This window comes from Manihot esculenta, chromosome 10 (genome assembly GCF_001659605.2).
Source record: "Manihot esculenta cultivar AM560-2 chromosome 10, M.esculenta_v8, whole genome shotgun sequence".
NCBI classification, from domain to species: Eukaryota; Viridiplantae; Streptophyta; class Magnoliopsida; order Malpighiales; family Euphorbiaceae; genus Manihot; species Manihot esculenta.
The window spans coordinates 4,069,550-4,211,717 of NC_035170.2; the positions used below are offsets into that span (position 1 = coordinate 4,069,550).

Genomic DNA, 142,168 nt, shown 5'->3' on the forward strand with positions numbered 1-142,168 from the left:
CAATTCCCATAAGCTAACCTTACATCACTCTTTCGACGGTGAAGATTCAGGCCAAACACTAACCTTCTCCTTTTCGTACTTAATGTACAGAGCTGAAACCGCCGCTACAAAATAAACCTGAATTAAAACAATCGCCGGCGTGTGATAATTTATCACGCCCTTACCCGTCGCCAGCTCCACCAATATCAACGCCGTTAACCCCAAAATCGCTATCCTCCCGTTTACTCGTTCGCTATACTGGCTAAACCCGAACTCCACTTTCACTCCGCCCGACGACGCCTCCTTTAATGGCACCGGTGGCAGATACATTCCAGATCCGGATCCAGATTTGGATACCCCTTTTTTGGATTTTCTGACCTCCGCTTTTTTCCCTGTTCCACTCCGATAACGGAGTCGGACCTTTGACAAACGAGACTCAAATGGTTCGTCATCGGATTCGGGTTGAGGTTGGGGTCCAGTTTCAGTTTGGTTATCATCGTCAGTGGCGGCACGGATGGTGAAGGAGAGGTGGGGTTTGAATTTGGGTTGAAAGAAGAGCCGTGGAGAAGGAAACGGCGCCGTTGAGAGTTGCAGAGATGGTGGCGATAGCGCTGCCATTGACGGGTGTTCTTCTTTGAAAATGTTTTATTTTGGATAAGGCTCTTTATTTTTCTTCTTTTCTTTTTCTAATAATGTTGTATTTTTTTCTATTGGAATATATTTTTGTGGCGGAAATTATTCCCAGGTGAATGGGAGAGAGGTGACTTACGGGTGTATATTGTGGGGTTGTTTTGCCATTTGAGGCTTTTTTTTTCTATATATATATATATTGTGCCATAAGAAAAGTTTTTTACAAATTTAACTGCAGCTTATTAAAACTTATGATAATTCTTTATCATGTTGCTTATGTGATATTTCATCCTTTTGAAACAATATTACACATTTTCATGTAATATTTATGATTTTTTATATAAAATTAATAATATATAAAGTATTTAATTAATATTAATACATGCAACGTTTCAATTATTAAAAGAATTTATACTATATATACAAGTAGGAAGGGAGAAAATAATAGAATTCTCAATTATACTTTTATATTATTTAATTATTTATAATTAAATTTAAATTTAAAAATGATAATTGTTTTATTATATAATTTATTTTTTAAATTAGATCTAGATATTTATCATTTAAAATTAATATATATTTAAATTTTTTATTTATATGTTTAATTAATTTTATTTAATAATTATGTAGGATAATTATTAAATATTAATAACTTTGATAATGTTTAAATCAATTTTTTTAGATAAAATTATTAAAATAATAAGTTTAAATATTAATTAAAAATATTAAAATAATTATCATATAACGTATTATTAGATTTACATTAAATGTTAAAGAAAAATAATATATTTACAATTGCTTTTAAATTTTAAAATGATAAATGTTTTATTATTTAAATAATTTTTTAAAATGGTTTTAGATGTTTATTTTAAATGTATGTTTAAATTTTTTATTTATGAGTTTAATTAATTTTATTTGATAATTATGTGGGATAATTATTAAAAATTAATATTTAAATTAATTTTTTTAGATAAGATTATTAAAATAATAAATTTAAATATTAATTAAAAATATTAAAATCATTATCATATAACGTAATATCAGATTTACATTTAAATATTAAATAATTATAAAAAAATGATATATTTACAATTGCTTTTAAATTTTTAAAATGATAATTATTTTATTATTTAAATAATTTCTTAAAATGATTTTAGATATTCATTATTTAAAACTAATGTATGTTTAAGTTTTTTATTTATAAATTTAGTCAATTCTATTTGATAATTTTGTAGAATAATTATTAAAAATTAATAATTTTGGTAGTATTTAAATTAATTTTTTTAGATAAGATTATTAAAATAATAAATTTAAATATTAATTAAAAATATTAAAATAATTATCATATAGTAATTATGAAAAATAATATATTTACAATTGCTTTTGAACTCTAAAATGATCCCATTTCAAAAAAAAAAAACTCTAAAATGATAATTATTTTATTATTTAAATAATTTTTTAAAATGATTTTAGATATTTATCATTTAAAATTAATGTATATTTTAAATTTTTTTATTCATGAGTTTAATTAATTTTATTTGATAATTATGTAGAATAATTATTAAAAATTAATAATTTTGATAATATTTAAATTAATTTTTTAATAAAATTATTAAAATAATAAGTTTAAATATTAATTAAAATATTAAAATAATAATTATGTAACGTATTATTAGATTTACATTTAAATATTCAATAATCATAAAAGATAATATAATATAAAAATTTTATAAATATTAAATTATTCGATAATAAACAATTCTTCTAATTATTAAAAATTATATCCAAAATTAAAATTAAATATTAATTAATTATAACAAAATTTAAAATAATAATTTTGATAATATAAAATTATTAGATAATGTGTTAATCTTTTAATTATAACAATTATATTTTATTTTTAAAGTAAAAATAATTGTTATTATCAAAATTAATTTAAAATTAGTAAATAAATATGTATTTTAAAATATACATGAATACTAAAAAAATTCAGATATTAAAATTATAAGATAATAAATGATAATATAACTAAAATATTAATAAATTAATTTTTAATTAAAAATATTAAAATAATTATAGTCATATTAAATTATTAAATAATAAGTTTAAATTTATACAATTAATATTCTAAGATAATAATTAAACTCATTATAATAATTTTAATATAAAAAAAAATTAACAATTTTAATATAATCTAAAAATTTCTTTAATTATAAAAGATAAATAATTTTAATTATATAAAATTATCATATAATAAGTTACGATATTTAGTCGGTCACCAACTACTATCAAATATTTGAGCTTTTTTTCTGTTGTCAAAGATTGTATTACTTTTGTTCGATAAGAGTTGATAAAGTGAGAAGGTTTCTCTTTGGGGATGACATATCTCCTAGAATCAATATACTTTAAGCTACATTAATAGCGACCATGCAACTAAGCCATGCTGCATTAATAGTGATTTTGAATCGTCGTTGTTATATATTAACCGCTAATTATGGTGACTTTTAGATCCACTATAATCAATAGTTATGATATGACTGTCGTATATATAACAGTTTATTATGAAATTTCTCCAAGGCTCATAGTGGCACCGCAACTCGTTTAGCTCTCAATCTTTATTTACCCTATGGTTATCCTAAGGTTGAAGATGACTTACTTGGGGACTTGTCATTTGGACAGACTTTTCAACCGTGCAACATCATCAGGTGTGGAAGAGCCCTCCGTTCTTTGTATTCCTCCGTCTGATCTCGCCTATTGGATTGCTCGAGGAGATGGTGCTGCTTCTCTGGCTTTTTAGACCTTGGAAGTTCCAGCAATCTGTCTAGTACTCTTCAATTGAAAATGAATCCACTTCGAGTTTTCTTTATTCACAATTTAAAAGAAACAAGTGAACAACAACACTTAGAACAAGTTTGAACTTTCTGCATATGTACATAATGGCAAGTTATGACACTGATGCCAACGGTTCGGCCGCAATTTCTCTATGTTATCACTAGTATTCACAGATGACTTCAGAGCCCAACTTAAAATAAAAAGTATTTGAGTAATTCAATTTGTAGACACGCAGATTATGATATATAAGCCTTTACCACCTCAGAATAATTGCAGACAAATCCAGTCCTAGGACAGGTTATTTTACCATTGTTTTTCTTGGCCATTTCTTCAAGCGCCTGTAGGGCAGAAAAAAGGATGTCAGACGAATCAAACCACACACACATCCCTCATTCACTAATAGAATAACTCAACCTTAGCGCTGTAGACATAGCCGTTGGGCAAGACTTGTGGTGGATTCTCTGTGTCCATCAGCTCTTTAGTTATGTAGCAGACAAGTTTTGAATGGTGCTGCTTTGAATATGGCAAAGGCAATGCCAATTTCCGGAAGCTCTCCTGTGAAAGCGGGTCCTCCTTTGTGCAATCATCCTCATAACAGTATCTAAAATAGTCAAGGTACAAAAGAAAAAAGAAAGGGCACTTTCTTGGATACCAAGTACATCAGTAACCTCAGTTAGACACACGGCATGGATTATGTTATAAGAACAGGTACCAGAATGAAGTTGTTACACTCAGGTTGATCATATCATACAATTACAAGCCAGAATGAAATACCAAATATTTGTTAGTAGAGTATACATGTTATATGCGAAACCTTAAGAAAACCAAAATATCCATCTTTGACTCACATATTTATCCTCCATTTATTTTTTCATTTAGATGCAAGCAGTTTACTCGACTTACCTAGAAATATATATCTGTGACTTTGAATAGTTACTACTTTCACTAAAAAGAAGATATCGAAGATGCTAGAACCAGCCTAACACGTATAGATAATATATAACGAACTCAATGATCATCAGTAGCAAAAAGCCAACTGCTAACAAGAAGCAGGCAGCAAACATGTCTCAAGGATTAGTCAGAAATTACGCAAAGCAGTAACATGAGAGAAAGCAACATAGTCATACTCTCTGAACAAGTCAAAGAATATTGGATACGGAGTTTTCAGCGCAGATAAGCCTGCCTGTAAATAAATATTCAGCAAAGGCTCAAGGGTCATGCCATATAACCTGCAGAATTCTTGTTTAAATTGGTCCACCAGGTAGTCCCACTGTTTTGGTTCAAATAAAACCTGGAAAGCAAAACATAGGACATCAACTTTCCAAAAATGAAACCAAGTCTCTGATGGAGCTGCTGTCAAAGAAGAAAAGCATAATGGTTGCTTGTAAGGACAAACTAAAGATTCCAATAAGAAACTAAGTTTCCTTTACACAATTGGGTGTAAAACAAGCATTGAAGATGTAAAATCCTTCCAGGAAATGAGAACATTTCAAACCAAAAAGAACTATTCAACTACAACCAAAAAAATAATGTACTAACATTGTAATCAAGAATGAGCAGATCTAAAGTAGTTGGAAAAATAAATTGAACAGAAATTTTTTCCTTGAGAACAAATCCAAGTTCACTTTCAATGCAGTGAACAGGAAAAAAGAAAAGAGAAGAAAAACAAAACCAATACTCTAGGTTTCAATAAAGGAAATTTGGAAAACAAAAAGAGTTAACATATGGGGAAGAACTTAACTCCTGAAAAAAAAAACCAAGAACATGGGGAAGAACTTAACTCCTGACAAAAACCTAAAATAAAGGTGCAGGAAAAAAAACATGTCTAAGTCAATCAATCAGCTATTTCTAAAGCCTTGAGGCACAACACAACCATAGCAAGCCAAAGAGGTCAGATAAAGCCACAGGTAAGAAGATGTAGAGTTCTCAATGCGCAGACACCTGAATTTCCAAAAAAGTTATGTTGATGTAGACTGCAAATTATAGGATTAAACATTCATAAAGAAATTTAGAAAACTGCTGTTTGGGTTGTTTTGGAGTTCCTTTGGAATTTGATTTTGTTACTATGGTTAAGAGTTCAGTTTATGGTGCCTTTATGAGTATCATCTACTCCCTCTGTTTCATAAATTTTGTTTATCTTTCCTTTTTTTTAATTGTCTCAAAATTATTTTCCACTTTTTTACACTATACTAACATATAAATTGACTATTATAGTCCTATTTAATTTTATCTTATTTTCAAGAAACTTCTCAAAATATCTCTTAATATTTAATAAAACTTAATGTCTTTAATGTGGGTATAATTGGAAAGTAATGGAAAAAAGAAAAACCTTCTTTGAACAAGGATTAAAAGAACATGAAAATAAATAGTCAAAACCATCTTAAGCACTAAAAGCTGGTTTCTTTAAATGAGGAGTCGTAAATAATATTCTTGTGACAGATGTTAAGTCCCCAATAAGAAGCTCTCAGAACACTTTTGATACATATTTTCCCTCATTTTAGTTTAAGGCATGAGAAACAAGCCCGTAAGCATTGAGTAATACCATTACAAAATATAGTTCAACCTCTGTGAGGGGTATAAAGAGAAAAGGCAGGCATTAAGGTTTTTCTATACTAAAAAAAGAAGCCTCAAACACAGACAAAACATGCGATCACATAACTGAACTACATCTATATGCCGTGATCACATAACTGTCATTCATATTTATAAAGTTACCTTGTATGTTGCACATTCAGTGTGACTCTTAAAAGCCAATGTTGCCATGACTCGCTGCAATTCTTTCATATGGGTAGCTCCCCATGGAGCAAGATATTTCCGCGCATATGCGATGGCACGCATGTTGTTTTCAGCTCGTACCAACTCTATGAACTCTTGAAGTCGCAACTGGAATTCAAATTTGCTCTGAGAAAGAAAAAATGAATTGAGAAAGATTAGAACCAATGGAGGTTCTCCATTTCTCTCATAAATTTCAAAGAAAGGCATTAAAGAATAGATAAATGTTTATGGTACAACTTAAAGCTCACTAGAGCTTTACTGCTTATAGATGAAGAAAGTGCAGGGAATGGTGTTGAATGATGTCAAAATGGTTATGAAAGTAACAGTATAATCAGTGTATGGCATATTGATTACATTTCATGGACAACTGCTTTCTAAAATTAGTATAAAAAGCATACCCAATTACTTAAAAGGATGCCATGCAAACATACCTCAGGCAACATTTCTGCATATGTTAAGGCAAGGAAAAAAAAAAATCCTCCATTGACATTGAAAATTCGATTCACAACACATGGTATATAAGGGAACAAGGAAAAGACACTAATCAGGAGAATGGGAAGAATATTACTCCCTCTTTCCCATAATTTTTGTCCATCTTTCCTCTTTTTAGTTGTCCCAAAATTATTGTTCACTTTTCTTTTTTAGACTATAATAACATATAAATTGACTATTATAACCCTATTTAATTTTATCTTATTTCTAAGAAATCTCTCAAAACATCTCTTAGTATTTAATAAAATTTAATATATTTAAGAGGGGTAAAATTGAAAAGTTAATAAAAAAAATTGCATTTCTCAATATATGTGAAAAAGTAAGTAGACAAAAATTATGGGACGGATGGAGTATATTTTTTCAATATTCAAATCAAACTAACATGTTAAGTTGTTTGATAAAGCAAAATTTGTCCAAAGACAAGAATTTGTTCATCACTATCACTTGCAAGTTCTTTTACATATCCTTCCACCAGACTATCACTAGAGCATGAGCAAATGCATAAACTGAACATACAATTAGCACTATTTGCATCTGTAAGACTAATATTCCACCTAGAAGTTTAAATTATTTAAATGCAACCTCTTGCCCGAACTCAAGTCTGCTAAATTATTTAAATTAAAAAATTTATTCCTATTTGAGACATTATTTTATTAGTTGCTCAAGTTAAGACATAATAAAAAGAGAAATAGCTGGAATCCCCACAATTAAGGACACTTAAGAAATGATTTGTTGGTACCTTTGATTTTTTCAACCGTGATTTGTTGTCAGCACACCAGGCTAGAGCAGGAGCCACCTCCCTATTTTGAAGAGCATCAATAACCTTTCTTGCTTCTTGGAATACATCAATATCAACAAGGTCCTGCATACAACTTGCTATCACTATACAGTGGCTCAGAGCTAAGGAGGGAAAGAAAGAATGATCTCATATACTATCAAAATAAACTCCAATCTTCAACTATTACAAAGAAAAAGCATAAATTGCAAAACAAAATGCAATTCAATGAGATCTTAATATGATTGAATGGTACTATTGTTTCAATGGAAATTGACAGAAAACAACTCTAGCAGCGAACTTAAGTAGTTTACATGAAAGGAATGTGATTACTACACACATTACTATACTGTGAGTATGCGATTAAACAATATCTTTATCAAAATCTGTCAAACTAGAGTAGAACTAGTAAAATTTTGAAAGCACGCCACAAAAACATCCACTTAAATCACTATACAGTAGCTCAGATCTAAATTTTTCAATCAAAATTACCAACATATTGCTGCTTTCAGCTAGCTTCAATCCAGTGTCATAGTATGACATTCGCAGCATGTAGTCCACAAGAATCCGCTTCAAACGTGTGTTGCTCCATTCTGAAAAATTCTCTGCATCTACTGATTCTAAATGGTCGAGACGAGCTCGGCACCTTTGCGCTTGCAAGTGCTCTGTTCGACTTCCCTCTTCCAGCTACATTGCCAAAACACACACTAATCACTACACGTAGATCCAGTAGGTTTGCTCAGTAACCAGATCATCAAAATATTCAATTCCATTCACAAACACACCAAAATTAAAAAATAAAAATCAAAATGAAAATTTCTTGAATTACACTGAGATTTTGATCTAATACCCAAAATTCTATCAAGTTTTCTACTTTCAAGGGAAAAAGTCTTAAGAATCAACTTCTGCTAGTATATCAGTTGAAGATTTGAATTGCTCTCAGATTGGCTGTAAATAACAATTCTTCAGTAAAACATGAAATCACAGGGTCATACGGCGTCGGATTTGGATTTTTCCCTATTGGTTTTCCTTTGGATACCTTTCTTTTGAGTCCCTGCAATCTAGAAACGAGAGAGGTAAGATGTTGAAAAGCGTCGTCTTTGGACATATCGGAATCGGCAGCGTCACTGACTCCGGCGATGACAGAGGAGACTTCCTTCTCGACGGTTCGGTGGTTCGCTCGGATTGTTTTCTTGTAGTGCTCGAAGGGAACTCGCAAGAACTGATGCTCCAGCTTTAACGATTCCGTCAGTTGTGTCAGTTTGGAGGACGGCGTTGTGTGGGTGGGACTAATTCTGGTTGTGCCAGCTGGGATGGATGCGGCGGCGTTGCCGTTAGGGAGGGAATCCATTTCCATCGCGAAGGAAGGGAAGGGAAGGAACTGAATAGCGTGAATCTGTTAAAATTAAAAGAGGAAACTACACAAAAGTGGTTTCAATTTCTTGATTTTAATGTAAGTTGTGTGAAAATAATATTTGGTACGGCACGGGAGTTAACAAATAATAAAAAATAAAAAAATTTACTATTTAATTCATAAATATTACTTATTAAAAAATCAATCCAGACATTTTAAAAATTATTAAACTATTTTTTATTTTTTCTTTTTGTAACGAAATAATTTTTTTTCTCATTAAAAATAAATGAGAAATAAGATAAAAATTTAAAATTTTATTTTATTTTCAAATAAAATTTTTTATTTAAATCAGAATCATTTTTTTAACTGCGTTTAAAAATTATAATTTTTTATTAATATATGAAGAAATATTTTAATATAAATTGATAATTAATCTTGAAAAAAAAAACTAATGAAACAACACTAGTTTTGTGTGTACTTTCCCAAATTAGTTTTTACAGGTTGTTTAGCACATTGGAGTCCGACTGTGGGAGAAGATCAGAAGATAAGCAGTGGTAGTGGATGCAATAATTGGCCTTAGCACGACGGCGTTTTGCTTTTTCTTTCTTTCCTTCTTCGATATGCAAACGACCGCGTTTTGTCAGTGAAACCAATGCCGTTGAGCATCAAATATTTGAAAGAAAATGTAAATGAATTTTTATATAATTAAACATAATTTCTATTTTTGGAATAAAAAATTAAATACTTATTTTTTTTTTTCAAAATCAATTAAGTTAAACTTTTATCAATTTTTTTGATCACAAGGTAAATAATAGGTTAGTTCAATTTGAGCCCAGCAAATGAAATTACATACTTATTAATTTAACGATGTTGTATGAGGATTAAAACTTTTAAAAACATTATTTTAGACGTTATTATAAGAACATATTGGAAATATGGATCCTTCAATATTATTATGATTAAAATTTATTAAATTTAATTTTAAAATATTTTTAATTAAGTGAAATCTCATTTTATTATTATTTTTAATTAATATATTTAAAAATATATTTTTTTAGCCGTCATTCTTGTGTTTTTTTTTTCGATAAATATAATTTATTTAGACAAGCAAAATATAATATAAATCTAAAATAAAAAAATATGAAAAACATTCTCTGAATCAAGAAATCCAAAAAAAAACTCCTAACTCTAAAAAAATAGTCTAGTCCATAACTAAAGAATAATAAACTAATAACATAATTCTAAGTTATTCGAAACTCATATTCAAAAGGAGGAGATTTTGAATATGAAGAAACCATCCATCACATGAGTATGCCGATTGGTCTTCTTCCCAAAACCAATAAAACTGAACCAGCAAAAAATAAAATGATAGAAAGCTACATTAATTACAAGCTGCACGAGAAGTCGATCAGGAATATAAAAAAGGCACAATGAGAGAGGAGGGAATAAAGCATCTAGATATTTTAATGGACGGTTGAATAGAGCTCAAACTCTCAAAGATTATAAAGGACTTAAAAGTCAAACTAAGAGTGATACTGTGACCAAGCTAAATAAATGAACGCGTGAGAAAGCTTTAGAACAATCGTAAAGCTTTAGACCCGCAACAAAGTCTCTATCTTCTTCAACCAATACAAAAACTTATGAAAGAGAACACTAATATACAAAGGAAAAAAAAAATAAACAGAACAAATAAAAAAGCAAATTAACGGATGCTCTCGCATATAAGCACACATCTATAGATAAAAGAACCAAAAGAGACTGGAGTTAAAAAAAAAAAAAAAAAAAAAAAGAGTCAACAGAGATGAAAAGAAAGATTCTTTAAAAAAATTCAGTAATTTAAATGTATATATAGAAACTTTCAAATTAGTAATTTTTTTATATTCTTATAAAAAATATGTACATGATATTTTTTGTTTTAAAAAAAATTTTATATTATAATAATCCTTTAATATATTGTGCATATATGCTAGAAATGATCGATTTCCCATAATAGATTATGTTTCTTTCCGTAACGAAAGATTCTTTTTATCTCCCGAAAATTTATTTTATCTATTAAATTTTTAGAAGTTTAGGTAAGAAAAAAAAAATATACATTTGACTAAAAGACACTTTTTTTTTTTTTAATTTAGAGCTCAAACATACTCATTTTTGTCAAGTAAATAAAATTTTCTCAAAAATAAAATATTTTCATTAATAAAAGTAATTAATTAAAATTTAAAAAAAATCCAACAACTTCAGTAAATCATTAACTTATTTTTTTAAAAAAATTAATTTTTTTCAAAAGAAAAGTTATTTTATAGATTTTAAAAATTTTATTAACACTACTTAAATTTGTATACATAAATTTATTAATATTTTTTATTTTTAATATTACAATCAAATAATAAAAAATAATTTCCTGAGAAACCATCACAATTTCGTCCGATTAGTTTATGTAATGTCCTTTATAAACTAATCACGAAAGTGATGGTCAATCGTCTTAAACTTGTTCTGCCAGATTTGATTGGTCCCGAGCAATTCAGTTTTGTTCCTGGAAGGCAAATTATTGACAATGTTATGGTATTTCAGGAAACTATCCATTCTATGAAGACAACTAAAGGATCTACAGGTTACATGACTTTGAAAATTGACCTTGAAAAGGCTTATGACCGTCTCAACTGGGAGTTTATTAGGTGGGTCCTTAAGGAATATGGTTTCTCATATTCTTGGATTGAAAACATTTTAAAATGTGTCACCTCTACCTCCATGTCTATTTTGTGGAATGGCTCTAGCTCAGATAAGTTTTTTCCTTCCAGGGGTATTCGGCAAGGTGATGGGTTGTCGCCGTACTTGTTTGTCATGTGTATTGAATATTTGGCTTCTCTTATCCAACAATCTGTCCGGGATGGGTCTTGGAAGCCGATTCCTCTATCTAGGCGGGGCCCCTTATCTCTCATCTGATGTTTGCTGATGACATGGTTTTATTCGCTGAAGTAAGTTTGGAGCAGCTTCAACATATTATGGCTATTTTGGAAGTTTTCTCGGCTGTTTCAGGGCAGAAGGTTAATATTACAAAGTCTAGCCTTTATGTCTCTCCCAACGTATTTGCCTCTTTGGCTACTTCTCTGGCTAGCTTTTGCGGTTTCACTTTAACAAAGGATTTGGGGAGTTATTTGGGGGTTCCCACTGTGCATGAACGTATTAATAAGGGCACTTTCCGCTATATTCTGGACGGCATGAAAAAAAGACTTGAGGGTTGGAGGGCTAAAACCTTATCCATGGCGGGTCATACTACTTTGGTGAAATCTGTGCTCTCTTCTTTGCCTATATACCCTATGCAATGTAACTTGCTGCCGGTTTCGCTTTGCAAGGAAATGGAACAAGTGTGCAGAGACTTCATTTGGCAAGGTAGTAATCAATCCCTTAAAGTTCACTTAGTTGCTTGGGATATTTTAAAACGTCCTAGAGATCATGGAGGCTTGGGGATTCGTAACTTTTCTACTATGAATAAAGCTCTTTTGGGAAAATTGGCTTGGCGGGCTATGGAGAATGATGATTGCCTTTGGACTAAGTGTTTCATTAAAAAATACTTACAGGGCAGATCCAAATGGACCCCTAATGCTGCAGCTTCCTCATCTCATATTTGGAAAGCTTTTTGTAAAGGTTATAGGAGTATTAAGGATGGTCTTATGGTGGATGTTAGAAATGGATCCTCTACGAATTTTTGGTTCGATTCCTGGCTTTCCATAGGGCCTCTTGCCCAATTTGCTTTGATTCCCATTGATGACTCGATGGCTACTGTAAGTGTACGGCATTTTTGGTCTCCATTAACGGGTTGGAATTGGGATGTTTTGAAAGATTTACTTCCGGATAATATTTTGCAATTTATTCAGCCAGTTTGCCTTTCTAATGTTACTGCAAATACTGACTCCTTGTCATGGAAGTGGAGTTCTAAGGGTAATTTTACCATTCGCTCAGCTTATAATACTCTCTATGGAATCAATAGTGGTCATTGAAGTCCTCTATGGAAGATGATTTGGACAATTAAAGTCCCTCAAAGAGTATCTATGTTTCTTTGGCAGGTTGCCCACAAGAAGATTATGACAAATATGGAAAGAATTAGAAGGGGTTTCACCCCACAAGGTATTTGTCCTATATGTAATCTTGGCCAGGAGGATATTTTCCACTTACTTAGGGACTATAGAGATGCGCATAATTTTTGGATTAGTATTGATGCCTCTAGTTTCTATCCCCATTTTTTCACCGTTGTCGACTCTACTGAATGGATTTTTGCTAATTTAAAGTCTAACTACACCCAAATTGATTTACAACAATGGACAATTATTTTTCCTTTAGGAATTTGGTACTTATGGAAAAGAAGAAATAAGGTGATCTTTGAGAGTCCTGCGCAGAACCCGCCTATGTCCAAGCATTTTATTTTACAGCAGGCTCTTGAGAATACTGAAGCTTGGAAACGTGCTTCAGGAGTGGGCCATACTATTTCTAGATCGTCCACCACCTTTATTTTTTGGTCCCCTCCTGCTATGGGATGGATTGCTATAAATACAGATGGTGCAGCTAAGGGTTGTCCAGGACTTGCGGGTTGTGCTGGGGTTTTTAGAGATAGTAATGGTGATTGGATTCTTGGCTATCAATCTGCCTTGGGTACTTGTACAACAATTGAAGCTGAGCTTTGGAGCATTCTTTTGGGCCTTCGAACAGCGTGGGATAGAGGATGAAAATTTGTGCAGGTTCAAACTGATTCACAGGTGGCCGTGCAATTAATTGAGAAAAGCTTAGATGGAGCAGGCCGGGTTAGGAATCTAGTTTCTGAGATTACGACTTTGGTGGGTTATGCATGGAAAGTTTATTTCAAAAACATCTTTCGCGAGGTTAACTCTGTGACGGATTGCTTAGCGAAATTGTCAGTTGGAGGCCCTCTTGGGATGCAAATTTTGGAAACGCCTTCTATGGAGTCTCGGTACTATTTGCAAGCTGATGCTGTTGGAGTTATATGGCCTCCTGGCTTTGCTTAAGGGCTTAATACCCTCCTTACTATGTAAAAAAAAAATAAAAAATAAGTTGTTTTTTTAAATATATTTTATCACATGTAATTTATTTTTGTAAAACAAATGAAAACTAATCGCTATTTTTTGTGCATATCTTTATAAAGAGTCAAGGGATAATCCAATAACATCCGATTTCTCAAGTTCCTATATGACGAGTGCGACTTCTCTCTTGTCTTTTGCTAAGTCTCAACTTTTCTTTTTGTTAATTTCTCAAACATAGCTGGTTCATCTCCTGAATCAACTTTTATAGATGAGTTTTACGCAAACCTTAACCTTGAAGAACAGCGTGGGAGGGTGGAATTCATGGAATATGACAGGAAGACCCCAAGGTTGGGACACCAATATATGTTGTGGGCAGGCTGGCCACAGAGAAACCAATCAATTTCTTGGTTTTTAAACAAACAATGGTAGCTGTGTGGTGCCCAGTGAAAGGAATGCTAGCCAAAGACTCAGAGAATAATACTTTTGTTCTGCAGTTTTTCCATTCTCTAGATTGTGATAGGGTCTTGAATGGAGACCTCTGGAATTTTTCACAGAACCTGATTATCCTACGAAATGTCCCTGAAGGAGTCAATCCTTGACAAGTTGAATTAACCGCCATGGATTTTTGGGTGCAGCTGCATAACTACCCATCTGGATGTCTATCAGAGAGAGCGTTTCATGATGTGGCTAATTTCATTGGGAGGTATGTTGAGGCTGAACCAAAGATTCTATCTGTTACATGACTATATGCGAATCAAGGTTACTATTGATATCACCAAACCTTTGAAGCGTCGCCTTCAGATGAAGCACCCAAAGGGAGATTGGGGGTGGGTGGATTTTAAGTATGAACGGCTCTCAAACCTTTGTTTCTTTTGTGGACTGATTGGACACTTTGATCGATTTTGCTCAAAGTTACTGGATCACCCCCAAATCCCTAGTGACCAATTTGCTTATGGCTCTTGGCTTAGGGCGGATAACTGTCGATCCTCCAATGTCGGCGAGAAATGGTTGTTATCAGAGGCGGAGGTGCTAAGTGGAGGCCGCAGTGGGGGTGCTACTCGATCAAATTCAAATTGCGCTCAATCAGCGGGATTGCAATCTGATTCAGTTTTTGAATCCCCTAATTTTGTGCAAGGGCAATGATTGCGTCAGAAGCAAGGGTAGGTCACAGATAAGGCAGTTACTATAAATGAGGCGGTAAATCTGGAATAGGATATAGGCCTTATAGTTGAGGAGAATAAGGGCGTAGGGTGTTAAACTTGGGTAAGGAAGTGCTGGTTGAGGTGGATGGGTCAGATAACCAATTAAGAGATGTGGCAAATCCAAAAAACGCCATGCAGGTGGGTCCTGGGTCCCAAGCCCGCCCAGCCCAATGAATACGTTATATTAGAATTGTCGAGGGCTTGGGAACCCACCAAAAATTCGAGAATTAAGAGACCTTATGTCTACAAAGCAGCCCAACTTGGTTTCTTAATGGAAATCGAAGTCCAGTGGAATAAGGTGGATCAGGTTCAACGGCTGATAGGCTTTGATGGTTGTTTTGTTGTCAACCCATCAGGATTGAGTGGTGGCTTAGTGTTGTTGTGGAAAACAAAGGCTATGTATTCTTTACTCAGCTATAGCAAGAATTTCATTGATGTTCAGGTTCAAGTAGAAGGTTTATCCCCTTTCAGATTTATCGGTTTCTATGGGATGCCAAACCCGCAGCATCATAGACAATCCTAGCGACTGTTACATTCTATGAAATCTCGCTCTTTCCTACCATGGTGGTGGCAGGTGATTTTAATGATCTTCTGCACTATGAGGAGAAGATGAGTAGAAGACTGAACCTGACGTGGTTGATTGATGGCTTTAGAAGAGTGGTGGAGGATTGCATATTAGTGGATGTTGGCTACGTAGGAAATCAATTTACATGGGAAAGAAGTAGGAACCACTGCTTCAAGACATTACATAAAATTTCATGTTTGAAGTAAAAGACATCATATGGTTTTCAATAAAGTCTAAGACCAATAGCTCTAGAAAAACCAAATGAAAGAGTTCAAAATAATAAAGAAGACCTATAGGTCTTACAAAAATTATGTGGAAAATCTACGGATTTAAAAAAGCCTCATAAAACTTCTTAAAATACAATAAAAGACCTAAAAATTGAAAATAATTCAAGGAAATATCTCAAAAACAAAGATTTCAAAATGGAAGTTTTAAGAAAAAAGACTTCAAAGAGGAAGGTCTCAAAAAGAAAGTACTGTAAAGTGAAAAATCTCAAGGAAGATCTCAAAGTGGAAGGTTTCAAGAAGGAAGGTCTCAAAAAGAAAGACTTTAAAGAGTAATATCTTAAAAACGAAGGCCTCAAAGTGAAAGGCCTAAAAAGGGAAGATCTCAATGAGAAAGCTCTCGAGAGAAAGACCTTAAAGAGGAAGGTCACAAAAAGGAAGGTTACAAAAAGGAAGACTTCAAAGAGAAATGTCTCAAAAAGAAAGATCTCAATAAGGAAGGTCTCAAGAGGGAAGACCTCAAAAAGGAACATCTCAATAAGAAAGATCTCAAGAGGGAAGATCTCAAAAAAGTAGATCTCAATAAATATTTGTATAAAGAGGAAAAATCTCAAAAAGGAATGTCTCAAAAGAGAACGCCTTAAAGTGGAAGGCCTTAAGAGGGAAGATAGGGTAAGACCACTAATGTTATGTCAAGAAGGGCAACACCACTAATATCAGGTGAGAAAGGATAAGACCACTAAGGTTAAGCTGAAAGGACAAGACCACTGAGGTTTGGAAAGAAAGATCATTAAGGTCAAAAAGCCAGAAGGGCAAGATCACCTGGAAGGGTAAGACTATTGAGGTCGGATCAGGAAGGACAAGACCATTAAGATTAAGCCGGAAGAGCAAGACCACTGAGTTAAGGAAGGGAAAAGGTTAGGGAGCAAGACCACTGAGTTTAGACTGCTAAGAGTATAACCTTCAAAGTAAGACTTTCAAAATAAGACTGCCAAAAGTAAGGGCAAAATAATTCCATATTATATTAATAAAATAACTCACTAAAAATTTTCTCATTTTTTGTAAGTGTGAAATATACTTCCTCACGTTAGGGAGTGAGGGCAAAACCATTAATGTCAAGAAGAAAGAAATGCTAATAAAGTCTAAAAGAGAAGACCACTAATGTCAAACTAGAAGGAAAAGGCCACTGAGATACGGAAGGGAAAGACCACTGAGGTCAGACTGTAAGAGTAAGACCTCCAAAAGTAAGATTTTCAAAAGTAAGATGCCCAAATTAAGACCTCCAAAAGGAAAAATTTCTAAGATAAGACTTTCAAAAGTAAGACTGTAAGAGTAAGACCTCCAAAAGTAAGATTTTCAAAAGTAAGATGCCCAAATTAAGACCTCCAAAAGGAAAAATTTCTAAGATAAGACTTTCAAAAGTAAGACTTACAAAATAAAACAACCAAAGGTAAAGATAAAATAATTTCATATTATATTAATAAAATAACTCATAAAAAACTTTCTCAATTTTATATAAATGCGAAATATACTCTCACGCCAGGTAGTGGAGGTATCTGATAATATATAAAATTATTTAAATTAAAGAATGGATCTTACCTAAAATTATACTAAAGGGTATATTTATACTTTTTCATAAATAGTACTCGGTAAGACAAATGAGGGGCTTTTTTTTCTCTCTTTTTTCTAGGAAACCTTGATAAAAGGGGTATATTCTTCTCTCTTTTCTTCAACTTCCTCTTCCTTCTCCCTTCTTTTCTCCACAACTTCATTCAAGATTCTATTATAGAAATTTCTTAGATCTAACTTGAGATTGGAGAGTCTTTACCAATGGCATCTTTGGTAAACTCCAATCTATTTTCTCTAGTTTGCATGTCTCTTTTTAAGATGCATATTATGGAGCTGTCTAACGAGGAAAGTGGAAAATTCTTCATTACTTAAATCCGATTAAAAATTACTCTAAACTACCTAAACTCATCTCAAACAAAATTGTCATTATTCGAATAAAATCGAAATCTATTTAATTTCATAAATTTTAATTAATAATTTATATAGGAATATTTTTCCTTAACAATTTTCATTTAAAAAAGTTAATAATTTTAAAAAATATTTAAAATTTTAATTTTTAAATAAAAACATATAAATAAATTTATAAATATTATTTTTAAATATATTTTTATATTAAATTAATTATTTATATAAACAGTCATGATACTTTATATATAAAACTTGAATCTAACCTGAATCCATCACAAGTATTAATATTCAAACTGTAATTCGTAACAAATTCAATTATAATTATCCACATTCGTCCCAAAATTCGTCTCAAATTCAATTATAACTATCCACATCTGTCTCAAAATTCGTCTCAAATTCAATTATAACTATTCACATCCGTCCCAAATTCTGGTTATAATTATTAAAATATGTCATTAAGATTAGATTAAAATACCCGACACATACACCCACTTTCTACCATTAACCCATTGCACTCAATCAACCTCTCACTAGAATGTGCTCATAGTAAATATATTAATCAATCCCTCTAAATCTTATCTAGAAATAACTCAATATAATTATATTATACATCACAATGAGTGTTTTACAGTATATGAGAAAAATCATTCTCCACCTTATGCTAAAACATTCCTCTCTCTTCACTCTCCATATGATAGAAAAATCTCACTAGAATTCTAAATATAAGATTCATTTTAAGAGATTTAGAAATATAATTTCTCTTTTTTTTTAGTCCAAACAAAAGAATTAAATAAATCAAACCTTTTTTTATTTTCTTTTATTTCCTGTCCTTCCATCCAAACAAAGCATTAGAGATTTGTTTGAAATATATGTTGTTTAAGATAGATAGATACATACATATGACAAAATGAGGTATTTCTAGTGTTGCAAACTTCGTTTGGATATATAATATACTAGCAGTGAAGATGAGGGAGGATGAGGAGACAACAATATGGTGGCTTCAAGCTTGCTTGTATGTTGATTATCGAAGACTTCACAAAAGGATCTAAACAGAAAGAGATTTTGGAAAAGAAAGGCTTAGAGAAAGTAGAGACGGGAAAACGAAATGAGAGAAATATGGAAGTGCTCTTTTGATCATTATTCTGTTGGAATTGATTCAAACAAATTTGATTTGATCTTTATAATATTCTTTAAGATTTAGATTATATTTGTTTAAGATATTTTAATTTCAATTTTTAAATGATCTTATTAAGTTGTTGGAGATTTTAGTTTATTATTCTTCAAGAGTTAGATTATATTTGTTTAAAATTTTTTTAAATTAACTTATCAAGTTGTTGGAGATTTTAGTTTGTTTTTAGTGCTATAAGTAGCACAATTATTGTACAACAATTCACTCCATTTAATAACGTCTTTCTCTATCTTGTTCAATAATATATTTATCCAACAGTGGTATCAAGTATGTTTACACAAGTTCAAAAATTTTTAATATAAAAAAAAAAAAACCAAATCCATAAGTTATTAGAGAGAATTGCTTTTAAAAATTGTTGATGAGAAGTGCACCAATAAAAAAAAAAAAGTAACTTAGAGAAAGTGCTCTAAAAACTTGTTTGATGAGAGGTGCATCAATAGTTGTTAGGAGAGGACACCAATAAAAAAAATCAATAATAAAAATTTAGTGATTTGAATAGAAATGTTTATATAGTGAGAAGTGCACCAAAATTATTACTTATAAATATTGATTTTTCTCATCACAAACTTGATGAACCATAACAAAAACAAAAGAAAATTTGCTATAAGAATGAAATATGCAAAATTTAAATTTCGATATTAAATTTTGTCATAATTAATAAATGAATTTTTTAATATATATTTTAAAGTATTTAATTTATCTCACCGAGAGCAACATCCGTGGAATAAAAGCATCGAAGCCTGTTAAACACATTTAATACAAGGCAATCAAGAAATTAAAAACCATCAAAACTCTAGAATTAATGAAAAATAGATGCTTGTTTTCCTAGAAACTTCAGAAAAGAAAAAAACTAAATCAAGTGCTCTCCTTGCAAATTTCTTTGGGTTGTTCTCATCTGCAGTCGAGTTATAGCACTAGTGATACAAGTCAACCTTTTTTATTTATTTTTTTCACCCTGTCTTTTACATTTTTTGTATGTTTTCTCATAGTTTTCAAGTATTCAAATCTTAATTATGTTCTCTCTATGATCAAAACCAAACAGCACTAAGTTTGTATGTTATTTGAAGTTGATAAACGAATTCATTAAAAGCATTGACAAGTTTATGTTGTATAACCTATTCCAAACGGTTCATAAAAAATAAAACAAGACTCAAACACACACAAAAAAAGGAAGATGAAAGCCTATTAGACATCAAGTGTAAAAATGGTGGATTATTAATGACATTGCCTCTTATGTTGTAACCAGAAGATAAACAAGGCCCTTCAGATATTCAACAATCTCAGATCCTCCAAGCTTTGAACTTCCAAAAACTCTGTCAACAAAAGTAATTGGAACCTGTAACAAAATTACACCCACAAATATCAACCAAACCAGCAAAATTAACATAAACTTTTCATATACACCCACAAATAGCATAAAAGGTAGCTGAAATGACAAAAGCACAAAGAGCACAAAGGAAAAATAAATAAATCTATACATACATATATAATTACCTCCTCAATATGGTAACCTTTTCTGGAAGCCCGAACAATCATCTCCATTTGAAAGACATACCCCTTGCTAACAACTGAACTTATGATATCTTCAAGTACTGATTTTTTATAAAGCCTTAAACAAAAAAAGTTAAAAGGAGAGAGATCTTAATAAATCCACAAGGTATAGAAAATTAAATACCATAAAATCATTCACATACCGGAAAGACCCGGTCAAATCAGATACACCAGGCCACAGAAGTGTTTGTGCAAGAACATTTGCTCCCCTACTCGTCAGCTTGCGCATAAGATTCCAACCATGTACGCCGCCACCTTGAACATATCGGGTTCCAGTGACTATACTTGCACCAGTCTCCAACTGTTTCCTATGGAGCATATAACAGAGAACATTACATGAAAACTATATGGTATTAGGCATCCCAGAACAGTAGAATAGCATGAAAATGTAGAAAGGAAACTACTTACTTGATAAAGCTTGGCAAGTACTTTGGCTGCAAAATATAAATCACACAAATCAAATATATGAAACTTGAAAATTGGATCAACCTTAGCTACTGTTTATATGGTTCCTAATTTAGCCAGTTTTTCTTTCAATGTCCTTTTCAGATGAAGAAGATCACTGAGAAACATACATAAAAGTTACAAGGCACAGGCACAAGGTCAAGAAATCAAATAGATGCACATATATAACAGATATCACGAATAAGCTTCAAAGCACTTATATAAAAGTTACAAGGCACAAGCACAAGGTCAAGAAATCAAATAGATGCACATATAAAACAGAAATCATGAATAAGCTTCAAAGCACTAGAGATGGATCTAAATCCAGTGAGAACAGATGAATAATACTTACATGGTGGGATAAATCAGCATCCATGATTACAACGAAATTTCCAGATGCATGCTTCAAACCATGGATGTAAGCAGTTCCTGATAGTATAAATGCATCAGAGACGAGTTTCCCATTATTATCATACATAAAAACACAACCACCTACCTAAACCAAGCTTCTTCGGTCTAGGTCTTAACAACTGCATCATCATGAAAAAAGTAAAATAGAGAAGTCAGGAAACAGAAGTAATTATCAAAATTAGTTGGAAGAAAAAGGTTAATTTAAAAACTGATGCCGACTGCTATAGTAATTACAATGTGATCTTCACCATAAACTTGCTGCAATTGCTTTACAACTTCTTGAGTACCATCAGGACTCCCATCATCAACAACAATAATTTCGAACTCAACATCCCTGAACAAAACAAAATATGCATTTACTTTTCTCATTTGTTGGTCAGTAGCCATTCAACAATCCCAGTGATAAATTCACAAAATGGATGAGAACTAAAACCCTAGTTTATATAGGGAGATTAACTATTTAGTCTATGCGTATTGCCATTTTAACAAATCCCTCGGTTTTGAGAAACCTATTAAAACGTTCTTATCTTTTCTCTCCGTCTATGTTACGATGCGAAGAGATGAAATCCATAAAAAAATTAAAAAAAGAAAAAGAGAAAAACAACAATTAAAAACTAAAATAGATAAAATTTAACCAACTTTTTAGAAGAAATAAGTTTGGAAATAGAGTAGTTTATGATGGATCTAAGCTTATATGAGAAATATGCAGGGAAGAAAAAACTTAAAAAATATAGCCTTTGAAGCTGCTGAAAAATGTAGAAAATAATGAAAATGAGAATAGGGAGCAAAAGAGGAAGAATATAAAAGAATTTTAGTAATCGGTAAGGGCCGTTACCATTACATAATGGTCGGTGACGGCCATTACCGTTACATAGTGACGGCAAATCAGAGGATTGATGGAAAGAAAATATAAGAACGTTTTGATAGGTTTGTAGGGATTGAATTGTTAATAATTGCAATATCCAGAAACTAAATAGTAAATCTCCCATTCATAAATGACTAATAGACAATAGTATATCAGTTTCTTCTACTTTTCTTGGCAAACTTAAACATCGAGTTATTGCCTCAAATGAAGGAGAATTTGTTTAAAATAACTACTATGGTACTCCCTCCTACATTTATTATAACTACTGAATTAGATAGATAGAGGACTGAAAAGATTGGGGCTAAAAGGCCAATAAGGTAATACTTGTTTTATGTAGCAGATTAACACTCCCAACCTAAAAAAAAATCCTGAATGAAAGCTTACATATTGTTGTGCTTTTTCGGAACATAATCTGTAGAAACCCATCGAGACATTAAACTAAAAGAAAACTCATGAAGGATTCCCTATCAAACCTAATCTAATAGTTCCACCAAAATGTGATCCTTTTCACTTCCCCAATTCAGTTACTACCTTCACCTGCTCTCTTTAATCTTATGCAGCTGAAATTCATTACTCGATCAATAGAAAAGGCAAAAATGTCTTGATCCTCCGTAAACAAGGATCCACTAAACCAAAATTCAGCAAAACAGCTAATCCCCAAAATAATAATTGGAAACAAATTACCTGAGATGCTTAAAGATGAGGTAGACGATGAGGGCAATGTTGAGGCGCTCATTGTAGGTTGGGATTATAATACTGTACTTATTCTTCTCCTCCTTCCTCTGCTCCATGTTATTTTTCTCGACACTGAAGCCAATATCGCACTTACTTGAGCTGAACTAACCCAGCCTCTCCCAAATTTATGGGGATTCGAATTGGGGAAATTATTGAACCCTCTGGAATTGTCCACTTAAATTTTTTTGGGAAAAAAATCTTGTTGTTTCTATGCTTGAAATTACTGAGCCACCTTAAGGGAACATATGCAAAAGAACAATTTATAATATGATTAAGCTTGAATAATAAGAGAAAGTAATAGTAAATAAGTCAGGAATCTCTCTCCTAGTTTTATCTCTACTAACCTAGGAGCCAAATCCAAAAAATCTCTCTCCTAGTTGTTATCTAGGAGATAATTGTGAGAAATAACTAATAACGGCCACTCAAGGATTAGCTACAAGAGGAGCTACCGCTATTGCTGGTGAGACGGGAAGCGAAGCGTCATCTGTGTCACAGGCGGGAAGGGAAGGCGCCGTTGCCGGCAGCGCCAGAGAGGCCTGGTAGTAGATCGCCTGCTTCAAACGAAAGGAGATTGCCGCTGTTGCTGGTGCCGCCGCTGAAGGGAGATCACATGCTTCGCTGTTGTTGAAGGGAGATCGCAGCTTCAAATGTCGCTGCTTTATTGTTGTCGTTGGTGTCGCCGTCTGTTGTGGGAGGAGCAGGCTGCTGGCTCTCTGATGTCTTTAGGGCATCTTGGATTTTGTATTAGTACTCGAAGAGTTATGTTGAAAAATAAAAAAGATTATTCAAAGACTTAAAGAGTATTTTTGGTATTATACTAGAATCATACTTCTTTTATATTATTATTTTTGCAAATTAAAAGTAAGATTATAATAAAAAATAAATTCTTAAATTAATAAAATATTATATTATTTAGATAGTAGGTCTATGACTCTCCCCAAGGTTTTTTTTAATTTTTTAAATTTTTAAATAAGTTAAATTAAAAAAAATATAATTTATAATATAATATTTAAAATTTAATAAAATATACAATTTTATCTTTTTAATTTTAATAATTTGTAATAATTTAATTCTTATAATTTTAATGTTTATAATAAGTTAATTACTTTAATTTGAGTTAAATTACTTTAATTTGAGTTAATTATTTATTATATATTTAAAAAGTTGCTAATAAAATAAAAATCTAAAACTTAAATTATTAATTATTAAAAAATATAGTATAAATTATATATTTTACTAAATTTTAGAAACTATACCGTAAATTATTGAAAAATATTTTTTACTTCGATAATTTGATATTTTATTATTCTGAAAAATAAAATGAAAAATACATTGATAAGAAAATGTTATATTCTATGCTACATCAATTTTTAGATAATTTGATTAATTACTTAATAATATCATCACTTATATTAATTTTTTGAATTCAACAAAATTAGACTTAATAATATCAAGTTAAAAATTCAAAAATTAAATAATAAAAATATTTTACATACCATTACTTAATCAAAAAAATAAATGTATGACTTGAATTTTAATTCCGTCTCATTTAAAAAATATATTTTTTTTATAAAAAATTACTATTAAATATTTATATTATAAAAAAATTTTTTAATTAATTTTTTAATTTTAAAAAATATATTAAAAATATATGTGTTAAAAAGTAGACTATTTAATTTTTTCATAAAATATTTATCGATTAAAACTAATGAAATGATTAATTAATAAGTTTTAATATATTTTTTAAAAAATTAAAAATATTTTCATATATTTTTTAGATTAAAAAATTAATTAATTTTTTTTTATTATATATAATAAATTTTTTATTATTTATTTATTTAATGATAAAAATCCCTAATCTAAAAGAATATTGTTAAAAAATTATTAATTATTTACTGATATTTCAACATAAATTATTTCACTCAAATCTTTCAAAAGAATTTTTTATGTTGCGTTGCAAATTAATGTTAGTTTTGTTCACCTTTCTCTATAACAATGATTATTAACATCTCAACAAGGAGAAGGATGATGATTATATTGATAATCAGAAAAAAATTGATGTGAATCATGATATTTCCATAAAATTAAAAAAATAAAAAATAAATTCACAAAATTGAAGTCAAAAACCAATTGAATATAAAAAATTAATTAAATTTTATTCTCTCAGTTCTACATTTTTTTCTAATATTTTATTTGCTGTCATTTGTTTTTAAATTAAATCATATATAATATAATTAAAAAATATATCTAAATAAATGAATGGCGGATTTAGTCTGAAATATATTTAAATAAATTTGAGAAATTTGATATTATATTTTTTTAATTTTAATTTTTATTTAAAAAAATAAATGAATAGAGCAATTGTTTATTTATTTATTTTTTTAAAAGAGTCATAGGTGTTAAGTTAATTGATTGAAATAATGAATATGCAAAAATTTAAAATTTAATAAATTAATTTAATCAGTAAAATAAAAAGCTTATTTTTAATAAATATAATTTTATTATACATGTTAAGGAGTTCTTTTTAATAATTTTGATTGTATTTAGGTGTGAGCCGTATTCGGTTCAAATTGAAAAAATTGATTGAATCGAATCGATTTGAAAATTTAATTCGGTTTTTTATACATTTCGGTTCGGTTCGGTTTTTAATTTCAGAAATTTTGGTTATTTCGGTTCGGTTCGGTTTTAATAAAAAAAAATCAAACCGAACCGATTAGTGATAATAATATATTTTTTCAATAATATAGAGAAATTAAATCATATTAAGATTAAAATATTTTAATTAAATTTTAAAATATTAAAAATAAAGTATAAAAAAATAAAAAAAATTATTAAAAATTAAAATCGATCAAACCGAACCGAATCGAATCGAATCAGACCGGTTCGGTTCGATTCGATTTCTGACCAAAATCAGTTCGGTTCGGTTTTCATAAATACTAAAATTTTGATTTTCGGTTTATTCGATTCGGTTCGGTTTTGAATCAAACCGACCGAATACTCACCCCTTTGTATTAATTGGTATTAAATACTGTATATTTAAGTTTTTTTGAGAAATTCAATTTTACATATATAAATTAAATAAAAAAATGTTTTTAAAAGCAAAAAAAGAATTCTTCAAATGGGACGGGCGTCCAACTCTTAAATAATTTATATATCGCTTGAAGATGAATTTGGCACTGCAATCAAGAAATTACTTTAATTAAAATATTAAAATTTTTAGATTTTTTTTTATTTTTTAATTTTCACTGTCAGTGGTTCCACTTTTACATCTCCGCGTCTAGTCAGAATTCCATCAAAGCCCCCTGCTCCTCTTCCTCGCTTTATAACGCGGCAATCCTAAATAGTTGTAAATTTCATTTTGCACCATAAAAAAGAATTTATTAATTAATTTTTTAATTTAAAAAAATTAAAATATCTATAAATTTATCCTTTTATTAATTTTAATTATTAAATATTATAAAATTAAAAATATTTTAATATAAAAAAATTAATTCATAAACTTTTTATAAAATTAAAATATTAACTAATAAATTTTTTCAAATTATAAAATTTAAATAATAAAATAATAAATATTTTTATAAAATTAAAAAATAACTAATAATTTTTTTTATAATATGAATTAAATAAATTAATTTTTAATTAAACGAAACTAAATAATAATTTTTTTTATTAATTTCTCCACCAATATAAGTATTTCCAAGATAACGTAGAAATATGAAAAAAAAAGTCTAATATTGGTAAAACTACTATTAAAAATAGAAAAAAATTATTTTTTAGTCTCTGAGATTTAACGTAATTAACACTTCTGTCCCTCTATTTTGGCGACTCAACACTTAAATCCCTCATTTTCTCTTCCGTCCAAATTCATAGTTCTTCCGTTCATTTAAACTATTAAAAATAGGAAAAATTATTTTTTAGTCTCTGAGGTTTAACGTAATTAACATTTCTATCCCTCTATTTTGGCGACTCAACACTTAAGTCCCTCACTTTCTCTTCCGTCCAAATTCATAGTTCTTCCGTCCATTTAAACTGTTTAGTTAAAGAGTCATAGGTGAAAGATGATAATTTTTTTTAAAAATACCATTCTCTCAATGTGAAATTCCTATTTTTTTTCTTTTTCATATTTTCTCCGGTTGCAGAAAGGGTAGGAAGAAGAAGAAGAGAAGAAGATGTAGAAAGGGTAGGAAGAAGAAGAAGAGAAGAAGAAGAAGTTGCAGAAAGGGTAAGAAGAAGAAGAAGAAAGAAAAAAAAAAGAAAAAGAAGAAGAAGTTGCAGAAAGGGTAAGAAGAAGAAGATGCATTTGGGTTTGGGTTAAGTGAGGATTAATTTTGTCAATTCACGTGTCCCAAACGGCTTTGGATGAAAGGACTACGAATTTGGACATAAAATAAAGTGAGGGACTTAAGTGTTGGGTCGCCAAAATAGAGGGACAGAAGTATTAATTATATTAAACCTCAGGGACTAAAAAATAATTTTCCCTTAAAAATAATTAATAATTTTTAATATGAAATTCTCGACAATATTAAAATTAGTGTTTTTTTAAATTTTTTTTATAACTCAACCGACCTTCAAATTTTTAATTTGAATTTTTATTACAGAAATCTCAAGATAGTTTCTTTTAACTCTTTTTCAATTCTCTTTGTACTGGTTGAAACTTTTTTTTTATGAAAACAATTATTGTAAATATAAAATTAATTTTAAATTTATAAAATATATTAAATTAATTTTAATATATTATAATCAATCTACACTATTTTTTTTTTTTTAAAAAAAATTTTTTAATGCAGCTCAAACAAGTCCACTTGTCTTCCTCTCCTCTCTTCTCACCATGCACTCAATCTATCTCTCCCCCTAAATTCATTAACAATAGCAATAGCTTCCTTGAATTTCGGTTTTTGGGTTTGAAATATTTTTCATTGATTCATTTTTTTTTTTGAAATTTTGAATCTCTCCAGTAATGGTAAGTCATTAATTTCTAGATTATATTTTCTCACTTAAAAAGAAAAAAACTCAGAAAATGGTAATTACTGTTTCTGGGGTTTGTTTTTTTATTTCTTATTTTGCCAGAGATGTTTCTGTGGGTTTTCTTTTGGGTTCTTGCAATTTTTGAGCGTTAGAAAGAGTAGAAGAGCAAAGAACTTGTAACTGAAAATTTTCTTTTGTCATCTTTCATTTTCTTCTCCTTGGTTCTGTTTGGTTGCCCAGAAAATTCGAGTAAGTTTGATTTTGCATGCTACCTTTTTTTTTTTTTCTTGTTAACTCTGTGAGTTGTTTTCTTTTGGGTTTCTGAGGGACCAAACAGACTGCTACTTTTTTTTTTATTCTTCTCTGATTCACGGAGATTGAATATCTGCTATAGAAAGAAATAATTTTAGATAAGTTTCAATTATTTTCCCCCAAAACTTCTGTTTTTGTATTTTGAAGTTATAGAAATTTGGCAAATTCAATTTAGGGATTGTTGTTATTTGTCTTCAGCCTCTACGTTGTGGAAGAGCTAAAAGATGTGTATTAAGTGATATAGCTGTTGGTGTCAGACTTTCGGTGATTAAGTCTAGTGGTTGATTCTTGAAAGATAAGATGTTTTAGGGCTTTTCTTAATTGAGCTTGTATCTTATTAAGATTCTGTTTTGTTTGCTATGATTTTTATCACTACAAGCTTAGGTTGCTGATCTCTAATCCATAGTTTCTTTTCCATATAAAATATTATGGGTTTACATTTTTTTTTTCAGTTTATATAATGTGGAGCTACCCACCAGTGTTGTGGCTTCCAATTTTCGAGCCGTTGCTCCCTGCTTAAATTAATATGTTGCATTTTTGTGTGTGCTTGCGAGCATGTGTGGATTTACTTTTACAAGCTAATCCCAGGAGAGGAACCAAATTTTTTCGAATTAATTTATTCCTATGGAGTTGATTCTGGGTTGTGACAATCACTGGTTTAGTTCAAGAGCACAAAATCTTCTGAAATTTCAATTCTGTTTATTCTCTGCCCTGCTAGATGTTTCTTTTCTATTTTTCTCTTTTAATCTAATATTATTAATGCGTCATGATTCATATCATATGGTTCTTTCTCATAGCTTCAGGTGTCTTTCATAATTATCCTCTGCATGGTTTCCATGCTTTTCTTTTTTAATCTGTCAGATTTCTTAAATCTTAAAATAGTGGCTTGGGGTGGAAAACCTTCTATAGTGGATTTTGCCAAGTTGTGTACAGTTGTTTGTGAGTTAATGTCTAATATCCACACATTTGCTTTTATCTTTCCCACTCTCCAGCAATCTTGATTATGATAATGCATTTCAGAAATTGTAATTCCCCATTCTTATTTTTGTTTATATAATTATGCTTTAGGTTTAGAGACCCCATTTCATCAGAACTGTCTATAAAGATTGGGATAGAAGCCACTGTTTTTCGTGAGCTACAGATAGCAGTTTGAATACACAGATGAAGAAGCTATTTTTTTTCAGATCTTCCTCCAACAATGGAAACAACAATGATGGTTGTCTGCCATCAACTGATAAACAAGTTTACTGGGATATCCCAGTGGAAGATAGGTTGAACAATCAACGTGATGATAAGGCTGACAACAGCTTCCGGAGCCCCAAGGGGTTATTTTCAAAGTCTCGAAAGCAAGTTTATGGTAACCCTACTAGCTCCAGCACCAGTTTCCACCTTAGAAGAAGTCGCTCAATGTCATCAGCTGCCTTTATTGTTGATGGATTGGACCAAAGAGTTTTTTCTCACCTAGATGATCAAATTGGATCCCCTTCTAGTAGCATTAACAGTACTGCTCATCAGCGATGTGATCATCCATCTCGGTGAGGCACTTGATTCACTAATATCTAATCATTTTATCCTTCTAAAGTTTCTCTAGGTAGCAATTTGGTAATGGTATCCTTCTATTTTAATTTTTTTTCTTTGAGTAATTTGGTGGTATTTGGTTTATGCTAGAAGGCAGGCTCTTACACCTGAGAGGCAAGCAAGAGCAAAGCGATTCGAAACAATAGCTATTCAAAATGCATATGGGCAAGAGAGGCCTAGATCTTCTGGTTCTTCTAAATCTCATCACAATTCATCAGGAAACTCTTCTTGTAGTAATATCTCAAGCAAAGTTTTGGACCGCTACATTGATGGAGAGGAGCAGCAAGAGAGAAGTAAGCCCAAAAACAGTATTCTCCAAAGAAATTTTTCTGGGAATGGAAATGAAGGTGGAAAGCTTCCACCACGAGTTCAATATACAGCTCCTTCATCACCACCAGATGGCATCAAAGATAAACACAGATCTCGTTCATATAGGGACGCTAAAGCTGCCCACCTTCATTTTTTTTCAAGAGATTGGGTGGAGAATGGATTTAATCATGAATCTCCACGGAGACTTGCAAAAGATGTCATTGAGAGGCTCTCTCAAACTCATTTATCTCATAAATCAAGTTCAGAGCAATTTAACCATGATATCCCAATCACAATTGAAGATATCTATGCTGAATCCATGAATAAATTTGTTGATTCAAACGTAGATGTTCTTTCCCAAAAAAGTTACTCAAAGGAGGAACCTCATGCAACCATTAATAACTACCATGGAGATGATTTGTTAGGCTCTCAGAAAACAACTTGTTTTCTTGAAAACAATTGTGGGGATATAAACTCTGTTCATATTGAGGATGCTATAGATGTTGAATTACAGCGAAGATCTAAAGAAGCTGAGGAAAGGGTTCTGCTTCTTTCCGAGGAACTTGACCAAGAAGGTTTTCAAGGTACTGGGTTTGATATACCATCCTTGATTCAGAATATTAGGGACTTAATGGAGGATAGGCTAAACTTGGCTATTGAGGTTTCAAGTCTTTTGAACTCTCAAATTTCTGAGAGAGACACTTACAGGGAAGAAGTTAGATTGGCAAAAGCAGAATTGGAGGCACGGACCCGAAAACTGCAGAAGGAGAAGAGTGAATTGCAATCAGCACTGGAGAGAGAGTTAGACAGAAGGTCAAGTGACTGGTCATTGAAGCTTGAAAAGTACCAGTTAGAAGAGCAGAGGCTTCGTGCTCGTGTTAGAGAACTTGCAGAGCAGAATGTCTCCCTCCAGAGGGAAGTCTCTTCTTTTAATGAGAGGGAAGAAGAAAGCAGAAGTGTGATTGCATTTTCAGAGCAACAACTTAGACACCTGACCTCGAGGTTGGAAGAGGCAAGCAAGGAGAATCATGAGCTAAGAGAAGATATTTCTGAATTACGAGATAAGCACACAGTGACAGAAGGAGATCTTAGTTGCACCAAAAGGAATTTTGAAGAGAAGGACAAGGAGTGCAAAGAGTTGCAAAAGTCTACTGCTAGATTGTTAAGAACCTGCAACAAACAAGAGAAGACAATTGAGGGTTTGCGGGAAGCATTTGGTGAGGAAATTGAGAAGCAGCAGTCATTGGACAAGTTTAACAGGCATCTTAAAAAGTTGCAAATGGAGCAATTGAGGTTGACAGGGTTAGAGTTGGCTTTGAGAAGGGAGTTGGAATCTCAGAGGATTGAAATTGATTCTCTTCGACAAGAGAATGTTGGCTTGTTGAGGCGCTTAAAGGGCAGTGGAGAAGATCTAGGTGCTTTAACTTTCAAACTAGATAAAGAAATGTGGAGCCATTTATGCTCCCTGAAAAATCAAGGGCTACCGATGCTGAAGGAGAGCACACAGCTATGCTCCGGGTTATTGGAATTCATCAAAGGCAAAGCAGGCCAAATTCCAGAAACTAAGCAGGGAGGGGAACTTACAAGAAATGGTTTAGATGGGCAGTTTGTTATTGAAGCTGATGTAAGAGTTCAAGGCTTTAAGCGCGGAATTGAGAACCTAACAAGGAGTTTGCAGACAATATCTTCTTTGCTGCAGGAGAAGTCCAGTTCAGTTACATCAAAATTTGAGTTGCCATGCCCTAATGTTGATGGTTCAGCAAAACTAAATAATCCATCATCAGAGGTAAGCTGCTATTTAAAATTGAAGTCATGGACAATTGTTCAATTTGTTGTGAGAATTGGATGGACGAGCTAAAAACTTGTTTTTAATCAACAATGCTGTTATTGCTTTCATCTGTTTAGGAAACATTAAAGTTCGAGCTCAAAGCAGAAATTTTACTAACCAGTCTGTTAAGAGAGAAGCTCTACACTAAAGATTTGGAGGTTGAACAGTTGCAGGCTGAACTGGCTGCAGCAGTGAGAGGTAATGACATCCTTAGATGTGAAGCCCAGAATGCATTGGACAACCTCTCCTGTGCCAGCCACAAGTTGAAAGACTTTGAGCTTCAGGTAATCTACCTTTACTGCAAAACTATGATGTTCAATGTCATTTTACGCGTCATTGTTGCTATCCAACATGCCTGTGTTTGAATCCCCATTTTTAAGGCACAATTACCTGATATTTGGTATTTAAATTGACGGACCAGACTGGCAGTGGCTTGTAAAATAGATATGCAAGTGGCTTAAACGAGATAAAACTACCTTCAAGAAGCTATAACTTCCTTTACATGTTTGAAATTGATATGTCTATCTAGATTTTTATTTTAATTTTCGTCTCTTTTATTTTATCTTTTTTGCCTAGTCCTTAACGATTGCTGTGGGGTTGATTTTATATGTGGTGTTTCTAATTCTTTGCAAGGCTTTCTACTTCTCAAAAATGATAAAACCTTGCTTAACAATTTTTCAGCTTTAATTAGTTCCAAATTTTCCCCCTTCTTTCCAACATTTGAAAAAAAGAGACATTTACTATTTAGTCTCTATATTGTGAGGAAACTCACTAGTTGGTTTCTGAGTTTTAAAAAATATATTAAAATAATCCTGATGTTTTAAAACCTACAGTAAGACATTCCTGACATTTTAAACAAATCTACTAGTTAGTCCTTCGTTAGTCTTTATACTTTGAAAAAATTTATTAGTTATTTTTTTTAATTTGATAAGAAGTCTACTAGTTAGTCCTTTCGTATTGAGGGTATTTTAGATTTTTTTTGCACTGCATAACAGATAAAATTAACGGGAGACTAATTAGGAGACTTTTTAAAATATCAGGATGTTTTAATATACTTTTCAAAATTTAGGGACTAATTAATGAGTTTTTTCATAATAGAGACCAAATAATAATATTCCAAAAAAAATGCAGCACTAACAGCTTGTTATTTCTTCTTTGTAACAGATGCAAAAGAAGGATGATAGTATGAGTAGGCTTCAAAATGAACTCCAAGAATCTATGAAGGAGCTAACAATAACAAGGGGCATTCTACCCAAAGTATCTGAGGAGAGAGATCTGATGTGGGAGAAGGTGAAGCAATACAATGAGAAGAATATGGTTTTGAATTCAGAGGTTAGTATCTTGAAGAAGAAGATAGAAGCCCTTGATGAAGACTTGCTTCTCAAGGAAGGTCAAATTACAATCCTAAAAGACACCATAGGTACCAAACCTTTTGATCTACTTGCTAGTCCTGATTATTCACAAGAATTCTTGCTAAAATGATTTTAGAGGTCTTTGGTAGGATTTGTATACACTGTTTATAGTCCTATACTTTGAAAGACGTGCTTTTGAGTTTGCCATTGGTAGGATGTGTGAACACTGTTTATAATGCTGTGTTTATGAGAGTTTTCTTTATTCTTTTGAGCTCCATTTTTGTTTTGCCTTTTCTCATAGTGGGTCTTGGTGAGATGGTGTAAAAGCCTTAAATCCCATGATTCTTTTGTATAATGCTGGTTTTCATAATTGTATGTTGTTGGTTTTCCTGTTATCTAATTAAAGCTGGCAATTGATCTTTTGCTATTTTGTCAGAGACGTTTTAATTTAGAAAAAAACATATCATTTGAATAATCGATTAGTCTGGCGATAAACATTTTTATATAAAATTTATTAATATCTTAATTATTCATATATCATTATTTATTTTTATTTAAATATATAATTTATATTAAATTATTTTATATTGTATAAAAAATACTATTATGTAATATAAATATAAAATATTACATAAAATAAATATATTAATATAAGTATAATTAATTTAAATTATATAATTATATGTACATATTATATTTAAATTTTATTAATAGAATTATATTGATTTATATTTAAATTATATAAAAAATTTAATTTATAAAATTAAGCAGAGGAAAATAATCATACAAATACATACATAAACTTATTGAAAATAATAATAATAATAATAATAATTTATTAAGAGACTTAATAGTTTAAAAAACTATTAAAAAGATTGAAATAAATATATAAATTAATAATATAGTTATGTAATTAAGGGATAGAGATATAAAAACTAATAATAGATATATGATAAATAGATTAAGTGGCTAATATGTAATTAATTTATCAAGGTGTAATTGAATCTCGACGAGCCTCTTAACGAGCCTGCTCAACGAGCATGCTCCATGACCCCAACTTGCGAACCTCTTAACGATTCAGCTCGTGAATCTTAACGAGACAAATACTACTGAACTCAAGTTTAACTCGTTTAATAAACGAATCTAAAATTTAAATTTGAACTCAGCTCATTTAGAAATCAAATTGAATCTGATCGAGTTTTTATCGAGTCGAGATTCAAATAGTTCACGAATAATTTAGTTCCTTTACGGTTCTAACTGAGTAATGGTTGAGAGATTTAATTGAAATTTTAAATTTTATTTATTAAATCCTTAAGAAAAAAGATTTAATTAGATTTATTTTTAATTAATAATTATTATTAAAAATAAAAATCCTAGGTAAACTTCTTTGAGTTTTTTTTTTTTTTTTGAATCAAACTTCTTTGAGTTGAAGTGAAGGATCATTGTTTTTGTTAATTCAGTAAAGTGACAATGTGGATATAAAGTTTTTTTAACGAAGAAACTACTCTCCTTCACATGAGTTTCTAGCTTCTCATTTTAATGGTGAAAATTTTAATTTTTAGGGTAATTTACAATATAAATTTTAAGGTTTAGATTTTTCCCTACTTATTTAATCGTAAATAATTTAGTTTTTAAATTTTTAATTTATTAACAAAATAATTTTTTTATTAAATTTATTATTAATAAAATGATAATTAAAAAATTAACTCAAATTAAAAAAATTAAATTATTTTAAATTATTAAAATTAAAAGAATTAAATTATTATAAAAAATGAGATTTGAAAGAATAAATTATTATAATTTAATAATAAATTTAAAAAATGACTATTTTATTAATAAAGTAAAATTTTAAAAATTTAATTATTTATATTAAAATAATGAAAATACCGATGACACCGAAGAACTCCTTAAAGGGAAACTATAACAAAAAATGATGAAATTTTGTTTTCTTTGTTACTTTTGCATGATAATACATATTTTGCTCATTTAATATGAATAATTTTATAAGAATGGAATAATTTTATAAAAAAAATTAATTAAAAAATTTTTATTTTTTTATTTTATGAAAAAATTTTATAATAAAAAAATTAATTAAATTAAATTTTTACAAAATTATTGATTAGAAGATTAAGAAATTCAAATGTGCAAGGAACTTTTAGGGAAGAAAGAAAGAACTCATTCTCTTTTAACTCATTTATGTTTTTTTTTCTTAAATTTTAATATTCAAATATTTGAATTTTATTGATCCATTCGTAATTTTTGAAATAAATTTATTTACATAGTTGTAATATTAATTTGTTTAAGTGATATATTGAGGGATTTTCATCTTTTTAGTTGGTAATATTTGTAATAGATTATTAAATTCAGAACATTTTATTATGGATTTACACTTAGTATTTTTGCATTAAATGATTTTAATAAAATTGTGTGAATGATTAAAAAATTAATTCTTATAATCCTGCCTTAAAACTCAAGGATTTTCACAAGCCAATGCATAATCTCAATCTACATCAACCTTATGGCACTAAAGGGAGTTTTTTTTTAAATTATATTTTTATATAGCCATTAAAGGAGCTAACTCTTTCTTTTTTTTATTATAAAAATAAATATTTTAAAATAAATAGACAGAAAAATTCAAATTTAAAACTTTACAAACTTTATATCTTAGAAATAAATAAAAAACTTATTTATATATATATGTATATTGTAGCATCAATATTATTGAGCTAGGCTAATATTTGAGTTTTTTTTTTTTGGGAAAATGTGATTTTGAAACTCAATATATTTCTCAATGGAATCAAATTCTGATGGACAAAAATGGGAGTTTTTATTCTTATTAAAATTCCGTTTATTTTATGAAATATTTTATTTAAAAAATATATTTTTTTAGTATTTATAACACATATACATTATTCATAAGATATATTTTAATAATAAAAAATTAAGTCTTTTTTTAAAATAATTTATTCTTTAAAATAAGTTATTTTGTTGACTTCAATTTTTTATTTTATAATGATGTGACCCAAAAAGAACCGAAAATGATTTGTCACTTTGTAAAAGAAAAAATTTGAGAGATTGTTTGACTCAAGAGAGTGTGTAACCTCTGTGTGTACTTTACTGTTATACTGTAATAAAATGGAGTTAGTTGGTGAATTTTTTGAAAATCCGACTAGTACCGGCTAATGAATAGGAAATCATGTGCTTATAGGTGTAATTAGATGTCATGAAAGGCTCGATCGGTTATAAGAGGACTAGTCTTCTATCATTTTGAGAATTGACATTATACTAACCAAGTCTTCTTTCTTATGCGTGAGGCTTGGATAACCGAGGATCACGGGTCATTAGGGTCTTGTCACATATCTCTGTCGTGTGGTGACAACACATGACATACTTTAGGAGAATATTGTGTCATATTAGAAGTCCCATCGATCTTTGATTTTTCATATTCGAAGTTTACAGCTGTTTTCTATGATTTGGACACATGGCATGCCGGAATTAGCTCTCCATATTCATACCTCTTAGCTTGCTCTGGTGATAAATGATGTTCGTTTTGATTCTTGAGCCGCATTTAAACCAACCGTCAAAACAACAATATAAAATCTCCCTTTCTCATGCAATTACCACTTTTGCTCTGCTTTCTTCTGCTCTAAAAAGACTCGACCACTCAGTCATCTCTTTCGCTTTTCCAAAGGTAATTCCTTCTTCTACCATCTTCCCTGCCTTAAAGATTAATAGGTTCTCTTCGTCTTCTTCTTCTGATGGTAACTCAACCTCTAGCTCTTCCTTCAGCGGCCCTATCCATGCTTCGGCTCTTATAGTTCTATTGAGAGCGGTCTTTGACAATGAGACCCTGCTAGTAATGTAATACCCGGCTAGACTCCGGTATCGGAATTCCTACCGTCCGGTGGAATCTCGGATGTCGGAGACCTCTAGATGGGTGAAACCATGTTTTCATGAAATGTTTTAATGTTTTTTATGATTTTAAATAAAAAGGAAATGAGTTTTTTGCATGAGAACAACTTTGGAGGAAAACTCAGGTTCGGCAGCCGAAACTCAAAGTTCGGCCGCCGAACATGCATGCATTTCGGGTGTGCCTTAGGCCCCCGAAGGCATAAGTGAGGGAAGTCCAGGTTCGGCCGCCGAACCTCAAGTTCGGCCGCCGAACATGGCATGCATGCGGAGACACATTCGGCCCCCGAATGTGGCCTGGCCAGCCACTATAAAAGGGTCCCTTAGCCGAAAACGGGCGAGCTTTTCCCCATTTTCGGCCAAGGTGAGCTCTCCGCCGTCCCTCACCGATCTTTGATGTTTTTCCTCTAGATCTTTCAAGTTTTTCATTTGTTTTAACTTTGTTTTGAAGATTTGAGCTTTTGAGCAAAGTTTTGGAGTTTGGAGGTTCAAGAACCCAATCTCTCCCACCTCCGAGTTTTAGGTCGTCTCTCTCTCGATCTTCAAGAGGTAAGAGTCGATCTCTAGCTTACATTATGTTTAAACAAGTTTTATGCAAGTTCATGGGGTAGAAAATGCATGAGTAAGCTTATGTTGAGTTTATGGGTTTTTGATGAGTTTTTGAGCAATGTGGCTTGTAATGTGTGTTTGATGTGTTGTAGTTGGGGTTTAAGGTAGTTTGAGACCCCTAGGAGCTTGTATGCATGTTTTGGTTGAGCTAAATGCATGATGGTTTGAGTTTAGAGGCATTTGTGCATGTTTGAACCAAGTTTCTGCCCTTTGGGAGAAACCAGGTTCGGCAGCCAAAGGGACTTTCGGCCGCCGAACCCTCTTGTGGAGGCAGCCTTCGGCTGCCGAAGCTTGCCCCCGAAAGGAGACTTTCGTCTCTGTCTAGGAGTTTCGGCCGCCGAAAGTGCCGCCGAACATGCATGAGTTTTGCCTCTGTCTGGGAGTTTCGGCCGCCGAAGGTGCCGCCGAACCTGCCTGACTTTCGGCTCTGGAAGGACTTTCTGCCGCCGAAAGTGCCCTGTCCAGCCTTTCTTTGCATGTTTTGCATGGATGTTTTGAGATGTTTTAGGGGGTTTTTGGGGGATGTTTTCATAGTCATGTTATAGTATGTTGGTCCCTCATTTGAGTCCACCTGTGTAGGTTCGGACCCGAGGAACCGAGGACCTCAGCAGTGAGTCAGCTGCTTCAGTCAGTGTCAGAGCTAGCCAGAGGTGAGTGGAATAACTCTTATGCTTTTAAATAAATAAATCAGTTTTGAGCATGTTCATGAATCACGGATGCCATGTGATATTTTAGGATGCTTGCATAGAAATCACGAATATGTTGCATTGCATAATATGTTGTTGATGTGGATGAATGTTGAATGATCCATTAGCCCTCATATGTTATGACATGATGTTATGTTATGGAAGTCCAGGTGTGGCCTGCACTACGCCCCTGGCACTATGTAAGAGAAAGACCGGACGTGGCCTGCACTACGCCCCCGGCACCATGGATTATGTATGTTATGTTATGTTATGTATAAGAGAAAGACCAGGTGTGGCCTGCACTACGCCCCTGGCATGATTGGAATATGTAGAGGGCTAAATGGTGACAAGTTCATCCTTGATATGATTAGTTGTGATGTGATGCATTCCATGATAGCATGTATTTTAAATGCTTTATGATTCTGCTCACTGGGCTCTAGTAGCTCACCCCTCTCCCAAATTCCCCAGGTTTGTAGGTACGGGTTAGACAGAGAAGTCAAGAAGAGTAATGAAGTCATATGTATGTAATAGTTAGAATGTGGACATGACAGATTGTATAATGATGTATAGATATGTAATGTAACGATATTGAGGTTAGAAGTGTGCTTGACCATAGTATAATGTAATCTCTTTTTGAAACATGATCTTAATGTTATTGATGTCCATGTTTAGCCAACTCAACACTTGTTATGCCACCCATTGGGGGCATTGATGAGATCCCACAGAGGGGTCAAGTTTATGATTATGTATATGTTCAGTGCATGCACAGGTTGAGTTTGGTGTATGATAGAATGTATGAAAGAAAAGTTTTAAATTTTTATGTATGATTGTTGATCATGTATGGGATTAAACAGGTTTACAGGTTACATGTCAGGCTTGCTACGGGTCCCGGCGGCCTTAAGCCGATCTGGATCCTAGCGCCGGTAGCGGTCCGATTTTCGGGTCGTTACATAAACGATATTCTATCCATGCTTACTGAAAGGGATGTAGACTATTTTCATGACTACTACTAGATCTCCCATGAGATCTTTCGGATTTATGCTCCTAACCTGAATGCTCGCATAGATGATTAGATCCTTACTGAAGATACCATCATGGTGTATGATAAACAATTGAAGGCGGGTCTTTAGTTCCCAATGGACCAGTTCTTTGTTGAAATACTCAGATTCTACAAATTATCAGTTGCCAACTGCACTCCAACAACTGGAGAATTTTAGTGGCTTTCCACTTTATCTGCTTCAATAACAATATTGAGCTCAGCGTAGCCCTCTTCTCCTAATTGTACTCGTTGGGTATCCAGAAAAACAAAGAGTTTTGGTTCCTCACAGGAAGAAGCCCCGGAACCTTTTTGATCGAATCTCCTCTTTCTTGAAGCGCTGGAAGAATAAGTTTTTTATTCTCTGCTATAGAGTGTCCGGGGGTTTTAGACAACTGCGGACTGACTAGAATATTTATGTGGAGCTTTGAAAGGATGGGGTCTAAACGCGTAGGATGAGGCATAGGCTTTGGACTTCATTCAGAAGATGGCCTTGGCCCATCGAATGGACATAAACATGGCCGTTAGAAATGCCATTCTATCATGGTAGAGTCATTATCAAGCAGACCAAGCTCGGTTGCCTCAACTATTCGATCAACAAAATCCTCGGATGACCTTACCATCTTTCATAGAGTAGGGTACTTTATTTTTTAAGGTATATTTGCCCTTAAATTGTCCTACTTACTCACTCTTTATTTTGTGTAGCTATGGTTGGCAAGGGAAGGAACAATTTTGCTAAAGCAACCTATGCTGCTCGAAAGGGGAAAGTTGTGGCTGGTACCTTAGCATCTCCTCCAAAAAGGGCACAACAAATAGAAGAGACTATCATTTTGCTCCCTCCTCCACCTCCACCTCCGCCTTCAACCACAATCGAAATCTGCCATCCAACCCGAGTCTTCCTCTAGGGATGCTCTTCTAGCACCACCCACCTAAATGGTACACAATACGAGGAGGCTGAAACTGGAGCTCCATAGCCTCATGGCATCCAACACTTAGCAATAGCTCTGACCCTAGTGAACTCGCTTCTCGAGGAACCCCAGTTGTTAGTTCTTATAGCAAAAAATGCCCAAGGCCTAGTGACTGTCATCGCTTAAACGCAGATGAGACGAATGACCTATATGACAATGTCATCCATTCTGCCATAGAGAGTGCCCTGTGCGCATACATAGCTAAGGAGCATATCAAAGCTTTGAGGAGAGAGTTCAGAGCTCAAGAGACGGATGAAAACTTCCTTCAAGAGAAATGCTCGAGGCTGAACGCTAGGGGTAACAGAGGTGAAAAACACAATGGAGGAGAGCCTGGAGTCTGTAGACAAGCTTCAGGCAGACTTGGACGAGGCCACTGTTGCGAAGGCCACTATTGAGGCACATGTTAAGACTGTCGAGGATCAAGTGATTGACCTTCAATGACAAGTCCGGAGTTGCAGTCTAAGGTTCAGGAAAACTAGGCCACCACCAACAGGGTTGCTGAAATGGAAGCTAAGCTTCAAGAGACAGTAGCTCGGGGTAGGAAGATGTTTAGTGAAGGCTAGGACTCTGTGAAGAAGGTGCTTATCAAGCGATTTCCAGCATAAAACTTCTCCTAGATTGACGACATATTCCTCGAGAAGAAGGATGAGGACGAGGATAGGCAAGAGGAGGAGAGACCAAATGAAGACAATCCCTTTGTCCTGGCTTCCCTTGAAAATGTAACAGATATAATAGAAGCTCAGAAGGAGGAGACCGAAGAAGTCCATCCTGCCCTGTAAAAACTTTTCTTTAATAAAAAAATATTTCTTTCATTGTCTTTCTTTGCTAAGTATCTAGGGCCGACACTCGACCCAAAATAAAATAATAACTAAAAGTTGACAGACCATTTGCCAACTCATAATTTATAAATAAATGTCTTAAATGCTTTAGAAAATTTTATTAGCGGGAGTAACACCTGGTCATATACCTAGCAGTTACCCACTTGTGGCTTGCATGGCGGCTACTTGCCTTGCGGCCTTTTTTAGCAAAAATTGCCTTAATCATTTATTTTTTGGAACTAACACTCAAAGATTTACCTAGCGGTTACCCACCTTGTGGCTTGCCTAGCGGTTACTTGTCCTATAGTATTTTTTAGCATAAACTGCCTTAATCATTTTCTTTTGGGACTAACACCTGAAGGTTCGTCTGGCGGTTACTCGCCTTGTGGTGTTTTTTTGGCAAAAATTGCCTTGATCAATGTCTTTTGTGGCTAACACCCGAAGGCTCACTTGGCAGTTACCTATCTCATGGTTCGCCTAGCGGTTAGCCGCCTTGTGGTATTTTTTAGCAAAAATTGCCTTGATTAGTGTCTTTTGGGACTAACACTAAAAAACTCGCTTAGCGGCTACCCGCCATCTAGCTCGTCTAGTGGTTACCTGCCTTATAGCGCTTTTTCTTGTCCCAATGTTTTCATCAATTTATTGTTTTTTATAATTCTGATTTAAACACCAAAAGGATTGAAAAATACATCATAATTTTATTAATAACATTTCCATGAATTATAAAATTCTCCAAGGATGAAAAATGACCTGGCCATCTAACTTGACCAACTTATGGGCACTAGGACGAATAACTTTGGAGACCATATATAGTCCTTTCCAGTTCTTGCCTAACTCACTAGACCCGACATCCCCTCTTGTTATGTCAGATCATTTAAAGACTGGATCTTCTCTATTAAAGACTCAGGATTTGACTCAGGAGTTGAACATCTGTGATGTTTTATCTTTATTACCACTTGGTCCCCCTGCAATAATGTGAATAACCCCTAGTCGTTCATTTTCATCATGATTGACTGGTGCTCTTACCTCAGATTCTGACCCTCTTTTTTCTCATTATTCAGATTATTGAGGTTTGCTTTATTGACCATGGGAGGAGTATCTGGTCCACTGCCAAGGGTGGAGGAGACAATGGCCCCCCTATTGGCAATAGATTTAGCGACAACTAGTGAGTTTTCCGCTATTTTAAGAGTAAAGTGTGAGAAATGAAAAGGACTCTAAGAAGAGAGATAAATAGAAATGTTAGGCCGAATTTATCCTAAATGAATCAAGAAAAACTCAATGGGATCCCGGCAATGAAACCAAATGATGTGGTCGAAAAGGAGTTGAAAATGATATGTCACTATGCAAAAGAAAGAAAGTGAGGTAGTTGGCGCTTATGAGCAGCCATTTAGACACTCAAGTCAGTAAATTATTAAAGAGGACAGGTGTAAGTAGATTGTTTGGCCTAAGAAAAGTGTATAAAAATGTGTACTTTGTGATGATCTGAGATCCAGAAAATAGGGTTTTACAATGGGTTCTGTAAAACTGGAAAAAACTTAGACCTAGAGGAGAGTATTTCTCCTTTTATATGTTTCCTTTTGTCTGCTAGTGACGTGCTAACAGAACGTATATCATTGGACCACCTGTCCCTGCTACGTTGATTCGGACATACGAGGGAATCAGATCTCTGCCCCATGCGTAACGGCCCCTGATTCACTTCGTGTGTGGACGGGTCTACAAGGCTGAAGGTGGGGCCTTCTTCCCGATTCCGGGCTGGGCCGGGAAATAGGAATAAGACTGAGCCCAAGGGGGGATCATCCTGAGGAGCCATGAGAGCTAAGCCGGTCTGAGAGGCAGTGGAGACTAGGTCGGCCTGGTTGAGAAATCCACATGGACCCTGTATAAAGATTCGAACGGGCTGGACCTATTTGTATATGGGTCGTGTGGGCCTTTGAGCGATGGGCCGTGATTGAGGGCTTGGCCCCTGACCGGGGTGGAGAAATCCAACGGTCATCACCTTGAATTATGTGTGTGCTTTGTTTCTATACTGTAATAAGATGAAGTTAGTTGGCGATCTCTTGGAAATTCGACTAATAACAGCTAATGGATAAGAAATCTCATATTTATAAGCATAATGGAGATATATTGTATAATATCTTTTAACAATTTAGATATCATAAAAGACTCGATTAATTATAAGAGGGCGAGTCTTTTGTCGTTCCGATAATTGACCATCATACTAATTAGGTTTTTTTGATTTTATGTGTGAGTTTTGGATGACTGAGGATCACAAGACATTAGGACCTCATCACGTGTGTATCTATCGTATGGTAATAATGCATTACATATTTTACGCAAATATTGTATTATATCGAACAAAAACAAGAGGAGAATATTTGACAAAAGCTACTTCAAGCATTTTTTAACACCAATTCCGTATATATAAATTTATTAATATTTTTATTTGTTATTTTAAAAACCAAACAAACGAATGATATATAATTTTCTCGTGAAATATTAAAAAATTATTTTACATATAAGTTACCTTTTACAAGCTAAATAGAGCTTAATTAGATTAATTAAGTTTAGAATTTTATTAAATAAAAACCCATCAATATTGGTAGCATCTAAATGAATTTATTTTCTAACAAATAAATAACAAAAAATGGTATTGTAAAACTACGAAAGAGAAAATACTAACAGTATCTAATAGAAAACCTTTAGAACTTAAGGTTTTGTTTGGTTAAAGTAAAATATTTTCCATAAAAATATTTTGGGATAAATTATATTTTAGTTTCTAAATTATACTATAATTAACAGATGAGTTCTTATATTTTTAAAATCAAACACTTAAACTTTTCTATTTTTATTCCGTCTAAAAACACAATAGCTTTATCTATTTTTCCGTTAGTTCAAAAGTAAATAACAAACCTAATAAAAGATATTTGAGTTTGAAAATATAAAAGTTTAATTTGAAAATTTTATATCTAAAAATATCTTTTGTATGTGTTATACAAAAGATATTTGAGTTTGAAAATATAAAAGAAAAGGAGTATTTGAGTTTTTAGATATAAAAGTTTTTTTTTATATGTGTTATATAGCACAATAAGAATGGAAAGAAAAAATAGTTTTTAGAAGTTTGATCGGTTATTTATTTTTAAACGAATGGAGAAATGGACGGAGAAAATATATATTTAGACGGAATGAAAATAGAGGGATTTAAGTGTTTAATTTTAAAAATATAAAATTAATTTATTAATTATGATATAATTTAGGGATTAAATTATAATTTATTCAATATTTTTTAATTTTTAATATTTGAAATATTTATTAAAATTATCAATAAAAATATTTTATAATTGAAAGAAAATTAAATTATTTTTAAATAAAATAGTTTCTCTAATTTGAGAATTTTATTAATATTATTATATATAAATTCATTGATATTTTTATTTTTTTAAATTACTAGTATGATAAAAAAAGTTACCCTGTTAAAATATAAAAATATTTTTTAAATACAAGTATTTGTAAATAAACGATGACTAAATCTGGGTGTATAGATATATATAAAATAAAATTAAAATGATGGAAATAAATAAGGAAAAACAAAAATATAATGCTTTACTAAAATGAGGAGAAAGGAAGACAGAGGGAAAATTGCCTAAAAAGGAGGGTTCGTTGCAGGTCAAAGTCAACAAACCTCCAAAAGGCCAAAATAAAAATTAGGAAAATTAAAAAAAAAAAAAAAAGAAAAAAGAAAAAAAGAAAAAAAAAACTTAAAAGTGAAAATCCAACAAGAATAAGCCCCCCAAGCCAAGGAAATCAGAGAGAAGAGAAAGAGAAGAGAAGAGAAGAGAATAAGAACGAGAGAAGATCGTTGATTTCCAAAACGCAAGCTTTGTTGTTCAATTTCAATCCCCTCTTTCTTTAGAATCCACAGAGGGCAAAATAATTAAGAAAATTAACTATAACCAATCATACCTCCAGAGTCTCCAAACCAATTCTCCCTCTCTCTCTCTCTCTAGATCTGCCTTTATTACAAACCCTTTTTTACCTATTCATACATTCTAAGTCCTTCCATTCTCCACTAAATCCTTCAAATTTTTGGGCTTTTTTCATTTTAAGCCCTTTGATTGAAGGATTTTGCAATTTTGTTCCCTCCCCCCCCCCCCCCCCCCTTTTTTTTTGAGAATGGCAAGGTTTGTTTAGAACCCTTTGTCAATTTTATTAGAATTATTTTTTCTTTGGTTTATTTGGTCGCAGAATTCATAGTTTGCTATTTCTGGGTTGTACCCTTAACTTCTCCTTTGTTGTTTTGTGTTTCAGATTGGGGGTCTCTGAAGTTTGATTTTCGCGATGTACCAATGAAGATTATACGTTCATAAGGTATGTTACAGAATTGTCATTGGATATTGTTGGAGCTCTATGATTGCTTTGTTTTTGCCTTTTGAGTCTCATTCAATTCATCTTATCAAATACCGTCTAAATTTTGATTATTTAAGTTTATTATTTAGGTAGTTGTTTTGCATTTGGATTGTATCATACTCTGTGTAATGTAGTTTCTGGGTTTTCCGTCGATATGTTATGATATTTTATAATGCTTGCGTTCTGATTCTCTGATTCTTGGCCCAAAATTCATTGACTTGCAAGGTGGACTGAAAATTATCCTAAAATGCTGTGAAGCCATAATAGTTTAATTTGATTTGTCTCTGTATCAAACTTGATGTTGTGCAGGTTGGATATGCCCATGCACTGGCATCTTATTTTTATTTATGCATTAAATCGATGTTGTTTATTTTCTGTAACTATGCTCAATTATTTATTTTTTTTGTAACTATGCACAATCTAGTTTATATTTATAGGGAGATTAGCATCACATTCTTTCTGTTTTCTTCCTCAACCTCTTATTCTGTGGTTTTGGCACATGTATCATTTGTTTATCACTCAAACTATCCCCTCGAGTTATGGTGTGTACCAACATTTGCCTTCAAATAATATTTCACAATTTTCTGAAGAGGCCCAGTAATTGTGTAATGATGTCTTGTTCTGCAGATTAATGGTTTCTGCATTTATCAATGTCTATTTGATTTCTCAAACTTCTGCTTTGGGGTTGGGAATTCAGGAGACACTAGAATCAAGATTAGCTTTTGATAGAGCTGTTGATACTTTTTTGAAGACTGGTTGATTTCTGGATTATTGGGTCGTGAATATGTGAGTAATGGTATCAAATACATTGATGAGGATTGTTGCAAACTGTTGGAAGCCTTCTAATGAGGGTGATAATTCCAGTAGAGGTGGAGATGATAATGGCCGGGCTGATGGATTGTTGTGGTACAAAGATTCAGGACAGCATGTAAATGGGGAGTTCTCAATGGCAGTAATTCAGGCTAACAATCTATTAGAAGATTGTAGCCAAATTGAATCAGGGCCAATGAGCTTGCTTGAATCGGGTCCTCAAGGCACATTTGTCGGGATTTATGATGGTCATGGAGGTCCAGAAGCTGCTCGTTTCGTAAATCAGCATCTTTTTGAAAATATAAAGAGTATGTTTTGTCTCTTTGGCTTGATAAATTTAATTAGTCAGCTAAGGGTCCATGTTGTTTCATACTATACTACGGTTATCTGTGTTCTCATCTCCAACTGTGGTCAATCAGAGGCTGTATTATTTGTCTATGTTTGTCTACAGTTACTTGCAATATTCACATGCATTGTCTTGATGTTTGGATTATTTGTTAAGTTTATGAGCTTGACAGTAAGTTTTCACACAATATATCGTTGGCTATGATTATATGTGTTCCTAGTATGGTTGGAGATTCTACTATTTGTCTATTTTATCATTAATTAAATATTCCCATACAAAGTGATGGCCACTGTTCCAAATTTTATTGATTTTTCACTAGTATGATATTTGGTTGGTCATGTTTATCTCTGTGGTGTTATTCTCTTAGCCTAGTCAATTAAAGGTTCTATTATTTTTCTGTGCTTGTTAACAGAAAAGCAAATTTTCCATTTACAGTGATGGTTACTATTTCACATTTGCATTGATGTTTGGAGAATTTGAAAGTTTTTGAGCTTGCAATAATTATTTTGTTGATTTGGTGTCCACATTTTTATATAATCATCATGAAAGCATTGTCTTAGAAACCCCGCCTCTTGCACCAAGAGAGTTCAATTGAAGTGGAGATTTGTTTTCCTAGATGCTTTTAAGAATTATTTAATGTTCACATTTTTAGCTTTATAGGATCGAATTTGGAATTTTGACTTATTGCTTCTGATTATAAATCAGAATGAAGAAATGTTTTCAAAATTGTTGTGAGCTGGTCAACAAGAATAAGGCGGATATGCTAGTGTTTGAAATGGAAAGAAGCATAAATATGAGGCATAATTTTTTTTTCCAGATAAAAAAATTACATCCTTGAAGAGATTGGAAGGAGTTTGTGGAGAATTTAGAACTTCTCTAAGTATGTTGGACAGCTTGATGGCTATTTATTTTGCAAAGCAAAGTTCTATAAACTGTGAAAAATCTCCTTGGAGAGAACTATCAACAAATTTTAATAGAGAATATGCCGTCACTTTGTTCAACTCATCTAATAATGTCCATGTTGCACCAGGTTAACAGAAAGTTGAATATTATTGAACTTAAAAATCTAAAAATTTTTATGACAAATATATGAAAACTTCTGTATGGGAAGAGCTTGAGAACATTTTTGTCCCACCTTTGTATGTCATCTACAAGATTTCAGAACAATATCTTTTGCGGTTTTGATGTTAAAGATATTCTGTAGTCAAATGTGCAAGCACAACCATTCTACATTCTTTTCTTCTCTCCAATTAACTTTTTAATGTATATGGCTAATGCATATTTTTACTGACTTGACAGCTATTCATGGTGCAGAATTTACATCGGAGACCCAAGGAATGTCTGCAGATGTTATCAACAAAGCTTTTTTAGCAACAGAAGAGGCATTCCTCTCTCTAGTACAGCAACAGTGGGAAATTAAGCCACAAATTGCTTCTGTTGGTTCATGTTGTTTGGTAGGTATAGTGTGTGGTGGGCATCTATACATTGCAAATGCAGGGGATTCTCGAGTGGTATTAGGGAGATCGGACAAGTCTGAGAAAGAGGTCAAAGCTGTTCAGCTTTCATATGAACACAATGCAAGTGTAGAATCTGTGAGAGAGGAACTGCACTCATTGCATCCCAATGATCCACAGATTGTGGTTTTAAAACACCAGGTTTGGCGTGTGAAGGGTCTGATTCAGGTGATTTTTCAAGGGTTTGTTCCTTTTTTCTCTTTTGCTGCATCTCATTTTAAATTGCTTATTACCAGTTTCTTCATTGTTTTTCGTCCCATTGATTTCAATAGAATGTGTTTAATTCATGGCTGACATAAATTAAATTCATGATAATCTTTTATTTTGCAACTCTTTTTCATCAACATTTTTGTGCTTAGTTTTCTTTTTCATCAACATAGAGGATGGTTTCCACGTATTAAATTATCGAGCTGATAGGTTCCTAATGATATTATTTCAATTTCAAGAATGAGTGGTATTCATTGTGAATTGATAAAGAGAAACTTTAATCATTACTTTTTCTGTGCATGAACATATTTGGTTTAAGCATGAAGTAGAGATTTCAGAGACCACTGGAATGAGTTGAATGCAGCATATGACGAATGCATAGGTTTTTTTTTTTTTTTTTTTGAACTAGGAATGCATATGTTATGATCTGCATATTTGCATATTTGGAAAGTCAACTGAGATTTGTGGTTTGAAATATAGAATTATCAGATTGTTGCAATCTGAATCTCTTTATACATCTTTAGGAGATTGTTAAATTGTTACAAAGATCAGGTTTTTTCAATGCCTTCTGAAGAAAAATATTGCACAAATATTTACTCTGTTGATGGAGGTTTGCTACTTTTGCAGATCTCAAGATCCATAGGTGACGCGTATTTAAAGAGGGCAGAATTCAACAGAGCGCCTCTCTTGGCTAAATTTAGATTGCCTGAACCCTTCGATAAACCAATTCTTAAAGCTGAGCCAACAATTTCAGTACAGAAACTCTATCCTGAGGATCAATTTCTTATATTTGCATCAGATGGCCTATGGGAGCACCTAAGCAATCAGGAAGCAGTGGACATTGTCAACAATTACCCACGTAACGTAGGATTTCCATTTTTTTTCCCTCGTATTTTTGTGATGCATTCTGATTTTGGCTATGCTTATAACCAATCCTGGAAATTTTGACTTTGACACTGTCAGGATCATTAGATTTTTTTAAGTTCAATTCTTTGGCAATAAGAATTCTGTATCCTGTTTCCTGTTTCCTCAGATAGTTATCATTCTATCATGTAAACAAATCATTCTATCAGTTAAATGTACTGGACCTGATTCTACCTCTGGAGTATTATTTCTTTCTTTCTTTATTTCTCCTTTGTTTTAGAATTTCATTCTTTTGCTAGTATAATTGCTTATATATGTTAAAGTGGTACATGCTTCTGGAGTTATTAAGTTAATTTTTTTACTTTATTTTCTAATGTTTTTGGATAGAGTTGAATGATATTCCATGTTTTTCCAGGGTATTGCAAGAAAACTTCTCAAAGCTGCACTTCGTGAAGCAGCAAAGAAAAGAGAAATGAGATACTCAGATCTGAAAAAGATTGATCGTGGTGTGAGGAGACATTTTCATGATGATATCACTATTATAATTTTGTTCCTTGATTCACAGTTGATCAGTAGCAGCATCAGCCAGGGGCCTCTGCTTTCAATTAGAGGAGGTGGTGGAACCCCGGGAAATTTCAATACATAGGTCAAGAGGTTCTTATCTGATGCTTAATCCTCATTTCTTCATTTGTATTAATTTTTTTTCCCAAAGAGGAGAGTCTCAAGGAAAGATTTTTTCTTTTTGCCCCTTTGTTTTTCTTTTCCCTATTGTATAGCCACGCATCTCAGAAACTTCAACAATTCATGAGGAGACTTCCATAGATAGTAGAGTTTGATGCCTAGACAAAAGGTGCTTCTGGAAAAAATTAAGAAAAAAAGAAAGAAAGAAAGAAAGCCTTGGCTAATAGCCTGGTTATTGGCATATGATACTTGATATGCATTCCCCAATTACAGCTATAAGAAAGAAATAGGGCCATTGAATTGGAAATTCAAACCAATGAATATATATATTCGTTCGTTCATTTGCTTAAGTTTGTTTCTTATTGTTATTTTCCACTTGACCCTTTGTGTTCATATTTTTCCTTTATCCCCCTTGTGTGATCATGCATTGTGTCAGTGTTGAATTGGTTTTAGTTTCTCTATAATGAATATGCAAAGAGTAAACTGTATTCATCAGCCTGAAGTTGGTTGTATCTGGTTTGGAAATAACTAGGGCATCAAATAAGTGTGGTTACTATAAGCTTGATCTTTTGTAAGAATGGTTTTGCAGATCTTAGATTAAATATTTATCTTGAGATTCATGCACTTGTTATTTTAATTATCTGCATGTTTCAATTGATTTTGCATTAATTTTCAATATGAATATTTAATCTAAGAGCTATTAAGCTTATTATTACATAGTCAAGTTTATATTAGATATATTTGCATTAGATATAACTCGCAAGCAATGCAATGTGTTTGTTTTGTGAATTGTATTTTTTTTTTTTTTTTTTGAACTTTAGAATTTGTTTACTTATAGCGTTATTGTCAATTTGTGAGATTGGTGGTCTGGATTCATGCTCTCATTATGGTATGTTATGTGCCTGGAAAATTATGTCAAAGCAGAAGTGCAATTGAGAAATGGACCTCTAATAAAGCAGTGATGAGCTCAATGTCTTCCTCTTCCATTTTCTGCAAGTGTTGTCAATACTCTGATTGAACGAGTGAAATCTTTTATTGGGAAAAAAAAATTGTCATGGGATTTTTTTAGAGAGAAAACAATCTAGAGAAGAGAATAAAAATAATAAATATTATCAAAAAATAAAAAATATTTTTATTTTTATTTTTATTTTTATTTTTTGCTTTTCTTTGGAAATAAAGCAAAACAATATTTTTTTTTTACAAACACAAGCAATGATAAATAAATAAAAACATTCATTATAAATAGAAAAATAATTTAAAATATATAGATTTTTGTAGTAAAAAAATAATGCATTACAAGATTATATCACTATATTTAGCAGACTTTTTCTCTTTTACGTTTTTGTTTTTGTTTTTGTTTTTCTTTGGTCCAAAGACCAAAGTGAAAATCAGTGATAAACATAGAAAGCGAATACAAAGAGAAAAGAAAACAAAGAAAGCAATTAGGCTGAAGCCCACAAGTCAAATAAACCCTAATTAGCTACAAAGAAGAACCGGTGCTCACCAGCTTCTACTACAACGAAGGCGGCCATTCACAGTGGTGCAAAGAATCGCCATCTCCAGCGAGAAGCATCTAAATTGAACGCTCTGCAACTCAACCAGAAGGAAACCTTTAGAAATCACCCAAACAGCACACTCCAAACACCTTATGTCCTGTCTTTGTGATGTTTTATCGTGTTTTTCTTTTTCCGATTCTATGAAGGCTTAATGTATCAAATAATAATTAGTGGAGTATACAGCGGGAAGCTAACCCTGTCTGTTTCTCGTCTTAAAGTGAATAGTTTTTGCTCATAACTGCTTAAATGAAATAAAACCAACAGACTATTCTTGATTAGTACTCCGTTTACGTTTGTTGAATTTAACTTTTTTTTTTTCGAGCTATAGAAATAACAAGAAAATATTACGTAGTACTTAAAAGATCAGTGATTATCTGAAAGATTATTCTACTTGGCCTAGATACATTATGAATAAAAAATTTTCAATCATCCCAAATTATATTATTTCTCTGTTAAAAAAAATTCATATTTCAATTTTTTCAACAGATAATTTTAACAGATATAAACTTAATTAAACATTTGTACTTCTACTAAATTTTTTTGCCAATTAAATCCTTATATTTTTACATAAAAATCAAATCATTTGTGACTTAATATAATATTATTTCTTATTAATAATTTTTAAAATGATTTAATATTTATGTGATTTTTAAAATTTTTATGTTACTTAAGATGTTAAAGAGTTATTTAATCTTAATAAAAGTACATAATGTAATTCACCAAAAAAAATTGAATTAAACTAATTTCATTAAACAAAATATAAGAATTTAATTAGATTTATCTCTAATTTTTAAACCAAATTTCAAATAAAATAATTATGGATCTGGTTTATAATGATAGGGATGCATTTGCAATGCTATCTCATATTACAGTAAATTAGCGTTAGGGAGAGGAAATGAATCCAAAACCTCTTTGAAGAAGGTATCTCATACACGGTAATAATTAATATACCGAGTAATAGTTCACGTCCAGACAATACAAATAGAAGTAATGTCTTGTTGGTCTTTTTAAACTATAGGCAAAAACATATACTTACCCTTATACTACATTAAATTTTTATAAATTAACAAAATACTTGACCAAAATAAAGGGAGTAATTATATTTTATAAAAATTGTAAGCAAGTACAATTGTTATTATAATTTTTGTAAATTAAAGCATTCATTAAATTATCTTTTAGTTCAAATATTTAATGAATTTTATTTGAAAACAAATATTTAATGAATTAATTTCAAATAGTATAAAAGTATATATTTATTAAAACTTATTTATACTTTGTTTGGATTAAAAGGATTGGTGAAAAGAAAAAAAAAATTGATTGCTTTAAAGTTTCTTCGGACAAAAAATAGAAAACATAAAAGAGGAGAAAGAAGAGAAATTGTATTTCTAATCCTTAAAACGAACTCTATATATATATATATATATATATTTCTCTTCAAATAGAAGAAATAGAGAGAGATATTAATATTATTAAAACTCCTAGAATGCTGCAGCCATTAAAATGAATCAATTTTGGTAATAAGGAAATCCTCTAAAAAACTATCTCGTTAATAACTGACATTATAAACTCAATGGCAATGTTGCTTCTTCTGCTCCCCCAGCAACTAAATTGCTGCACAATGTGTTTCTGTCCTGGCCTTTAACACCAGCGGTGGCTCCTAGCAAAAGCATCAAAGTTGGATACTTCTTGTTTGGACATCTACGTACTAATACTTCTCTGGTATATCAAGTCAATATGGGAATTTCAGAAATTTTCAAAAATTGGAAAGCCTTGGAGAGACCATGATATCAGCTCAACAAAAACGATTACCAATCAAAAGTAACCTAAAAATATCCCCTTAATCCACCATATACCTGAAGAAAGATGATCTCAGAGCGCAACTTTTGAAGCATCATGACCTCATCCAGAATCCTCCGTTAGGAGCAAATGCACGGCAGGCCAAGCAAGCTACTTCACCAGCACTTTCCATATCTTACTCGTGTACACAGCTAAAGACCACAAAGAAAGACCTCCTGAGATATAAAGCAAAACAACACCAGAAGTTGCCAAAATCCCTGGTCCTCCAACACTGAACAAAGAAAGGACAGATATCTCAGAGAACAATCCATTAATTCTATTTTGGAGACTACTGATTAAGTCACAGTAGCAGGAAGATCAATATGAAAAAGACAGTTGGCAAACCTGCCGTCTCTGGTAGCCAGAAGGATGGTTAGTGCAGTCATCTGTGTCGCAGTTTTCCACTTTCCCAAGTTATTAACAGCAACTGCCTGAGAACAGACAGCATCTTAAGATTTAAATTCCAATTACAAATGAAGCATTCAATTCCATTTGTAGCAAAAACATTGACCAACTTTGAATAGGTAAAACAGATATGGTTAAAAAGCACAGGCAAGGATAGAAAAACCTCTAAGAGTTTGCTATTCTGTGAAGCTGCCCATTCTCTGACTGCAGACATGGTTATCTACAAGAAAACAGTGTGCATCAAGACATAAAGCACAGAATTGAGTAGTGGTGGCATGAGAGAGAGTAACCCTAACAAAATGAAATAAAGCACATATATTTCTCCCATGCAATGAATACAAAAATTAAAAGCACAAATGCAACTCATTGAAATAAGGAAAACAAAACCAAGACAAATAAACATTTTAAAAGGCTCTTTAACCAAAACCCTAAAGAAAACAGGAAAATATAGTTGAACTCCACTAAGCATGAGCACTTAAGCGCGACCTTCTATCATATTACAGCTACAATAAAACATACTACAAATAACAATATTACCTCTCGACCAATAATGGCTATTGATGGTACAGTCAGTAGCGATGACGCTTGTCCAAACATTGCAACTTCCAGAGGTCTGGTACACAACAAGACCAAGGTGGCAGCAACCATAAGCTGCATGCAACAAGTTATTCTTAAAAGTTAAATAAATGTTAATTCAACTTGGCGTAACCAAAAATTGATAATATCGTCCAAAAATAAACACATACCTTATCAGCCACTGGATCCAAAAATGCACCAAAGGCAGAGCCTAATTTCATCTGAAATGCATTTCAATTATTAATGACAAATCTAATGGTGAATAAATGCAAAGAAATACCTTAACTGGATTTTAGTCCTTTTAGATATACCTTTCGAGCTAGATATCCATCAAGCCAATCAGTAACTGCTGCAGCTATGAAAATAGTAGTTGTTGCAGTTCTTCCCCACCAACTATCCACATAAAAAGCTAGAGAACAAAACTTGGTGTGTTAGTCCCTTGGAATCCTATCCCATCTAAGAAAAGTCAGCTTTTAGGTTTCTTAGGAATAAGCAAACTTTTCCAAGTCCAAAACTCAATAGTTCTTAGGCCTGTTTGGTTCATCCAGCAAATGAAATGAAAATGGAAGTCACTCAAGACATCGCATTCCAGGATTCCTATTCCAATTTTCTAAGTCCAGAACTCAATAGTTCTTGACCTGTTTGGTTTATCCTGGAAATGGAAGTCACTCTAGACATCTCATTCCAGGATACCCATTCCAATTTTTCAGTTTTAGGAAGACAAGCTAAAAGAGGCCTAAAATAATTTTGAAAAGATTACTCATTTATATTTTATTTCCACCCAGAATAAGATGAATCGAGTACCAAACACAAAAATAAGCTTCTATAAATTTTAGAATCTGATTTTACCTATGACAGAGGTTACAAAACTATTCCTGCACCCATTTCCATTTCATTTCTAAGATGAACCAATAATTACTTGAAGGCATGTAGCTAGCAGGATAAAGCCAGTTAGATCTTACAAATACAGAACCAGCGCAGAGAGGTCATGTAATTATTAAATAACACTAAATCATTTAGTTATGTCATAGCTTGTATAAAACCCAATTTGACATTACAAGAATGAAATCTATAAAATCAAATCAACTCACTTCATCATCGAGGATCAATTTCATAAAAGGAAAAAAAAAATCCTCAATTAATGTGCAATCTTGCCAGAGAAAACAAAAATGCGATGTGGAAGCTTTCTTATTGAAGATAACCCAGATCCATCAAAATTCACCCAATTGTCATTGAAATCTAATAACTGGAACTGATAGACAACATTCTGCAATAAGCTCTAAAAAGGTTTAACAACCGTTAGATCAAATATTTATAAATAAATTCATTCACTCGTTACATATTTAAATTAATTCTACACAAATCACAATATAAATATCTATTCTATGGCAGAACTCTTTCTCGTATGTGATTGAGTTTCTATCAAACAAAGCCACAAAATTACAATATGTAGTTAAGAACATATGAATCCACCTTGAGTCAAATAATAAAATGAATGAAAATTTATACCCAATAATTGGGAAAAAAGGGAAAAAAAAACACATTAAAATGTAACGTACTGCTAACGAGAAGCGGCACAGCAGCGACACGGCCGAGGGTTAAAATGGTAGGCAGCGTAAGCAATTTATAATATGAGTCCTGTTGTTTGTGACAATTTTGCAAGGACGGCGACCGCGAGGGCGACGCCGACAACGGATGATTCCGACCGTTTAAATGGTTATTCTGATGCCAATCAACCACATCGACCTTGTTCTCGGACCCCATATCTGCTAGACCCGATCCGGTAGACGACGAATCGGACCCAGAGAAGCCTCCCGTTTTTGGAGCAGATGAGGAGGAGGAGCTACAATGGCAATGAAAAAGAGAAAAATGCTTTTGGCCACTGAAAGCAAACCCTAATAAATTGTTATCATTGCTATTATAACAGCTACTATTAGAGGCAAAGGAGGCGCAGGGCGTTAACCTGCGCCAATCGCTTCTATGGCTATTTAGGGCTAAAGATAGTGACGGTGAATAAGTGTAAAGGGTAGCAAAGGGTGCGGCTGCAGTGGTGGTAGTGGTGATGGTGGCAGAGGTGGAGCTGGAGGTGCGAGTGGCGTTGCGGGCCCATTTGCTAGGTTTCCCGCAAAAGGAAACAGTCGTAGTCAGTTTCAGGACTGCCATGATAGAAGTTATGGAATTGTGAACTAAACTCGAAAAATGTCGGTGGCTGTTTGGACGAATTCCGGAAGTTTTACTTTTGGTAAATTATTAATAAGTCTCTGAATTTTTAGTAATTTACTACTTCGTCTCTATTTTATAATCATTTAATTAAAACTTTAATTATTATTAAAACTCAACAATTGACCTCTTTTATATTAAAAAAAATTTTGATCTCAAATTGAAATATTGACAAATTTACAAATAATCTTTGAGATTTTAATAAATTATTAAAGTAAAATAGTTATATCTAATTATAAAAATTTCATTTTTCTTTTTATTAGGGTTTAATAATATTAAATTGTTGGATAAGCTTTCTTAGATCCATCGCCCTTTTCCCTACTGTCAATTTTTCGGTTAATTGGGAGGTGTTGTTGCTTAGAAAAAATTGTCTCTTTTTGAGGCTTTCCCATTAATCTAGCTACTAGCTTTATAGATACTTTCCTTCCCCAAAAAGCCTTCAATTGCAACCTAATTTCCCCTAAATCGCATGCTAGTTTCAAGGCATAAGAAAAGCTGCTTTCATTCGGGAGAATTCGGTTTAAAATTGAATTAAATTAAAATTTAAATATTTATAAAAAATTAAATTAAATTAAATTAAAATCAATTTAAATTAAAATATCTGTTTTAATTTAATTTAATTTATTATATTATTTTAATATATTTTATTTTTAATATTTTAAAATTTAATTAAAATATTTTAATATTAATTAAAATATAATTTTTATATATTATTAAAATAATATAATATTACAAATCAATTAATTAAGTTCTATTTTACTAATTTTTTTATAATTATTAAATTAAAATAACTCAATTTTTAAAAATTAAAACCAAATGAAACTGTAAATAATATAAAATTGAATTAAACTTTTAAATTGATTCGATTATTTGAACGGAATGCTACACAACTCTAATCTATGCTTTCAATTTTATTTTATGAAAAAAAGTTATTTAATTTTTATTTTAATTAAATTAAAATAATAAATGATAATTTTAAAATTATTGTCCAACGAACCTTATTAGAAATAAATAGGAGCGTGCGGTATGCCATTTAAATTGAAAAAAAAAAATCAAAGTTGAATTAATTTAAAATTTTAGTTTAATTTTTTATTTATTTTAATTTAATTTTTAATTTTAAAATTTTCAATTCAATTCGATTTTGATTAGAAAAAAATTAAAAAAATCGAATCGAATTGATTAATGATAATAATATATTATTTTCAATAATATAGAGAGATTAAATTATATAAGATTAAAATATTTTAATTAAATTTTAAAATACTAAAAATAAAGTGTAAAAAATAAAAATTTTATTAATAATTCAAATCGATCAAATCGAACTAAATTAAATCAATTTGATTTAGTTTGATTTTTGATCAAAATCGATTCGATTCGATTCGATTTTTATAAATACTAAAATTTCAATTTTTAATTTATTCAAATCAACCAAATATTTACCTCTAAAATAAGTATAGAGTTTTACATATAGTAAATAGTTAATTACATCACCAAAAAATGAAAATTTATCCATAGAATGAACAACAATTACTTAAGATCCTTGCACTGGGATCCACTTGTCAAGGAACCTACTCTTTTTTTATTTTTTCCTTTAATGGCATATTATGCATTGCATAGCTTTTTATGCTAAAACAAAGAAATGGATCCAAACTACAGACCCCAAAGAACTAAAGAAAAAAAAAACCAATCCACCACCCATACAACAACCCGACCCAATAAAAAAAAATACCCAAGCAGTTCCTCTAACTGCGCTGCCATCAGCGTTACCCAATGAAACTCTTCAGAAACTGCCATAACCAAACAAAGGCCATCAGCTCATAAGCACTTTTGATTATTAACAAACGTTGCAGAAAGACTGAATAAAGGAGATGTTTCAACAAGGTCTAGGAGAAACTCTTTAAACTCTGAACATTCACAGCTCGAGGAGGGCGTTGGAGTTACACTCACTAGCCTTGCTGACGCTAAAAGCATAAGGGAAGCCAATTCCACCACTAGCGCAGTAACGCAAACAAGCAAGATCTCCATTGAGCCAAAAACTGTTGAACCCAAGTCCATAAATGTCGCCCACAAAGCAAAATAACACCCCTCAACATGAAAGCATCAACAGCCGTACACGAGAAATGAGATTCAAAATCAAAGAGCCAAAACTACCGATCAAGGAACCTGATCATTGTATTTTATGTTAATATTTTGAGATAAGGTTGTACTTAATACATTAAAAAAAATTTTAATTTTTCATTTTTTGAAGGAAATTTTATTTTTATTTAAATAAGGCTAAATTTTCAACTTAAGCTTAAATTATTTCAAAAATAAAAATTTGAAAGTTAATTTTTAAAAAAATTATTTAATTTAATAAAATTTAAAAATTTATTTTTATTTTTTATATTTTATATTAATTTGGTTTAAATTTAAATTTTCAATTAATTTATACAAAAACTTGATATAAATTAACATAATTCTGATATATATATATATATATATAAGTGAAATTGAGTTTGCATTAAACCGTTTGAAAAATGTCAATAAATAAGTGTTTTTTTAATTGTGCTCAAGATTTAATATATTATCAATAATAACTTTCATAATTATAAGAAAATTAATTAAATAATGATAACCAAAATTTTGTTTTTGGCTAGTGAAATCGACATGTTCCTGCTCGCCGACACTTTGACTATCGAAGCAAGCGAGGGAGGGCTTGGTACTGTTTCATATATACTTCCAAAGATATTTAGGGATTTGCATTAAATTTTTATTCCATTTTATATTAAATATAATTGGTGTATATACACACTCATTTTCAAAAAATTAAGTTTCATATTTGATTCAAATCGATTATTTTTTTAAAAAATAAATTTTTCAAAAAATAATTTAATTAGGTGGAAAATTTATTTTCTATTTATTAAGAAAAAAATATTTTTAATTTCTCAAAAAGTTAAATAAAAACAACAACCAAATAGACATAATTTTAATATTTTCTAAAAATTTAAAATTTTCTAGTTCAGTTACCTCTAATTAAATAAAACTTTAGAATTTTTTTTTACTTTTTTAATGTGTAGGCTTCATTATTGAAAATTTTATCAATAAAAATATCTTTTTAATTAAATGAAAAATTAAAAAATTTTAAGATGATTTTATTCTTTCAAATAAATGCTATTATTTAAAATAATTAAAAATTTTATTAACGCTATTAAATTTTTATATAAATTTACTAATATTATAATTAAATAATTTAAAATAATTATATATATATATATTTATTTATTTCATGCAAGTTATTTTTTCTAAAAATACAGAGTTTCAATGTATTATTTTTTTAGTGTATCAAATGTACCTTATGATTTGCTTAACTTTAAAAATCTTTTATTGAAAGTGATAGAAAGAGAAAAAGAGAGAAAGGAGAATTGTATCTTCATCTATCATTTGGCAAGGGGATAATTTTTTTATTTTTATCTTTGCTTTTTTATTTTGTATTTATTTAGTTTCTTTCTGACTTTGCATTTGATATGAAATTTATGAGTTTCGATTGCATTCTGAATTTCAATTTTCTCCTTCCTCTTTATTGACTGGTGCCTTATGATGCGTTATCATCAGCGGTAATATGGTTGGTCATTTTTATGGTTAGAAGGTTGTTTTGGAAGAGTTTTACTTTTAACTCAATGGGAGCTTTCTTGCATATATGCGACAATGGTAGCTTCGAGGTTTATATAGCTAAGTTGCACTATGTTCGGCTTCCCTTAGATTGTAGCGATTGGCCGATGAGCATATCTGTCGCTCTATTGAGTTGTGCTTGTAGTTGTTCTTCGTTAGAGTTTTTGCAACTACAGGTCGATACATTATCCTTCTCTATTCGTTTCCTTTGAATGTCTCTTAAAGGGGTTTGGTTTTTTCAATTGTGTTTGGCTCGAAGTCAAAATTATTATGTTGGTTTGTTTGGTGAGTGATGTCAAAATGTAGAGACAATAGAGTGTTGGAACACAGAGGCGGTGGTGTAGCTACAAAGTTTAGACGGTCTTTTTTTTCCTGTTATAAAACCATTACATTGATTAATTATGTGACCAATTAATATTACTTAGTTTATGTCATTTATTTTTAAGGTATAGAATCCACAACTGAATGAAAATTTTTTTTATTCACATTGATTAATTATGAGACCAATTAATATTACTTAGTTTATATCATTTATATTCGAGGTAAAGAATCCACAACTGAATGAATTTTTTTTAATAGTACATTGAAAGTGATATGGTATAATATTCGTCCAAAGTATATCATAAGATATCACTATATGACAGAGCTAAGTGGTAAGACTCTAGTAAACTGTGACACTCAGTCATAAAAGTCTCACCATAAGAAAGAAGACTCGGACATTATAATGGTCGATACTCGAAATGACAAAAGACACGCCCTCTCCTAAACCGGTCGAGCCTTTCATAATATAAATTACCGTTAAAGGATAGTATCCAATAGATCTCCATTACTTCTATAATTGCGGGATCTCTTATCTACTAGTTGGTACTAGTCGGATTTCCAGGAGATTCGCTAGCTAACTCCATCTTCTTACAATATAAGAGCAAAGCATACACAGAGTTTAGAGTACGCATTCTTACACACTCATTCTTAAGCTCAATCTATTTTTTTACAATCGCCCTTTGTGATACATTACTGACTTGAGCGTCGGAGTGGCTGCCCATAAGCACCAACCACCTCATTTTTTTTTTTTTTGCATATTAACCAATCACCTTCAACTTATTTTCAGGCACATTATTTGGTTCCACTATCGGGAGTTCATTGATTCCTTCTTGTTCATTTGGGATAAAATCTGGCCTAACTTTCTATCTTTTCTCTCAAAGTACTTTCCATTTTCGTTACTTTACCCTTATAATGGATGAAAACTCACAAGTTGTTGCTAAATCTACTGCCAACAGGAGAGCCATTATCTCCTCCACCCCTGGTAGTAGACAAAACACTCATTCTATGGTTAATGAGGTAGACCTCAACAATCTGAACAATAAGCAGATGATACAATATATAGAAAAGCTGCAGGCAACTCTCGAGCAATACAAAACTTAGGAGGAGGCCTTATTTATGGCTCCTAGAAAAAGGGATGAAGCTTCCTTCAAGACCCTAAAGACTCGGACGGAGGCAATTCAAACGCAGTCCAGAGAGAAGGCTAAGCTAGAGGATGAGGAATCATCAAACGAGGCTTCAAAAGACGTTGATTGGAAACTGGCTCATGTTGTACAAAGATATCAAAAGGAGCAAGAGAAAGACTATGGTTTGGATGATACTTCACCCTTGTCGGAGGAGATTCTTGCAGAAACTTTTCCTACAAAGTTCAAGCTACTTAGTTTGGACAAATACAATGGGACGGTAGACCCCAGGAGGCATCTAACTATCTTTCAAACTACAATGTAGCTCCAAGACATCGATGACTTCGTATTGTGCTAAGTCTTCCCGTCCACACTCATAGGTTTGGCTCAGAAATAGTACCAGTATCTAAGTCCAGGTTCTATCCACAATTTTACACAACTTGCTATGTTATTTAAATCTAAGTTTGGTACTTGTATACCTTCTAAAAAACTCTCCTCAAACTTGCGGAAAATTCGACAAGGAGAGGGCAAGTCTTCAAGGAGCTTTATCTCACGTTTCAATGCCGAAGCAAGACAAGTTGAAGAGTTAAATCACGAGATAGCATACGAGGAATTAAAGAAATGGACTTGCAATATTAAGTTCATGGATTCTCTTATTAAGAATCCAGCCGCCACCTATCAACAACTGATGGATAAAGCCCAGAAGTACATATGGTTGGATGATGAAGTCTAGGCGCTAAGAGAGGATAAAAGGACGAGTCAAACCAAACCCAGAAGCTAAAAAGGCGAGGCCATGAGGGAGATTGAAAGAATTATCATGTGTCCCGAGGGAGGGATGGCCGAGGTAAGTTTAGAAATTATACTCATTAAATGACTCATGATCACATATACTTATGTGGATTAAAAAACAATAAAGAAGTCAAGTAGCCCACCAAGCTTAACGCAAACAAAGCAAGCATGCAGGATAAAACAAAGTATTAACGATTTCATGAAGATTATGGGCACACTACAGAAGAGAACAGACAACTAAAGGACGAGATTGAAAGCCTCATTAGAGATGAAACTCTGAGGAGGTTTGCTATAAAAGATAGAAAAGAAAGGAGGTCAGAACCTGATATAAGAGCATCGGTCAATCCTGATGAAAATGAACCAATAGGGTTTATTCATGTAATTGCAGAAGAGCCAAGTGGCAATAAGGAAACTCAATTTCTGCAGAAATAAAATGTCACAAATATTCAACTCTTGAGTCAAAACCTGAGTCTTTAACATAGATGATCTAGTTTTTAAATGGTCAAACATAACAAGAGGGGATATCGGGTCTGGTGAGTTAGGCAAAAACTAGAAGGGACCATATAAGGTCTCCAAAGTTATTCATCCGATTGCTTATAAGTTGGTCAAGTTAGATGGTTGAATCATCCTTCATTCTTAGAGTATTATGCAATTTATGTAAATGTTATCAATAAAATTATGATGTATTTTTTCAATTCTTTTGGTATTTAAAATCAGAATTATTAGAAATGATGGATTGATAAAAACGTTGGGTCAAGAAAAAGTGCCACAACCTACTAGGCAAGCCACAAAACAGGTAACGGCTAGGTGAGGCATAAGACGGGTAACCGCCAAGTGAATGTTCGAGCATTAGTTCTTAAATACAATGATTAAGGCAATTCTTGCCAAAAAACGCCACAAGGTGGGTAACCGCCAGACGAATCCCCGGGTGTTAGTCCTAAAAAACAATGACCAATGCAAATTCTACCAAAAAATGCCATAAGGCAGGTAATCGCTAAGCGAGCCACAAGGAGAGTAACCACCAGGCTTATGACCGAATGTTAGTCCTGTTAATAAATTTTCTAGAGGAATTTTATGCCAAAGCTATAAGGTGGGTAATCATCAGACTTATGATCGGGTGTTAATCCTATTAATAATTTTTCTAAAGCATTTTATGCCAAGGCCATGAGGCGGGTAACTGCTAGGCATTCATTCAACTGGGTGTTAGTTCCGTTAATAATCTTTCTAAGGTATTTTATGCCAACGTCACAAGGTGGGTAACCGCCAGGCATTCAACCGGATATTAGTCATGTTAATAATTCTTCTAAAGCATTTTATGCCAAAGCCACGAGGTAGGTAACTGCCAAGCATTCAACTGGATTTTAGTCTGGTTAATAATTCTTCTAAGGCATTTTATGGAAAGTCCATAATCAAAAGAAAGCTTTATGGTTCATCCTTCATCAAGCATTTGGGCTGACTTGTTTATTGATATTTTCCACTCTCTTTCTCTGTTTTGTACAAATAGAATATCAGGTTGAACTTAACCAAGGCAACTTACAACTAAGTGTTAGTCCCATTAATAATTCTTCTAAGGTATTTTATGCAAAGGCTACGAGGCAGGTGACCGTTAGGCTTATGACCTCATGTTAGTCCTATTAATAAATTTTTTCAAGTTATCTAAGACTTATTTGTCAGTTTGGCGATTGATCTATGAAAATAACTGGATGAGAGTTTTGATTATATTATTTTTGAGTTGAGTACCAATCCTAAAATGGTTGGTAAAAATAAAAGACAAAAAAATAGAAGAAATATTTCCATTATATAAAGAAATTTTTACATAGGAGGGATATTTTCAGTCTCCTCCTCTTGAGCCTCTATTACATTTTCATTTACTACATCTATAGAGACCCAGTATGTAACGACCCGGAATCCGGACCGCTATCGGCGCTAGGATCCATATCGACTTAAGGTCGCCGGGACCCGTAGCAAGCCTACTATACATACTGTGTACCTGATAAAATCACATACATGATCATACATTTTCATAAAAACTTTAAACTTTTCACATATACCAATCTTGACCTGTGCATGCACCATAACTGTAAACATAAAACCCCTTACTGGAGCCCTCATCAAATGCTCCAGTTGAGTCAACATCTCATATGTCAAGCCTGGTTCAACATATCTCATCATTAAAATATTTACATAAAGATCATATACCAAAAGGGATTAACCATACATTAGGGCCAAGCACAATACTAATCCTCATTACATTACTGTACAAGACCTTACATTACATTACATATCATTTCATGTCCACTACTAATCTATTACACACACATAACCATAGCCATTACCCTTGCTGACTTCCTGAGCTATCTCTGACCTGCAAACCTGGGGGTTAGGGAAGAGGGGTGAGCTACAAAAGCCCAGTGAGCAGAATAGTAAAAAAATAGATTATTATATACATGCTTTCATGAAATGCATCACATCACAAACAAATCACATCAAGGATAGATCTATCGCCACTAACCCTCTACATATCCAATTGTGCCAGGGGCGTAGAATGGGCCTCACTGGACTTTCTCTTAAACATGACATAACATAACATATCATTATGCCAGGGGCGTAAAATGGGCCTCACTGGTCTTTCTCTCACATAGTGCCAGGGGCGTAGAATTGGCCTCACTGGACTTCCATACCGTATCATAACATATCATAACGAGGGCTAGTGGGTCATCCAAAATCCATCCACATCAACATCATATTATGCAATGTATCAAATTCGTGAATTCTAATGCAAAACAACCTAGAACATATCATGGCATTCGTGATGCATGAATATGCTAAATATTTCATTTACTTTAAAACATAGTTCAGTTCTACTCACCTCTGGCTGACGCTTTACTGACTCTGTAGCAGCTAGCTCACTGCTGACCTCCTCGGTCTCTCAGGTCCGATTCTACATAGGTGGACTCAAATGAGGGACCAAACATACACTAACATGACTCTAAACAATTCCCCAAAAACCTCCTAAAACATCATAAACATGCATGGAAAAACAGGCAAAAGAAGGCTGGGCAGGGGACTTTCGGCGGCAGGTTCGGCGGCCGAAGGTCCTTCCAGAGCCGAAAGTCACAATCTTCGGGGGCAAGTTTAGGCAGCCTAAAGCTGCCTCCAGGCAGGTTCGGCGGCCGAAACTGGCTTCGGCGGCCAAACCTGGGCTCTCCCAAAGGGCAGAACCCGATTCTGCCTCTCACATCTTGCCTCCCAAGACCCTCCAAACATGCATTCAACTATTTTAAAACATGCATAAACATATCATCAAGCATATAGGGGCATAAAACTAGCCTAAACCCCAACAAACATCACATTTAGCATACATTTATCAACATACTCACTTTAACCCTAACACTTTATATCTACTCTAAACATGCATCAAACACCCTTAAAACCCCTCAAAGCTTACTTAAAACATAAAAGAAGACGAGGATCTACACTTACCTCTTGAAGATCGAGAGGGGATGTGATCCAAACTTGGAGACGGGGAGGAAACAAACTTCGGAGGTCTCCAAGCTTCTAAAACCTTGATCTAAGCTTAAAATCTTTAAAACATGGTAAAAACTCATAAAAACTCTAGGAGATTTGAAGGAAAACATAAAATCAACCATGGAGGGTCAAGAACTCACCTTTGCCCAAAAATGGAGAGAGAAGACTCGCCCATTTTCGGACATGGGGCCTTTTATAGGTGGCTGGCTAGACCACCTTCGGAGGCCAAAGGTGCTTCCACAACTCCACCATGTTCGGCGGTCGAACTTGAGGTTCGATGGCCGAACATTAGGTTCGGCGGCCGAACCTGACATTTCCCTTCAAAACTTTCTTTTCTTTTCAAAACTCACTTTTCTTTCTTGATCAAAACCATAAAACATATGAAAACATTTTAGAAAACCTTTATTTTACCCTTCTAGAAGGCTCCGACATCCGAGAATTCCGGGTTCCAACGGAGATTCCGCTAGAAGGTAGGAATTTCGGTGCCGGGGTTTAGCCGGGTATTACACAGTAGGTGTAACTACCCGAAAATCGGACCGCTACCGGCGCTAGGATCCAGATCGACTTAAGGTCGCCGGGACCCGTAGCAAGCCTAACATACATCATGTACATCTAGTAAAATCCCATACATGATCATACATTTTCATAAAAACTTTAAACTTTCACATATACCAAGCTTGACCTGAGCATGCACCAAACTGTAAACATAAAACCCCTTACTGGAGCCCTCATCAAATGCTCCAGTTGGGTCAACATCTCATACATCAAGCTTGGTTCAACATACCATAACATTAAAACATTTACATCAAGATCATGTACAACAGGGATTAACCACAAACACTAGGGCCAAGCACAATACTAATCATCAATACATTATTTTACATTACATCATTTTACAATTCATTACATTACATGCCATTTCATCATGTCCACTACTATTCTATTATATAGACACCTCTTTTACTCTTGACGACTTTCCAGTCTATCCTGAACTTGCAAACCTGGGGGTTAGGGGAAGGGGTGAGCTTCTAAAGCCTAGTGAGCAGAACAATATAAACAATTTATAAAAATATGTCATCATGGAATGCATCACAACACAAATAAATCACCTTAAGATGGTATTGTCACCAATAGCCCTCTACATATCCAATAAGTGCCCGGCCATCGACGGAGCTCCTCAGGACTTCCTCTTAACATAACATAACATGTCCAACTGTGCCAGGGGCGATTAGGCCACACCTAGTCTTCTCTTACTCTGTGCTAGAGGCGATTAGGCCACACCTGGTCTTCTCTTACTCTGTGCCAAGGGCGATTAGGCCACACCTGGTCTTTCCATCTCATATCATAACATATCACATCGAGGACTAATGGATCATCCAATAACCATCCACATCAATAACAATTAATGTAATGCATCATATTCGTGAATTCTAATGCAAAACAACCTAATACATATCATGACATTCGTGATGCATGAGTCATGCTAATAAGATTTCATTCATTTAAGATAAATAAGTTGTGTTCTACTCACCTCTGGCTGACGCTTTACTGACTCTGTAGCAGCTAGCTCACTGCTGACCTCCTCGGTCTCTCAGGTCCAATCCTACACAGGTGGACTCAAATGAGGGACCAAACATACTCTAACATAACTCTAAACATCTCCCCAAAAACCCCCTAAAAAATCACAAAACATTCATAGAAAACATGCAAAGGAAGGCTTGGACAGGGGACTTTCGGCGGCACCTTCGGCGGCCGAACCCCCCTCCAGATCCGAAAGCCATGCACCTTCGGCGGCCGAAAGTCCTTTCCAGATCCGAAACTCATGCACCTTCGGCGGCAGGTTCGGCGGTCGAAACTCCCCTTCAGAGCCGAAAGTCCAACTTTCGGGGGCGAGTTTAGGCGGCCAAAACATACCACCATAGGCAGGTTCGGCGGCCAAACATGGCTTCGGCAGCCGAACCTGAGTTCTTCCAGAATGGGAGAACTCAAGCCTCTCATGCACATTTTGCCTCCCAAACTCTCCAAACTCAAACCAACACACACAAAAGCATGCATAAGCATATATTCAAGCATTTAGGGGCTTAAAACTAGCCTATACCCCAACAAACATCACATTTAGCATACATTTAACATAAGGGTCCATAAACCCTAACATTTTAGATCCATTCTAAATATGCATCACATACCCTTAAAACCCCTCAAAACTTACTTAAAACATAAGAGAGGGTGAGGATCTACTCTTACCTCTTGAAGATCGAGAGGAGAGGCGATCCAAACTTGGAGATGTAGAGAAACGAACTCCTGAGGTCTCCAAGCTTCTAAAACCTTGATCTCAGCTTTAAAATATTCAAAACATGGTAAAAACTCATAAAAATTCTGGGAGATTTGAAGGAAAACATAAAATTAACCATGGAGGGTCAATAACTCACCTTTGCCCAAAAATGGGAAGAGAAAACTCGCCCATTTTCGGACATGGGGCCTTTTATAGGTGGCTGGCCAGACCACCTTCGGAGGCCAAAGGTGCTTCCAAAACTCCACCACATTCGGCGGCCAAACTTGACATTCGGCGGCAGCAAAAGGGAGCCACTTTCGGCAGCCGAACCTGACATTTCACCTTCAAAACTTTCTTTTCTTTTAAAACTCAATTTTCTTTCTTACTTGATCAAACCATAAAAACATGTAAAAACATTTTAGAAAACCTTTATTACCCTTCTAGAAGATTCCGACATCCGAGAAATTCCGGATTTCAATAGAGATTCCGCCGGAAGGTAGGAATTCCGGTGCCGGGGTCTAGCCGGGTATTACAGTAGGTGGGATTGTCTTCAGTTTGCCCCTCCCCCTCATCTTTCTCTTCCTCATTCGGGAAGATGTCATTGATTCAGGAGAAGTTTGTCACAGAAAATCATTTGAGAGATCTGGTAATGGTCATGCAAGTGGTCTACGTCCCTCTCAGTCAACACGGACGCGATGTCATTCAACAGGAGACTGTCATTATTGTGGACTGCCCTCAATGGAACAATGGGAGCTGAAGCGAGGATGGAGCCATCGAAGAAAGAGCTCCAGGTGGAGCTTCCACCAGAAAAAGATGACGAAGAATAAGAAGAAGTCTAATTCATCTTTGGAAAAGAATGGAGACAGGAAGTTACCTTCAGAAAATGAGAGAGTTAAAAACTGAGTGGTCGAGTCTTTTGTAAGCAGAGGAAAGCAATTGAGAGTAAAAATGGTAATCACAGAGAAAGGAAGATTTTATACTGTTGTTTCACCTGCTGGTTTAAATGCGGCTTGAAAAGCAAGGCAATCAGCATTCGTGATCAAAACAGGCGAAGATATGTGAGTATAGAGAGTCAATTCGTGCATGCCACGTGTTCAAGACCGCTGTAATTTTCGAATCTGAAGAGTCAAAGACCGATGGGGGATCTCTGATATAATATTCGCCTAAAGTATATCATGAAATATCACCATATGACAAAACCACATGGCAAGACCTAGTAAACTGTGACACTCGATCACAGAAGTCTCACCCATAAGAAAGAAGATTCGAGCATCATAATAGTTGATACTCGGAATAACAAAAGACACGTCGTCTCCTGAGCCAATCGAGCATTTCATGACACAAGTTACCGTTAAAGGATAGTATCTAATAGATCCCATTATTCATATAATTGCGAGATCCCTTATCCACTAATCGATACCGGTCGAATTTTCAGGAGATTCGCTAACTAACTCCATCTTCTTACATTATAAGAGCAAATCATACAGAGAGTTCAGGGTACACAATCATGCACACTCATTTTTAAGTTCAAACTATTTTTTTACACTCACTCTTTGTGATACATTACTGACTAGAATGTCGGAATGGTTATCCATAAATGCCAATCACTTCACATTCTTTTTTTTTTAATAAATTGACCAAACACTCTTGGCTCATTTTTTGCGACATAAGAAAAACTATTCATATTAAAATAAAAAAAGTTATTTTTATACTCTTATGTAAATAAAAAATACATATATTTTTAAATAATAATCTTCAATTTACGTCCATTCACATTGGCTTTGCGTATTCTTCACAACTTAATAGTCATTCTGTGTTGGAATGGAAGTAATAAAATAATAGAAAATTTTTTAAAAATGATAAAAACGAAATTAATTTTTTTTCATGATCGCCAATAAAAAAAAAGTAAAATAAAGTTATTTTACTAAAATATGTAGTTCTCATCAAAACCTAAAAATATAAAAATATGTTTTTAATTTTGAATAATTTTCCTTCCACCTTCTTTCTCCATTTAGAAAGAAAATCAAAATAGAATCTGAAATTTACTTTCCTTTTGTTTTTTTTTTCAAATTTTTAACATAAAATAAATAAATAATAAAATTATCTTTCTCTCAGATTTTAAGTTCTCTCATATCCAATTTTGAAGGAAAAATTTTAAAATTTAGATTTCATTTATTTATAAAAAATAATTTATATACAGGAAATATTATGAAAAATATTTTTTTTATCATTTGATTGTAATTTAAAAAATAATAATTAATATATATAAAATAATGTCAATACAATAAATTTTAGAAAAAACTTACTATTTTAGTAAAAGAAAGTCAAATTTAAAAATAACTTTTTAATTGGAAAAAGAGTTTACATTGATAAGTTTTTGAAGTATTCTAAATAGGGGTGAGCATTTGGTCAGTTCGATTTAAAATCGAATCGAATAAACCGAAAATCAAAATTTTAGTGTTTATGAAAATCGAACTGAACTGATTTTGATCAGAAATCAAATCAAACTGAACCGGTCTGATTTAGTTCGATTCGGTTCGATTTGATCGGTTTTGATTTTTAATAATTTTTTTATTTTTTACACTTTATTTTTATTTTTAGTATTTTAAAATTTAATTAAAATATTTTAATTTTAATATAATTTAATTTCTCTATATTATTAACAAAACATATTATTATCATTAATCGGTTCGGTTTGATTTTTTCGATTTTTTTCTGATCAAAATTAAATCGAACCAAAATTTTTTAAATTAAAAATCGAACAGAACCGAAATATATAAAAAATTAAACCCAATTTTCAATTCAGTTCGGTTTAATTAATTTTTTCGATTTGAACTGAATACGACTCATCCCTAATCCTAAATACTAAAAATGAAAGAAAATGTTACTTTTAAATCAAATGTATATTCCCTCTTATTTATATTTTTTGGGTTAGCCTTATCGTTTATAATAGATTGATATAATTCCAATGAAATTTCAACTTTGACTATCACATCAAGTTTTGATTAAAAAGAAAAAGCTTAATTAAGTGATTACTAAATTATGTGGATCCCACCACTAATTCCTCTCTCAGTAACGCAGTGAATCACAGAATCCCGCGGATGAGCTGGATTGAAATAGAAAATCAATTTAATTAATTTAAAATTTTAGTTTGATTTTTTTTTATTTCATTTAATTTAATTTTTAATTTTAAAATTTTTAATTCTTTTAATTTAATTTAATTTTAATAAAAAAATTAAAAAAACAAATCAAATTGATTTGTGGTAATAATATAAAAAATTAAATTATATTAAAATTAAAATATTTTAATTAAATTTTAAAATATTAAAAATATAATTAAAAAAATAAAAAATTTTATTAAAAATTAAAACTGATCAAATCAAATTAAATCAAATCAAATCAAATTAATTTGATTTTTTTTAATTTTTAATTAAAATTAATTCTAAAATTTTAATTTTTAATTTATTTCATTTGATTTAATTTTAAATTAAATCGATGAATACTTATCTTTAGAGTTTACTTCTAATGATTAGGGGTGAGCACTATTCAGTTTAAACCGAAATAATCGACCGAACCGAACCGAATTAAAAATTTGGTTCGGTTTTATTTTTAATTCGGTTCGGTTCGGTTTTAATTTTTTAAAAAATCGGTGATTTCGGTTCGGTTCGGTTTTAGATTCAAAAATTTCGATTAGACCAAACCGAACCGAAATCACTAAACTACGTCGTTTTGAAATGTACCCTTATGAATTAGCAACGTCACTGTGCTCTCTGGTCTCTCTCTCCACACAATCGACGCCGCTGACTCCTCACCTCACTGTGCCGGCGTCGGTCGTCACTCTCCACGGAATCGTCGGCCATCGCTCTCCAGTCTATCGGCTCTCCGCACCGTCTTCCTATGTCCTTGGTCCTCGGCGTCCCTCGTCCCTCTTCCCTCGTCCCTCGTCCCTCGTCCCTCGTCCCTCGTCCCCCGGCGTCCCTCGTCCCCCGGCGTCCCTCGTCCCCCGGTGTCCCTCCTCGTCCCTCCCCCTCATCCCTCCTCGTCCCTCAGTATTTTATTGATTTTTTATTTGTAAAAATTAAAATTAAAATATTTTAATTGGATTTTAGAATGAATGTGAAAAAAAAAAGTTTAAAAATCGAATCGAACCGACCAAACCGACCGAACCGAACCAAATCGATTCGGTTCGATTCGTTTATTCCTCTTATTCGGTTCGGTTCGGTTCGGTTTATGTAAAATTCTATAATTTGATTTTCGGTTATTTCGATTCAGTTCGATTTTGAACCGAACCGACCGAATGCTCACCCCTACTAATGATTGCGTCTGAAAACTTTTAAATTAAAACAGAACTAATCACTTTTTAAAATATTAATAAGTTTTATGTATTTTTTTTAAATAAAAAAAACTAATTAATACAATTCTCAATAATATATGCATTAAATAATAATTTTCCACTATTCAATTTCTCACATTCTCCGTTACCGTTTTTGGACTCCGTGCTAAGAAATCACCCACATGTAACAATAATGAACAGCATGACGCTATTCTCGCATTCTCTCCGTCTGCATGTGCTCTCTTCCTCCTCCTCTCTACTCCACTCCCACGCACAAAGCATATTACCAGTAGTGGCACAGTAGCCACACCGCTCACCTATCCCTCTCGCTCTCTAAATTTGTCTGTAGAGATCACATCACCTCGCTGAGATCTCTCTGCAACAGACCCATCAAATCGATCCATCAATGCAGGCCCAAACCAATGTCGGCAAGCCCGGGAACTGCCTCGTTGCCTTTGAGCACAAGAGGTAGACGTTTTTTTGCTATTCTTCTTCTTCTTCTTCTTGATGTTGTTGTGGCACGCGTTCTCTTCCTGAGTGTGTATATTTGATCTGTCAAGTTCTGGCCCCCTACTGTCTGTGCAGTTCCCGGGCTTTACATTAGTTGAAGTTCGTTGAATTTGTTTTGATTGCGTTGATTGAGTTTGTTTTACTCAGGATTTGCGGTTTTTTTTTCGTTTGATTTTGTTGTTTGACGGGAAAATGAGTGATTGATCAGTGAATGTGGTGATTTTTTTGGATTTTGATCAGTGTTACTGCCATTGTGTGATATTGGAATTAGTTTAGGACGTAAGTGTGAATTGTGGAATGTGGTGTTTTTTGGTTTAAGTAAGTTTGAGTTGAGGCAATGGTGAACGAAATGGGAAGTAGAATCTAGTCTTTTAGGGGAATATATTGTTGTCTAGTTGGAGTCGCCGATCGTCGGTGTCAGATTGCAGGTAAGTAAATATTCTAATATTGTGCACATTTTGTTTTTGATTTGCATTTGGGTTGTAATTATTTGTGGATCTTCTCTACTTTTTTGTCTGCTAATGGTTTATTTGCTATGGACTATGGAGAACTTGAAGGGTATTTTATTGCGGATGAACTTGAAGGTGGTTTGTGTGTGTTTCCAGTGTTTTGCCTGTTTTTGCGAACTTCTCTGAGTCTTTGTTTTGGGTGAATTATCATATGACTAAGAAGATCATGAAGCTGAATATTTAATGGATATTGCTGTGGACAGGGATGCATATGGATTTGCAGTGAGACCGCAGCATGTAGAAAGATACAGAGAATATGCTAATATCTACAAGGTTTCTTTTTTTCCCATATAAATACTAGTTTTCATTTTAGTTGCCGAGGGACTTGTTGACCCTATTTTTTGTGCATTGAAAATTTCTTTAGAGAAAAGGGAACTTTGACTTGGATCCTTTAGATTTAGATTAGCTAATATATTCTACTGGCAACTTATCTTGAACTAAGCCTTAATCCTACCAACATGATGATGAAAAGTGAAGTGATTCTACTAGGCCACTGGCAATGGCTGCACTAGTTGGATGCATGAACATGCTTGTTTGTTGATTCTTAGTGGTTAATGATTGAGTATCATGGTCTAAAATATAATTTATGTTTATTTCCTATGTTTGGAAATCAAATGTGCTGTAGAAAAAGAATTCTATTGAAGGAGAGTAAAAATTATGTTTTGCTGAGGTGTACTCTTAACTTTAGGAGGAAGAGGAGGAAAGATCAGACAGGTGGAACAGTTTCCTGGAGCTGCAAGCGGAGTCTGGACAATTGCCTGTAAATGGTTTATCTTTGGTGGATGATAACAAGGCATTGCATTCTGAAAGAACAGAGCAGGAGACTGGTGATGGTTTAGAGAAGGGTGATGATTTAAGCAGTGAGAAGGCTGGCCCTGATGTTTCACCTAAAGATCTTACTGAAAATGAAGAGAAAAAGTTAATAGCCAATAAAAAAATTCATAGGGTCCAAATATGGTCTGAGATTAGACCATCCCTTCGTGCCATTGAAGATAGTATGAGCATCCGTGTCAAAAAGAAGGGCAATCAACCAAAAGACCAGAGAGAGACCAAAAAAGAGCTTCCTTCTGAAGATGCTACTTCAGCAAAAGCAGAGCCCGAAGAGGACTCTGAAGACGAGTTTTATGATGTGGAAAGGTCAGATCCAGTTCAAGACATCCCTTCCAGTGACAGTGTTAGTGCCGCTGCCATAGTTGCTACTGCTGCTTGTATATTCCCTCTAGAATCTTTGTTCCCCTGGAAAGAACTGGAGGTTCTTGTTCGTGGAGGTGTCCCAATGGCACTTAGGGGCGAGGTATGCATTGCACTTATATTTATTTATTTTTTCCCTTTCATTTCTTGGTACATGGACTTTACAATTGATTTAGTGCTTGCATTTCCAGCTCTGGCAAGCATTTGTGGGTGTGAGAACACGTCGAGTGGAGAATTATTACCAGGATCTACTTGCTTCAGATTCTATTTCAGGAAATCATGTAGAACAACAGTCTAACAGTGATTCTAAGAGTTCAACTACAGATCCTATTTCCATGACTGAGAAATGGAAAGGGCAGATTGAGAAGGTCATTGCATGCATGCTCTTTCAAATTTTTAGTGGGTCTTTCATCTACTTGGCATTGTCAGTACAAGTTTTGGTTCCAATGCAGGATTTGCCACGGACATTTCCAGGTCATCCCGCTTTGGATGATGATGGAAGGAATGCTTTGAGGCGGTTGCTTACAGCATATGCTCGGCATAACCCCTCTGTTGGGTACTGCCAGGTGCTTGAAATTTATGCTGCTTCCTCTGTGTGTGTGTGTGTATATATCAAATTTTGGTCACTGATTCTTTTGCATTTATTGCATTGGTTGAATATACAGGCAATGAACTTTTTTGCTGCGTTTTTACTACTTCTGATGCCTGAGGAAAATGCCTTTTGGTAGGTTCTGAAATTTGGTTAACCTAATATCCTTTTGGAATTGGGTGCTTCTCTCATATGGAGGAGCAAGCAATGCACCAGTGTATCAACTGTTGCAGCTTTCTAAGAGCAAGTTTACCGTTATATTTTTCATTCCAGATTTATTTTCTGTAAATGCTTCTTAACTTGTGATGAATTTTCAGGACACTAATGGGCATTATTGATGACTATTTTGATGGTTATTATTCGGAGGAAATGATAGAATCTCAGGTAATGCTCGCTACAATTTTGTTTTCCCAACTGTCAATTCTTTATAGTGTTCTTGTGCTTTTTTCTCTAAAGAAGATGAGAGGCATGATGAGGCTGAGATCAGTCAGTGGCTGTCAATAGAGTTTCTGATTTACTGTTCTGTTTTGTCAGGTTGACCAACTTGTTTTGGAGGAGCTAGTGCGCGAAAGATTTCCTAAATTGGGTTTGTAATTCTTTTCTTTTTTTGATAATATTCTTTTATTTTATTTGTCATTGGTTTGACATATTATAACTATTATTGAGTGAAACTATTTTGGTGATTTCTTACATTGGTTTAATTTTGGGTGCAGTAAATCATCTGGATTATCTGGGAGTGCAGGTTGTGTGGGTTACTGGACCATGGTTCCTTTCAATTTTCATGAACATGCTTCCATGGGAAAGTGGTCAGGTTTTATGCTTTTAGGATGCGAACTTACTCTTGTTTAACACTATATGATAAAGTTGGCTACTAAACAATTAGCTCTTTCCAATTTTTTCCATCTCAATTTTCATGGAATTTTAGGTCTCTAGTTGCAAGCTTGCCTGTAATATTCATCCTTCTTCTTTCACAGTTCTACGAGTTTGGGATGTGCTCCTTTTTGAAGGAAATCGCGTCATGCTATTTCAGACTACACTTGCTTTGATGGAGTTATATGGTACTGGGTAAATAAAATGTTGAAACTATTGTTTTACCATGGTCATTTGTTCTTTCTCAACGTTCACATTAGATATTTTTCTTTGTGAAATTTAATTGGGTTGAATTTTTGTAGGTCCTGCTTTAGTTACCACTAAGGATGCAGGAGATGCAATCACTTTGTTACAGTCACTGGCTGGCTCAACCTTTGACAGCAGTCAACTTGTATTGACAGCTTGCATGGGTTATCAAAATGTGAATGAAATCAGATTACAAAAGTTGAGAAATAAGCATCGACATGCTGTTATAAATGTGGTTGAGGAAAGAACAAAAGGGCTTCAAGGATGGGGAGATTCACAGGATCTGGCATCAAAGCTCTATAATTTTAAGCATGAACCAAAGTCATTGTCAATAGAGATAGATAAGCAGAATAGTGGTGATTTATCTCATTCAGGGTCTGGAAGATCCACTAATGCAGATGAAGTTCTTATAAGCTGGACAGGGGACATGGAGATAGACGGTGTTCCAGATCTTCAAGATCAGGTGGCTTCTTCTCTACATCTTCCCTCCCTTTAGCATGATCTTCTGTCTGATTTAGAGACTTGCAAATATTTTTGATGTGTTACATCCGCTAATGCGTAAATGATCTAAATTCATTTTGATTATATTGTAAAAATGGGAATTTGTAAGCATAGTTGATTACTACTACTACCTTTTTTCCTTCTTTTCCCTTTTTTCCTCATTTATTAAATTATTGTGCCACAAATATATACTTTGCTTTCCCCTTCTATGATGCATGTATCAAGGTTTTAGAACATGGTCTTAATATTCTTTTGTTCAATAATATTAATAAATGCAGGTAGTGTGGTTGAAGGTTGAATTGAGCAAGTTGCTAGAGGAGAAAAGATCTGCTATACTCAGGTTAACATTTTCACCGCGTAATCAATTTTTATGGACACGTGGTTTCTACATGCTGCATGCCACTCAATTCTTTTGCTTTGTTGGTCCTGTGGTAGATTTTGCATCCTTAATAAGTTAGGGCAGACTTGGAATGTGATGGAAGAAATAGATGCAATTAGGTGGAGCTTTGCAATAGTATTAAGACTACAGATATACTGCTGTGGGCTGCCTCCTTTGGATTCTTTAGATTAGAATGCTATAGGCTCAACATTAGATTTAGCTCCAGCTTAAGCTCAAGCTCAAGCTCCGCTCGTTTAGATTTTAATAGACTCTAGCTCGGCTCAGCATGTTGTTACATCCATTATTGCTGTCCATTTTGGCTATCAACCTGAGAAAGCATCATTTCAATGTGAAGGCAAAGTATTATCTTCGTTGAAATTATGATTTTAAATGAGTAGAATGGTGGGAAAGGGATTATTGTATTCTTCTTCTTCTTTAAGAAAGCAAAGTCAAGCTTTGAAGAGTTCAAGCCTGAGCTCGACTTTCTTCTTCTCCTTCTTTAATTGAGCCAAGTTGAGATTTAAAGAGCTCATGCTCGTGCTCAGATTTTTTTTCTCTTCTTCTTTAAACGAGCCGAGTCAAGCTTTGAAAATTTTAGGTTCAGTTCTTTAGATTTAACATTGAACTTGAGCTCTACTTTTCTTCTTTAAACAATCTGAGTTGAGTTTTGAATAGCTCAGGCTTGGCTCATTAGTTTTTCATTTAGCTTGAGGTCTAGCTTAGCTCTTCCTCTTATTTTAATTAGCTGAGTTGAGCTTTGAAGAATTCAAACTCGACCTGTTAAATTTTCATTGAGCAAGAGCTTCACTCATTTAAATTCAGTAGACTCTGGCTTGGCTCAAGCTTGACTCACATTTAGCTCGCTTGTCAAACCAGTGAGATCGGCTTGCATTTAGCTTGTTTATCAAGCTAGTGAGATCATTTCACATTTAGCTTGTGATCTGGAGCTCGACTCATTAAGCTTAATCAGCCAAATAAATATATAATTTTTAGAATAATTATCTAAAGAGGGTGGTTTTGGTGTAATGCTAAAGTTACTCCATTTATGACCTAGAGGTCACAAATTCGAGCCACAAAAACAACTCCTTTGCAGAGCAGGGATATGGCTGCATATGTCAACTCTCCTCAAAGCCCACAAGTGTGGATCTTCATGCACTGCCTTTGTCTTTTAGATAAATGTCTTTTAGATAATAAATGGCACTGCCTTTTGTCTCTAGGAAACATTCTAGCAGTCAGCACTAACTCTATTGTTGAGTACTTTTTCTTTTTGCTCATAATTATGCGCTGAAATTTTGTTTTGATTAAATTTTACCAGGGCAGAAGAGTTGGAGACTGCTTTGATGGAAATGGTCAAGCAAGATAATCGACGGCAACTAAGTGCTAGGGTACATCCAAAATAACTTTCTCTTCCTCCCTTTCTATCTTGCCCTTTCAAAGTTTATTATCCATTCCTTGCAATGATTGGGGAGAAAAATGATACTTTCTTTTTGTTTGGTGGGGGGGTGGTTTGTGAAGGCGCTTAGGTAGAACAGTACTTACTGCAAGGGGGTTATCACAAATGAATTCCCTAATAGGTTAAAGAACAGATAAATTAGGACAATTGAAGAAATGATGCTGAAGGTTAAAGAACAATTATTGGAGAAAATGGTGCTGTAGATGTCAAATGTCAATGAGCAATTGAACGCACAGTTTTCCCCCTTTTTAAATATTGAAGCCATGAGAAATGCAGCCACACTGTAATCACTTGCTTCACAAAACTTATTGATCCATTTGAAAGTTTCTTGTTTTTGAGGAGAACACATGTGCATGGATTTTTGAAAATGAAGTTAAGAGATTTTTGCAGGCATGAACTGTGTTCGCTGTGATATAGAGTATTTGGCCAAGAAGGAACTTCAGATTTTCTTGAGGACCTATTCCCATTTGTGCTTCTGTAGATATTGTGAGGCATTGTCTTCTCTTTGGGTCTCTGCATAAAGGGCTTTTTAACTGTATTTCTAGCTAACATCTAACGTTATTGGAGAATGTTCTTGATTTATTTTTCTTAGTACACTTTTTAACTGTGTTTCTAGCTATGACCTAATGTTATTGGAGAACGTTCCTCTATTTGTTTTTCTTAGTACTTCGATCAATGATAAAAGGATATTTATCCTTCCCACTGTATGTGTTTCTTTTTCTAATTAAACTTTCATATATACAATCCCTACCCCCCAAACCCAAAAATATGGTTTTCAAATTGTCATTAGAAATGTATCAATGATTGTCTGTACGCTGGTAATAAAGAACAATTATGATCATGTAGTTGGTTGCCTATGTGTTTAGAAAAAACTTCTGATGCAATATATAATTATTAAATGCATCCTAGCCGTGCAGTAACCTTCAGTCAAATGCATTGCATATTGACTTGTTGAAGATTGTATAGGTTGAACAGTTAGAGCATGAGGTTTCTGAGCTGCGGAAGGCCCATGCTGATAAACAGGAACAAGAAAATGCCATGCTTCAGGTTTCATTATTGCCCACTTGGGAATGATGGTTTCTTGTCTCTGAATGTTCTTGGAAATCCTAAGACCACTAACTACTTAATGTAGGTTTTAATGCGGGTAGAACAAGAGCAAAAGGTAACAGAAGATGCTCGTAGATATGCTGAACAAGATGCGGCTGAACAGAGATGTGCTGCTCAAGTTCTTCAGGTTTGTAACTTGTACCTTTTTTCTTGTTTTAAACTTTTTGCAAAATTTTCTTGTAGTGAAGTTTCTCAGACTCTAACAACTCCCACTATTTTAAAAAGGAACCCTTCTGTCTCTTGGTATATGAGTATGGAACTCCCTACATAGAGCCATATCTGATATTAATGAAGTTTAATTACACTATGGATCAGTTGAGCTCCTTTTAACAGAGGAGTGCATTGGTTTTGTTCTATGTCTTAATATTTCAGATGTATTCTCCATGTCCTGATTTCCATTGGTTTTGTTTTGTTTCATATCTTATTGTTTATGCAGGAAAAGTATGAAGAAGCCATGACATCAATAGCTGAAATGGAGAAAAGAGTGGTCATGGCAGAATCAATGTTGGAGGCTACATTACAGTATCAATCTGGACAACTTAAAGCCCAACCTTCACCAAGGTTTGTATTCAGATTGCTAATGCAAAAAAGCTTCTCATGCCTCATTGCAAGGACATGGATTTGTGTTTTCTATTTATTTATTTATTTTTTATTCTCTTTCTAACTTGTGCATGCTAAATTTCACTTTTTTTTATCTTTTCTTCCATTTCAACATTCAATGCCTATCTACCTAGCATTGACATCTTCATGTCCTAGGAAAAGTTACAAGTCAGACATAATATTGTACTGCTGGCTTGAATGTTATAAACAATTACATGTCAAACAAACGAGGAAAAAGTTGAAAACATATTTGTGTATTTGCAGTGTTGCATGTGTAAATATACTAGTATAACATGCTATTTTATGCTCATTTTTTTACTTATTCAGAAGAAATACATATTTTCCCATGTAGATCCTCTAACTCATATTCACCACAAAGCAATCAAGAGTCTGCACAAGACATTCCCACAAGAAAGATTGGTTTGCTAGCTAGACCATTTGTGCTTGGTTGGCGTGACCAAAATAAGGTTTGTTTTTAATATCTTATTGTTTGGTAAATTCATGTTTTCTAGCTTGTAAAAGCAGATAGTACTGTTTGAGAATTGAATATGTAGTTATATCATCAAATAGGATTTTATGAGCTTTTTGGATGGTGAAAAATAAGTACAGTACGCGAAAGTAGTTACCTTGATTTCTACCTTGTTCCAAATTTCACGAGTATGATTGTTAACCCTGAGTGCAGTGTCTTCTTTCCTCAATCTAATGGTTGTGTTAAAGAAAGGAGCTAGCCCTCCTTCCCCAGTCATTAACCTTCCAACTTTTACTGGGAGATTTCGTTCCCAGGCTCTACATTACCAACTGCATATTGATGAAAATTAATAGTTTTTTCACCTAAAACTTGTTATGCAAGACTAATGTTCACAGCAAAAGTTTACTCTTTGAAATGGCATGAGGATAGACACAATTCCATTCAACATCTTTTAAGAATCAAAATATTGATCCAGAGAAATGCATGGTGCTGCTGCTTTAATGTTGTTTCACATCAAGAATTTAGATGTTCTTTACAAGATTACATTTAAAATTTGGAATTTTGGACTTTGTTAACCTAATGCTTGTTTGAATTTCTTGTTCTTTCACTAGATGTGCATAGAATTAGTTTGAGCATGCTTTTCTCTTCAAGATTGCTATTTTTATTGCGAATACCATTATTATCGTTCAATTGTTTGGAATATTATCTGATTGAAGACAACTCGTCAGTTCATCAGTTCTTTTGGCTCCTTGACTGTGTTAGAACACGGTTATGATTTCATGCAGTGTATAATTTTGCCCCACCTTCATTGTGCTAATGAGAATGAGGATATCCTCGCGTCCAAATGTAACAGTAGTATGCAATTATCAAGGAACACGTACAGCCCTAAAAATGGGCAAGCAACTAGCTGGTACCCAAAAAAAGGGGAACCGATTACTAGATGTTGGAAATTGGAATGGGTCAACCCAATTCCATCAAAAGAAACGTCCTTAACAAATGACATATCATTGAGCTATATTAGAGGATTACATCTTTTGATTATAAATTTTGGAACTCTATATGTCAAACTTATAAAATAATTAAATTAATGCACAAAAGTTCCTTAAGAATGTGCTTAAAGAAAGTGATAAAAGGCTCTAGTGTTTGCTTTTTGAGAACTCTCATTCAATCAAGTATATAGCATTTTAGTTCTGCAATTAGGGTATACATCTAGACTGTGAATTCATTAATGTAATTCGTATTAAATGCATGTGATTACATTAGAGACTAATAATATAAATGATGGTTCCAGCGTGTTATGCTTAAAAATGGAACGATCAATATATTAAAAATGGAACAAACGATATATTCAAATCCAAGTGTTGCACAGATTATATTTTTGTTCACTAGACTACTAGTGAGTAGTTGTAATGGTCAAGGGCCTGCATGCTTGTGCTTTATATATTCGATTATGGTTAGTGATCGAACAAGCTTTACTAGGGCACCATGTTTGTGTGCTGCAAAGTTAGCATTTGCTTGATTTTTCTTCCAATTTGAAGCTTATAATTCAGATCAAATGCAGCAGGCGAAACCAAATGCTGAGGAGGCGAACAATACCAAATCATCCAATGAGGTACAGGGTCCAAGCACTGAGCAGAAGGTCGCAAATGGCATTTCAGTTTAAGGTAAGGAGTAGAGACTTGCAGGTTTTTCATAATGATATTCTACAAATGTGAAATCTCTCAAGTTGCTGTTGGTGAGGTTGATATATTGTGTGTAGTAGTGCAATTTCAGGAAGAGCATGGTATAGATTTTTTTTAAAAAAATATATATATAATTCTTTGACCTGTAATTTTTGAATCAGACAGCACTATAGAGTTACATCCATTCATTGTTTGTGCATTAAACTGTAATAATTGTCGCATGGTGATGAAGAATGTAAAACAGTCATGAGATTCAAATAGTGAAAACATTTTGTATGATCTTTTTCAATTAGTTTTTGATTTCCTCATTTGGCCTAAAAAAGAAAAATAAAGGTGTAACTTCTATTTTAGTTCTTAACAAGGATTCTATAACCAAACAACCATAGTCATGACTTTGTTAGGATGGGGAAACTTTTTTTTTTTTTAAATATATATATATATATATTTAAACTTTTAATATATGGTAGGAGATAATGATTTGTGAATTCCGTATTATCTGTAAAGATGCATTTTTTTTTTCATAAACAATTATGTATTATCATTTTTTTTAAGCCCACTCTAAAATTTAAAAAAATACTGATTAATATTATGCTTAAAAATTAAAGAAAATTTTAAAAAAACATATTCAGAAAAAATTATTATTTTTGATGTTTTTAAAATAAATCATATTAAATATTGTTTTAAATTATTTTTTAATATTTCATCATTAATATATTTAATAAAATTATTTTTTTACCGATAATTTTAAAAATAATACTAAATAGTAAATATATTATATAAGTTAAAGAAAAGTTGGTCAATAATAATTTAATTAAAATAAAATAAAATAAATTGTTATTTAAAATTATTGATAAAAATTTTAAAAACTAATGAATAATAATATAAATAATAATTTTTAAATATATTTAATAATAAAAAATATAATTTTATAATTTTATAAATTTTTAACTATAAATACAAATGCATTTGATCAAACCTAAAAAAAGGCGGCTTAATTGATAAAAATGAAAATATAGAATTTTTTTAACAATTAATTTTAAAATTTTAAATTAATTTTTATTGATATATTATGATAATATGACATTAATATCACGAGACATTAATATGATGAGTGATGTAGTAATTTCATTAGTTTATAATTACAAAAGTAGCAATTAGTTGTATTTGAAATAACTTTAAAAATTCAAGATTTTAACTGAAAAAAAAATAAAATGTAATTGAAATAAATTTAAAAGTATATGATCAATTGTCTCTTCTATTTATTTCTTTTTTCACATAAATTAAAATAAAAAATTATTTTTTAGTATATGAAATATAGTATAATTAATAAATTTATTTTTTTTATAAAATCAAATACGTCGGACTTTAACTTTTAATTTTGTCCAAACAGCTTGCCCTTCCATCCATTTTCCACATAATTAAATATGAGCGATTATATTTTATTTTCTTAAATACCCTTAGTTTATTTTCCTTCCTCTCATTTCTTTCTCCTTAGTTTATTTTCCTTCCTCTCATTTCTTTCTCCTCCTTCGGCTTCTTCTCCTTCTAACATTAGATTTACAATTCTTTTTCATTCTCCTCCCCTCTTCTTCCTCCTTTTCTTCACTCAAATTTGCAATCAATAGGCTTCAAATTCACCTGTAGTTTCACTAATTTAGCATTTATGTATTATACTCTTCTCTAAAGAGGAAAGTGTATGCCTTTCTTTTTTGAACTTTGGTTTGTTATCTTTAATACGGTAAATACAATCTAAACTACGGTAGATACAATCTAAATCAGCCGATCCCATTTTCCGACAAAGATATAAGATAGTGATTGATGAATCTATTGAGAATTGAGGTGATGGTGAAATTGATTTTTTAAATTTATTTTTGTGAAATTGGATTATTTAATTAGTGCTATTCAATCTAGGATTAAATTACTTGTGAAACTGATTTTTGTAAAATTATTTTTATGAAATTGGGTTGCTTGTGCTTGTTATAAAAATCAATTCACAAAAATAATATAATCATGTACTCCCCTCTTTATTCTTGTGTAATTGATTTTTGTAAAATTTTCTTTTCATGTGGAATTGATTGTGGATTAATTGTGATTTAGTATATCTCTTTTTGATACTTAAATTGGATTGTGAGTGGTATATTAAGGAAGTATATTGCAATACCCATAAGGTTGATAGTGACGGGTTATTAAAGAATTTCTAAAGTTAATCAAAGAATTTAGTTATTTTTTCTCTCACTCACGGCAAAAAGCATTCAATTTGGACGGAATTTCTAGTTAATTCTTTAATAGAGCAAGATACAAAAATTTAACTTAGAAATTAAAGTGTTAAATTTTAAAAATAAAAAGATAAACCCATTAATTATCTCATATCCCAATAACTAAAAAGTAATTTTTCTATATTTAATATAACCAAAAGATAGGCAACTTGTTTTTATCAAAGATAATAAACTTAATATAATCAAAATAATAAATTTTATATTATTTTCTGATACTCCTGCTATATTACTAAATTATCTTTGAAATTAATAAATTTTACTTTTTAATGCATATTAAATAAAATATATTAAGAAACTAATAAATAAATCACCATTTAAAAAAGGAAAATAACCTACAATTTAAGACGATGAAAAAGGAAGATGAGAGCATGTCTTTATGAAATGGAAGGAGTAATATCAATAACAATATAGAAAAAGCTGATGCTCTACAAGGCTGGATAAGTTATAAACAAGCCTATCTTTGAGAGATGGAAGGAGTAATATCAATAAACATATATAAATGATAGATACATGAAAAAATATTGTAGAAGGTACGCAAGATGTGAAAATAAATCAATAATAACGCTGAAAAAGGAAAAAAAAAAAAAAAAAAAAAAAAAAGAATCATCTATTGCATAAAACAGAATAGTTCCTGGGCATTGCACCTGGCTAACTGGAGTAACAAAATCTGATCTGTGCAGCAGCTGACTATGAACCTGATCATAGACAATGCACTCTGTATTGCCACAGCCTGCAGGGTGACAGCAATCTGGTCATTGGTTTCCAGGGAAATGAACCTTCTTAGATTACTGTTCCTGATAAATCCTTCTCTTGCAGGCTACAAAATTCACGGTTCCCTTCTAGTTCTAGGAGTGGATGAGCCTGGGCGATAAGGTCGGACCGGTTGGGTCTCAGGATCATACATTTGGGAAGCAAGATAAGTAAGGGCTGTGACTACATCTGCTATAAGGGGTCGCATATTTGACTGTTCTTGAACACACATTGCAGCAACAGCCAGAGCTTGGTATAAGCCCCTCACTGGATACTGGCCTTGCAGTAATGGATCAGCCATCTGTGTGAACTTCCTTCGATCTTTGAACAATGGCCGTGCCTGCTCACACAAGCAAGCTCTGACAATTTACTTTTTATTTGACATAATTCATTTCACAAAAAAAAATAAAAATAAATTTTAACAAAATTTTGCATTGATAATGAAAATTTTATAAATTAAAAAAGAAATGAATTTTTTCATTCCAAACAGAAATTTGATGGACAAGAAATGAATCGAATTAAATTCTTATGAAATCTTTGATAGGGGTTGATCAATTAAATCCTCAATGAAAATACACCCCCGTCCCATAATTTTTGTAAGAAGACAATTTTTATTACTTTTTCACTTATACCCATTTTAAAGACATTAAATTTTATTAAATATTAAAAGAGGTTTTGAGAGATTTCTTTGAAAATAAGGTAGAATTAGATAAGATTATAATAGTTAATTTATAAGTTACTGTAATACAAAAAAAGAAAATGGACAATAATTTTGAGATAATAATAAAAAAAAAGAAATACAAAAATTATGGAACAGATGAAATAAATAAATTGCTTGCTAGTTGAGTTCTTTGAAAACATTGCAAAACAAACTATGAAAAAAAACAAAACACACTACCAACTAAATTGCGAAAATAGAAGTTTTACGACCATCATGAAAGCCAACACAGTTCAATGACTACTATATAAATTGCCCAGGTTACTCGATTTATATTGGAAACTTAGAAGCAACTTTTATTTTGCTCAAATTCCACGTATACGTATTTCTCTATTCTAATTCCATCCCAGTTCAATTAGTGCCACTTTTTTAATACAATGAAAAGTACAACAAAAATTGGACTGCTATGTTTACTCCAATCAAGAATCTATTAAAAAATGAAAATATAAAAAGCACGTAGGATGGAAATAGCTCTCTTACCCATGCAACAAGGTTATGCTCCCCGGCAGCTCTTGAATTGTCAATAGCTTTCCTTCCAGTAATAATCTCAAGAAGAACAACACCAAAGCTATAAACATCTGATTTAAGTGTAAGCTGACCTGTCATTGCATATTCAGGTGCACAATATCCATATGTTCCCATCACTCTAGTGGATACATGGGTTTTGTCTCCTACAGGACCCAGTTTTGCCAAACCAAAATCAGACAGCTTGGGATGATAACCTTCACCGAGTAAAATGTTTGAGCATTTCAAATCACGATATATAACAGGGGGATTAGCTTTGTCGTGCAAGTACTCCAAGCCCTTTGCAGCACCTGCAGCTATCTTCATTCTTGTATTCCAGTCAAGTCGTTTTTTATCAGGTGGGAGGTCTGAAACGTACAGCATGTAAATGAAAAATTATGAAACAAGTCAAAGGAGGCGACATGAAGTAATAAATAACTGCTGCATCTGCAATAATTAAATAGGGGCAGTATATCGCATTAAGTCAAAGGACATAAAATGGATACTTGAGCAAAATAATTTCCATCCTTTCTCTGCAATAGTTGAAAGGATGACTGAGAAAAATAAAAAAGAATGATTAGATGATATGGAATAATAAGTTCTAAACCATCTAAGATATAGATGAACAAAAAAAATCCAGATGAAAACTTAAATAGTTCAAAGCTCTTCTAGTCTGTGATCTGTTGCTCTGAAAATTTCTGTTCTAGCTGGGATTTAAAAACAAAAATCATGTCTCATCCTTTCATTAATATGTCAAACCCACAAGGAAGATAAACTTTCCATGGTCTAACACTAACAGCTAGAAATCAAGCTTTATGTAAGTACCATGTACATGGTCTTCCAAAGATCCCAATGGCATGTATTCATAAACCAAAAGTCTTTGATCTCCATCAGCACAGTAGCCAATCAAGTTAACAAGATTAGGATGGTGAAGTAGGCTCAACATTAATACTTCAACAAGGAATTCCCTGTTGCCTTGTAGCCCATTACGATCAAGTTGCTTGATAGCTACAACCTGCAGCAAAGAACCAGTTTCAGACCTTACCACAATGCTATTATTATATAAAATGCAGCATCGAAAAGAAATCAAACGCAAAAATCAATAATAAAGTGAGATAGCACAAGGTGAAGGAGAGAAACACAGCAACTAGGAGGTAATGCATGAAAAAAGGAACAAGCAGAACAAAATTAGTATAATTGACAATTGTTCAAGTTCAAATTGGAAAAGCTAACGGTTTGAAAAACCTGAACCTTGTGTTTTTGTTCATTTGTATTCTAAATTTTCAGTTTTATCAATTTGGTTCATAAGTTACATATTGTGTCTCAATTGCATTCAACGGAAATAGAATCAGTAAACTATGAATTGAGTTGATAAAATTAAGTGTATTGAATATAATTGGAAAGATGTGCAAAGTTCAGGATTTTAAGACCATTGAGCCAAAATGGACATGCTTTCTGGATAGAGTTCTTCAAAAAACATTCATCTCGGTGTTTGGTAATTTTACTACCTACCAAAATCCACATCACGAGTAAATTGTTTCCAGTAACCTCCTTTGTTATTCTACATATTTTATAAAAGATCAGGCAATTGGGAAAGAAAATATATACTTTGAAAATATAGACAGCCAAAACATACTCTAAGAAGCACGGTGTGCAAGGGTGAGCATGGTCAGTTCAGTTTGATTTTTATCAAAGCTGATACAACCAATGTTTTTAAATAAAAAACTGGACAGAACTTAATAAAGAAACTGGCCAGAATCAATGCAATTTTTGTTTTCTTAGGTTTAGCTATCTTAAACTATCCACGTATTTTCTCTGCAAATTGTTAGAAACAAGAAGAAAATAACTTCCAGTTATCTGCACACCACAGCACAAAATGAATTCAAAAGGAAACAAATCATATTTTGTACATGAAAGAACAAATTCATATACAACTAGGAACCAACAAGATATTTTATTAAAATTTTGAAAGAACACAAGAGTAGTACCAAAGATTGAATGAAATTGATGGTTAGTAAATTTGCCAACATTCACAACCAAAGCAAACTCAAGTTCAGTTCATGTACAAGGAAATTTATCCATAAATGCACAAATATAAGCTTAACTTTTCACTCACCTGCAAATCCTCCTTAAAATCATATTAGCTTCCATAAATCTAGTATCTAATAATACTTCAAATTCCTAATAACCAATATGCAAAATCCCTAAAACTAATATTTGAGAACCATAATCATGTCAACCACCATAAACTGAGTATTAAAATCCCCCAAATCAGCTATTGAAATCCCCAATGGTAATACAAACACCCCAAATCAATATCCAAATCCCAAAAACAAATGTCGAAACCCATGAAAAAAATAAAATAAAAAAAAAAAACCAAAAATTACTCATCTTCTCTAAACATGAAATACAAGCATGTAGCTTCTTCCTCTTCCTCCTCTTCTTTACCTTTTCTGTTTGGTGATAGATGAGGAAAGGTAGAGGTGCAACTGTGCAACACTAAAGATTGCTTTGATGATGGAATGAAGGGATGCTGGCTTGGAAGAGAATAGATTAAAAGGGAGAGGGAGGAAACAGGTGGGGTCTGTTTAAGTCTAGCAGTGGAACAGAGGTAAAAAAAGGTTATACTCAGAATGTACGTTGCAAGGGACAAGCAGGGTGCAATGTGGGGCCAACTAGTGGCCACAGTTGGAACATTGCTGCAGCTGCAACAACTCAGTGGCAATCTTTTGGCAAATGGTCATAAAGGTAAAGGTGGCATAACAAGGTAGCAATAAGGCAAAGAGCTGCTATTGCTCTGAAGCAACAACTGCAATAGCAGATGAGGTAGTATTTACATATAACACCAAAAGCTGAAATGTGAGCCTTGGATGGATAGGATTTATTTTGCCTTGTAGCTAGTTGTTTATTCTTTATAAGCTTGCAAACTAGTCTTTCGGAAAAACACACAAAATGTTTTTATAGTTTAGTCAAAGGATCCCCAATCAACCAAGCCCACATTTTACTTGAAAATTTCCAGTAGCAAATAAAATTTGAAAAGTTCAATCAATGTGGTTGATGCTCTCCAAATGAGGTTTTGCTATGCCCATGCATGTTTGTTTGTCCCCTAATATTACTGTTTGAACGTGAAAATCAAGCCGAGCTGAAGATAATGTGTTATGGTCCCGGGTTGTGGATCTGGTTATGGGTCTGTGGGTTAAGGGTATGGCAGGAGTTTGAGTGTTTGGGTTAAGAGTCTTTTTACGACCTCTGGTCGTTAACAATTCAGACTCTAAAAGAGGTTGAGGGAACCTGAAACCTCTGAGACTTAAAACGCTCAAGACTTAACTGATTTTGGAAGCTATCATCTTCATTGATATTATTGCTTAAATACAGAAAGGAATGAAGTATAATTGCTTCCTACATCAAAAGAGCACTTCTTCAACATGGAGGAACACCCTCCTCAACTATCCACATGAAATAAAAAGTGGTCCTAGAGAACTACTTCAACATGGAGGAACACCCTCTTCAACTAACCACATGAAATAAAAAGTGGAGCAATACCCTCCTACAAACAGGGAATCATTAAAACAATTAACTAAAAGATAACTGAAATATTTGACTAATTCAGAGGCTCAATATGTGGCTGCTTTGACTTGGATCCATGACTGAATCGGGTATAGACTTGCAATGGTTTGGTAACATAATGGTGCTCAAATTAGGGGTGAGCAGTATTCGGTTCAAACCGAAAAAACTGACCGAACCGAACCGATTTGAAATTTTGGTTCGGTTTTTTATACATTTCGGTTCGGTTTGATTTTTAATTTCAAAAATTTCGATTATTTCGGTTCGGTTCGGTCTTAATCAGAAAAAAACCGAAAAAACCGAACCAAACCGATTAGTGATAATAATATATTTTTTCAATAATATAGAGAAATTAAATCATATTAAGATTAAAATATTTTAATTAAATTTTAAAATATTAAAAATAAAGTGTAAAAAATAAAAAAATTATTAAAAATGAAACCGATCAAACCGAACCGAATCGAACCGAATCAGGCCGGTTCGATTCGATTCGGTTTCTGACCAAAATCGGTTCGGTTTGATTTTCATAAACACTAAAATTTCAGTTTTCGGTTTATTCGGTTCGGTTCGGTTTTGAACCGAACCGATCGAATGCCCACCCCTAGCTCAAATTTTATTTTTATATACTTTTTTGAGCTCGCCAAAATCTAGCTCAATTTTCTATTCAACTTTTTTTTTTTGAATGAGCTTGAGCCTGCTCAAGACTTAACAATCTAACCAAGACTTTAAAAATATTATTTTCATTTAATAAAGCTATGTTTTGCTTAAATAATGAAAATTAATAATGATTTTATATGTTCCAGCATAATATATGTTTATTTTATAATTATTTCTAGTACCAAATAAAACAATATTCTTAATAACTTATTTTCTAAAAATGTTTATGTTGAAAATTAATCTTTAGCTGCTCACGTGCTTCCAACCTGAGCTTGCCGGTCTTTGAATTTACCCGCTAAAATCAACCTATCTTGGTTCACGGAATCATGGTCGTGTTTGATTTTTCTAACAAGTTAGAATGAATATTGATGACTATTGGGCCTTGGATACCCAGGCTATGCTGTAACCCATCAAAACTCAATACACAAGTCTATCATTCAGTATGCAGTCCAGGTCTCACTCGAACAGGCCGGATAGGATAGGGATCAGGCCCAAATGAAGGAGGTCCAGCCCAATCGACTTGATGAATTCGTGGGGCAACAAACCCCTAGACATCAGTGATCGTGTCTACATGACGGCGTCGGAGGGAATTAAATGGCCGCCTGACAATGGAAAAGGACACCGTACGTCCACACATACGGCCCCGCGTGACAATGACAGGATGTACAGGCGCAGAATGGCGGTTACACGTCACTAGAGGACATAAGGGAAAAGAATAAAAGAAGGAAGGCATGAACCAACCAGACCAAACTTGCCAAAATACACCTTGAGCGTACCCTTTAATGGATCTCAGGACGTCAAATATTTTAAAGAAACGAATTAGAGTAGTTTGGATAGTTTTACGGAAAAATGGGCAGCCCAAAGGAAGAATAATTTTTTGAAAGAACCTTTTGCAGATTATACTGATAATTTTTCCCAGGAATAATTCAAGCTAAAGAAACATATAACAAAAGGAAATATATTTGTTGCTGCATGAAATTGAATATTTTCTTCCAAGAAGTAAAATCTAAACCATTTAACTAACCTGATTAGTTCTTTCCAATTTCCCTTTATATACTCTGCCAAAACCACCTTCTCCCAAAAGACAATCTGCCCTAAAATTCTTTGTTGCAGCAGCCAATTCACGAAACAAAAATGTATGTACTGCAATTTGATCAGAGCCTCCATCTTTTGAGGTCTCCTTATTCACATCCAATGCCGAATTTGGCTTTGTTTTATCTAAAATAATAACCAGAAAGGAAAGTTGCAAATAATGCTACCAATAAATGGATGTGAAAAAGCAACAAACCACAATTCAAATGCAGTTTAACAGCCAAAAAAGTTTATATTATCATTGAGAGTTTAGAAAGAAAAAAACAAGAATCATAAAAGACAAACAAACAGTCGGGAAGCAAAGTTGTAAGTTTGGATTTATAATGCTACACAACAAAAAAACAACCAAATTCATTTATTAGTGTTGCATATTGCTTTCATAAGGACCACTAATCATCCAGCAGGACTGGAAATATGAATAGCTTCCATTTATGTGAAATTCTAACATGCTACTAAAAAGTCATAAAATCAACACTTTACGACCACCATAACAATAATTAACTATTTACATTTGCATTGGCATAAATTCTTCTTAAAAAAATCAGGGTTTCAGATAGAAAGCAAGTAATTGAGCTAACAACTTAGAAAATCAATAAATTCATCAACGTTATAACAAATCAATAAATGATTATTCAATCAACATGGAGGAAAATAAATGAAAATAGCCATAGGGCTTCTGGAATTTTACAATGTGAGAAATTATATAAGGTAATTGAACTATGAAGGGACCAATGATTCTAAAACTTGAACAAAATCCAAGTAGCTCAAACAGGTTGAGCAAAAAATCAACATCCCCACATTACCCTAAAACAATAATTAAACATGCATCAACGAGGAACATCGTCCTCAAAATCTTCCTCTAGGTCTATCGCCAATTAAATAATTCCAAACCCAGAAAAGACTGATTCACACAATTATGAAAATGATTCATTCCCATTAATTTTTATCACATTTAAAGGGGGGAAAAAAGCATTGTAATTAGCCCAAGAATTAAAAAAAGGAAAAATTTCAAAAGCCCGAAAGCATAATTCTGAATTTATTTTGAATGAAATACCAGAAGATGATGAGATCTGATCAAGAGGCCTCTCCTTCAAAGTCTCCTTTGCATTTTTGCTTGATTTCCCAGTACAGGGAAACCAGCCCATCACTTATTCTCTTCAATGAGTATCACTGTACAGAGAGAGAGACAGAGAGAAAGGAACTCAGGCAGAACTGTAGAAGCTATTCTTGAATATATCATTTTCAAATCATTTCTTTTTGCAGCTGTGCCCTTATGTCTTAGTAAATTGAATATTGTGCCTAAAAACTTCCCATATTTTCCTAATTTGCCCTAAAACTGGAGTTTGTGTATTTATTTAGCAGACTACTTCTCACTAGACTAATTGTCTTTTTTTTTTTTGAAATAGGGGGTTGGGGGAGTCGAACCTTAGACCTTTCAAGGCTAAGGGATCCACTTTCCACCAGGCTAAGTCTTGGAGTGCACTAGATTAATTGTTATATTTATATAAATAATAAAAATATATATGGTGAATTATTTAGTTAAAATGTTTATATATTTTATTAATTACAATAAAATATTTCTATAATTTATTTTTATAAATATAAAAGAAGATTCATCTAATTTACAGCTTTTGTATTGCTAGTCTATATTTAAAAGTTTAAATTACTTTTAAAGTTAAAATATATAGATATGAGAGTAATTTACTTTAAAAAATATAATTAAAATAATAAATTTTATAAAAAGAATTACTATTAATTTCTAAAATATGTGGAAAACTTATTAATTATTTATATTTTCAAATCAATAAATTAAAATATCACTGTATTTATAAAATCAAACTCTCTAACACAATCATTAACGATTTTAAATATTTATATTATTTATTTTTTATAATTTTAATTATATATTATTTAATTTTTAAATATATATATATATATTATTTAGTCTTTTTAATAAAATAAATTGATGAATTTTTTTATAAAAATAAAAGTGAAAAAAAACAATTTTTTCATATTAAAATTTTAAATTATTTATATATTATTTAATTTAATTATTTAAATAGTTAATCATTTTATTATTTAAAATTTAATTTTTAAAAATATAAAAATTTATAAATAATGATATATATTAGATTATAAATTTATTATTTTGAACTAATTTAGAGTTTATTAAAAAAAATCTAAATTAATTTTTAAATTTTGTGAAAAAAATGAAGGTAATTAATGTTTAATAATACTCCTCGTTTCCAAAATAATAGGCGGCTTTATATATATATAAATTAAAAAATATTTAATTAATATAGTTAAAATTAATAAATTTTATATTGTATTTACTAATATACCCTCTATTCATAGTACTATATTAGTAAATTACTTTTACAACTAGAAAATTTTACTTTATCTTATATATTAAATAGTATATATTAAAATTTTAATTAATAATTTTTTGGTGTGGATTTGACAGATCTTTGAAATCACAAAATATTTTTATTATATTTAAAAAAAATGCTCAAAACATTAATTTATTTTCAAATCCTCGATTTTACCGCTACATGCAAGTTGGCAAAAAGGTATTTTAAAATAATTTAAAATTTATTTCACAATTAAAAATTAAATAATTTTTTTTAAAAAAAAAGGTAAGAGAATATAATAAAACCACACACCGCTCAAGAAGGTCATTGTTGCCTTTTAGCTGAAAGGCTGAATTTAGTTTAAAATATTAAATATAAAATTTAATTATTTAATTTAAATTTACTTTTAAATTATTATCAAAAAATTATATACTTTTAAATAAAATTAAATAAATTAAAAATAACACAATTTTAAATTTTAAATTGTGATAAACAATGACTTTATTAAATATCTTGAAAAAAATATAACTCATATTTTTAAATTCAGATGGATAATAGTCTTATTTAGTATTTTAATAGTAATTTAAAGATAAAAATTAAATTTGAAAAAATAAAATTTAATAATTTTTTACTCCATTAGGACAAATTTAATCTTTTTTTTTTGTTTTTACTGTAGTTCTTTACCCAACAAGTCGTGGTGCATAAAATAATAATAATAATAATAATAATAATAATAAACTTAATAATTGAGTAGCAATAATAATTAATAATAAATTAAAATAATAAATTTTTTTCTGATATCATTAATAAAATATAGTGTCATTTAAAAATTAATAAAAAATATTATTTTATTAATTAAATAAAATTTAAAGAAATAAATTTAAAAAATATAAAAATTAAAAAATATTTTTATTTAATATTAAAAAATAAATTATAATTTTCCTAGCAATATTTAACAGGTTTAAAATAAAAGTTTTGCGCTACTAACAACGTAAAATTGTTAAAAATTTTTACTATAAATTAAAGTATATGACTTTATTTTAAAATGCATTAAATTAAAACATAACTCTTTGTAATTAATTTTTTTAAACATATAAAAAATATATTGACTTATTTACATTTTAAAATTTATAATTTAATTTAAAATAATATTTTGTGGTATGCAATAACAATAATTTTTAAATCTATTAAAAAATATTAATACAACAAGTAAAATATAATTATTAATTAAAATTATAAAAAAATTATATTAAAATAATATTTTTTAATATATAATAATAATGATTTTCAGATATTATTAAAAAATATTGATATAATAAATAAAATATAATTATTAATTAAAAATATAAAAAAATATTTTATGATTTTACTGAGAAATAATTAAATTTATATTAAAATAATATATAATATTATATCATTAATAAATAGTTATAATATTATGGTGCCGTAAAAAATATTAGGTGATAAATAAATTATAATTATTAATTAAAAAATATAATATAATTTCATTCATCGTAATTTAATTTTCATTAAATTAATTATCATTATTTATTAACGATATAATATAATATTATATGTACTATTTTTACACAAATTAAATTCACATATTATAAAATAAAATTTTAATAAACTAATATAATATTTTATTTTAAAATTTATAATTTAATTTATGTTAAAATAATGTCTTATAATAAAATTTGTATGTAGATTTTTATTTATAATATTTAAATTTTATTATTATTTATTAATAATGAGATTTATTATTTAATATTTGATTATTACCATTATTAATAAATCAGTCTCTATATTTTTAGAAATCTATTAAAATATTCTTATTTTTTTTCTGTCAACCAAATAATCATTTCATTCTCTCTTCCATTAAAAATAGATTAGGGATGAAAGAAAAAATTTTTAAAATTCAATTTTGCTCTCAAATAAAACCATTTATTTAGTCTATAAGTATTATTATTATTAACAAGTTAATCTCTACATTTTTAAAAATCTATTAAAATATTATTATCATTTTTATATCTATTAAAACGTATTTATTTTTTCTCAGATATATTAAAACGTACTTATTTTTTCTCAGATTTATTAAAATGTCTTTATCAAAAAAGAAGAAAAATCGCATCTTTCTCTTCATTCTTAAAGAAAAAGAAAAAGAAAAAGAAAAATCGAAGAAGCACTAAAGAAGATGAAGAATCGAAGAAGGAAAAGGAGGAGAGGAGAAAATGCAGGATAATTTAATTTTTTATTATATTTTTAACGATAAAAATAGATGGAATGATTATTTTGTTGATAAATAGAAAATATAAAAATATTTTAATAGATTTTTGAAAATATAAAAACTGACATGTTAATAATAGTAATATTTAAGAATTAAATTATAATTTTTTTAAAAAAATATAATAATATAAAATATTACCTTAATATAAATTAAATTATAAATTCTAAAATAAAATACCGATCAAACTGTAGGATATTTTTTTTACATATAATACAGCTTTTAATAAGGAATTTGGGCAGACAAAACGGGGATTTTCTCATGCAGCATTCTGCTTAGAGATTTTTATGTTTAGACCCCAAAAGTTTTTTTTTTTTTTTTTTGCCATTTACATATTTCGTTTTTTTATTAAATATATTTATAAGTAATTAACTTATGAATGTTTAAAATAGATTTATTTTTATAAAAAAATCACACAAATTCATATTTTAAAATTCATCACACCAAAAATCGTTACATGATAAAAATTTGTCAGATGAGTAATAATTTTTTTTATGTTCATTATTTTGACTTGGAAAAATTTTTCATGCAAGTAAATTAACTAATATTCCACTCTTATAGAATAAATTTAACGCTTTATTTTCTCAGTTTCATTAAAAAATATATATATTATTAGATAAATATAAGTCTTTTTTTTATAAAAAAGGCTTATTATAACTCCGTTGTTTTATATAAAAAAAATATTTTATTTATTTTGTGATATTTAGAACATTTAAAAAATTTAATTAATAAAAAATACTTTCTAATAAAAAAGTAAATAATTTTAAAAAATAATATTTTATTGACCAAATTCTCATGTGGTTCCCTTTTTGAATGTCGTCATGTGATTATGTATTTGAATCTAATGCTTTTGATAAATTATTATATAATATCATTTATAAATATAAAAAATAAAATTTATAAAGATATTTTTTTTAATCTTTTACTCAAATATATTTATCATCACCGATGACCGCTGGGTTTCACCACTCCGATACGAGGCCGGGCCCATAATAACAGCTCTAGTCCAATATTCATAAAACCTCTTAAATGGGTCAGTCCAGACCATTCGGCCTCGAAATCAGGCCTCCCTTAGACCTCAGTCTCTTCACCCCCAACTCGGTCATGAGGCCTAGCAGGAGAAGGGATAATCGACCCATTCACCTAATAGATCTGTTTATCCACATGCCAGGAGGAAAATTAAATAGCCGTTCAGCATGGAGCAGACATCTGACGCTTTTCTACGTACGCATCCGTATGACAGAGATAGATAGCCCAATAGCAGCAAGACCGTTGGACATCACTGGCAGGTAAAGGAAAAGAATAAAAGGAGAGGAGAACCATTATAAATTATATTTTCTCTGAATCTCGGAGTATCAATCACTATCAAGATAAACCTGTTGAGTGCTTGACTGTTAAATTTTATAATAAATACAACAATTTTATATTAATCTCATAAGTCTCATCATAATCTTTCTACATAAATTAGTGACATATCAATTAGTTACATATAGGTCTTAAAAATACTAAATTTTATTTTTTAAAATTTATTTTTAAATTATTATTAAAAAATTAAATAAAAACATTATCTATAAAAATTTAAGAATATAAATTATGAATTTTTTAATCTATTTGATCTTATTTGACTTGTTTAGCCTTTTAATAAGAAGCAAATTAAAAATGAAAAATGAAATTTAATATTTTTAACCTTTAACCAAAAAAATTCCTATATGAGGATCAGTACTATTACAGATGACACCCATTCCATTCCATCAGGAAGTTTCTCTCCATTATTGCCTGCCATATAGATTATCCACAACTTTTTTCAAGACTGGCATTGGTATATTGAAAATGATTGACCCTTCATCTGATTTTAGAACTTAAATCCTTTGCATATTCTGAAGAATTGTACAAATCCAAAATATGAATCAGACAGGTTTAACAGATGGAAGAGGCTACCATGTCTGCTGCAGGTTCAACAATTTCACATGTAAACAAAAACATCTCTGACAGAAACCAACCATCCAAGACCTGGGATGAGATGAGCCAACAAATTTGTCAAACATCTTTTCCAATATGAAACACAGACTTTGAATTGTCTGATCAAATATGCAAAGATGCTAAATTGTGAATAAAAATCAAGATAATCACAGAAATTGCCCATCTCCTCATTATGAATAAAACTAGTCAAGTGGGACCAAAGGTGAACGTTCATACCCAAAGAAGAATACCAAGTCATGTAGCTCATTCATTTTCCCTCTTATTTGCTTTTCTGGTTTGCCACCTCAATGTCCAAAGAACCCTGAAACAGAATTCCATAACCAAATAATACAGAGAGTGGCAATGACAGTTGGCCACAATGTAACTGAACCAACTGTCACCAAATAATATTGTCAACGGTCGAATTGGAGGACACTGAGAATTTTTCACAGCATAATAACCTTGTGCCATGTAAGTGTTTTGCATCTTCTAAATCGTTTTAACTTTGTTTATTGTACCTGTTTTCCCCTTTCATTTTAAATAATATCACATTGCTCACAAGAAAAGAATGATAATTTATCTTGCAAATATGATACAGAAAGATTGGAATTTGGAACTCATGCAGCTGCAGATTGTTTAACTTCATGGTCTTCAATATTCAGAGCTTGAAGCAGCTTTGGCCAAGATTCCGGTATTCCTCCAGGAAGATTGAACTCCAATAACTTCCCACGTTGGCGGTAGAACTCTTCAACGGGTTGACTCTGCAGCAATGTTTTGCAATGAACAGGTCACAACAGATGAACCAAAAAGGAAAAAACCACTCTTATAGCCATGAATTCAAGATATATGACATTAAAGAGAAAAGTTATATGCATATATGCATATACACACGCACACAAAGACATTATCATTAAATGTTATATGCATATATTAATCTTGAGTAAAATTAAATAATATTTTGAGGAATCAAGAAACATTTGAATAATAAATGATACATCTTCAAACATAAAATTAAATTTCCATGCTTATGTCAAAATTGTATTGTAAAAAATTTCTCTTTTTTTCTTTTTTTTTTTAACAGTCCAGGCAGAAATCTGAGTAGGGTAGCCTAAACCCACCTCACCCACTAGATTTGGCAGGACAGGAATTCCTTGTAGGGTCCAATACAGAAGATAAAACTAGATGGGGTGAGCTACAATTGTCAGCTTTAGCAAGTAAAAGCCCAACCCACAACCATTTGCTAAGAAAATCAATAATCACGCACTGATAATTATGGGAACAATAACAATGACCAATGCAAACTAACAATTACAAGAACATATCAGCAATATAACCTGTGACAAAGTAGAACAGAACAATGACTTTGAGTGTCAACTGTAACTCGTAGTTACAAAAAATATCACCAGTGCCAACTACAGCTCCTAATTCTTGGCAAAAGGAAGCATAATAATGCCTCACAATGCTGGAAAAAATGTAGCTAATAGCACCTTCTATTATTATTTTTTCATTTAAAAAATTATATTAAGGGAAGAACAAGCAGGAGCAATCATAGTACAAAGATGTATTCATGCGTGCATGAGAGAGAGAGAGAGAGAGAGAGAGAGAGAGAGAGCATTCTATTACTTAATCAAAGACGTTGGAGAATTCAAAGTCTTCTTGCTTATGTTATGCACATAAAGGAAAAAGCAAAGGTTAGCTCCACTTGGAGGCTATGACTGAATTAGAGAATGGAGGTCATAAACAAAGAAAGTTAAGTGGAGATCAAAAAACGAAAACAAAGGTTAAGTCTATTTTGAGGCTATGACAGGATTGAGAAGAAAAATAAAAGAAGTGAAGTGGAGGGAAAAAAAATTCCAAAGATGAGCTGCCATGAGGTACCTACAAGAGTGTTTGCAAGCATCATGTCAGTACTCAGTAGAAGTATGAGCTTTCTTTAAATAAAAAAAGAGATGAAGGTTTCTACATAACTTAGAGTGCAATGATGTGCAATTGCAAGCAAGGTGGGGTGAATAAGGATCAATTAGTCATACAAGGTATGTCCTACATGTGCAAGTTGTCAAGTGCTCCATATTTTTTAGTGGAAAAATGGCCTCCTTAATTACCAGCATATGGCAGTAACAAGTGTGAGGGCATGTCTTGATCTTGTGATGGTACTACTATCAATAGTTTCCTTCATATGTTCACATAACAGTAAGCTCATCTTCAGTAATTCACCACAAGCTGCCACATTTCTCTGAATATTTTCATTAAAGCTTCCAAACTTGTTCACCAGAGGTGGAGAGCTCAAGAGAGATAATACTAACTATATATAAATTTCATTTTCATTTTCAATATTTCAAGATAAGAACAATCACCATGCATAGTGTATCATGCTTCATTTATTTCCATTTTCTTTTTCTTTTCCATAATCCAAACTAATACAAATTTGAAATTAATTTTCAGGCTTTTCTTCATCTCCTCTTGGTTAATATTTCTACAGTCCTCTCCCACTAATAATGTTGCTTAAGATTGACAACCACATATGGATTATACCTTGAGTGTCTACTGTCTAGCGCAGCAAATTATATATCATAGGTGGCTGATATTTGTCTTATCCATTATAAAGATTGACAATCACATACTTGATTTTGCAGAACTGTTAAATAAATCAAAAGTAGAAATACCATTTCATTGTAAACACGCAGTCGCTCCTTGACAACTTCTTCTGTATCATCAGATCGTTGGATAAGTTTTGTTGCACAATGAGGAGGAGGAAGGAGTGGAGCCATATACATTCCAGGTTTCCCATTTTCCCCCTTGATGTCAATGCTGGCAATATTGTAATTTCCTCCACACTCGCTACATATCCTTCTTCCAAGGCATTTTGCAAGTAATGCTTCTTCCTGAAGCTTTAGGTTAACCACCAAGTCGATATCTGTTACTCCCTCCAATATTTCCTGGAGTATATCAGAATATAGACATCATATTAAAGCAGTGAAAACAGAGAATTACCCAAAGAGGAAAAGGGGAAAAAAAACAGAAGGATCCTAACATGATAATTAAAAAAAATTTCTTCATTCTATGCCTACAGCAAACGATACCATTCAGTCATAGCTGTTTTTCTTTGGATAAGTATCAGCCGTATTTTCCTCCAACTACTCCCAAACTAGGAAAGTACCAAATCTACACAATATCTAATTTATTAGTCCTTGATAAACATCCAACTTTTAGTCGCCAACGAATAGTAAATACAAAATCACTAACACACAACCGAACCCAGGTCAACTGAATCTTGGTTCCGAAGCTCACCAATTGAATACTCCATGATTTACATTACAAAAGCTGGAAATTGAAGCTTGATTCAAAATGAGGACCTTTACCAACTTAGTACTTACAAGATAACAGTTCTTAAAGTCATGTAAAAAATTTATGTGAAAGATAATGCAAAGTAGATCAAGATGGACTCGTATAAGTGAAAATTACAACAAAACAACCAACAGAAACAAAACGTTCCCCAGAATTACGTAGTGCAATTGAAAGTTACTCGACAACTAAATTTTTGCAATCAACTATAATTAAACCAGTCCCAGGAATCCTTGGTTGTCAAATTTTAATAAATAGAACATTCCCAGATAAAAAATTACGTTTGGAAATATAAACAACAACAGATCACAAGAACTGCTCACCGCTTGTCTGATAGTTCGAGGGAAACCATCCAGAATAAAACCAGATTCACCCTTGGCTTCTCCAGCTTCAAGACGCTTGGACAACAAATTTATAATAATTTCATCAGAAACTAATTGCCCATGGTTCACAATCTCTTTAAGCTGCAAGATACAACCACAAAGAAACAAAATTAAAGATGAATCATTAGCAAAGTCAAAGTTTGAGTCTTTGATCAAAGAATATAAATTCAAAACTAATCAAAGCTAGTTCTTCCTTAATGCATCAAACCTTCACTTAGAAGAATTAAGAAACCCTGAAGAGAGAGTACCTGAGAGGCAAGAGGACCAGAGGAATTAAGCTCCTCGCGAACGAGATCGCCTGTGGCGATATGAGGGACACCGAGAAGACTAGAGAGGCGAGAAGCATAGGTGCCTTTACCAACACCAGGACAGCCAAGAAAAACCCACTGGACATTTTTATCTTTGTGGTCAGTACGGAGAGGCAGAGACTTATTGTGAGCGAAAAAGGGAGAAGATTTGAGGTCAGCTTCGGAATTTAAAGAAGGAGAAGATAAAGCACGAGAGATTAAAGAAGAAAAGGGTATGGCTCTGGTAGCTCGTAAAGAAACCGCCATGTAGGGTGGTTGGAGTCGGAAACGGAGAAATTATGCAGAGAGAGAGAGAGATTGAAATGGGGGCTTTGGAGTTGTTCTGGGATCTTACGCAGAAGCGAGGAGCGAGGCGAGGGAGAAGGAAGAGAGCACGTGACAATTCCCTTTTAAAATAGGGGAATTACTATATGATCCCTGATTTTTTAAAGAAATTATCAGTTCATCCATATTTCAAAATCATCTAATTAAAATATTAATGTATTTTATAAAATTAAAATTTTTAATCTTTTTATTAAAAATTTATTAATCATTTTATTTTAATTTTAATTAAAAAATCAAATAGTATAAATATTTAAAATTATAAAAATTAAATAATATATATAATTAAAATTATAAAAATTAAATAATATAAATAATTCTAGACAACTAATATTTTTTAATTGAAGAATTAAAAAATTAAATTTTATAAAATATAAACATATTTTAATTTGATGCTTTTTAAAATAAGGGTGAATTAGTTAATTTATAAAACATTAGGGATTTTAAAGTAGTTTACCCTTTACACCGTTGAAATTAAGCCACGAGGTGGTCGCGTGAGCTAGGGTTTATGGGAAGGAAAACAAACACGTGGGGGTTAGTTCGTTAGGGAGACGGGGAGGGGCCAACTGAAATTTTGCCATTTTGGTGTGTTTTGTGTGTTCCAAATTCAAATGCGTATGCAACAAAACTAAGTCTTCATCTCATCTCTTTCTCAACTCTCGACTGGATCATCAATGAATTGATCTATTTATTAGTTGGCCTCAATAAAAAAAAATGAATTAATTGAATTTGTTATTTTAAATAAATAGAGTCTGAAATTAACGTTTTAACTTTATAATTTAATAATAATGGATCTACGAATTTTTCATTTTTATTAAAAATGGAAAATAATTATTTTGAGTCAATTATTACTTAATCTATTTGATGACCGCTGGATTTCTTCACCCCAGAACAGGGGCTTAACCACAGCCAAGGGCCCATGACACAGAGGCCCACGTACTGGACACCCTCAACAAGCCTGGCTCATCCCAGCTTCCGGGCCAGGCTCGACCCAGCTTCCTCACTCAGTCCAACCTGATCCCTGACCAGCAGACTCCTCTCAGGCCCAGCGTCCAGCCCAACTCTCGGCCCAACCCGGGGTCCAGCACAGTACTCACCAAACAGCCTGGCAGATCCGCTCGAACGTACGCATGAGGAGAATCAGAGGCCGTTACGCATGTAGCAGGCAGCTGATACCCTAGTACACCCGAATCTGTATGGCAGAGACGCGTGGCCCAATCCTAGAGAGACCTTTACACGTCACCAACAAGTAAGACAATGTATAAAGGAGGAGTCCCTCCCTCAGAAAGTTTTAAGCCTTATTCTGTAATACAAGAACCCTTGTAAAACCCTATTCTATTGGATCTCAGATCATCAATTGGCGCCGTCTGTGGGAAACGAAGGAGATCTTTTCATCACCGGAGTTTTTACTTTCAAAACCCACTGAGATCCACGATGACAAACCACCAAGAAAGTAACCTTAACATTCCAAATGACCTGAGCTCTGCCCAAGATGGGCAGCAGTTCTCTTTTTCTAGCCCTACAACAATGAATAACCAAACCCCTATTTCTCTTAACCCCTCGCCAAGCTTGGTAGGGAATACTCCCACCATGACCCTGTCTAACCAAGACATTCAAACCATGGCTCTCCAGCTACAAACCACTGCTCACTGGTTGGGGCAGATAATGCAACAAAGGGGACTTAGCACCCCAGTAAACGCACTCCCAGTAGTGGAGGAACCCAGAACCGATGAACCCCGACCTACCTCTGCCCGCCTCCAAACCAACAGCCACGATGCCGGAGGAGAGGAAGAGCTGGAGGCCCGAATCCATGGGAGAAGGGCAAGAGAGTTGATAGAAAATGAAGAAGTGGACGACTATTCTGCTGAAACAACCAGGGAAACGGGAACTGAAACAGAGGAGGAAGAGTGTAGTTTAGGCAAAAGATCCAGCCCGGAAGATGAGAAAATGAACCAAAAGTTGAAAAGGTTGAAGGAGCAACTCCTAGCCGAGCTGGGTAAGAAAGATCAGAGTCAAACCTCCTTGCCTACTTCTTCTCCCTTCTCAAAGTTAATACAGCAGGAGACCGTTCCCAAAAAGTTTATGATGCCGCCGATGACGGCCTATAATGGGGCTGGTAACCCGAGGGAGCATGTCATGAACTACAAGACCTTCATGGAGTTGCAAACCATGTCGGATGCTCTGATGTGCAAGGTGTTCCCAACAACCCTCTCGGGACCAGCGAGGGCATGGTTCAACAGCCTGGAGGCCGGAAGCATTAAGAGTTTTGGAGATCTTGCCATCCGCTTCATCAGCCGTTTTGTAGCCGGGGTACCAGCAGAAAGAAAGACGAGCTATCTGGAAACAGTGAGACAAAAAGCTGGTGAATCCCTCAGAGAGTATGTCGCCCGTTTCAACACGGAGGCCTTGCAGATCCCCGAGCTTGACGAAGGAAGGGCGGTAGAGGCCATGCAAAAGGGAACAACCTCTGCCGAGTTTTTCGGTTCTCTGAGCAGGAAACCTCCGACCTCACTTGCCGAGTTGATGAAGAGGGCAGAAAAGTATATAAGGCAGGATGACGCCTTAGTAACGAGTAGATTTGCCAAAGGGGTGGCAGAAAAGGAGAAAGCCCCAGAGGAGGGGAGGCCGGAGAAACACGAGAAGAAGCGTGGAAAGAGGCCTGAGCCGTACAAACAGGCCTGGGAAAGAAGAGATCAAAGGCCTCCCCCTCCTCCCAAGGCTCATGAACCACGAGTACTCCCTCCTTGGGTGCCCGAGAAGCCTACTCCCCTCAACGCTTCTAGAGCCGAAGTGCTCATGGCAGTCCAGGATAAGGAGTTCCTCCAGTGGCCTAGACCCATGAGGTCGGAAGCAGATCAGAGGAATCCCGACAAGTATTGTCAGTACCACCGGACACATGGCCACGACACAAATAACTGTTTTCAATTAATCACGGAGATTGAAAGACTGATAAAACGGGGGCATCTCAAAAATTTTGTGAAGAAACCGGAGGGGCAGAGGCCTCAGCCCGGTCCGGCAGCCCAGACGCCCAGGAGAACTGGAGCCGGACCAGTGAATGATAGGTCTAGTGGGACTATTAATATGATTGTTGGAGGAACCGGAGGACGGATGAGCCGTCGAGGAAAGAAGAGAAACCGGGAAGGGGAGACCAGCAACGGCGAGGTTATGCAGATCGTTGAACATTCTCCCATGACCATCGCTTTCTCTTCAGAAGATGCACAGGGCGTCCAGATGCCCCATGATGACGCACTTGTCATTGAAGCAGTCATTCATAATTTTCGGGTGAAAAAGGTTCTGGTGGATGATGGGAGTAAGGTCAATTTATTGCCATATCGGGTTTTCCAGCAGATGGGAATCCCAGAGGAACAGCTTGTTCGAGACCAGTCACCCATCAAAGGGATCGGAGGAGCACCAGTACTAGTAGAAGGGAAGGTGAAGTTGGCCCTTACTTTGGGAGAAGCACCCAGAGCTCGCACCCATCATGAGGTGTTTGTGGTGGTCAAACTCCCGCTGAGCTACAATGTGATTTTGGGGAGGCCGGCGTTGTTCAACTTTGAAGCTGTCACCAGCATCAGGTATTTGGCACTCAAGTTCCCAACGGAAGAAGGAGTGGGAATGGTCAGGGGCAACCAGGAAGAAGCAAGGGCGGTATACTTGGCCACGGTAACAGAGCCAAGCTCAACTGGAGAAGCACTTGACTCGGAAGTTCTGGAGGTCAGAGATGAAACAAAAGAAGCCCGGACAGAGCCAGTCGGAGAATTGGAGACCTTCCCTTTATCAGAAGCAGATGCAAGCAAGGTCTTCAGTTTTAATGCCAGCCTTACCAAAGAACAAAAAGGTGAAGTCATGACCCTGATTCGAAGTCACGCGTTGACCTTCGCATGGAAGCCCTCAGACATGCCTGGAATTGACCCCAAAGTGATGACACACCGATTGAACGTCCTCCCCGAGGCCAGACCAGTAAAGCAAAAGAAGAGAGTAGTGGGAAGAGAGAAGCAGCAGGCTACCCAGGAAGAAGTGCAGAAGCTAGAAGAGGCAGGCTTTATTAGGGAGGTTATGTACCCACAGTGGTTGGCAAATCCTGTGTTAGTCAAAAAAGCCAATGGCAAATACAGGATGTGTATAGATTTTACCGACCTGAATAAGGCCTGTCCTAAAGATTGTTACCCCCTCCCCGATATTAATAAGATGGTCGACTCAACGGCCGGTTTTGATTACATGTCTTCCTTGGATGCTATGTCTGGTTACCACCAAATCCCAATGGAAAAGACGGATGAGGAGAAGACCTCATTTATAACTGAAGATGGGACTTACTGCTACAAAGCTATGCCCTTCGGATTAAGAAACGCCGGGGCAACTTACCAACGATTAATGAATAAAATCTTTAAGAATCAGATCGGCAGAAATGTAGAAGTGTATGTGGATGATATGGTGGTTAAAAGTTCAACTTTTCAGCAGCATGTAGCAGATCTAAAGGAGATATTTGGGGTGTTAGATCAATACAGAATGAAGTTAAATCCAGTAAAATGTGCTTTCTTCATCAGAGGGGGAAAGTTCTTGGGATACATGGTGAGTGGAAAAGGCATTGAGCCCAATCCGGAGAAAGTAGAAGCCATATTGAATATGCCAGAGCCGACCTGCGTAAGGGACGTCCAGAGATTAACTGGGAGAGTAGTGGCGCTTAACCGATTTATGTCGAGGTCGGCAGAAAAGTGTTTGCCATTCTTCAAAAAATTGAGGAAGGTTCCGAATTTTGAATGGACAAAGGATTGCCAAGAAGCTTTCGCGGAACTTAAAAAGTATCTTAGCTCGCCTCATGTGCTCAGCAGTCCCATAAAAGGGGAAGAGCTTCTGATATACTTGGCAGCCTCAGAACAGGCAATCAGCGCGGTACTAGTAAGGGTGGAAGAAGGCGAGCAGAAACCTGTTTTCTACATCAGCAAGGTACTCAGAGACACTGAGGTCAGGTACTCGAGCATTGAAAAATTGGCTTATGCCTTGCTGTTGGCAGTTCGGAAATTCAAAGTTTATCTGGAAGGCCACCAGGGAGTTGTAATGACGGACCAACCCTTAAAGAAGATCTTACGCAGGCCGGAAACTTCAGGACGGATGTTAGCATGGTCCGTGGAAATCAGCCCTTACTGTCTGGAGTACCGACCTCGGACAGCTATAAAATCTCAAGCGCTGGCTGACTTCATAGCAGAATGCTCATTCAATGAGGAAAAGGAAGGATCATCCTCGGAGATACCTAGAAAGGAAGGAGAGGGAGAGCTTTCCCGAGAATTCAGCTGGAAGCTATATGTAGACGGAGCATCAGGCTCTGAGGGCAGCGGCGCGGGGATAATGCTTAAGGGGCCGGAGGGCTTCAGAGTGTGTTATGCTTTGCGATTAGAATTCAAGGCTTCTAACAATATGGCCGAGTACGAGGCCTTGGTGAATGGGATGTTGGTAGCCTCGGAAATAGGGGTAACCGACCTCGAGGTGAATAGTGACTCTCAGCTGGTGATCAACCAGGTAACGGGGGTATATCAGGCCAGAGATCCCGTCATGCAGAACTATCTTGATAAAGTAAAAACCATAGAAGCCGAGCTCACAGAACGGGGAGTTATCGTCAGATTTCAAAGAATACCTCGGGACGAAAATGAGGAGGCAGACTTGCTTAGTCGATTGACCAAAGAAGAGTTAGAGCAGCTCCCTGACGAAGTATACATACAGCATGTCCTCACACCTGCTTACAAGAAAACAAACACTGTATTGCAGGTGGAACAGAGCTTAACTTGGATGAGCCCCTATCTGAAATATTTAGAGAAGGGCGAACTTCCTGAAGATAAAGACGAAGCCAAAAAGATAGCAGCTCGAGCTGCCAACTACCAAGTAATAAGGGGAACATTGTACAGAAAGGGGAAGTCCAGCCCATGGCTCCGATGTGTGAGTCCAGAAGAAGCTGCAAAGATAATGGAGGAAATACATAGAGGCCTATGTGGGGCTCACGAGGGAGCAGGGACATTAGCTAACAAAATATTCAGACAAGGATACTACTGGCCCACTGTGAAGAAAGAAGCAGAAGAGTTCGTCCGAAGATGCGACGTATGTCAGAGATTTGCTAATGCCATCAGGACTCCTGCCACTCCTCAAGCAAACATATCCAGTCCATGGCCTTTCTCACAATGGGGAATTGACATCCTGGGACCTTTCCCCAAGACTACGGGGCAAAGGAAATTTGTAGTAGTGGCTGTGGAATATTTCTCGAAGTGGCCAGAGGCAGAAGCAATAGCCACAATCACAGCTCGCAAGATGATAGATTTCGTATGGGGACATATCATCTGCAGATTTGGCATACCAAGAGTACTTATTTCAGACAATGGTAGACAATTTGACTGCAGCACTTTCAGAGCCTTCACAACAAACATTGGCATATGGCATAAGTTCTCCTCTGTAGCCCATCCTCAGACCAATGGCCAAACGGAAGTCACTAACAGAGCAATCCTCCAAGGATTAAAGAAGCGGCTGGACGGTGCAAAGGAAAACTGGGCAGAAGAACTCAATAGCATCCTATGGGCACTCCGAACTACTCCCAGAACACCCACTAAGGAAACACCGTTTGCACTCGCTTACGGTACAGAGGCCGTAGTTCCAATTGAGTTACAGATCCCCACTCATAGAATTCAATTTGTCAGTGAGGACACCAATGGGGACAAATTAAGAAGTAACCTCGATGCTCTTGAAGAAGTTAGGGAAGAAGCCCAAGTCCGAACTGCTGCTTATCAACAACGAGCGGCAAGGTATTACAATCAAAAGGTCAGAGAAAGAAGCTTAAAGGTGGGAGACCTGACTTTAAGAAACCTGGAAGCCACAGGAAAAAGAGCAGCCGCAGGCAAGCTAGCACCGACCTGGGAAGGTCCGTTCAAGGTAACAAAGGTGGTTAAGCCCGGGGTATACCGAATTGAAGACATGCAAGGAAACCCCGAGCCCCACGCTTGGAACATCCAGCACTTAAAAAGGTACTTCCCTTGAAATATGTGTAAAGAAAAATATTGTACCCTGAAAAGCACAAATAAATAAAATAACGCCATGATGTTATCCCCATTATGAATGTTACTTCTCTTTGCAAAAGAAAGAACAAGAATTAGAAAACCTCCTTGAGACATAGAGACCTCCTGGAGGTAGAAGACCGGGATCCCCAAGATCTCCCGGAATTACAAGACCAGGATCCCCAAGATCTCCTGGCAAAAGAAAACCTCCTTGAGACATAGAGACCTCCTGGAGGTAGAAGACCGGGATCCCCAAGATCTCCCGGATACAAGACCAGGATCCCCAAGATCTCCTGGCAAAAGAAAACCTCCTTGAGACATAGAGACCTCCTGGAGGTAGAAGACCGGGATCCCCAAGATCTCCCGGAATTACAAGACCAGGATCCCCAAGATCTCCTGGCAAAAGAAAACCTCCTTGAGACATAGAGACCTCCTGGAGGTAGAAGACCGGGATCCCCAAGATCTCCCGGAATTACAAGACCAGGATCCCCAAGATCTCCTGGCAAAAGAAAACCTCCTTGAGACATAGAGACCTCCTGGAGGTAGAAGACCGGGATCCCCAAGATCTTCCGGATACAAGACCAGGATCCCCAAGATCTCCTGGCACTAGAAGACCTCCTTGAGACATAGAGACCTCCTGGAGGTAGAAGACCGGGATCCCCAAGATCTCCTGGCAAAAGAAAACCTCCTTGAGACATAGAGACCTCCTGGAGGTAGAAGACCGGGATCCCCAAGATCTCCCGGAATTACAAGACCAGGATCCCCAAGATCTCCTGGCAAAAGAAAACCTCCTTGAGACATAGAGACCTCCTGGAGGTAGAAGACCGGGATCCCCAAGATCTCCCGGAATTACAAGACCAGGATCCCCAAGATCTCCTGGCAAAAGAAAACCTCCTTGAGACATAGAGACCTCCTGGAGGTAGAAGACCGGGATCCCCAAGATCTTCCGGATACAAGACCAGGATCCCCAAGATCTCCTGGCACTAGAAGACCTCCTTGAGACATAGAGACCTCCTGGAGGTAGAAGACCGGGATCCCCAAGATCTCCTGGCAAAAGAAAACCTTACTGAGACATAGAGACCTCGGTGAGGCAGAAGACCAGGATCCCCAAGATTTCCTGGAAACAAAACTAGTTGGCGAAGGACTTAAGAGCCTCCCAAAAATAAAAATTTCCCATACAGGGACAATTTACAACAATATATTTCCGACCTCACAAAAACAGAGAGGCCCGGAGCCGCTAAGAAAATTCAAGGTTCCGACCTACTAAAGGGAAGTAACAGCTAAAGAAGTGCCAAGGTCGAGCTCCCAAACTCGGATCGATATGCTTAAAAGCCCAAAACCGAGCTCCCAGCTCGGATAGATTCATATCCTCAAAAGATCAAGACATAAAGGCCAAGAAGAAAGACCGAGCTCCCTCAATAGAAGGACTCATAAATAAAATCCTTAGGAGGATACTACGGCTGTAACCAAAGCCTAAATCAGTTTATCTGGAACAAGTATACAAAGTCACAGCCAAGAAGGCAGGGCTAAAAAGCAAACATGCAAAGTCGCCAATAAAAAGGTATGAGATTTGCTCTCTCTGACTATCAGACTAAAGAGCTGAGTTCGCAACTTAAGATGAATTCAAAGATACATAAAGAAGACACATAAAGAGCAAGAATAGTAGAGGAAACTGATATTTCATTAAGATGATAATTACAAATTATCCCTCCGGCAAGGTGGGAGGATAAATAGCCCTTAAAGGACTTACACCAGTGAGAACACCCTCACCTACATTATCTCTAATTACAGCCCCCTCAGAAGGAAGCTCGGTGTCCCTTGGGCCAGAGCTCGCAACATTAATGACAGGAGCAACATCTGACCCAGGGTGAAGGCTCTCTTTCACAGAATCAGAGTCGTCTTCCTCCGACCCTAGCTCGGATTCCTCTGAACAAGACTCAGCTGGCCGATCTCGGTTCCTCCGGGAATCTCCTCGAGGCATAGGGAAATCATCCTCCCCATACAGCACTGACTCACCATCTGAGTCCACTTCTCGCTTGCGAAGCTTGGCCAAAGGGATATCAGGAGCCTGTCTAGCTTCTCTTAAACCGCGATTGTAGCCAGTCGCATACATGCGGAAGGCCTTATCAAGGATAGCCTTTTTCATCTCACCAGAAGCTCTAAACTCATCGAGATGCTCTTCACAGGCCTCAGCTACAAATTCCTTAAACTCAGAAGAGTCTTTGTAGTCCTGAAGATGAGCTTCACAGGCCTGTTCGATTTTAACCTTCAGCTCATCAGACTCCTGATACTCCGCTATATACTGTTCACGATTTAGCTGAGCCTTCCCCTCGGCATGCTTTACCACCTCGAGCAGGGCTAAACATTTACGCTCCACAGCCCTGACTTCATTTTTAAGCTGTTGTTGGCGAAGGTTGAACTCCACAGAACTTGCACCCAATTCCTGCTCAAGGACCTCCACCCGGGCTAGGGCACCTCCCTTCTGAGCTTTCACCTCATCCAGGTAAGCTTGAAGTCTTTCGAAATCAGCCTTTAAGGCCTCATATTGGCGCTGGACTTCAGCTTTCTGGCCAATAGCATCATCCCTCTCCTGAAGGGCCGCTGTCATAGAGGACAGCTGTTTCACAACCTCTACACAACGAGCTTCCACTTCAGCTGCCCTCTTGTCAGTCTCCTGGAGAATCCCGCAAGTACGGGACAGCTCTGATTCCAGGGATTTGCTGTGCTCTGCTGCCTCAGCCGCTTTGTCTTCAGCCTTTTTAATGGCTTCCCGTGCAGAATGTAACTCCACCTGGAGAGTCTGGATCTGCTCCCGGGCGGCTGCCAGGTGACCTCTTGCGTCGCTGGTGGCAGTCAGGTTCTCATCGCGTCGCGCCTCTTCGATCTGGCGATCCACGGACTCCCGGAGAGAGTGGTCGCGAGCATCAACTTCCATAAAAAGACCTGTCACCTGGTAAGAGAAGCCAACATTTAGGAAAAAGAAATAAACCAAACACAGAGAGAAATGAAAAAATAACTTACCATCAGGAGCATTTCTCTAATGGTGGATCCGAGCTCCTCACGAGAGCGAGACCGGAAGGACACCTGCTCTTTAGTCGAACTGGCCAGATGGCCAGTCAGAGCCAGAAGGCGAGGATCCGAAGCCTCTGTTGCTCCGCTGAACATTCGCTTCCTGAGAAGAGCGGCAACGGCACTGGCCGGAGATTCAGAGGTGATAGCTGACGGATCTAGAACGTCGACGGTAGGGGATGACGAAGGGACAGCAGAAACGCCCTTCCCTTTCCCAATAGGAGGAAGAGGTGGAGAAGGCCTGGCAGCAGTTCTGGGTCTCTTCCGGGCAGGAGAAGGGGCAGACGCTCCAGAAGGGGTTGAACGTTTCTCCCCAGTTTTTGGAATGCCCTCAGGCTCAGTTCTCACAGGGGCAGGGGCACCTTCAACAGAAACCTCTGGGCTTTGATCCTCTAGGAGGATGATCTCCATCCCAGTCCCAGAGGTCTCTTTGTCTTCAACAGGGGATTGAGACTTTCCCCCTAACACCTCTTCAGCAGAATGGGCAACATCTTGCCCCACTTGTCCAGTAGCTTGGGCCTGCTCCACAATAGCTAAGGAAGTCTCCCTGGATCCTTCCGCAGGCGTCGAAGTTGAGCTCGACCCATCACGGTTAGATGGCCGAACTGACTTGGAGCTGCGGGAGCTCGGCTTGGAAGATCGAGAAGAAGCTTTGACAGGAGGTCGGCTGACCTTCTTGGAGGAAGCGGCCTGAGCCAGCTCCGCAGCAATCTCAGTTACCGAACGCCCATCCCCAAAGGCGTCAAAAATTGCATGCATATTCTCCCGAGACAGGGCAAAGTTCTTGGGGAATTTGATGCCATCCATTTTTACCTCAGAAGCTGCAAAAAATAAGAAGTTATAAAGAGTCAGCATATCTTCTGATATTATGAGAAAAGAAGAAACAGAATAACTGGACAAAACACTATACCCATATCACGGATATCCCTAAGATTGGCAGCGAACATACACTTTTCGACGTCATACTTCCTCTCAACGGAAGTCAGTCGAAACAACCCGACCTGCTCAATAAGACTCAATTCGGGCAGATCGTTACAGCCCGGAAAGATCTCCCCCCAACTTAGGTCCACATCCCATGATCGGCAGGACCCCAGTTTCAGCTCCGCCACAAGGAAATTCTCTACCCATCCCTTTATTGAATCCTTGTAGCCCGTAAGAAGAGATAGCCCATTACGGGGGGAAAAGTAATAGAAGTTTTGCTTCGCCCTAACCAGGCGGAAAAAAGTGGCAAACAAACAGGCCGTAGGTGCGAAACCCCAACCCAGACAGATAGACTCGAAACAAGACATGAATAAAATAGAGTTTGGGGATAACATCCGAGGAGTTACCCCGAAGTATTCGAAGACCTCAATAAAGAAAGGGGAAAAAGGAAATGGCAGACCAAATTCCCTTTGCTTTAGAAAAAATACTATACGGCGATTCTCTTGGGGATCGATCAAACCAGGAGGGGGAGGGTAAGGAAGAACTATCCTCTCATTTGGACGAGGTGCTCGAATAAAATACAACGGAGTATCTAAAAGCCTCCGGGAGATGTGATCAGTTATATTGGAAGACGTAATACGTGACTCAAGGTTAACAACATCAGGAAGCTTTGAACTTGCCATTGAAGAACAAGGGAGCGTACCTGAGAACACAATAAGGTGAAAAACCCAAAAGGAGTCGCAGGAAGACAGAGAGCAGAAGAGAGCTAATTCCTTCGGAAGACAGAAGGAATTCGAAATGAAAGGCAATGATGAGACGGAACGTTGATCTGAACAGTTTTGTCTTGGAGCGGCGCGATCATTAATTGCTCTCGAAGTTTACCCTCTCAACGGTTAAGTCATAACCGGAGAGAAGGTAAAGGGGCAAAAGGATGATCGCTGGGCTTGTCTACATCTATCAAGGGCCAGGTCCACAATGATAGCCCATCACTTAAAGGCCCAGGCAAGCCCAACTTGTTCAGACCTGATCTCCAGCCAAGACAACTTAACCCACAAAATTCATCACTTCACCACATCCATGGCAAGTATCAAGGAAATGGAAAGAAAAACTCAAAGATGCAAGCAGATGAAAGCATGATAAAGGTTAGACCTACTCATCACATAGAATATATAAGATTTGACTTGTTAAAACAAGGGTACCTCGGATCTATACTGAGCTGAGAGCTTAGAGTTCAACTCATCAGAAGCCGAGCTCATAGGTCGGAATAGTCCAGCTCGGACAACATGACCTGAGAGCCCGGCCAGCTAAAGGAAACCCAGAGCTCATTTCACTAAGCGAAAGACAGAGCTCTCAGGTCGGCTAGTCTAGCTCGGACAACGCACCTGAGAGCCCGGATGAAGGAGACTCAAAGCTCAATTCATCTAAGTAGAGACCGAGCTCATAGATCGGTCAGACAACCCAGTTCGGAAACTTGAAAGCCCAGTTGACTAAGTGGATCCGAAGTCCGGCTCACGAGTACAGTTAGTTCAGCTCGGAAAAAACAAATTTCAGTTAAAGCTACGAAGAAAAGCAGTTTCAGTACTCCATCCATGGTAGAGAAAGAACAACTCAAGTATGAACGAAAACGAGAACTTCATTAAAAGAAAAGCACATTACAGCACGTTACAAAGGCCTACACCACGGGACGAAAGACTATCCTTAAAGGATTTACATAACCACATACATCATCATCAACAAATACATCGTTATCACCTATCCTACTACTTCGGTCTTCGGTTCGGAGAAACTCTCGCAGCTCGATATGTGAGTTTGGCAGAAAGAGCTGCAGAAAGCCAAGAAGTTAATCCTCATAAGCGTTTCCCATGGATCCTCTGTAGGTCGGCATTCGGTTGCCCAAGTGTGATACGCGTGACAAACTCACATGTCATATGTTGTGTGTATATCACGCATGAAAAAACACGGGCTTCAGATTACGACCTCAGGAGGATCGCCGGGCTAACGTGTGAAGGTACCAGCAGAAGCTTGACTGAGTGTAGCAGATCTCAGTCTCGCATAATACTGGTACTTCACATCAAAGAGACTAATAATACTGGTGCTTCACATCAAAGAAAACAACAAGCCGAGCACTTGAGCCCCTTCCATTTATATCCAAAGAAGGCAGCAACGGGGGAGGTCGGCCAGAAGATCTGGGCAAAATAATTTCAGCAACTTGCCGAATGGTCCCACCCATCGACCGCCCTACCAGACGGATCTCCAAAGCAACATTCAAACTCCTTAGAGGTAACATCCACTCCTCTGAAATTTTGAATTGACTCATCTTCGTCTCAGGTACTACGAAAGAGTCCCAAAACAGAGATAAGTTAGCACAATTTTCCGTCGAGATGATAAAAGTAAGATTAAAACAAATTCCTGGGGCAACACAGCAATGTAATATCAAGCTCGCCTTCGCCCGCTTGAAGAAGGCACCAAATGGATCCTTCACAGATAAAACAAGAAAATCTCTCTGTTCCAACAAAGTGCCTGGGAATGGTAAAGAGGTGAGGTTAATATATATATCCAAAAGTTTATGTTTTGCAGGACAAGGTAGAGCCGAATTCTCAATTAATGCTGTCAGAATCCTTAAAAGATGTTCATGAGAAAGGAAAGAAAAGACATGTCCAGACAACAATGACAGGAAAGCAAAATAACCGAGAACGCGGAGAATAAAGAAAAGTCCGAAAGAGGAAAGAGCAGATAGGATTCAGAAACTGCGCAAAGATAAAAAAATGAAAGAGTATTATAAAGACACCTGGACACGAACAGGCGCGGCCATGATGGTTCTTGATATTCACCCCCTCGGCAGTTGAAGCAATAACTCCCGAGAAGGTGAAGGGGCAATTGATGACCGCTGGATTTCTTCACCCCAGAACAGGGGCTTAACCACAGCCAAGGGCCCATGACACAGAGGCCCACGTACTGGACACCCTCAACAAGCCTGGCTCATCCCAGCTTCCGGGCCAGGCTCGACCCAGCTTCCTCACTCAGTCCAACCTGATCCCTGACCAGCAGACTCCTCTCAGGCCCAGCGTCCAGCCCAACTCTCGGCCCAACCCGGGGTCCAGCACAGTACTCACCAAACAGCCTGGCAGATCCGCTCGAACGTACGCATGAGGAGAATCAGAGGCCGTTACGCATGTAGCAGGCAGCTGATACCCTAGTACACCCGAATCTGTATGGCAGAGACGCGTGGCCCAATCCTAGAGAGACCTTTACACGTCACCAACAAGTAAGACAATGTATAAAGGAGGAGTCCCTCCCTCAGAAAGTTTTAAGCCTTATTCTGTAATACAAGAACCCTTGTAAAACCCTATTCTATTGGATCTCAGATCATCACTATTAAATAAAAAATATATTTATTTAAATATTATAATCTGCTAATATCTCATATGATTTCATTTCATTTTATACGGATAATTTTTTTTTTAAGATCATTAACTCAATTTAATTTATGATCATTTAAATAAATTTATTTAATTTTAAATATTATCTTAAATTTAATACAACTACGTAATTTTGTATTTATAATTCTAAATTATAAGTAAACCAATTATGTCTCGTTTAAAAAATAATATTAATATTTGATTTATTTTTTAAATAAATTAAAATTTAGCCCAATTACTGAAAATCTTAAATTTTAAATTTAGTTGGACTTAATTTATGTAAGCTTCTGATTGCGAAGATTATTTCTTCCATACATTTTTTTAAATTTGAAATTTCTTTCGTTTGTGACTGAATGAGTAATATTATTTCTTATTAAAAGACTATTTAATTTAATACATAGGCTCCATCAAAATTAGATCGATTATTTAAATTGAATGGATTTGAAAATTAAAATTTAAATATTTATAAAAATTAAAAAAAATCAATCTGAATTAAAATAGTCTGATTCGATTTATTCGATTGGTTAGACTTTTTATTTTTTTATCTATTATTTTAAGTATTCTATGATTCAATTAAAATATTTCAATTTTATTTAAAATTTAATCTCTCCGTATTATTAAAAAAACATAGTATTAGTAAGTAATCGGTTCAATATTTTTAATTTTTATCAGACTAAAATCGAATCAAATCGAAATAACTGATTTTTTAAAAATTAAATTGAACCGATCAAAATAAATAAAATCAAATTGTATTTTTAAATTAATTCGATTCAATCGATTATTTTGATTTGAACAGAATAATACTCACCATATTTTAATTAATTATCTAATTTATTTATATGATTAATAAAAAAATTTATAAAAAAAACATTATTTATACGACCTATTATATTTTAAATATAGCCTATTATAATTTTAGATTAGGATAAATGGTAATTTTTTTTATTTATATTTATAAACAGTTACAAATTAATCTTTTTACCTTTAATTTAAAACAATTGCCTTCATCATATTTCATTTCATTAACATATTAATTCCTTTTTTTTTTAGTTGAACATATTTCCATTACTAAGATACTAAATCACTAAAATACCATATTTTATACTTTAAATGAAAATTTATTTATTGACGATAAAATTTCATGAATGTAATTTTTTTTTTATAAAGAATAAGTAATTGAGATATTAAATCTAAAACTTTCAAAATTCTACTAAATGCATTAATATAATTATTTTAAATTAAAAATAAAAAAAAACTTGTATTTTCAACAAATACCAAGAGATAAACTTTAATCTATCTTAGTTGTTTTAGGATTTTTTTATTATTTATAAATAACTATCGTTTTATAATTTCAATATTTTATTAAATATTTTCTTTCTTTATTTACTCTTAAATAAAATGAAATATTTCTAGAACATTAATTAGATTCATTGTAGGTGATATAGTCTTTTTTTTATATTTATTTTTATTAAAATTAATAATATTTATTATTTTTTTGAAAAACTTTAAACAATAAAAAAAAATAAAAGACTTTTTAAACCCCCTAACAATTATCTAAATGTTCGGTTAAATCTTTTTATTTATTAAAACTCCAGATCATTAACTCACAATATCCCTTCTGTTAGGTGAGCATTCAAATAAATATTTTCATCATTTTTTATTTGCTTATTTTGGAGAACTGACGAAAACCGTTTTTTTGGGATTTTTTTTTCTTTCTTCTTAATTTTTTTCTCATTTTCTGCAATTAGGATGGAAAGATATGAGTTCTACAAAGGGAGAGCCCCTCAAGCAATAAAAACTAATTGGATCATACATGTATATAAATTAGAGGGAAAATACTCTATTGATGATCTCTCAAAAATATCAAAAATATTGTTCTTCTATTTCATTAGTTCTATATATTATTTTTTTTAGGACTTATAGATATTAGTATTAAATATTTATTATTTATTTTATTTGCAAAATCAATCAGGTTATTTGCAGAGTTTTCATAAGAGTTATGGTGGAAAGAGAACTTAAATCACATGGTCGGTAAGGATAAGTTTATATGAGAGTGAACTAAAGTCATCACTTTTACTGCCTCCATTGATGGATTGAGTCTGAAATTCAAATACGAATAGATCACTCGGATAAGAAAATGAAGCCATTACTCACAACTTTGCTTTACTTGAGTATTAAAAATGGAGTTCATAATAGACCATCTTATTTACAAGCTAATTTGAGTGAGAGAGAGAGAGAGAGATAAAGAGAGGTCAAGTTAACAAAAATGAATGTTCTTTTAACGTCGTTGATCATGTGCAAGTCACATGACTTTTTTCTCTTTAATTTAATCTGTTTAATTTAATCTCACTTCAATAGATTTGGTATAATTATCTAAATCTATTTACTTGGGGTTTGTTAGATAAAAAAATTTTGATTAGGGTTTAATTAATATTTTTAAATATTTTTCAAGAGTTTAAAAACACTTTTTGCCAAAAAAATATGGAGAAAGTAACAAATATAAGAGGGATCGATCAAATTGTAATGTGTGATTTTAGATACCGGAGTCAATTACATATTATAGGCAAGAACCAAACAAATCAATTATTGATTACGAAAGGACATAAGAGTTCAGCATTTACTATAATAACGAAAAACCCAACCACAATAATGAATTCTATAATGTTGATAAAGGACTCAAAAGCAGGGCCTACTTTTGTGACACTTTCATTTGCCTAAATTCCCTCTAATCGGCCTAACCAGGCAAGAATGTGTAGTGAAACTCAACTTAACCCATTATGGATGGTAGTTGATAAGGAAGAATACATCTCTTACACGCACCTTACACACACCACTAATTCCAGATTCCTCTACTAACACAGGTGCCTAGTGCCATTGCTCCTTCTACCACATGCCTCCAGAATTTCATCTTGCCTAGCTGGAAAGCTCAGAGTTGTTGATGTTGCACACCACTCGCACCTTGAGCTGACCATCAAGCTCTCCCTTAAGAGCCCAATTTTAATTGATGAGTTATAAAATAAAAATAAATTACTATTTGATTTCGGCAAATCACTTCATCAATTCTAAAAAATAAATTACAACATCTATAAAATTTTAAAAATTAACTAATTAATTCCTATTCTAATTTTTATCATTTTAAATTGTAAAAAAAAGAAATTCTAAAATGCACTCAATCTGAAAATACTAATTATCAATACAATAAGTAAATATTTTCACAAGATTGAGAAATCAGCTAAAATTTTATCATATCACATACATACATTAAATAGTAAAATATCAAATAAATAAAACTAATGAAAGGACTAATTAATAAATCAAGAAACCAACATATTAGCAAAATAGTAAATTCCAAAAAAACAAAACCCTTATCAAACAAATTCCCAAAAAACAAAAACCCTTATCAAACAAATTCTCTCTCTCTCTCTCTAAGAAAGTAGCAAAATGCATAGCAAAGCAACTAGATGAATGAGACACAGACTATCAAATATGTATACGGAAATATCTAGCGTTCCATGTTCAAAGCCTAGAGAATGTCGCTTGGCCAAGCATATATAGGTTTGCAAATTAGATTAAACACCTGACAACAAATTGCACATTCTCTCTTGATCTTTTTTCTACCCAAGGAACAAGGAAAGCTAATGTACAAGTGTCTTTAAATAAAGCATATTCCCAGGTTTTTTTTATCAACGTTAATGATTCTATCCATATCCACCTAGCCTATCAAATGATCATCTAGATGTTCTAACGGTACAGATGCAGTTTGGCTTCTTGATCTTTTGGACTAGTACACAATATCTCAAACAATGCATTGAGTCCATGAAAGTAACTCGCGCACAGAAGATTTGATTACAACACTAGATAAGGGCCTACATTTATGAAGTATTCAAAGTGCATTCCATAATATAAGCGAAATCAAAGATCATACAAAACACTACATCAGCTTAACATATTTTGGGTAAAAAAATAAATAAATAAAAAGAAGGAAAGAGAAGACTTACATAAAATCACTACCCTCATTTCCTCATAACAGAACATTTGACAGATTAAGAGTGAAAAGTACATACTAAACTACAAGTGCAGTTTCACAATGTATTCCATTCAACTAAATATGGTCAACCCTGCCATCATCATCACTCATTCCATCTCCCGCATGTCTGCAACATAGTCCAACAGATAGGCTTAGGAGGATAACCACACAACAAACGTTAGTCTACAAGGTTATTTGAGTAAACCATTTGCCAAACAGATGATCAAAATTCACAAGTAGTTAGTTTTGAACCAAAAAATAAACACAAAAATAAATGTCCAGAATGCTACAAAGCCTAGAAATAGTAAGGATTTTCTACACAATTGCTAGCTCAAAACCAAAATGACTATTCAAAACCATCTGTGACACACCAGAAAGGGAAAAATAATAATAATAAAAGGGGGAACTCCTACATAAGCTAATTTCAATTAAAAAAAAAAGAAAAAGAAAAAGCAGGCTTCACATAGTCCAAATACATTCCATCTTTCACTATGCCATAAAGTACCTGGGTTGTGGATATGCATTATCCTTCTATTTGATAGATTCTTATCTAAGTGGTAGCAACAAATAAGAAACCAATATCTTATCTCTAAGCTTAGCTTGTTACTTTTAGTTGAATTTTTAAATTTTAAATTTTAATAAAAGATGGGAAGTATTTTTGAATTCAAATTTTCGATGTAATCTGAATGTAACTTCTGCTATAGGAAGGCACTGAAATTATTGAATAAGACATTCAAAATAATATTCATTGGTTTATGAGATCAGAGAATTCTTGTAGATGAGTTCTCATTTTATTTTCACAATAGGTTTCTCAAAAAAAAGCAAAAATACTAACAAGGGAAAATCAATTTGGCAAGACAAGGATTTTCCTATTCAAGGGCACTTAACAACTTAGTAAGCCAGCCGTCATGGGTAATCCAACAAATCCAAAAGAGTTGAACTCTTTCATGCAACAAAAAATGCTCAATTTAATGACTTGGATCGTCAAATTTCTGAGCTCGTTTGCACCTTCAATAGAGAAGCAAATCAAAACCAAGATGGAACGAGTAGCATCAAACCAAAGTTTATCCAACCAAATAATGATCGTTTTGAGGAGTGCAAAGAACCTAGATATACAAAACTTGACTTCCCTCATTGGCTCCAGCAATCCGCTTGGATGACTTAATCATTGTAAATTTTTTCACAATCAATGAACAATGGAAGCAGATAAAGTCAGTCAGCTGCCTTCCATCTTAGTGGTGAGGCTCAATTATGGTTACAAGCTTGAACAAGAGAACCTAGAATGACATGGCAAATGTTCAAAGAGAGCTGCAACTTGCAGTTTGCTTCTTCTTTGCATAGAATTTCTTGGGGGAGTTGAACCTATAGTAAGTTGAACTAGTAGAAGATTATCAATGCTGATTTCAATCCTTATTAGCAAGTGCAACAATTATTCGAACCGATCAACAAGTGGACATTTTTACTGCAAGATTATATGGGACTATTTGGCTTGAGGTGGAACTAGAACCCTCCCAATTTAGTTACTGCAATGAATTTTGCTTGAACATTCAAGAAGAAACAATAATTGGATCGCTCAGAAAATAAGATAGAGACAACTTATGGGTCTTCAAGGGTCTGCACCATCTAGTGACGATTTAACTCACGAGTCTAAAGAATAACAATGCAACATCTTCAAGTGTGGAAAACACCTCAACTCCATGTATCAAATGGCTTAGCATGACTAAAATGGTTGAACACCGAGCTAAAAGGCCTTTGCTACAATTGTGGTGAACCATATTCCGTCAACCATCAGTGCAAAAAATTATTCTGGAAGGAATTGGAGGATGCATCCAACCTCCTACTATCAAAGGAGATGATTGGGGACAAGCTTTTTCTCTAGGAATGGGGTAATGCTGTGGATATACATTATCCTTCTATTTAATAGATTTTGATCAAAGTGGTTGCAACAAATAAGGGATCAATATCTTATCTTTATGCTTAGCTTGTTATCTTTAGTTTGGTTTTTAATTGTTATCTTTAGTTGAATTGTTAAATTTTAAATTCTAATAGAAGAGAGAGTTTTTTTAATTTAAATTCTGATGTAACCTAAATGTAGCCTTCACTATATAAAGGCATTGAGATCATTGAATGAGACATTTAGAAAATTATTCATCGGTTTATGTGATTAGAGAATTCCTTCAAACGAATTCTTAATTTATTTTCACAGTAGATTTCTCAAAGAAAAGCAGAAACATTAACAGGGAAAAATCAGTCCAATAAGAAGGATTTTCCGGTTAAACAACATGTGACGAGATCCTATTCAAGGGCACTTAACAACATGCAGCACAGCAATACCTAATGTAACAATAAATTCTAGATTGACGCTAGAAATGTGAAATACAGCAGGAAAGTATTCCTAAACAAAGATCAGGACAAAAAAACTGGAGAAAAAAAATCATGGTTGATGAATTCTAGGTCTTAAAACACACTGTTTTGCTGGCACAATAAAGATATTTTTTCCATATTACCAAGTCTAACAGTACCAAGACAATCACTTCTCAGAAGTTTGTCAATATCACGAATGGAATGCATGCATGAACAAGACAAACTGCCAGGAAATAAAGCCTAAGACTTCCACTATATAGTGAATTATTTCCCCTTCTACTATTACAGCTCCTCTACTGCAGCCCATTTTCCATGCTCCAGATCATACTTATAACACTTCTAAAATTTGCATTCCTATAATGGAAGAATTTTGTTTCAGAGTGGACGAGAAAATTTACCGCCAAGATGTGGTTAGATTCCGGGCTTTCCTGTCCAACTGAAGGTTTTCCAGTGCAGCTGAAGCTCGTATCACATCTTCTGGAAGTTCATCACTATCATATCTCCAATTATATTCATCTTTCCGGTAACCAGACATAGAGGATCCTGCTCTCCTATCTAGATCATATATGGCATCAGATAAAGGGACCAAGAATCAAGGATGTAGTAAAAATGATACATACTAATAACTCACCAGATGACTGAGAAGAAGCTGGCCTGGTAAAAAGACGCCGAAAAACAAAAACAATCATTACTGACCCAAGAAAAGAGAAATGGAAAGGACTAAATACAAGGAAAGCAACAGACAGGAAAACAGGGAGGGAAGGAATAGAAAGTAGGATAGGAGCAGCACCTTCCTAGTGGAGGTAAACCACCAGCAACAGATGATGAAGAGGGTCTTCGAACATTTCTTGAATCTAAGGTAGATAAGGACTCAGCTTCTGATATCCTCCTTCCAGTACCTCTTCCTTGGGATAAGTTCTGTCACAACAAATTCTACAGAATGATTAATAGTTGTTTTTTTATAGAATAACTAAAAAAACAACAAAATATAAACAAACATCATGAACAAAGAAAATCAGCTGATAAATTTTTGGATAAAACTTCAGAGATCATTGTGATAAGGAAAAGCACCGATTAGAAGGAAATAAATATTCTATTTAAAAATTCAAGGACGACAAAAGTAAAGGAATAATGAACATGCAATCCCAACCTACTTTGGTAAAAGAATATTAATAATAAGAAATACAAGAATAAGCAGGAGGAAAATTTTCTTATTAGAGAAATATACAATAAGACAAAATAGAGCAAGGATAACTCAGCCGAAAGCTCCAGATGTAAAGCATCAACAAATAAATTAACTTCAAAAAACAAATAATGATGCATGAAATTCTTGATTTTGCTCCAACCGAGTACATGTAAAACTAAGCCTTGCTTGGTTGGGAGTAATTCAGAATTGAAGTTCCTAGAAAGTGTGAAAATTGTTTTTGTTTGATTGACATTTCTTCTTGACTTTCCAGAAAATTAAACGTCTTTTTTTTCTCTTGGTGGAAGGGAAGTATTATTTACTCCAACCTAGTTAAGTTCCTTCTTAGGAAGCTCACTTCCCATGAAGTACACATTTGAACCAAACAAGGCCTAAGATAAAGCAAATCAACCACAATGACAACTAATCCTAAAAGAATTCCTGAATTTTACTCCAACAATGCATACCCCACTACCACAAATATGCCACATCTTAAGAGAATCTGCCCACTCTCGTTATCAAAACCCCAGGGATGAAACAACAAATAACCCTCCAAACTTTCAAGGCCAAGCCGTGGTTCAGAAAATGAACCTAAAAGAAAATAAACAAAAAAAAAGCCATATTGCACTCTCAAAATAAAAGTTCACTGTATGGACACACTTGCTCATGACCTATAAAACAGCATGTATAATCTCACAGCCAACTTACTAGACAAATCTTAAGTTATCACATACTGTAAGCAAGCCCATGGCCACACATTTTATAGGTGTGAAAATTGCAATTTATAAGCTCCCAAACAAAATATCTATGGTAAAAAACAAGTCTCATCTTGAAGGTATAACTGTATAAGCTTAAGAGGAAATATCTAACTCAAGTCACTCCCCATATTTCTGTCCTAAACCTCTGGCTCCAATTTTAACCTCTTATTTTCTTCTTGTCTTCAGTTTATATTATCTTCAGTCACCATCCCCTAGTTAAAGCATCAAAACTATACCAAGAGGTCACTTTTACACTAGATGTCATGGATTCCTCAAGTAAAATTAAAAAAGCAACTAATCCTCAGTAGTCAGCCCTGTAGTTAGTTTGCTTTTAAACCAGTAAAGATTTTAACTCATAACTGGAATTTTATTCCATAGTACATATTCCAGCTTCTAGATTTATCTGCATTGAAATTCACATCCAAGCTGCACTTCACCTATGTAGCAGTCACATATTTCTTTCTGCTGGAAACCAGCTCCTGCCTTCAACCAGTGTAGTAGCATTATTAAGCATGTTGCATATTACCCATAATTAAACAAATTTCAATAATTTGACCAACCCACAAATATGCATGCACTCAACATGAATACAGGCTTCCATCAATAATTAGCTTTGAATTTAACAAATCCTGATTTGTGAGAGAGAAAAAGGAATGTATTTTTTTCATCTAATAAAATCAACTTTTGGAATCCTATTTCAAGAATCCTTATAATTTTAATGTGGTTTAAGCTGGTAGTTTGTCCTTATTTACTGTTGCTCGAGAGGACTAGAACATGCTCCAATGTAAGACTAGAAAGTTCAACTCGGCATTAAGTCATTTCGGCCAAAAATGCTGAAGCTACATGCAACTGGCAGCACATTCAGTCCTATTGTTACAGTTCCGGGTCATGGATCGCATCACGGGATGATTGATAGGAAAAGTGCACATAAGAGGGAGCTTTTAACACCTCATACTTGTTAAGAGAGAGTCTTAAATCTCAAATAATTTTTTAATTAATTTGCTTGTTTTATTGAATAATTAGAAACCTATCATATAGTGGAGATTCTCACAATTTTTACACTTCTAAGTAGAAGTCTAATACAAATTACCATTGGATAGCAAACTACTAAAATAAGATACTAGAAAGATACTAGAGATGAAATAACAAATTACTAAGATAAGATAACTAGACAAATGCAATCTAAATATAATCTTAGTCGGTAGACTTTTAAAATTTGAACTATTAAAAAATGAATTTAGTCTATCCGTTATCCATAACATCACCATCCTCCAGTAAAAGGAGCTTGTCCTCACGCTCAAAAATAAGATATGCAACCTGAAAATAATTGATAGACTCCCATGTAATTTTAGATTTGTGACAGTCTTGCCAACTAACTAATACTTTTCAAACCCTGATATCTAGAACAAAGGCAACAACTTTGTACCCTTTGCATAATACTTTTGCATGCATGCCTGTGGTTTCTGTAAGTGTATCCGGATTTCACTGAAAATTAAATCACGTTCTTTTAAAACATGATCTACTACCTTCACGCTTGTAGATCATGGAATGAAAGATAATAATCGACCATTTGTGCCATCACAAGAAGAAAAGTCTAGTTAGGCATTTTGGAGCTTCACAAGTACCTCTATCCTTTCATTCGCTTTTGACCAAAATTTTATTGGTTGCTACTTGATCTATCTTGTTTTGGTTCGCCCCTATTATAGGTTTGAACTAGTTCAAAAATTTGCTAAACTAAGTCACTCAACATGCATCGAATCATTGCATGAAAGAATTCAACTTTTTTTCTACATTTGTTGAATGACTCATGACAATCGACTCTGATACCAAGTTTTTATGGTCCCGAGTCACATATCGCATCACGAGATGATTGATAAGGAAAGAGCTCATCAAATGGAGTTGTTAACACCTCATGCTCATTAATGAGAGAGAGCCTTAAATCTCAAATAAGTTTTTAATTAATCCACTTGTCTTATTAAATAGTTAGAAACCCCATATATAATGGAGGTTCTCATAATCTTAGTACTTCTAAAAAGAGTAGAAGTCTAATATAAGCTACCATTGGACAACAAACTACTGACTACTGAGATAAGATGCAAGAAATCTAATAACTACTAAGGTAAGATAACTAACAAATGCAATCTAAACATAATCTTAGTTGATAGACTTTTAAAATTTGAATTTTAATGAAGAATGGATTTGGTCTATCCATTATCCATAACACCTATGCTGGCAGACAGCAAAACTTATCCTCCATCCATGTAAGACAAGACAACCAGCAAAAGGGCACAAATCTACGTTATTTCAATATACATTCACAAATATGGTCTTGATTTCTCGAAGGTCCTACTAGGAAATCTTTCAACAACTGAACAGAAGGCTACAAAAGCCACCACTTCTCATCATTTTTAAATTGATAGATATTAATCAAACATCACACTACATCATAATACATTATGACTGATCTGGATAACATAATGACAAACTTCTCTTCCCTTAGAAAATTCATCCTTAAAAGTTTGAAATCCAAAAACAGGACTTCACAGACAAACCTCAAACTTCAAGAATCCTTCAAGAACATCCAAAAGCAAAGGACCGCTGTCACCATTTCTGTTTATATCATACCCATTCTTGCTACTAAATTCCTTCAACTCAGCTTTCCAGGAATCCTTTTGCTGCAAGGTAAAATAAGAGCAACTTAAAATACAATAAATAAATAAACAAATAAAATTAATATTTAAATTTTAAGAAAGTCTTGCAAAATTATAATGAAAAATTACTTGATTACCAAATTGCACTCTGGTAGATAAACTTTAAGCGTATGATTTAGTTGTGCCCAGTCCAAATATTCACATATCAGTGCAGTTAGCAACCTCCCTGAATTTGTAAAGAAATATCAAAACACAATGCATGGAAATATGACTACCAATTTCTTGTTAAAACAAACAAATGTTTACATTAAACTGTGAATTAGTGACCTTTAAATGATATGGTAATAGTTATTCTCTATTAATAAATGCAAAGCAAGAAAGTTCATAACTCCTAATGGACAATTAAATGGTGAATATATCAACATAAAAGGCCACCACTTTACCCCTCATGGAGCTTAACGAACAATTAAATGGTGGATATATCAGCATAATGAAAAATGACTTAGTGGCGCTAAAACTTTTCTTAACATATAAATTTACACCAGATGAAACGGAGAAAATAGATCCACACAGCTGCTCCCAAATAGTTTGAGATTAACACGTGGTTAGTTAAAAACATCCCGATAGTACAAAATTAAATGTTTCAGCACTCTCAAAAGTTTTGAATCAGAAATGTTAGAGGCTAAAATTCAAGGAGCAACCTGAAGGAGAAGCATGAAGTTGTTTTGCACGGTCATTACAGCTCCCCAATAATGCAGGAGGTAAGCCCTCTTCCTTTTCAATTACCCTATCCTCCTCTTCAATTGCCTCAAAGACACTTGCCCTGAGTTCAGCCTGGAATCCGAACAACCAAGTAAATGGGAAGAGAAAGATGCACAAGAAAGAGAAATACATACTACACTAATAATTAGGAAACAAAGCACAATTTAAGTCATCAACCAAATAGCAGTTTACATTGCCACGTTACATTTTCTCTATTTCAAATGACCACATCTAAAAGCAATGGAAATTTCTTTCTAAAATGCTTTCTGCACAATAACCTCAGCACCAAATCAACATCAACTATAATTTTTGTTAAAGGGCCTTTTTTTTTTTTAATTTGCGCATTTTGTTTGGCACAATCTCACTCAATTTAAAACATGGAGCTGGAGCTTCACACGACTCTAGACAAAGTCTAGACTAAGCTAGGATCATGAACAAAAAGAAAAGAAAAGAAAAAAAAACCTAGCCACAGCCTGCAAAACCATTTTTCCTCGTTCTAACCAAAAGAAACAAAAGCGGTTACATCACTACCAAACTTATTAAACACACACAAAAAGGAGGACAAAAGAACAAGGCTCTTGAATGTTAATTCATTACACGAGATCCGAGTAAAAGAATGACCTAAATTCTAATCTCACTTCATACAAATGATAAAAGAATAACTTCAAGTGGTTCTCTTCCCTGAACCAATTGGTTTACGAGAGGTAAATTCGCCATCTCTCGATATTCACTTTCTAATTAGATCATACCAAGTTTCTTGGAAACCAAACAGAGGTTGTGTAGAAGAAAATCGAGGAACTATTAGCATAATAATTATACCCGGATCTTAGCTAAGACGCCCTTCTTCTCCAGGGTTCGAGTGACAAGAGTCTTGAGGTCCATCATTTCTCTGGTATATTCATCCATTTTGGAACTCTTTCCACCTCTGCTCACTCTCTATCTCTCTCTTTGCGAATTTTTCTTTCTTCTTTCCTGGAAAATTTTGATTTCGGGGAGAGGAGAGAGAGAAAGTGCTTGAGGCAGGGTAAAGAGAGGGGTGTAATAATGATTAGGAGCGACGTTATTTTGGTAAATGTGGGTCCCGGCGGACATTATCACCAGACCTGGGCCGTCCATTTTCAAGAAATGAGCTTGGAAGCTGGGTCCCACTTGCTAGTAAAATTGTAAATTTTTTAAACTAATAAATAAACAAAAAACTAGCTTTATATGAAAATAGGATGGCGAGATCCAATCCTCTCCTGCGGGCATTGAGACTCCCGCGGGACCCGTCCAGCTTAGATGCTCACCTCACTTTTGGCATTACGTAAATACCATCAGATTATTGCCGTTGCGTGTTTTTTTTTTTTCTTGTTTTTTTGGAAGATATATTAAATTGCATGAGAAGATTACATGGCTAAGTCTAAACATATATTTAAAAAAATACAAAATAGAAACTCATAACATGAAGCTCAGAAGTCCTAAAATATTGAAAATCCTAAGACCCGTGGGACAAATTTGACTCATAATCGAAAAACTAACTAGAAAGGAAAAATCGTGCCGTCAGTTTGAATTTGTTAACTACTGTAAGGAACAATTCAGCGTCTAGGAGGAGAGATAATCACCAAATTGAAACATCTAAGGGAATTAAGTTTTATTGTAATCTACTTTCGGATACTGTCAATCAAGCCACAAACCACATGCAAAAGAGATGGAAACCATGAAAACCAAGAAGATCTAACAATGAAGGGGAGGCTTGGCCATGCAAGACTAAGTTGAAGAATATAAGCATACCAAATCAAAGAAAAAGTAACAATAGATCAAGAAAATAAAAGAATTATCGTGAACCATTTGAAAAAGAGTGTATTTAGAGTTTTATAACTTCAAAGAGTTTTCAAAATTACCATTAATGATTTTCAAGTTTAGTATATAATTTCTGATGGCGTATCACCTATAAAAATATTCTCCCTTCAAAATTTAGCTAGAATTTATTGGAAAAATACTTTTAAAATCAATATTAAAACCATGCAGGATCTAAAAAATGTTTTGAAAGCTGCATGCAAAAAACTAGAAAAATATAAAAGAAGAAAATAAAAATTTATCTACAAACCTCAATTTGAAGGTGGAAAAGAAAATCCACTATCCAGACTAAGGGAAGAGAAAATTTTTTCAGCCCAAAGGAGGCAAAGAAAGCTAATGAAAGAGGCTCCCCTCAAAGGAAAAAACCAAAGAAAAGAGAGAGTTCTCTATTGTCTTTCCAAGTTAATAGCAAGAATTATAAAATTTTATTTGGATAGTGAAAGTCGACAAATTTAATAAAAAGAAAAATTAAATCTCAAAGAAAAAAACCTAAGAAAAGAAAATCTCAGTTTTAATTTTCTAAGTTAATAACAATTAGCGATGCAATATAATTACTAGATTTCTTATGATAGTCTTATACAATTGTAGATTTTTTTTTATTTCATATATAAATTATATCATCTTTTTAATGAATTATAAAATTTTATTTGGCTAAGAAAGCCGAAAAAACTTATAAAAGAAAGCATTGCCTTAAAAGAAAAAAAAAAATACAAAGAAACTTGCCTTTCTAAGTTAATAGCAGCAGTGCAATTATGATTATTAGATTTCTTATAATATTATTACACAATTGTAGATTTTTTTTATTTATTTCATATATAAATTATATCCTTTTTTAACAAACTATAAAATTTATTTAACATTTATATTTTGAAACGCATGCGTTCCATACAATATATAAATTCGTCTGTTACAATTTTAAAGATATTATTTAGTATTGTTTATTGAGTATTTAACAATTAGCAAATTATATTAAAAAATTACTTATTAATAAAATTCGCTATCTACTATTAAGGATTTGTATAGCATTGCTACTAAAGCAGTTATTGAAAAAAAAAACATTTTTTAAAAAATATTATCCAAAAAATATTAAAATTCTTTTTAATTTAATTTAATTATAAAAATACTAAAATAAATAATACGACTTTTTCCAAACTATTTTTTGCTATTTTTTTCTCCAAACTTAATATCAAATATACTCTAAAATAACCATTAACTATTATATTATATTTTTACATGAATTATAAAAACATTTATGATTTGGTTTAAATTAAATTTGATTGGATATATTAACTTTCTTATTTTTAACATAAATTTATTGATATTTAGATATTGTTATTTAAATTAAAAACTCAGTATTATATTATTAAATAAATTTTCTAAAATCATAAAGGGATTCCCCTAGTTTCGAATTTTTAGAATTTGAATATCTGAATAGACAAAACGCTATAAAGATAGATTTGATAAATATACAATTACATTAGGGACATATCAAATTTAAAAATCATTACCGTTATTCATAGAGATTTTATGAATTGGGTTGCCATTATCCATTATCCAAACATATTTATATAAATAATGCAGTAATTTTAGAACAAATATTTAAGTTTTTGTTCTCAGAATTTTATTGGTGAAATAAGAAGAATTGCCTTATGATGATCGTCGAACTTATGATATCTGGTCTGATAAATATAAACTAAAAAATATATAACTGTGTGACAGAAACAAATAATACTGTAATAAAGTGGCGATTACAGAGGTCACTAGAGGACAAATAAAAAGGAATAACGTACACATTACTGTAAACCCTATTTTCTCTATATCTCAAAATATCAATTCTCTCTATACCTCAGAACATCACCTTGCATATGCATATGTGGTCAATCCTTTTACAATTACAAAAGAGAAGAAACTAGTATTGTCCCTCTAACAATGCATTTTCTAATGATTAAACCTTATTGATAAATATGTTCATTTAGTCCCTTATGATGTCTCCTTTAAAAGAGGTTTCAACTATAAAAACAGCTCCTGCATTGTCTTCGAATAAGAGAAGGATAAAACTGTTTCCTTCAGTTTCCCTTAGTAAACAGAAAATATATTCACAAAATCACCATACTCAAACCCAAACTCGATTAATTTTATCAATTTTTGAACTTGTTTTAAAACCAATTAACATTTATCTTAAATTATCTGAATTTATCCGAAACCTAATTATTATTATCTAAATAATGTTTGAATTCGTTTAATTTCATGTATTTTAATTACCAAACCCATATTAATCTTCAAACCCTAATCCATTCTAAATCCATTCTAAATCCGATTATATATTATCCAAAAATACATTGAATATCCAAAAATAACCGACATATCTCAATTTCCATGAAAGGTAAGTTGCAGTGAAACATAGATCACAAATCACAAAAACCAACAATTAGTACACAATTCATTCCTATCAATTAGAACAATGGAAAGGGTAACAAGGTTCCGTCAATAAGTGGTTATTAGGGGGCAAAAAGAATCGAAATTCGATTTACACGATAATTAGGTTCAATCATTAGCTAGAGACATGGTTTGGGGCCTGCCAATTCCATAATCTTAGAACAGGAAGGAATAAGAAAGATTCAAAGCCAAGAACGTTTTGTGGTCTAAAAGCTACTTCAGAAGCTTAAATGCAGAAACATGGTAGCGACCGATTCTAGCAACAAAATACGCCATTGAAACCATGCTTCAGGAGGAATGCTGGTTTATTTCAAGCCTACATGACATAGATTAAAATGAATGGTATTGAAAGAAGTTACTTGAGCAAGTTAGATGATACTGCACTCCCTTCGCAGAATGTAGTCCACTGCCTCTTCGACAGTATCTACCACCTGCAAAGTTGAAAGCAATATACGTTATAATAATAATAATAATACTAACAGAAGATTTTTCAGATTAGATTTTCCCACCCCTCAGTTGATAGTTTAGAGAAAAAATGCATATGAATGTGTGCACATGCTTGTCTTCTTGTGTAGTTTCAAATGATACATTTCTCATGCATGTTAAAAAAAAATCATCATTTCATCAATTGACTTGCCAGGTCTGCAGGAAACTCAGCATGGTTACTTTCCCCTCGGAAAACTCCTGTTCTTGTCAAAATAGAAAACCAAGGATTTCCAGCCTGAAAACAGAATAGGATAATGCTTCCATTTATTTGCTTGAAAAATCACCTCAATCAGCCAAAAGCTAAAGTTACAAGTTTACAACAAATTGGCACAGCTCACCTGATGTGCACCTTTGACGTCAACTGAAGGATTATCACCAATCATATAAAGAGTTTTCAGAGGAGGTAATTCAGGGCCTCCACATTCCTTGAAATTAAATTCATGACAACATAGCTGAAGCTGGCTCAATATAGCTTCAGCATTCTTGAATACAAATGGATTTGGTTTCCCAAAAGATACATATTCTAGAGCATTATGGTGGATTCTGCAAGCAATAAATTGACAAACAAGATCTTAGAGAAGAAACCATTGACAATGCAGCAACAAGATAGTTTGCAACAGTTGCACAGGCTCTAATTTACTGAACTAAAAGCAAACAATTAATGTCTAGGTTATGTAAACTTTTCAGGTTAACTATTCTCACAGCACTTTCAAGTTCAACTACACTGTTGCAGCTGAAAAATTAGAAGGATAAAAAAGATATCAACTTAGAGAGGAGAAAGAACAAAATATTGCCTACGTAAACAATCGAGATCTCAAGAAGCAGAAGAGAGGATAACAAAAATAAAGGGGAAAAGATTAAGTGAAGCAGTCACTTCTAGAGAGATATAAATGTAAGGGATTCTGCTTTTAATCTGGATGGAAAGTACAAGGTATAATAAACAAAATGAACAGAAGTCGATGGGCCAATTTTACATAGAAAATATCAATTCCGATGAAAGGAAAGCATAAAAAAGTTAGTGTTGTGTGTAAGATTTGCATTTGGAATTAAGTCCCAAACAAAAGTAGTTACTCCAGTTGCTAATAAAGCTAAACATATGCTACCAATTTTCTGAACTTTTCAAGTTTGTATGGTTTTGCTTTGCACATTTTAAAAAAATTACCTATTTCTCTTTCCAAAATGATCTCCAAAGTACTAAAGAAAGGACATAATACTGAGGAAGCCATTTGAAAGCACAACCCTCAACGACACTGCTTTTAGCACTTTTTTGAGGTCAAGTATTGGAGTATCTATGAACCACTCAAGCTGATAAAATTCCTAATTTAGGAAAAGAAGACTTCAAATAATTTAAATTACATGAGCACTGACCTTACCTGTTGAAGACGCTCTCTAGAGCAATTCTGAAAGCCCCCATTCCAAGACGCTGAGAAGGAAATGCAGCCTGTACTGAACAATAAGACAGCTTAAGTAATAAAGGAAAGAAATAATATAAAATTCTAACTTTCTGTAAATCAGGATGACTGCTTGAGTTTACGAGGTCCAGAAGAAATTGTAATGAAATGCTAAACAGAAAATTTGGAATTGTGCAAAATCAATGATGGAAAGTATCTATGAATATGGCTCACAATCTTATGTACATGCAGATTTCAAGCCTACTGGTCAGCTCATGATATTTGGGCATAAAGTTAAGGGAATTTCTTGCTAATAAGCACTCATTAACCACAAGCTAATTAATACCAAAGATTCCACTTCCGTCCAGCCAGTTCTAGTAAAAAGATATATCAATTGGTACTTTTCATTTTTTAAAGTCCACTTGGAATTTCAGAAAAGAACCAAGGCCTACCTGAAAAGGAACATAAAGTCGAACCAAGTTGAAATAAATAAACATACTAGCAACCTGATATTCAAGATCGTCAGCAGCAAAATACAAAGGAGGTTGATGCCCATTATCCTGTCCAGGAAGGCCTCCAGATCTTAAAACATCACAGAGAACCTAACATAATTCATAAATCAGTTCATAACTTTTAAAGGCTACATAATTTATGTCCAGTAACATATAATGCACATTAAACAGTCAACCTCAATCAGAGCAATAGTTGCTTTCCTTCAAACTGTTACTCCCTATGATGACAGAACTGCAGACCTTCTACTATAATATATAAATTTAATACATGTAAAAGTACTAATACGGTCCTAATGAGATGTGATCCAATACTTAAATATTAAACATTAGCTGTTCCTGAAGATTCCTAAATCTATTCCAATCCTGGCCATTATTAATAATCATGAGCATATGCATACTTGTCCCACAAAATATAAAGATCAAATGATGAGCACGTAAGACTTCTAGAATCTAGTCACATTTCGAGAAAACAATGAGGAGCATGCATCCTTTGACACAGAAAAGGAGCAGCCCTTTCACTTTAACAAGTGCATGGAAGCAGCCTTTTAAGTTTTAATGGTAAAATAACTATTAACTAGGCCTGCCAACTACATCTTTTGGGGAACATTGATGATAATGAAAGGTAGTAAGGCTTTAAACATTTCTGAGGTTGAATTGAACTCAAATTGAGCTCTTAATGAGCCCAAGCTTAGCTTTTAGCACCAAGCCAATGTTTGAAATTAAAATCCACTAAATTTGAGACGGGCTCTGGATTGACCAAGCCAAGCATGAATAGCCAGATACTTGAGTTGGCCCAATACTTTTTCACAGTTTTGAACAGTGTCGGGAAGTTATATGCACGCATTTTATGTCTCAAGAATGGCAAAAATTACTATCAAATGCATGAGCCTTACAGTTTGCAAAAGAAAATAATTTTAACACTATAATTTGATACTCTATCCATGAACAACTCAATAAGCAATGCAAACGTAGCAAGAAAATTACACCAAACAAAACAATTTACAGAATTTTGAAACCAGCACATTTCAGAGGATCTAAAAAAAGAAACCAAAAGATGGACTGGCAGGTTCATGTTAGAGGACCACATAAAAACAAGAAATACCTGAATATCCCTGCCCCAATCTACAGGATCACTGACAACAAATACTGCTTTAACTGATTCAGAAAGAACATTGCATCTTGGTGTCATATTCAGAGAGACAATACGCCTAGTCATATTTGATACCTGGTCAGTTGTCCATCTCTTGTATTGAGACACGGGATCAATATTCTCAAAGAAAGAGGCATACTCTTCCAAAGAGAGAACCTTTCTGCCAACAAAAACAAATGAAACCAATGAAATGTTGCAAATCTGGAAAAAAAAAAGGCCTAGAAAACAGGGACTTTTTGCTTTTCCAAGTTTTAAAAAAAAAAATTTCTAAAACCCTAGTCTGATTTTTTTCCCAAATCCGGATGTTGCAAAGTGACTCTACCGTATTTTAAAAGTGTGATAGAGACTATCGCACTTTTAAAATGCAGGAAAATGAAGTAATTAAAAAGAAAATTTAAATACGTTACCGCACTTTTAAAGCGTACTCATTAATTTAAAGTATAAATTTAATTAATTATTATATTTTATTAATTTTATTTATTTAATTATATATTAAATTTATAAAATATAATTATAAAAATTATATTAATATTAATTAATTTTTATTTAATTAATTATTATATTATATTTTATTAATTTAATTAATTATATATTAAATTTATAAAATATAATTATAAAAATTATATTAATATTAATTAATTTAAATTATTTATAATATAATATTATATTTATCATATTTACTATTTTATTTTATTAATTTATATAATTTAATTAATGCTAAGAATATATATAAATGTATTAATATAATTTATTTTACAAATGTATTAATTAATGCTAAGGATATATATAATTTATTTTATTAATCATATTTATCAATGTAAAAAGTATAAAAAATTAAATATAAAAATAAATATAAATATTTAAGACAGTAGAATGTAATAAAAATAAGTTAATATATATATAAATTATAAAAGTTAAAAAATAATATTAAAGAGGATCAAATGTTTTCATATACTATATGGACGTCCCTCCTTATATGACCAACGTACTCTCATTTTCAGTTATTAATATTTATGGAGATTACAGGAATAATAAAAATTAATATTTATAGAGTATTTTGAGAGAAATATAAAAAAATAGAGAAAAATTATGAAAAAAAATGAAATAAAATAAATTTTAATTTTTTATAGTTTTTATAAAATATTTATAAATTAATTGTAATAAAAATAATAAAATAGAATGATAAATATGAAAATATAATGTTTTATCATAAATAAATTAAAACAATTAATATTTATAATAATATTAATATAATTTTTATAACTATATTTATATAAATTTAATATATAATTAATTAAATTATATAAATTAATAAATATAATATTAAATCACAAATAATTTAAATTAATTAATATTAATATTTATAATTATATTTTATAAATTTAATATATAATTAAAATAAATTAAATTAATAAAATATAATAATTAATTAAATTTATAATGTAAATTAATGCTATAAATTTAATATATAATTAATTAAATTATATAAATTAATAAATATAATATTAAATTACAAATAATTTAAATTAATTAATATTAATATTAATATAATTTTTATAATTATATTTTATAAATTTAATATATAATTAAATAAATTAAATTAATAAAATATAATAATTAATTAAATTTATATACTGCACTTTTAACGCGCCATAGAGTTATTTTTCATCCTGATTTGAAAAAAAAAATTTTTCGGACCGGATTTGAGAAATTTTTTTTTTTTTAACTTAGAAAAGCAAAAAGTCCAGAAAACAGCTAGTCATGATCAGGAATAATGAGTGAGATCTTACTTGAAACCATACTCAGACATCACTAGAGCAGGTTCCCCTTTTCCAGTGGCAATAATGAGTTGATTCTCATATCTGGGAAAATATTTAAAGTCAATTGTGTTAGTAAACAATTGTGACAAAAATAGTCGCTATGCTACAGACAGTAAATCATGATACAAGATAAATTTCCTCACAAATATATTTAACACAAATCACATGACCATAAAAATTAATCATTCCCACAACAAAACCTTCACAGACATATTCTATGAAATATTTCCAAGTATGCCATAAGTGCATCATTAAAGGAATCAAGTAATGAAAACAACTAAAAAATTTTGGAAGTCACTAACTCAATATCACCTCATTTCCCCTAGGCTGATTAACTATAATTTTGATTTGGCTACCATTTTTTCTGTCACAATGTTCACATTTTGTTGTAATCATAAATAGAAAGGACATGGAGACAGCAATTTTTTAGAAGCAGCAAGTTTAGCATGAGAGTCTCCAGCAAACTCAATCTGGTCAATGTCTAAATCCAAAATGACCCTAAACAGTCCCACTCTTGAAGGCCATACTCCATTGAAGAGGAGTTGTTAGTATATTACTATATTAAAACTAACATAAAATTTAATAAATATTGTGATCAACAGGATGAAATTTAAGAATAGAATGAAAATGTGATCCACAAGAAAAGAAATTATCAGAACTATGTTAAAGAAGAATATATTATTTTCAAACTAAAGATGTAAAATCTGGGGAAAATGCAGTGTAGAAAAATCAATATATATACCTTTTCAACAGATTTTTAAAAGGTGAGTGACCCTGTAAAACCTGTGTCAAGAAAAAAATAACAGCTATGCCAAAGTTTCCATCAGTCAAATCTCACATGATATCAAAAGCAAAGTTCATTGGGTACAGTATACAACATCTTTAAGCAGTACCTGAGAAGGTAAAATCTTTACACCCAGAATTTCACTCAACTCAATGGCTCGTCTACATTCTGGAATGCCACCTCCTAATCAAATAGAATTATGTGGAAGTAGTCATTTAATTGCTTAATTGTGCATCCTTGCTTTCAAAAGTTAAAGAGTATCATGAAATTATATGCAATGTTCCTGGAACAGATACCATCCGGAAAGGGCTGGTGTAGTTAAATAGGCTTGATCCATACACAATACCGTTCTCCATAACTCATTCCACTTGTCATGATTATACACATGTATTTTTATAATAAAATTGATATTTTTCCTTTGGTCATATATCTACACTGTTCTCTTGAGAAACTGCAAATTAATGCATTAAAGTTCAATGTTTTAAGTTACTCACCATTTGTCAAGAACAAAAAGGGAACCTTCAAAGACCCTGTAAAGATGAAGTAATCATTAAATTAAGATGGAACAAACCGGAACAAGGCACATAGTTAGAGGTTATCTCTAATTACCCACAATGAACTGGAAGGGAAAAAAAGAAGCCATACACCAGGATGAAGTTCCTTTTCTACCGATATACAAATTTCATCTTAATTATCCGAATTCAATATTAATCCTTCTATCTGCCACAACATTTTCACAGAAATTTAATAAAAAAAAATAGACATTCGGAAGATCAAATTATCGCATCCTTTTGTTTAGGACCTCAAACAACAAAGACTGCTAAACTTTAGCTCAGAGTATAGATTAGAATAGTCAAGGTAAGTTCTCAATTGGTGACAAACTACCATATTTATTAAAATTAGACTTGAAATAACAACTTAATTCATCCCCTTCCGTTCCTCAAAATTCTCTAAATGAGTGTATCTCTCGATTTACATAAAGAACCTGTAAATACCAGAATCTCCATACAATCTCCTTAAAGCCTGAGGAGAACCACCAATGGGAACACGACCACGAAGAATAACCCCATCAATGTCGAACGCGATTCCAAAAGAAGAATACCTGCAATCACCAAAACTTCCAATTCTCACCTCCGCTTAAGTGCGATATAAAATCATAATCGGTGAGAATAAGAAAAACAAATTGCAGAGAATCAAACCGTTTTTCTTGCTGCTGCTTTGATTGAAGCTGGCAGAAGGAGCGTGAAGCTTGCGATTGAAAGAGAAATGGCTTTCTGTTCTTGATTTGCGGAACCCTAAACACCCATTGTCTCTGTAATCTCATCTCTAAGTTTCTTGTGGTGCAGTTTTGAAGAATTGAGAGAGCACGGTGTTGTCTTTAAGCACAAAAGCCCGCAAGTCCATAGCCTCAAAAATACGCGGGAAAATGATAAGATGCAACTGCCAAATTCTGGACTTGATCAAACCATTAAAATCAATCAGCTACATCAGCTTCAGCGGGCCCCATTCGCCTGATCAGCTACATCTGGTCCAAAACCGCTTGGATTGGAAGAATACAGGTGATTAGAGGGTGAATGGCAACAGAAAAGTTAAAATAAGGAGAAATAACTAAATTTTTTTCCCTCGTTTTATTTTTTTTAATTTAATTTAATTTTAATATTAATATTATTTATAGTTAAAAATTTAATTTAAAATATAAATTTTACGGTTGCTTGCAATTCAATTCGTGTAAAATAATTTTACATATTAAAATTTAATAGGAAATTTATAATTTAATTTTAAATATTATTATAATTAATAAGTTAATATTTATATTTTTAAAAATCTATTAAAACGTCGTTATCTTTCTTTTCTATTAACAAACTAGTATTTCTATTATTTTTTCGTTAACAATGAAAAAAAATTTTAAATTTAATTTTACTCTCAAATAAATTTTTTTATTTAATTCTTAGATATTACTGTTATTAATAAATTAATTTCTATATTTTAAAAAATTTATTAAAATATTTTTATCTTTTTCATATTTTTTTAAAATATTTTTATTTTTATTATATTTATTAAAATATTTTTATCGTATTAATCAAATAATTCTTTCTCTTTCTCCTCGTAACAGCAAAAAGGA

The 142,168-nt window shown here is 33.4% G+C and overlaps 12 protein-coding genes across 41 annotated transcripts in view; 4 read left to right on the forward strand and 8 right to left on the reverse strand.

Moving 5' to 3' along the window:
• Positions 1–755, reverse strand: part of LOC110624715 — an 813-nt gene extending 58 nt beyond the window's left edge. The window contains exon 1 of the mRNA XM_021769981.2: positions 1–755. This exon is cut by the window's left edge and continues 58 nt beyond it. Coding sequence (XP_021625673.1) covers positions 25–597 — 573 coding nt within the window. The 5' untranslated portion in view covers positions 598–755 and the 3' untranslated portion in view covers positions 1–24.
• A 2,689-nt stretch (positions 756–3,444) lies between these two features.
• Positions 3,445–8,917, reverse strand: LOC110624714 (protein MAEA homolog). Its single transcript, XM_021769980.2, has 7 exons — positions 8,523–8,917; positions 7,976–8,170; positions 7,448–7,570; positions 6,157–6,342; positions 4,599–4,732; positions 3,856–4,042; positions 3,445–3,779 (listed from the first exon to the last, which is right to left on the reverse strand). The coding sequence occupies exons 1-7, from the start codon at positions 8,838–8,840 to the stop codon at positions 3,678–3,680; spliced, it is 1,245 nt and encodes a 414-aa protein (XP_021625672.1). The 5' UTR covers positions 8,841–8,917; the 3' UTR covers positions 3,445–3,677.
• Positions 8,918–12,925: 4,008 nt separating this feature from the next.
• Positions 12,926–15,010, forward strand: LOC122724918. The gene is made up of 3 exons (XM_043961147.1): positions 12,926–13,481; positions 14,106–14,214; positions 14,503–15,010. Exons 1-3 carry the CDS (start codon positions 12,926–12,928, stop codon positions 15,008–15,010), a joined length of 1,173 nt encoding a protein of 390 aa, XP_043817082.1.
• A 5,044-nt stretch (positions 15,011–20,054) lies between these two features.
• On the reverse strand, positions 20,055–23,801 carry LOC110625113 (dolichol-phosphate mannosyltransferase subunit 1). 5 transcript variants are annotated; one of them, XR_006352372.1, is made up of 10 exons: positions 23,375–23,801; positions 22,980–23,262; positions 21,665–21,764; positions 21,516–21,549; positions 21,372–21,448; positions 20,984–21,009; positions 20,719–20,883; positions 20,519–20,633; positions 20,123–20,360; positions 20,055–20,087 (listed from the first exon to the last, which is right to left on the reverse strand). XR_006352372.1 is itself a non-coding variant. In XM_021770654.2 (9 exons), the coding sequence occupies exons 2-9, from the start codon at positions 23,084–23,086 to the stop codon at positions 20,256–20,258; spliced, it is 729 nt and encodes a 242-aa protein (XP_021626346.1). In that variant the 5' UTR covers positions 23,087–23,253; positions 23,480–23,801; the 3' UTR covers positions 20,055–20,255. The 5 variants fall into 5 exon arrangements, 4 of the variants coding, with proteins under 4 accessions (XP_021626346.1, XP_021626344.1, XP_021626345.1 ...); XM_021770654.2 differs by having other exon boundaries at positions 20,055–20,360; positions 22,980–23,253; positions 23,480–23,801; XM_021770652.2 differs by having other exon boundaries at positions 20,055–20,360; positions 23,480–23,801.
• Positions 23,802–27,830: 4,029 nt separating this feature from the next.
• On the forward strand, positions 27,831–33,801 carry LOC110624736 (centromere protein F). Of its 5 annotated transcripts, none has more exons than XM_021770010.2 (5): positions 27,831–27,990; positions 29,376–29,842; positions 29,979–31,980; positions 32,100–32,306; positions 33,187–33,801. In XM_021770010.2, exons 2-5 carry the CDS (start codon positions 29,469–29,471, stop codon positions 33,502–33,504), a joined length of 2,901 nt encoding a protein of 966 aa, XP_021625702.1. In that variant the 5' UTR covers positions 27,831–27,990; positions 29,376–29,468; the 3' UTR covers positions 33,505–33,801. The 5 variants fall into 5 exon arrangements, with proteins under 5 accessions (XP_021625702.1, XP_043816986.1, XP_021625699.1 ...); XM_043961051.1 differs by having other exon boundaries at positions 27,832–27,990; positions 28,760–29,842; positions 29,976–31,980; XM_021770007.2 differs by having other exon boundaries at positions 27,833–27,990; positions 29,976–31,980.
• Positions 33,802–45,175: 11,374 nt separating this feature from the next.
• LOC110624806 (probable protein phosphatase 2C 38) lies at positions 45,176–50,576 on the forward strand. Of its 5 annotated transcripts, none has more exons than XM_043960978.1 (6): positions 45,176–45,578; positions 45,706–45,765; positions 46,432–46,922; positions 48,260–48,642; positions 49,309–49,545; positions 49,961–50,576. In XM_043960978.1, the coding sequence occupies exons 3-6, from the start codon at positions 46,598–46,600 to the stop codon at positions 50,189–50,191; spliced, it is 1,176 nt and encodes a 391-aa protein (XP_043816913.1). In that variant the 5' UTR covers positions 45,176–45,578; positions 45,706–45,765; positions 46,432–46,597; the 3' UTR covers positions 50,192–50,576. The 5 variants fall into 5 exon arrangements, with proteins under 5 accessions (XP_043816913.1, XP_043816914.1, XP_043816915.1 ...); XM_043960979.1 differs by having other exon boundaries at positions 46,502–46,922; XM_043960980.1 differs by lacking the exon at positions 45,176–45,578 and having other exon boundaries at positions 45,601–45,765; positions 48,275–48,642.
• A 2,645-nt stretch (positions 50,577–53,221) lies between these two features.
• LOC110624807 (CDP-diacylglycerol--glycerol-3-phosphate 3-phosphatidyltransferase 2) lies at positions 53,222–56,801 on the reverse strand. Its single transcript, XM_021770136.2, has 8 exons — positions 56,159–56,801; positions 54,911–55,008; positions 54,770–54,820; positions 54,561–54,674; positions 54,187–54,243; positions 53,964–54,049; positions 53,636–53,850; positions 53,222–53,498 (listed from the first exon to the last, which is right to left on the reverse strand). The coding sequence occupies exons 1-7, from the start codon at positions 56,760–56,762 to the stop codon at positions 53,730–53,732; spliced, it is 1,131 nt and encodes a 376-aa protein (XP_021625828.1). The 5' UTR covers positions 56,763–56,801; the 3' UTR covers positions 53,222–53,498; positions 53,636–53,729.
• A 16,226-nt stretch (positions 56,802–73,027) lies between these two features.
• On the forward strand, positions 73,028–83,229 carry LOC110624815 (TBC1 domain family member 8). Of its 6 annotated transcripts, XM_021770154.2 has the most exons (19): positions 73,334–73,769; positions 73,899–73,925; positions 74,054–74,123; positions 74,539–75,144; positions 75,233–75,409; positions 75,494–75,607; positions 75,707–75,765; positions 75,948–76,014; positions 76,165–76,216; positions 76,344–76,436; positions 76,605–76,688; positions 76,803–77,209; positions 77,526–77,587; positions 78,942–79,011; positions 80,046–80,126; positions 80,212–80,313; positions 80,623–80,747; positions 81,139–81,253; positions 82,817–83,229. In XM_021770154.2, the coding sequence occupies exons 4-19, from the start codon at positions 74,848–74,850 to the stop codon at positions 82,916–82,918; spliced, it is 2,007 nt and encodes a 668-aa protein (XP_021625846.1). In that variant the 5' UTR covers positions 73,334–73,769; positions 73,899–73,925; positions 74,054–74,123; positions 74,539–74,847; the 3' UTR covers positions 82,919–83,229. The 6 variants fall into 6 exon arrangements, with proteins under 6 accessions (XP_021625841.1, XP_021625842.1, XP_021625843.1 ...); XM_021770149.2 differs by lacking the exons at positions 73,334–73,769; positions 73,899–73,925 and adding an exon at positions 73,028–73,299; XM_021770150.2 differs by lacking the exons at positions 73,334–73,769; positions 73,899–73,925 and adding an exon at positions 73,028–73,299 and having other exon boundaries at positions 82,820–83,229.
• A 2,357-nt stretch (positions 83,230–85,586) lies between these two features.
• Positions 85,587–93,709, reverse strand: LOC110624816 (probable serine/threonine-protein kinase PBL7). Of its 2 annotated transcripts, XM_021770155.2 has the most exons (5): positions 93,553–93,709; positions 92,431–92,624; positions 88,011–88,200; positions 87,162–87,553; positions 85,587–86,303 (listed from the first exon to the last, which is right to left on the reverse strand). In XM_021770155.2, exons 1-5 carry the CDS (start codon positions 93,641–93,643, stop codon positions 86,040–86,042), a joined length of 1,131 nt encoding a protein of 376 aa, XP_021625847.1. In that variant the 5' UTR covers positions 93,644–93,709; the 3' UTR covers positions 85,587–86,039. The 2 variants fall into 2 exon arrangements, with proteins under 2 accessions (XP_021625847.1, XP_043816865.1); XM_043960930.1 differs by lacking the exon at positions 92,431–92,624 and having other exon boundaries at positions 93,553–93,691.
• Positions 93,710–98,980: 5,271 nt separating this feature from the next.
• Positions 98,981–103,495, reverse strand: LOC110625208 (probable adenylate kinase 6, chloroplastic). Of its 2 annotated transcripts, XR_006352395.1 has the most exons (5): positions 103,066–103,495; positions 102,758–102,898; positions 101,756–102,028; positions 100,716–100,970; positions 99,715–99,853 (listed from the first exon to the last, which is right to left on the reverse strand). XR_006352395.1 is itself a non-coding variant. In XM_021770785.2 (4 exons), exons 1-4 carry the CDS (start codon positions 103,369–103,371, stop codon positions 99,710–99,712), a joined length of 864 nt encoding a protein of 287 aa, XP_021626477.1. In that variant the 5' UTR covers positions 103,372–103,491; the 3' UTR covers positions 98,981–99,709. The 2 variants fall into 2 exon arrangements, 1 of the variants encoding a protein (XP_021626477.1); XM_021770785.2 differs by lacking the exon at positions 100,716–100,970 and having other exon boundaries at positions 98,981–99,853; positions 103,066–103,491.
• Positions 103,496–120,397: 16,902 nt separating this feature from the next.
• On the reverse strand, positions 120,398–130,671 carry LOC110625100 (protein TONNEAU 1a). 3 transcript variants are annotated; one of them, XR_002489517.2, is made up of 9 exons: positions 130,451–130,670; positions 129,571–129,703; positions 129,007–129,095; positions 128,771–128,893; positions 125,068–125,195; positions 124,909–124,931; positions 124,676–124,832; positions 121,885–122,040; positions 120,398–120,868 (listed from the first exon to the last, which is right to left on the reverse strand). XR_002489517.2 is itself a non-coding variant. In XM_021770638.2 (8 exons), exons 1-8 carry the CDS (start codon positions 130,535–130,537, stop codon positions 121,989–121,991), a joined length of 780 nt encoding a protein of 259 aa, XP_021626330.1. In that variant the 5' UTR covers positions 130,538–130,671; the 3' UTR covers positions 121,758–121,988. The 3 variants fall into 3 exon arrangements, 2 of the variants coding, with proteins under 2 accessions (XP_021626330.1, XP_021626328.1); XM_021770638.2 differs by lacking the exon at positions 120,398–120,868 and having other exon boundaries at positions 121,758–122,040; positions 124,676–124,820; positions 130,451–130,671; XM_021770636.2 differs by lacking the exon at positions 120,398–120,868 and having other exon boundaries at positions 121,758–122,040.
• A 2,699-nt stretch (positions 130,672–133,370) lies between these two features.
• LOC110624453 (uncharacterized protein YKR070W) lies at positions 133,371–141,573 on the reverse strand. 9 transcript variants are annotated; one of them, XM_021769602.2, is made up of 13 exons: positions 141,246–141,562; positions 141,042–141,148; positions 140,541–140,576; positions 140,156–140,229; positions 140,005–140,045; positions 139,233–139,304; positions 137,395–137,602; positions 136,233–136,382; positions 135,763–135,830; positions 134,728–134,932; positions 134,541–134,624; positions 134,263–134,334; positions 133,371–133,542 (listed from the first exon to the last, which is right to left on the reverse strand). In XM_021769602.2, exons 1-12 carry the CDS (start codon positions 141,368–141,370, stop codon positions 134,272–134,274), a joined length of 1,233 nt encoding a protein of 410 aa, XP_021625294.1. In that variant the 5' UTR covers positions 141,371–141,562; the 3' UTR covers positions 133,371–133,542; positions 134,263–134,271. The 9 variants fall into 9 exon arrangements, with proteins under 9 accessions (XP_021625294.1, XP_021625293.1, XP_043816500.1 ...); XM_021769601.2 differs by lacking the exon at positions 133,371–133,542 and adding an exon at positions 133,878–134,159; XM_043960565.1 differs by lacking the exon at positions 133,371–133,542 and adding an exon at positions 140,656–140,766 and having other exon boundaries at positions 133,878–134,334; positions 141,246–141,279.
• Between the last annotated feature and the right edge of the window lie 595 nt (positions 141,574–142,168).

Bases quoted from the DNA above. Each gene is read 5' to 3' on its own strand.
- LOC110624714 (XM_021769980.2), bottom strand. From the start codon at position 8,840: ATGGAAATGGATTCCCTCCCTAACGGCAACGCCGCCGCATCCATCCCA. The intron at 7,571-7,975 runs GTAATTTTGATT...AGTTGTATGCAG, and splicing joins CTGAAAGCAGCAATATGTTG to GACCTTGTTGATATTGATGT. The intron at 6,343-7,447 runs GTACCAACAAAT...TTTCTTTCTCAG, and splicing joins CACGGTTGAAAAAATCAAAG to AGCAAATTTGAATTCCAGTT.
- LOC110624815 (XM_021770149.2), top strand. From the start codon at position 73,238: ATGCAGGCCCAAACCAATGTCGGCAAGCCCGGGAACTGCCTCGTTGCC. The intron at 76,015-76,164 runs GTAATGCTCGCT...CTGTTTTGTCAG, and splicing joins AGGAAATGATAGAATCTCAG to GTTGACCAACTTGTTTTGGA. The intron at 76,437-76,604 runs GTCAGGTTTTAT...CTTCTTTCACAG, and splicing joins CATGCTTCCATGGGAAAGTG to TTCTACGAGTTTGGGATGTG.
- LOC110624816 (XM_021770155.2), bottom strand. From the start codon at position 93,643: ATGGGCTGGTTTCCCTGTACTGGGAAATCAAGCAAAAATGCAAAGGAG. The intron at 88,201-92,430 runs GTTAGTTAAATG...TCTTTGCTGCAG, and splicing joins AATTGGAAAGAACTAATCAG to GTTGTAGCTATCAAGCAACT. The intron at 86,304-87,161 runs GTAAGAGAGCTA...TTGTGTGAGCAG, and splicing joins AGCATAACCTTGTTGCATGG to GCACGGCCATTGTTCAAAGA.
- LOC110625100 (XM_021770636.2), bottom strand. From the start codon at position 130,537: ATGGATGAATATACCAGAGAAATGATGGACCTCAAGACTCTTGTCACT. The intron at 128,894-129,006 runs GTAATCAAGTAA...TTTACCTTGCAG, and splicing joins ATCTACCAGAGTGCAATTTG to CAAAAGGATTCCTGGAAAGC. The intron at 122,041-124,675 runs GTAAATTTTCTC...ACTATGTTGCAG, and splicing joins AATCTAACCACATCTTGGCG to ACATGCGGGAGATGGAATGA.
- LOC110625208 (XM_021770785.2), bottom strand. From the start codon at position 103,371: ATGGCGGTTTCTTTACGAGCTACCAGAGCCATACCCTTTTCTTCTTTA. The intron at 102,899-103,065 runs GTACTCTCTCTT...TGTATCTTGCAG, and splicing joins CTGGTCCTCTTGCCTCTCAG to CTTAAAGAGATTGTGAACCA. The intron at 99,854-101,755 runs GTATTTCTACTT...ACATTGCTGCAG, and splicing joins TGCGTGTTTACAATGAAATG to AGTCAACCCGTTGAAGAGTT.
- LOC110624736 (XM_043961051.1), top strand. From the start codon at position 29,469: ATGAAGAAGCTATTTTTTTTCAGATCTTCCTCCAACAATGGAAACAAC. The intron at 29,843-29,975 runs GTGAGGCACTTG...GGTTTATGCTAG, and splicing joins CGATGTGATCATCCATCTCG to AAGGCAGGCTCTTACACCTG. The intron at 31,981-32,099 runs GTAAGCTGCTAT...TCATCTGTTTAG, and splicing joins TAAATAATCCATCATCAGAG to GAAACATTAAAGTTCGAGCT.
- LOC122724918 (XM_043961147.1), top strand. From the start codon at position 12,926: ATGGAAAGAATTAGAAGGGGTTTCACCCCACAAGGTATTTGTCCTATA. The intron at 13,482-14,105 runs GTACTTGTACAA...TCTCAAACATAG, and splicing joins TGGCTATCAATCTGCCTTGG to CTGGTTCATCTCCTGAATCA. The intron at 14,215-14,502 runs GTTGGGACACCA...TTTTGGGTGCAG, and splicing joins TATGACAGGAAGACCCCAAG to CTGCATAACTACCCATCTGG.
- LOC110624806 (XM_043960978.1), top strand. From the start codon at position 46,598: ATGGTATCAAATACATTGATGAGGATTGTTGCAAACTGTTGGAAGCCT. The intron at 46,923-48,259 runs GTATGTTTTGTC...CTGACTTGACAG, and splicing joins TCTTTTTGAAAATATAAAGA to CTATTCATGGTGCAGAATTT. The intron at 49,546-49,960 runs GTAGGATTTCCA...ATGTTTTTCCAG, and splicing joins TCAACAATTACCCACGTAAC to GGTATTGCAAGAAAACTTCT.
- LOC110624807 (XM_021770136.2), bottom strand. From the start codon at position 56,762: ATGGCAGTCCTGAAACTGACTACGACTGTTTCCTTTTGCGGGAAACCT. The intron at 54,675-54,769 runs GTATGTGTTTAT...TGTTGCATGCAG, and splicing joins TGGATCCAGTGGCTGATAAG to CTTATGGTTGCTGCCACCTT. The intron at 54,050-54,186 runs GTTTTTCTATCC...GTCTGTTCTCAG, and splicing joins AGAATAGCAAACTCTTAGAG to GCAGTTGCTGTTAATAACTT.
- LOC110625113 (XM_021770654.2), bottom strand. From the start codon at position 23,086: ATGGAGCAGAGGAAGGAGGAGAAGAATAAGTACAGTATTATAATCCCA. The intron at 20,634-20,718 runs GTATGTGAATGA...TTTTTGTTTAAG, and splicing joins GATTTGACCGGGTCTTTCCG to GCTTTATAAAAAATCAGTAC. The intron at 20,361-20,518 runs GTAATTATATAT...ATTTTGTTACAG, and splicing joins AAGGTTACCATATTGAGGAG to GTTCCAATTACTTTTGTTGA.
- LOC110624453 (XM_021769602.2), bottom strand. From the start codon at position 141,370: ATGAGATTACAGAGACAATGGGTGTTTAGGGTTCCGCAAATCAAGAAC. The intron at 140,046-140,155 runs GTACTGCTTAAA...TTCTTGACACAG, and splicing joins TAAAGATTTTACCTTCTCAG to GTTTTACAGGGTCACTCACC. The intron at 135,831-136,232 runs GTAGGCCTTGGT...TGTTCAGTACAG, and splicing joins GACTTTATGTTCCTTTTCAG to GCTGCATTTCCTTCTCAGCG.